General features: G+C 41.1%; 9 protein-coding genes across 10 annotated transcripts; 2 read left to right on the forward strand and 7 right to left on the reverse strand.

Annotated features, from left to right (window-relative positions):
• The first annotated feature begins 2131 nt into the window (after positions 1–2131).
• Positions 2132–27812, forward strand: slc43a1a (solute carrier family 43 member 1a). Its single transcript, XM_061725495.1, has 15 exons — positions 2132–2416; positions 8599–8762; positions 9187–9379; positions 10549–10604; positions 11602–11678; positions 18883–18975; positions 19673–19806; positions 19898–20022; positions 20405–20551; positions 20638–20673; positions 20783–20918; positions 21639–21768; positions 21860–21933; positions 22540–22663; positions 25389–27812. Exons 2-15 carry the CDS (start codon positions 8609–8611, stop codon positions 25572–25574), a joined length of 1665 nt encoding a protein of 554 aa, XP_061581479.1. The 5' UTR covers positions 2132–2416; positions 8599–8608; the 3' UTR covers positions 25575–27812.
• A 112-nt stretch (positions 27813–27924) lies between these two features.
• Positions 27925–36738, reverse strand: med19a (mediator complex subunit 19a). Its single transcript, XM_061726324.1, has 6 exons — positions 36372–36738; positions 35144–35266; positions 32588–32721; positions 32352–32448; positions 32171–32265; positions 27925–28312 (listed from the first exon to the last, which is right to left on the reverse strand). Exons 1-6 carry the CDS (start codon positions 36589–36591, stop codon positions 28247–28249), a joined length of 735 nt encoding a protein of 244 aa, XP_061582308.1. The 5' UTR covers positions 36592–36738; the 3' UTR covers positions 27925–28246.
• Positions 36739–36945: 207 nt separating this feature from the next.
• Positions 36946–45806, reverse strand: si:dkey-6i22.5 (polyamine-modulated factor 1). Its single transcript, XM_061725498.1, has 5 exons — positions 45242–45806; positions 42184–42289; positions 40557–40657; positions 39845–40040; positions 36946–37103 (listed from the first exon to the last, which is right to left on the reverse strand). The coding sequence occupies exons 1-5, from the start codon at positions 45463–45465 to the stop codon at positions 37038–37040; spliced, it is 693 nt and encodes a 230-aa protein (XP_061581482.1). The 5' UTR covers positions 45466–45806; the 3' UTR covers positions 36946–37037.
• tmx2a (thioredoxin-related transmembrane protein 2a) lies at positions 45553–50707 on the forward strand. Its single transcript, XM_061725497.1, has 8 exons — positions 45553–45812; positions 45965–46025; positions 46293–46406; positions 48840–48916; positions 49165–49271; positions 49801–49866; positions 49968–50097; positions 50174–50707. Exons 1-8 carry the CDS (start codon positions 45624–45626, stop codon positions 50327–50329), a joined length of 900 nt encoding a protein of 299 aa, XP_061581481.1. The 5' UTR covers positions 45553–45623; the 3' UTR covers positions 50330–50707.
• A 15-nt stretch (positions 50708–50722) lies between these two features.
• On the reverse strand, positions 50723–63551 carry LOC133447067 (palmitoyltransferase ZDHHC5-B-like). 2 transcript variants are annotated; one of them, XM_061725496.1, is made up of 12 exons: positions 63440–63551; positions 59902–61295; positions 59398–59519; positions 59049–59206; positions 58369–58541; positions 58127–58229; positions 57894–57985; positions 57481–57613; positions 55466–55574; positions 55198–55304; positions 53468–54402; positions 50723–52963 (listed from the first exon to the last, which is right to left on the reverse strand). In XM_061725496.1, exons 2-12 carry the CDS (start codon positions 60048–60050, stop codon positions 52858–52860), a joined length of 2187 nt encoding a protein of 728 aa, XP_061581480.1. In that variant the 5' UTR covers positions 60051–61295; positions 63440–63551; the 3' UTR covers positions 50723–52857. The 2 variants fall into 2 exon arrangements, 1 of the variants encoding a protein (XP_061581480.1); XR_009782891.1 differs by having other exon boundaries at positions 52857–52963; positions 53357–54402.
• A 5858-nt stretch (positions 63552–69409) lies between these two features.
• LOC133447374 (kelch-like protein 10) lies at positions 69410–72813 on the reverse strand. The gene is made up of 5 exons (XM_061726046.1): positions 72668–72813; positions 71350–71833; positions 70294–70911; positions 69861–70010; positions 69410–69742 (listed from the first exon to the last, which is right to left on the reverse strand). The coding sequence occupies exons 1-5, from the start codon at positions 72811–72813 to the stop codon at positions 69410–69412; spliced, it is 1731 nt and encodes a 576-aa protein (XP_061582030.1).
• Positions 72814–79748: 6935 nt separating this feature from the next.
• On the reverse strand, positions 79749–83924 carry LOC133447375 (kelch-like protein 10). Its single transcript, XM_061726047.1, has 5 exons — positions 83779–83924; positions 82543–83026; positions 81469–82038; positions 80972–81121; positions 79749–80081 (listed from the first exon to the last, which is right to left on the reverse strand). Exons 1-5 carry the CDS (start codon positions 83922–83924, stop codon positions 79749–79751), a joined length of 1683 nt encoding a protein of 560 aa, XP_061582031.1.
• A 12290-nt stretch (positions 83925–96214) lies between these two features.
• Positions 96215–99751, reverse strand: LOC133447376 (kelch-like protein 10). Its single transcript, XM_061726048.1, has 5 exons — positions 99606–99751; positions 98287–98770; positions 97164–97733; positions 96666–96815; positions 96215–96547 (listed from the first exon to the last, which is right to left on the reverse strand). Exons 1-5 carry the CDS (start codon positions 99749–99751, stop codon positions 96215–96217), a joined length of 1683 nt encoding a protein of 560 aa, XP_061582032.1.
• Positions 99752–120767: 21016 nt separating this feature from the next.
• LOC133447377 (kelch-like protein 10) lies at positions 120768–124450 on the reverse strand. Its single transcript, XM_061726049.1, has 5 exons — positions 124305–124450; positions 122789–123272; positions 121716–122285; positions 121219–121368; positions 120768–121100 (listed from the first exon to the last, which is right to left on the reverse strand). Exons 1-5 carry the CDS (start codon positions 124448–124450, stop codon positions 120768–120770), a joined length of 1683 nt encoding a protein of 560 aa, XP_061582033.1.
• Positions 124451–131746: the final 7296 nt, after the last annotated feature.

A 131746-nucleotide genomic window follows, 5' to 3' on the forward strand; every position in this document is an offset into this window, starting at 1 on the left:
TTGTTTCACTGTGATTGCATGTGCTTGACTCTTTGTGCTGCCTCTTGCCCAGGTCGTCATTGTAAATGAGAAACTGTTCTCAATTGACTTACCTGGCTAAATAAATGTTAAATAAATTAATTAATTAAATAAAATGATAGTGAATGATGAAAAGGCCTTACAAAACCTAAATAAAATATCCATAAAAGTGACATCATTCTACAAACCGGATTCGATTGAAGTTGGGAAATTGTGTAAAATGTAAATAAAAACAAAATACAATGATTTGACAATCCTTTTCCACCCATATTCAATTGAATACACTACAAAGACAACATATTTAATGCTCAAACTCATAAACTTTATTTTATTTTTCAAATAATAATTAACTTAGAATTTCATGGCTGCAACACGTGCAGTAGAAGTTGGGAAAGGGCATGTTTACCACTTCGTTACATCACCTTTCCTTTTAAACCGCACTTACTGATGTAGTGACGAACTGTATTTACTGACAGTGGTTTTCTGAAGTTTTCCTGAGCCCATTTGGTGATATCCTTTACACACTCATGTCGGTTTTTAAGGCAGTGCCGTCTGAGGGATCGCAGGTCACGGTCATTCAGTCTTGGTTTCCGGCCGTGGCGCTTACTGTACGTGCAGTGATATCACCAGATTATCTGAACCTTTTGATGATATTATGGACCGTAGATGTTGAAATCCCTAAATTCCTTGCAATTTTGTTTTGAGAAATGTTGTTCTTAAACTGTTCAACTATTTTCTCACGCAGTTGTGGACAAAATGGTAACCCTCGCCCCATCCTTGCTTGTGAATGACTGAGCATGTTTGGGGAGACTCCTTTTATACCCAATCATGGTACCCACCTGTTCCCAATTAGCCTGATCACATGTGGGATGTTCCAAATAGGTGTTTGATGAGCTTTTCTCAGCTTTCTCAGTATTTTTTGCCACCTTTCCCAACTTCTACTGGACGTGTTGCAGCCATGAAATTCTAAGTTAATTATTATTTGGCAAAAAACAATTAAGTTTATCAGTTTGAACATTGAATATGTTGTCTTTGTAGTGTATTCAATTGAATATAGGTTGAGAAGGATTTTCAAATCGTTGTATTTTGTTTTTATTTACATTTTACGCAATTTCCCAACTTCAACCGAATCCGGTTTGTACATGCCAACAGGAGGATCCATGAGTTAAAAATGTAAAGTATTCATTTTGTACTGCTTTGAAAAAACTGTTAAGTTAAATCATTAACTGGTATAAATTTAACTGTATTTTGAGCATATTCATCGCGTAATAAAAAAATATTTGCAAAAAGAACCACTTCAGACCTAACAGAATAGAATAAGCTTTATTGCCTGAGTATAAACATGCCAGACAGGGAATTTGACTTAATTTTTTTTTCGCTCCCTGAACCCAAATTTAAATAGTTTCAAACAGTAATAGACAAATGACAGCTCTTATGAATGAATGAATGAATGAATGAATGAATTGATATATGAATGAATGAATGAATGAATGGATATATGGATGAATGAATGAATGAATGAATGTAAGCTTTATTCCGAATATGAGAAAACATAAAACAACAACACAAGTCAAAATAGTCAAAACAACAAAAAAAATAAAACAATGTTACCATGTCCGAAAAGGAGTAGAAAGAAGCATGTGCTTATTTAATCCTACCCCTTCTCCCTTCTCATATATTGTGTACCAACACCTCATGAATATACATAGTTACATATTTACATTACATATGTATGTACATATTTCCAAAAAAAGAAAATAAATAATTGTTATTAACATATATACAATTTAAAAGTGAAAGGTGCAACAGTATGAGGTAATCCTGGTTATTGAAAGGTGCATTGTTGCAGTATATTATTGTGGTTATTATTATTAGTATTATTATATTTTATTTTATTTTATTTTATTTTATTTTATTTTATTTTATTAATCGTGAAGAGCTTGTAGGACATATTTGTGGCGACGTAAATAGGTACAACAAAGGTGTAGCCTACTAGTTTTTCCATGAGTGTGTGATCAGAGCTGCCCCCACTGCGGCGGCGCTGACGCTCGTCCTGTGAGAGGCGGCTCCACCTCAGCGAAGGAAACCTTAAAAGAGGGAGGGAGTAGAAGTCAAATAGAAGAGGGGGAAGTCTAATGAAGACAAGCGAGTGAAGGAGTTTAACAGGACCTGAGATCGTACAACACCAAGGAAGAGGCGGAAAAGCTGTAATTTAGGGGGTTCAGGCTCAGTCCTGCTCAACAGTCTACAACGTCTTGAAGAAACAAAATTGACCATTTAATTTTTAATTAAACACGTTGAAACACGTTGAAACTTAGTGATCACCTCCAGAGTTTGTTTTCAATCAATTTCAAATAAAGAACACGACGTAAGAAGACAAAGAAGACATATAACTGAAGTAAGTATAGTATTTTTTTCACGGTGTTGCTTGTTATGGGTGGAGTGTAAAGCTTGAATTATGGTTCCGCGTTAAATCGACGCAGGCCCTACGCCGTAGGGTACGGCGTAGGTTATGCGTCGCCGCGTAACCTACGCCGTAGGCTTTGCGTTAGTGTAACGCGGAACCATGAATCAGCCTTAACCGGGAACAGCGTGGCGGCAGTTGGGATAACCGGTACCGTTTACACGTGGCATGCAACTTAAACAAATGATTCACAAGTTGTATTTTTACTTTGAATGATAAACTGGCGATAATATACAAAAGCCACAAAGTGTGCGCTTTGGAAGCACAAAAAAACGTGAGAAACAAGTCGACAGTCACAAAGGAGGACGGATCTGTAGTAACTGCCATGCCTTATAGTAGTTTCCTCTCAAGTTTGTCCTGTTGTGTTAACTCTTTGTGGCCAATAACGGCTGAATTAGTGTGTACTTTGTGATATTTAAGCAAATGAGGTCATCTCAGAATTCATAACAGTCATAGGTGTCTAATTCCGACCCCAGTTTTAAATGGTGTTGTTATTCTAATCTAAAACCACGTTTTTTTGTTTCACCAAGCCCGTGTTGCCTTCACTTGCCACCCCTCCCCCTGTACATCATAGAAATGCATGTTTTTGAGGCCTGTAACAAAAACGGCTTTTGAAAATGGACCCTGTTTACCAAAGACAAACTTATACTTACTTTTATTGTTAAGATTATTTTAAACCATTCCATTCAAAAATGTATCAGTGGTAGATAAAGTAGGCTAGTAGATGACAATGGCCATTATTGTTCTTTTACCCAGACCAAATTAAGTTTACATCATTTTAAATTGCAGCTTAACCTCAGTTGTTTTGGATAATGAATTGTACATGTATTGCTTTCCTAGATCAGATGTTTATTGATTCCTTGGTCTGTAAAACAACCAAGATCAAGGGGAATTGAACAAAACTCAGACATGAAGTATTAGCCGGTCTTAAGAGTACTTTGTCTAAAAGTCTACTACAAATTTTGAGAAATTTTAATTGCACTTGAAAGTTAAATAACATTAATCAAACATCAAAACCTTTGAATTAAACGTGAAGTCAATTCAATGGACAGATGATTCAGGTGAAGTTGTAGTTGTTGCTGCCTAATGCCATTTTTCATAAGATAAGATTAGAAAAGACTTTAATTCATCGCAATTGTGGGGAATTGCCCTGTTACAGCAGCAGCACCAAAGACAAATGATCAAAAAGCTTATCATCCCTGTCAAATGGGTGAATTTGACTTTTTGAGGAGCAAGTAAATGCAACACCACCAGTGCTGTGGGCTGGTAACCAGACCTTGGCTGAGGTCACACCGTGTAGAAACAGCTGCCGTCCGGCCCAGCAGCATTGAAGGGTTGCCTTTTGGGACTCTGCATGGAACAGAGGCGTCCCGGGCGTGTGCTTTTATTTTGTTTATAACTTGTGAGGGTAAAGAGTTTGTCATGCGGCTCTTTATGTCCTGCAGAGGTTGATAAACACGACTGGCCAAGGTCAGCAATATTCCCAGCAGGGAAAAAAGAGCAGCACTGGATGTGAGCAGCAGCGATACGACTTGAAAGAAAGGAGGGCATGTGGCGAAACATATTTTCATCCTCTGATGCATATAGCAGAAATTACATTTTTGTTCAAATGAAACAAAATAGAATCCAATGGGCATCCCACCTCCACCAGTGTAGGTAATGAACCTCTTTGTGGGTGTGGGGTGGCAACATTGCATCATTGAGGCTGAGCTCAGGTATTTCAGGAAACAACTTCCTTATATGGTTTTCCTCAGTGGAAGCTCCCTGACGGTCCCCTCCACATACACACACTTCGCAGTGTTTTGACAGCACTTGGCAACTGTCTGCCGAAGCACATTGTTTTCATGTTTTACATGTTCACAAGTCTTTGTCACGTTGACCCTCCTGCTTCATCACAACTCAGGAGCAAACTGCTATCCATGACAGCATACCTATTTATAATAAGACTTTGCTGGTGAGAAACTTTAAGGGAGAGTGTGCAAAATGCAGAGGAATGGGTCATATGTAGAAGCAGCAGACCAAATACTCGTGTCCGACATGCAGGTCTTGTTAAGTGTCTTGCAGTAATCTACGTACTTATTTAACCTGAGCTCCTACACGCTTAGAGGAGCAGTTGATACCATGTGCGTACAGGATTTGTGAGACGGCTTGTGTTTCAGTTATTGTCTCCTGAGCACTGGCTGCCATGTGTATAATTGTGCCCAGAGACTCGTGATGCAGCCACAGCTATAAATCCAACACACGTGACAGTGACCTCTATAATCAGGCTTTCTAAGGACTCTCTGTCGTCTCTCCATTCTGAACGGAAACATTTCCTCATCTTATGAGCCAATTATGTTAAAAGAAGATTTAGACTCAATTGATATTGACTTGTGTTTGTGTGCGTGATTTATGTTTACAGATGCTCGCATGGTGGCAGGTTGAAAAATTTAAAAAATCAGTCAAGATTGCTGGTGGAAGTTGTACAACACTTTTTTGCAACAATAGTAAAGTTGTTGTCACATCACGTTTTCAAAAAAAGCATATTGATGTTATGGCAACAAAGTGATTGGTGTGATTATGGGCACAATGAAAAGGGAGGTCTGGTTTCACTTGCACATTGTTGATGTTATGATACATGTAATTACTGTCAAACATCATTCATTGCTCTTCTGTGATGTGTCACAGCAGTTAGTACAGTTAGTAAAGATACCTGTAAAGGCCGGGACACACCAACCTGATGCCCAACCGTCGGCAGAAAAGCAGTCAGATTGAAAGTCGACTCCCGTCTCCCCGAGTTGGTCAAAAAAATACTCCCGAACACACCAACCTGATGCTGACTGGAGTGTTTGTTGTGCGCATGCGCGAGGTGTAATACGCCCCCATAACTGAAAGCGACGCTAATCTGTGATCACCCAAAAAGAAAAGTAGAACAACTGGAATTAAGGATCACTCTAGTCTAGAGTTCAGAACCGAGCTTGCTGTCATCAGTTAGTGATTAGATTTTTCATAGAAGTCAATAAGGATTGAAAATACGATGGCTAATAATGAAAATATAATGGTGTTCACAACACAATCCAAATCCAAACTGACGGTGATGATAGAGTAGCGTTTAGTGTCGGTGCCATTGCTGTTCATCTGGTTAACTCTGATTTGCTAGTCAAGGGGTGGCACTCCACCAATCAGATTGGTCATAGAAACCGACTGCTAGTGGCCGATTCTACACATCAACTCGGCCAAAATGAACACCAACGGACGACTGCATGGGACACACCAACCCGACTCGAGTTACCGACCTCGGCCAATGGCCGATGATCGGGTTGGTGTGTGTCCTGGTCTTAACAAGGTAAATTAAACGGCATGAGTCAGTTGTAACAATAATTGGTTTGTTGATTTATAGATTTATAATTTATAGACCGGAAATATGCTGAATTAAAGTAGTAAAACAGATTACTTATATATAACATGTATAAAGTGGTCTCCCCTAAGCCTGCCAACTCAGAGAAGGAGGAAAGAAACCAAATTCTGCAGTGTCTGAACAGCCGCCCGGATGAGCCATCCAGTGTGATGTGACTTCTACGAGCCGTTCAGATTCTGCGCATTCTTGTTACGCAACCAAAATGCAAACCATGCCCACAACTATAAAACCGTGTAACTGCATGCGAGCATCCGACTATAGCATCGCACTGCGTGACATCGGACGCTCTCTGTCCATCTCCCTCCAGCAGCTGCTACTTTATTGAGGTTTTTGTAGTGAAATGAGGAGGAATCATAGAGATAACTTCTCATTTCAACTAACTGGATCAGCCGTTCCTCATCCACGACTGTTTCCTACAGCGCTTTCAACCGGCTTTCAACGCGAGCGGCAGGAAGAAAATAGAAGCAGGGCGTCCGACAAATGTTCAGCTCAAAACGGCGTGCTGTGCAGCGCTGCGTCGCTCGCGGCCAGTTAGGGCAGTCCAATAAAAAATAAAGCAAATGGATGGATGGAATTGATTTTTGTCGCTGGCGCTCGCTCGCATCGCTTGCAGTTAGGACACAGTGTAACTCCGCTGGCCGGAGATCCCCATTTTTTTCCGTAGCGGTGTATCGCGTCATTCAGGCAGCTAATCAGCACAGTAGCTCATTATCATAGCCTCCCCGCCCACTCAGAATCCCACATAGAGAATGAGGTTAGAGAATGGGAAGATAGAGACATGGCTCAGAGGCTGAATTTCTCATTTATTTTGCAAAAACAATCAAAAGCTTGTTTTTAAGACATCCGAGACCTGTTTAAAATAGGTATTAGGTGCCATAATAGGTCCCCTTTAAGTTTGAATGTATTGCCCTGCAGGGATATTTACTTTGCCCCCCTTCCATAATACTGTGTCAGCTTATTTAACGGGTTTATTTGTGGCTTGTATATTTACACGACTGAGTGAACAGGCACTGTCCCGCTCTGTCACTTCGCTGTTGAGGATCAGGCAGTCGTGTGTGAATGTGTGTGTGGAAACAGTGGAGGGTTTTTCATCAGGGGGTGTCAGTTACAAAGAAATCCTTCCTTTCAAAACTCTCTTCAGCACAGAGGCAGCTCACTGGGCTGGTAGTAATCGCATTACACACATGCCTAATGGGCACACGCAAAGACAAATCTGCCCTGTGGCCTCCCCGCTCCTCCAGTATGACATAGGTTGAAAGGATGCCCTCATTAAAAATCGTTTCCTGTACAAGGCCTCGACTGCTGCCACCTTCCGCCTCTTACCGGCTTCTCTGGTTCAAAAATAATGCCGGCTCTTTTCCAGATCTATGTGAAAGATACTGCCATATTTGTTGTGATTTTATCGCTGCAGGTTAAAGCGACCACTGACCTGTCCTGTGTGTCTGCACATGTGTGTGTGTTTTCAAGGTGGTCATGACTTTTGCCAGGTGGTTTCAGCTTCTTTGTTTGAACTCGGATCAGTGTTTACATAAAAGCTGCTTCTCCACTCTTGAATGAATCATCTCAGACTCGTTCACTTACTCTTTGTTCTGCTTCGAAATGGAAATGCAGCTCTGTTATAATACTCCCCCCAGTTTCCAGAACAAAAGGGAAATGATTGAGTACATTTCACTCCCTGTACAAGATGAAGAGTGGACTTGCTGCTTTGTCCGCAGCAGACTGGGGGGATTAGTGTGGACAAAGAAATGAAAGGTGTCAGGTATCCACCCATTTAGTTTACCGGTACGTCAATAAAGTGAAAAAAGGAGAGATGTTTATTTGTGCTCAAAATGGGAGGATTTAAACCTCAAGTTGAAATGATTATACAGACATACAGTATTGTATGTTATCTGGTGCTTTTAAATGTTTCACTGGGGTTTTTCTTCCTTTCTGGAGAGTTTCAGGTTGCATTTTGTGCAGTTTGTTTTTGAGCAGAAACACTTACTCATCTTGTAAATGGCCCGGTTTCCCAGATCAGTTAAGTAGTTCTTAACAGTTAAGTAGTTCTTTCACAGGCTCCTTAAGATGGTTTGAAAGAAGTCTTTCGCTGTTAAGAACTACTTAACTGATCTGGGAAACTGGGCCAATGTTAGTTTTATTTATTTTTGTTAGGTCTGCAGCTAACGACTATTGTGATAGTTGATTAGTTATCAACTATTGAAAAAATTAGTCGACTAATCGAATTATGAACCTCATAATTATTAAATGGCTCTCATTTGCGCTCAGCTTTTCCATTTTGCATGAGGTTGTTTATATTATGTGCTAATTTAAAATGTAAGACAAGAAAGATGGGCACTTGCTTAAAAAAAGACATCTTTAAATGAACTTTGCTGCCAATGGCCACGCTTTTTCATCGGCAGTCGTCAATTAATTGTTGACTATTTTTACCAACACTAGTCGACAATCAAATTCGCTGTTTTTATTATCGATTTTTGTTGACAACGTCAACTAATTGTTGCATCCCTAATAGTGTTTGAGTTGTACATAAATGAAGCTTGAAATAAAGGTTCAAACTAATGAACAACTGTTCTGTAGGTATGTACCAGGAAGAATTTATATTTAAAAAAAAGATGAGAGGCCGTTGTTTAAGTCACAAACAGGGGTACACCTTACGATAAAAAAGATAAACAATCTATTTATTGACTAATTTTCTCTGCTTGTCCTTGCGTCTTCTCCACAGAACAGCAGCCATGGCGCCCTCTCTCGTCCAGGCCTACAGGAGGCGCTGGTGGATGGCGGTGACGGCGGTAATAGAAAACCTTCTTTGTTCGGCCGTGCTGCTTGGATGGGGTTCCCTGCTCATCATGTTGAAGAGCGAGGGTTTTTACTCCCACCTGTGCCACGGTAAAGTCAAATTACTGAACCGTTATCAGTTTTAGAAGCAGATTGATATTTTTCCTGGGTGACAGAGTCGTAACACAGATACCAAAGCTCCACTACTACCAGGTCATGCTGCAGTGATACATGCAGCATGTTGTGTGGGATTGCTAAAATAAGTGCACCAGTATGTAAAATACCGAGGATGCCGACTGAGATCTCAGGCCAGCTTAAATGAACCACACTAACTGAAAAAAAAAGATCAGAGTTGGTTTTAATCAAAACTAATATTTCATTTCCGAGTTGAAGGCAATTTGGAAATAATGGCATTAAGAGGATGTTATAATTAAAGCTAACTTGGAACCAAGGATGGTGGAGATAATGTTACTAGAACAAGTTGAAATGTTGACAATATTCTGAACCCCAACATGCAAACTTGTCTCCTCCCCAGTGAATGAGTCAGTGAACGTGTCGATGGAAAACTCCTCTGGCGGTGAGGCGGGTGAGTGGCCCAGCTGTGTGGACCAGGAGGAGATGCTGAATCTGGGCTTCACCATTGGTTCATTCCTGCTCAGCGCCACAACGCTGCCGCTCGGTATCCTGATGGACAGGTTTGGTCCTCGTCCAATTCGACTGGTGGGCAGGTAAGGGTTGTGTAATACACATAAGCATGTCATAAGTAAGAGATACTGTGTTTTTGCTGGTTGAGCTGTTAATGAATTACACCTGTATATTATGAAGACTCTTGTCACATAACTACTCAACTGGTTCGCCTAATACTGAGAGCATAGTAACCTTAAGGTGGACAAACAACATTCCAACATGTGGGAGGAGTTCTGCCTTTCATTTACTCATCATTCACACTTCTTTATGTGAACAAAGATGATAAACCGTTGGTGTGTACACTCAGTGGAAAGTGATCACAGCTTTGTTTTTTTCATGACTAAATCTTTAGTGAAAGCTCTTTTATTGACCTTCACTTCATAATGTGTCAACAATCCAATGACTCAGTTGAAACTACTGTTTCAAGAAGGAATGTACTTACACTTACTGTTACATGTTCAACACAGTAATTGAATTAGAAAATATAACAAGTCGGTCTTGATAGAGAACTTTGGGACCCACAGAAGAACCCCGAAAACTAACATCTGGAACTATCAGCAAACTGGATTTCCTGATAGATATATCCATATCCATCCCATTTATATGATGGAACATTTCATGAAGGCATATAAAAGTTTGTATTTAAAAAAAGACGGTAGCCATGGGTTTCTTGTTAAATCTGATTTGTTTGATTTATTACACCCCAGCCAGCATGTGGGCCACGTCTGGTTTAAGAGTTGGTCAATTATCAATGGCATGGCTCCTTTATGGTTTCAGCATTTACCAAATGGGAAGTCGGTGTGAGCCAAATATACTGTACCCATCAGACATACAACCTACACGGTCATGGGCTATGAAAGGGGCAATTGTGTGGGTTCCATATAGTTTCAGTAACATAAACCCCATATTAGGCAACTAACCAGTTGGGCGTCACCTAAAATCAGGGTAGATCCCTCTCAAAGTCCATATGTACAAACATGGATGGAGCCACTATGGAACCTGTGGACAAACCTATGTGGGACCCATTTTACAGCCCTAGTCTTAGCCCACATATAAAGAGACACTAGTTTTTCCCCCATGTTAGATGTGTTTCCTGTGTTTTGTGCCAGTCAGGCAGTCTACAGTCATTGATTCAGATGTCGGTCTAATCTCTGATGACATTCTCTCCATAGGCCTGCTGGAAGTTTTAATTCTTGCTCTTTTATTGCAGCTTGTGTTTTGGTCTGTCATGTGTTATCATGGCTGCGTCTGCCTACGACCCACATTGTGAGTACAAACACAAAAACGTGAGCTGTTATCAGAAGCCAGTCGAGTATAAAACACCCCATAGACCCTAAAGAGACATGTAAATATGTGACATTAATGTATTTGATCACCTCATTGATCTAGATCAGGGGTCGGCAACCCGCGGCTCTAGAGCCGCATGTGGCTCTTTAGAGCCACCCTAGTGGCTCCTAGAGCTTTTTCAAAAATGTTTGACCTTTTTTTCCTTTTTTTTTCTTCTTTTTTCCCTTTTTTCCTTTTTTTCTTCCTTTTTCCCTTTCCTTTTTAATCGCGACATTTCAACTTTATTCTCAACATTTCGACATTTTGATTTTTTTCCTCAAAATTTTGACTTTTTTCTCAATTTTTTCTCAACATTTCGACTTTTTTCTCGACATTTCGACTTTTTTCTCGACATTTCGACTTTTTTCTCGACATTTCGACTTTTTTCTCGAAGTGCATAATGAAAAAAAAAATCTCCCCCCAGTTCTAACTAATATAGAAACATGCAGCATGTGTTGCCTTCATTCTAAGGCTGATACAAGACTTTTCATTTTTTGTGGCTCCAGACACATTTGTTTTTTGCGTTTTTGGTCCAATACGGCTCTTTCAACATTTTGGGTTGCCGACCCCTGATCTAGATATTGGGCATCTATAAAAAGTTTTCCTCAGGAGAGTTTAAGTTACGAAAACAGCTAGAACTTCTAATTATTTATGTTTGAAAGCCTTAAAAGCCAAAAGATTGTCTGGAAGAATGTCATTGTCCATTATATGTGTTAGAATTTATTACTTGGACGTTTAGTCAAAAAAGGCAAAAACAGATTTTAAGGTAAACCGTATATTAGTTCATAAGCTCAAAAAGTGAATAGAGAAGCCATTTAACATACAATTTAATACATGTCCACAAATATTTCACATTCAACAAGTCATTCCTGGTTTAGCAATCTCATGACATGTCACACAATAAAGACACAAGAACTCCTGTTTGTCTTCTCTGCAGCCTTGTCAGCGCTCATCTTCGTGGCTCTCTCTCTAAACGGCTTTGGAGGCATCTGCCTGACCTTCACCTCCATCACGGTGAGACACATGGCAACACAAAACAAGGCGACATTTACATGTCCGGATGGGTTCCAGCACGTTTTGCATTATCTTGACCAGAGGTTTCACACCGGACGCCTAATTTAGTTCAATGCCGTAGAAAGCTGTAGAGCAGTACATTTCTACATTTGAAAAAAGCATGGAAGCAATAGAGACAATGTAGTTCTGACTTAAACCATTTGAGATCACCGTGTCCTACTTTAATGATAATAAGATGAGACACAACAGAGTCAAGTGTGAAACAACCAGAACAGTGACTGACAAGATTAAAATGTTACCTTCTTTCTCAGCTGAAGCTACATCTCTCATGTTCTAAGAAACTGCTAATTTCGTGTTTTTTTTTTTTCCTGGAACATATAAGCAGAAAAATCCGGATACCTGTAAAGCTGTTTTTACCTCATCTTTGGAAAATGTGTGTGTTGTGACTGAGAGCTGTGGAGCTGATGTTATTTACATCCCTTCCAGTCATGTGAATGTAGCGGTGAAGTGTCAGCTGGTACAGAGATTATTAGGAGTGTTGTCTTCACTGGCTCTTGCATGCCGCAAAGTTTATTTAGTGTGTGGGTACACTGTGTATCCATCTGAGCTGCATATGACCTCCCAGGAAAGCACGTCACTAATGTTTCCACCAATGAAAGGCCACGATGGACCACACACCCTCTCCAAAAACCTGCCCCACCTACCTTCACTCAAAACACTCAAGGACACATTTTAATCACTCTCACGTCCTTCTTCCTGCCCTCTTCTGTTTTAGTGCTTGTAACGTAAAAGCGATAGAGAAATTTCAGCTATTCACAACTATGCACCTGTCTCCAAAGGACTGTAAATCCGATATTTGGGTAGTGGGAGTTCAGGTCACTTTTGGACATAAAATTATGTCTTGCAGGGGATTTTTTTTTCTGTGTGTATTGGCTGAGGCCCGACTGTGGAAAAGAACACCTGCCTTAGTGGAAAACACAGGGTTTAAATAAAACATTTATTTGAAACTGCTCAAAACTGGTTGACATGGCAGCTCTCCAAGGCCCTTCATATCAAAATAGTTTGTTCCCAATTTAAGGGGATGAAAAGAAACATTTTTGGTGATTTGGAACTAAGCTCAGTAGAAATTAGTTAAAGGAAAACGGTCTCAAGTAGCGTCAGTTGCAGCAAGCTTTTGGCTATATGTTACTGGGCACAAAAATCACAGCGCTTTGTCAGATGTGGTGCAGAAACAGCAACAAAGACTAACAGATTGGCGTCATTAAAAGTGTTGAAGTATTACACATTATTTTATTAGTTTTTAATGGCTTGTAAATGTTAAACAGAGATGAAGCTGGCTTTCCTCTGCTTTCTTTGAAGATTTGGCGTCATGACCTAAGTTTAACTTTGCCTCTCTCTTTGCATCCTTTCTGTAGTAGACGCTCAGATATTGACATTTTGTTCTTCCTTTTTTTTGTTAATCAAACATAATATCAGTATTGCGCACACACTTCAGTCATGGCCAAGCCTCCCTCCTCCGTCCCGTGTGTCCCTGCACGACCTCTGTGGGTCCTGTCCCGTGTTGACAGATCTGCTGGGTTTACTAGCGCTCACTGACCTGCGAGCTGTTGATGTCACGTTCTGAGGAGTTAATAGCATCAGAGCACAAGGACAGAGACATACACAGACATGCCAATGTGACTGAAGCACATGCGACTGAGAGAAAAATATCAAAATGCATTGTAAAACAAGATAACTTTTGATTTTTTTTTTTTATGAACTAGTAAAGTCCCATGTTGTGAAGATGGGCATTTAGGACAATTTAGAACGTCACTGATGTAATGGCCTTGATACGACAGCCCTATTTGCACTTGTGTGCCCACTTTATGTGCATTTTGTAATAAGACATGTCGTAGTAAATAACAACCGTGCCAACAAAACATAACATTGGCAGAGATTTCAAAATTCTTTGGATGTGAAGTCTGTGAATTACGAAAGGGCCAAAGGATTATGGATTTTACTGTACGAGCAAAGATGAAAAGTGTAAATGACCAGCTGAGAATTTTTGTAACATTTTTATTTTTCTGTAGATGAACATTTTGAAGGGTGCATTTATAGGTTTTTGAGCTGAAAAACAAAAGTAGATTATGCAGTGCAAAACATTCTTTTACAAAAGAAAACAATGGATTAAAACAAAAAAACAACACAGAATAAAAACATAATATACCGGTAATGTGAATTAACAGAATACTTGAATGAATTAACAGTACTTAATCATCCACATAGGCCAGTAGCTTATCTCTTTTGTTTTAAGAAATGTTATCCACTTTCACTTTCGTGGGAAAAAGAAAGAATAGCAAACCAAACTTGGGATTTACTGTACAAATGTTTGAAGTCTTGTTCACCTATTGCAATGCAGACTGTGTGAGTGATGTTCAGGAACACGAACTCGGTGACCTGCAGGTTTTCTTCTAAAAATCTAGTCTTTGTCTGCAACCTCATCGGTTGCAGGCACAAGAAGGCACGCACAAATGTTCAGATGTTCCACTTTGTGCATCAGGTCATTTGCTCCTCATCGTAGTGGCTTTTGAGTGATTTCTGCTCTTATTAACCTGTGTGAACGCATCCGTGTGATGTGGTTTAAGCCAGGCCTCCGGGGAAACATGGGGACTCCCTGCCGTATCACCTCAAATCGCTAGAATCAGAGCAAAAACAAAACAAAAAAAAAAGTAGTCACTTGACTGTACCACTAATAGAAGATATCCAGCTACCAACTAGGATGCTTGAGTATAGCTTTGCAGTCCAGAAATGTCATTAATCTGTACATTATTCAATAAAAGGAATATTTGTATGACATTCATTTAGTCTGCAGCACAGTTCCAGCTCGGTTTTAATGCACTGACTCAAAAACCTGCTTCAGTTTAAACAAACACATCAAACCAATGTGCTTTTTTTGCTTTTACGCGGCAACATAAAGTGCACATTCACTACATTGAACAGCCAGTCTGGGTCATTATTTGCATTTTGAGTGAAAGGTCCCAACAGTCGAAACACACTGAAAAGACGTATAGGCAGGAGTTTACAGAAACACTGAATATTACTGTATTTTAAGAGTGGGTTGGAGTATTAACATCCTCACAGATTAAAGGAAGGTACAGCTGAAAAGCAAAACGTTTTCCGTTGATGTTAGGTATTTACTGGTTGTTGCTTTGTCGAGGATTGAAGCATTTGCGCATTTGAAGAATAAGGAAAGACTTTTTGGCATTACTCAAACTCTGATCACATGCCAGGCGGTAAATGTGTGTTCAGTTGTTCCTCGCTGAAGTTATTAAAGCTGTCGGTAAAATTTGCTCAACAAATAGAAGCCACTACAGGGAACTCGTATAATGATGCTGGGGGTCAAATACAGAGAAACTTCAAAGGCTCCCATACAGGTTTTAAAATCTGACCAGTTTTATGTTATGCAAGGGTGCTGCAGCTGGATGCGAGGGCTGTGTTTGGATGACAGTTTGGCCAATCTATGAATAGTGAAAGAGGGTGGCACAGTTTGGAGGTGGAAAGGAGAAGCCAGTGCTAATCAGCTGTGGTTTTGTGTTTCCTGCTGGGTTCTCCACAGAGTGGGGAACTGCAGCTGCTTGTAGAGGGGAGATTTGTCAAAGCCCAAATAAAAAAATAGTAAAAAGTTAATCTGATCCCCTTTGGTCTTCAAAACTCCTCTTTCTTTCACCCTCCAAAATCATGTTTCTCCATCTTCTCTTCCTTCTTACCTTTCTCACATGGTTAGAGCTGAAACTGCAATTTTGGCTCCTTTTCGCGATGATTAAAGTCTTAATTAAACTCGTGCCAAAGTCTTACAGCACCCAAGTGAGTGAGCACAGCATGAATGGAGCCTGAACTGATTAGTCTTGACAAACGCACAGCCAAAGCTCCGTTTGTGTGTGACTCTCTGACACCAGCTGACCCTTGTGTACCTCCACACAGTCACATGTCAGTATGTGGGACATGTGCTGCAAGCCCATGTGAGAATTGTGTATTCCACAGGATGGGTCGGCACTCATGGTGTGTGGGACATGTATACACTCGTACTTGGTGTCTGGATCACACACAAGTCATTTTGGACTGACCTCGATTTTTGATGCCAGTCTCCTACTAGCAAACATAGCTGGACTGACATCTGCAGGGACTTCTTTGCTTTGACATTAGTAAGAGATTCAAACTCCCAGCATGTGCTCAGAAGACCCCTGCTGTGTAAATTTCACAAATCTCAGCAGCCAGGAGAGTCCAGCAGTGGAAACCTTATAGCCGTACATGTGAAGCGAAGCAGATCTCTGGATTCTCAGAAGCACTGAATGGAGACGGGTGTTCTTGAGGATGTTGTTCACACCTTGCTCAGAATGTCAGGCTCTGCTGACCTCTCATCCAGAGGGAAGGGAAACTTTTCCTGTTTACCCGCTAACCATATGGTGTCAGTGACCTCATGCTTCTCAGTGCAGCACAGACACACTTTATAGCCATTCATAGAAAAACTCCCTTCACACTCCCATCCAGTCTGGTGCATCATGATGGATTCAGAAGTGAAGAGAAGTTCTAGGAATTTCAAAGGGGGGCTCTAAAGTTCCTGAAAATCATTTTCTAGCAGGTACATCTATGTTTCCAGAAAAACCCTGATGATGGGTAAAATTTAAATAAAACTAAATACCACAAAGATGTAACATCTTAAGTTATATATCTGATATAATACTGGGATACTAAGGAACTTTGCAGGAAAACAACAAGAAAAGTTGTAAAAACTATCATTTTAAATCAACACATGGTGCTTCTCACAACTAATGGCCCTTTTCCACTAGTATCTACTCGGCACGCTTCTACCCGCCACGCCCCCGTCTTGCGCTTTTCCACTACGGGCTAAGGCGGGTGGAGCCGCGCCAAGCAGATACTTTTTCTGTATCTATTCTGCCGAGGTTCTAACCGGGCTGAGCCGGCACTATATCTGACGTCATCACATTACCACTGCCACTGATTGGTCGGGGGGGCGGGGCCGTCAGACGTTTGAATCAGGAGGCGGGAGTCAGCGCGAGAGCGACTCGCGGCGATTTTATTATACAGCGCAAACGTCTGTTTGGTGATCCAACTCTGAGGTGCAGATATTCATAAACCTGGGGGCTGACAAGAGAATTAAAAAAGGGATGTAGACGGGCTGTTTTTTTCTCAGCCGCTCGCGGCTCCAGCTGATTTCTCATCTGCGCCGACGCAAACAAAGGGGTTGCGCATTCGAGTACGTCACAGCAGCTTCACCCAAACCCCCCCACTTCTCACCTGGCTGTGGAAAAAAAAACGGGGACAAAACGGGTGGAGCCGGGACGAGGCGTGTCGGGCTGAATAGGTACTAGTGGAAAAGCGCCATAATTGGATTAATTAGTGCTTGCTGTGGGTAAATAAGACGGGACTTATCAGAACAAGTTTTGGACTATTCACAGAAACTCTGTACACAGTTAACAAAGCTGAAAAGCAGCACTAAGCATGACCAGTCCTTGGGACTGGGGGCTGTTTGTCTGCAGTGCATGAACTGATGAAGACGTGTTAATGTCAGTGAATATGGTTAAATCCTGCATCAAAGTCAGTTTCTGATATAAATGGGCTGTAAAATCAGCTGCGGGTTCCACATTGGCTACATGTGAAACACCCACATGGATCCACTTATGGGTTTTGGCCCAAGTGAGACCCAGATACTGTCTTTGTGGCTGCAATCATAACTCAGGTACCTGAGCATGATTATTTCGACAAGGTCACATGTGGCCAACACAGAACCCACGGCCAGTGCCAGGAGTATCTCAAATGGGCCCCATATACAAATGTTGGCTGTGATGGACAAATGTAAAAACTTGGAAACATTTGGTGTTTGAGGTGATGCAAACATAACAAAGGAAACAGTATTGCACAGCTAAAAACTTAAACACGTCAAGCGTGAGGTGAATTCTGTCCATATGTTCGATATTATCACTGTAATTTTTGGAGCAGCAGCCTGCCATTATTTAAAAAAAAAAAAAATTGGGGTTTTTACTCTTTAAACGGAAAAAAACCCATGAACCCCCATGAATAGTAACTTGTACTTCTTTGGACTTAAATTTAACAAGCTGTAACCGTGTAAATGCCAGTTTTGCTCCACAGATGCTAGATGTGACTCATAAAGCTATTGGCAACTAAATAAGCCATATAACATTTCCAAGTGTGACAGTGTAGTTTGAAGCTTGTTGTTAATTCATGATGTTTAAATAGTTCAACATGGAGCCAAAATACAAATACAACATTCGTTCTCAGATTTTAAAATATAAACTACTATCCTCCGTTATACTTCCACCTCCTACTCAGTTTGTAAAGAAGTGTGGACCTGCATTCAGCTCTGAGCTCATTAATGTCTCATAAATGAGATCAGTGTGATGCAGAGAAGGGTCACAGACACTGCGCGGTGACCTCTGGCACGGCGGGGAGATTAGGTGACGCGACCAGAAGTTTGGAAAACCTGTGCAGTACTGAAGTAGAACAGCGAGCTTGACACAGAATACAACAACAATCCTTCACATGTGATTTTATAACCATGATTGACCCATTTAAAACTTTAATCAAATGGCATTCAGAGTGCTGCCAGCACAATAGGTTATTATGTTTCCTAATCTACTTAACTGTAAATAGGTCAACCTAAAATATGATGTGTTGGTGCCTGCCTCCGTGTACTTCTTGCCATGTGTCATTCAGGTCCTTGAGGTGGGTATAAAGAACTGCGTGAAGTTCATCAGGATCTGGTTGTAGATCAGTTTTAACCCCCGTCACTAGGAATTTGATGGAATGTCAAGCAAACAAACCAGTAGTTCTGTCTATGCCTGGCTTGGTCTGTAATTGAACTGTGGGGTCGGGACAAAACCTACACTCTGACTGCGTTTCTTGCCTTCTGTGACGTGGAAAGTAATTATTTTGGCTGCTCAGCGGGTAGAGCGATGTGTTACTGAGTGCAAGCAGTGGACTATTGAGCTGCTACCTCAGCCTGACTGACTGCTCACACGAAGCTGCTGTCTGCCCTCTGCTGGCCAATCATGGTATCCCTCAACTCGAGTGTGGTGCAACATGAGGCAGCAGGGTGAACGTATTTCACGTGTAGCAAAAATGCATCGGTTCCACCAGCATGATAGTTGACTGTCTGTGTTTTGTCTCTGTACCTTTGTGCTTGCAGCTCCCCAACATGTTTGGTTCTGTGAGCTCCACCATCATGTCTCTGATGATCGGCTCCTACGCTTCCTCTGCCGTCACGTTCCCAGGTGTCAAGGTAATTCAGGAGAGTTTAAGATTCAAACCCTCTGCTATGTAATCTAGTTGTCTTTACAGCTTTGTTTGGTTGAATCATGTCATAAATTTCAGAAAATTATATATATATATATATATATATATATATATATATATAATTAATTAGTGGTGAGACTCGATTAAAAAAAATTATCTAAATAATTAGAGGCTTTGTAATTAATTCATCGCATATCAATATTTGACACGAGAAGCAACATTTTTCAATTTAAATGCATTTTGGTATATGACTGAATCATTGAATTGACACATAAATGAGCTTAAACAACAAAATTGTGTTTATTTTGATAACTGAGTGTTAACATAAAGTGCAATATGAATAATAGGAATATGATTGCATCGTCCACAAGGCACAAACTTAAATTCAAGTTAGCTATATTCAAGCTTTTTCAGGGCTTTTTGTAAACTGTCTATGTCTTAAACACATTTGTTTTTGTTTAGTAACATTAAACGGGTAACTTCTACCGGGAACTTGTGCAATGAGAAACATTCCGCACTGTTTGGAGTGCAAAAGTAAATTGCGATTAAATGCGTTATTTTTTTTTTGTCGCGTTATTTTTCTGTAATTAATTCATCGTAATTAATGCGATAAAGTCCCAGCCCTAATATATATATATATATATATATGGATATATTTTTAAAAACCTCTGTCTTCTTCCCAGCTCATCTATGATGCAGGCTTATCATTTCGAGCGATCATGTGGATTTGGACCGGTCTTGCAGGGTTTGTCTTCTTCAACTGTTTCTTGAACTGGCCCTCAGAGGGCTTCCCAACTCCTGATGAGGTGGACTACAGGTGAGTGTGACTGCCAGCCTGGTGCATCTCTTTCCAGTTGATTGAGGAGTTAAAAGTGAAAAACAAAACTGCTGCCGTTTGTATACAACAGTAAGATCCTCACTCAAGAGGGGCCTTCACATAACCAGAAGGCTGGCGGAGAGAAATTGGCTCTGAAAAACGGAGGCGTCCAACACACCGGAGAGAAGCTTCCTGATGGACCCGACGCTTCCCCCAGTAAGTCAACGCACCACTTACTCATTTAACTTGTGTTTGAAATGTTCCATCACAGCAGGAGAAGTTAGCTGGTATGTTGTCGTGTTTTACTTGCTCACCTGGAAGCGGAACAAGTTATGTTTCTTTTACTCAAGCAGACATGGATTTTTTTTTTTTCTGTAAGCTACTGGAACCTTACCATAACATGAAACCAGGTCTTCTTCTTAGAAATTGGTGTCTTAGATTATGTGAACCTGCTTCATTAACCTTAAAAGGTCCATTTTATAGTGCCTCAAACCACAACATGACCAACTGAATAGGAAGGATATACCCCCATTTTCTTGCTTCTGGTAGTCTTTCTCCTGATAAGCAACAAATCTGAACAACTCCGGTCCTCCGACAGATGCTGTACCCTTCCGTCAGTCTGTGTTCTCCCCCATCTTCCTCTGGAGTCTGATCACGATGGGGATGACCCAGCTGAGGATCATCTTCTATATGGGAGCCATGAACAAGATGCTGGAGTTCTTTGTTACCCATGGTGAAAAGGACTGTGAGTGTCCTCCCCTTTTGTTACTCAAGAAAACAAAATGTGGCATTATTGCATGTTACTAAAAACATTTTTTATGTATATTTCAGCTTCTGAGCAGTTGACGCTTGAGGCAGAAGAGAAAGGTGAGAATTGTTTTAATTTGGCCATTTTATTTGGATATTTTATGTTATGAAAGTTATTCGCCGTGTCTTTTAACCTTTTGTTTCCATTCATAAATGTTTTCTCTTTCAGTGAGTTTCTACTCATCCATCTTTGGCACACTCCAGCTGCTGTGTCTGGTCACGTGTCCTCTGATTGGATACATCATGGACTGGAAGATGAAGGATTGTGAAGATGAGAAGACTGTCTCTTCAGGCGCAGAGCAGAGGTACAGTTAGCAAAATATGACGGATGTGTGTTTGCTTTTGCTTCATTTTAAAGGGGACCTATTATGGCATCTAATACCTATTTTAAACAGGCCTTGAATGTCTTAAAAACAAGCTTTTGATTGTTTTTGCTAAATAAATTAGAAAATTCAGCTTCTGAGCCATGTCTCTATCTTCCCAGTCTCTAACCTCATTATCTATGCGGGATTCTGAGTGGGCGGGGCTATGATAATGAGGCTCTGTGCTGATTGGCTGCCTGAATGACGCGTAGAAATGGCGGGAGCTCCGGCCGGCGGAGTTGTTGTTGTTGTTGTTCCGGCCAGAGTTAGTTGTGGGCATGGTTTCACGCATCGGAGGCCAACCGATGTGTCGCTCCCGTCGTTACGTAACGACAGGAGCAGAATCTGAACGGCTCGTAGATCCACATCACACTGGATGGATCATCCGGGCGGCTGTACAGACACTGCAGAATTCGGCTGCTTTCCTCCTTCTCTGAGTTGGCAGGCTGAGGGGAGACCACTTTATATATGTTAAAGCAAGAAAAAACGTGTTTTTCATAATAGGTCCCCTTTAAGTTTTTGGCTTTATGGAATATTCAAAGTCTAAAGTGATAGAAAGGACTAGCAGTGACTCATGGAGGTGTATCACATGATGTATCTCAGATGAGATGAACACAAAGTTTAATGTCATTATTAAGGCAACTTTTCTTGTATTTCCATCAGCCGGACGAGTGGAGTCAAGAGAGATCGTAAGATCCAGAAGCTGACCAATGCCATGAGAGCGTTTGTCTTCACCAATACGCTGCTGATCATTTTTGGAGTGTGTTGCATCATTGACAGCCTGCCTCTACAGGTAACACGCAGCCAGTCAGCAATGACATACATTGGATCTCAGTACCCAAACTCACTGGTTCTGTCGCTTCTTTTCCTTTTCTCCACTGTAGATTTTGACCTTCATCCTCCACACGATGGTGCGAGGCTTCATCCACTCGTGCTGCGGAGGCCTCTATGCTGCTGTGTGAGTGCTGCACTGTTCATTCATTACTTTCATCAAAATAACAAATAGAGTTACAAGTTACCTCAAGAGTGGAACATGTCTGCCGGTCAAATCACACAAGAAACATTAAAGCAGTGTCACTATAAACTTTTACAAGGTGAAAATGCTGTTTTCACATTCAGTGTAGTAACTGTAAATACTGAAATCCCAGTAATTAGACTTCAGACAATTTCCCGGCTCATTTAGAGGTGTGTCTTTGCACCATAAAAGACAGAAAATGAAGCAGAGCTTTACAGAGTGATAAAAGCAACCAGATGTAACAAAAGTAGGGTGTTCAAAATCCACAGCATTGCAGCCATCCAGCATATTCTTCAATGAAACTCTCAAAGTAGCCTATATTTATTTATTTATTTTTTAGTAGGCTATGATACTTGAGTTAGGCAAAGAACGCTCACGTAGGAAGTCTGTTAGCCCCATGAGCATGAAATGCTCATGGGGCTAACATGCCATTACTGGAGGCTTTGTGATGGCAATAGTAGCATTTTATTGATATTGTTACGGTCATTATGGAGCTCAGCGTAAAGTCGTTTAACACTTCAAACTCTAACCACCTCGTATCTCCCACAGCTACCCGTCCAACCACTTTGGCACGCTGACAGGCCTGCAGTCCATGGTAAGCGCCGTGGTCGCTCTGCTGCAGCAGCCGCTGTTCATCGTCATGGTCGGCCATCTCAACGGAGACGCCTACTGGGTAAGATAAACATATTGATCTCTGCATGTCAGAGCTACTCTTTTGCAAACAGTGGATATGTTGTGTTTGAGTATGTTGTGTTTGAGTATAGATTTTGAGATTTTGCCAAATGAGGAAGCATGGTATATAGTGCGTTGAAAGCAGATTGCACAAAGAATCACTGAATTATTATAGTCATGTGTGCTGGAAAATTATACTTGCAAGCAAAAGCCTTTTATTCTCATGTCCTTCGTCTTTAGTAGCTGATAATCTTACCTGGGTTGTAAGAAGTCTGCTACAAACGATCTACTCCGGCTATCTGCTAAACTCTGAAACTGTAAATGATCAAAACAAACACACAACAGTTATAGGAGGTTCAGTTGATAAATGATTCTGTTACACAATGATTCAGCTATATAAAATAAAGTAAGTGTAATCGCGTTGTTGTACACTTGGTTTCATACATGCTGAGAAATGATACCAAAATATGCTGACACACACAAAAATAGTTTTGATAAAAGCACTTTTCTCTGTAAATTACTGAACTACAAGTATAGTCCTTACTGAAATATTTATAGTTTGTATAATGCAGATACTTTTCCTTTAAAACTAACATCAATTTAAAATTTGTAAAGTAACTAAATGTGTTACATAAATGTTTTAGTTAAAAATCAAATTAGAAAGTATACAACTGGATCCAGACATGTGTAGACAATGGCCCGGTTTCCCAGATCAGTTAAGTAGCTCTTAACAGCGAAAGACTTCTTTCACAGGCTCCTTAAGAAGGTTTGAAAGAAGTCTTTCGCTGTTAAGAACTACTTAACTGATCTGGGAAACCGGGCCAATGACAGTTTTTTGACAGTATTTTCCCATTGTACTGTACAACACAAAAAGGGCTCTAAAACAAAACAGTCAAGTTAAGAGCAAAGTGTATATGTTGAGAGATTTCATAAAGATTTGGCAAATGCCATTAAGGAATTACATAACAGACATTTTAAGCGGAGTATTAGATTAGATTAGAACTTTATAGTCATTGTTATATAACAATGAAATTAAAACTGCCATCAGTCAGTCCTAAAAAAATAGATATATACTATAGTATATAAAACATTTAGACACAACATAAAATAAAACAAATAACTGATTAAAACCAATAAATAATTTTAAAGAATTATCTCCAATATGAGATGCTCAAAAGTATCTGCACAATTTACTAATAAGAAATTACTTAGCCAGGAGTGGGAAGGTCTGGTTGTTCCTTGGGAAGGCTCGTACATGCTTCAGCGCTGCACTGACCCCCATCCAGACCATAGTAAAGATCCCTTCACTGTAAGCTATATTTGTGATCGGTCCATTTAGTGTCATTGTTTGTCTTTATCTTCCACTTTTACTCAGGGAAGCTCAGCACTGCAGGAAGGAACCTGCCTGCCACCTTGTTTTTGGTGGTGTAACTGCAGAGCCACACAAAACAGACAAGCATAAATACCAACTGTAGAAGGAATTCTGAGGCGTATAGAGCTATACTGTATTCACACAAACGCTACAAAAGCTTTTAGAGTTTGCATGAGGTTTTTTAAATTATGTGCTGATTAAAAATAAGTCAAGAAAGATACACTTCACTCAGAAATACATCTGTCGCCTCGCCGTGATGTTGCATCGGCCGCCGCCATATTGCTTACCTGGGGCTGTACTCTATTGTGCATGTGCAACTCTCAGCAGAGATAGGAAGAGAGGGAGATGCTTCACTCTTGAAAAACACGTGCTGTGATAATTTTAGCTGAACGCTAATGTGCATAATGCAATTCTCAGCAGAGATGGGAAGGAAGATGATACATAATTTTCTTCAATGTTTTTTTTTTTTTTCAACAATTAAATTCGTAGCAATTATTTTTATTATCAATTTTTGTCGACAACGTCGACAATTTTTGCACCCCTGCCAGACAATGACCTTAATGTAATGTGAAAGCAATTCAAGGCTGTTTTTAGGGCAAAGAAATTACCAAGTCATTCAGCTTTTCAGCTACTGAATACAAAACTGAGGGCAGAGTGCCCAGGAATAGAAAACTGAAGCTGGCTGCAGTGAAGGAGGAAACATGATGGTCATATTTACAATGATGTCCCTGAAAATAGTGGGACTTTGCTTCAAATGGCTGCAAATCCTCAATGTTGAACTCAATATTTATGGGGAGCCTCTTAAATTCAAGCTGAAAGTCTATACTTTGATCACATCTTGATTATTTTCTTTCAAATTCATTGTTGTGGTTGATTTAAAATAAGATCATGAAAACTGTTCAACATTGGCCTAATACTTCTGGACGTAACTGTAGTTTAAATTTTTTGTTATGTTTTATGTACTTATCTAAACTCCACTACTAATGGAGGTCTAGTCTGCTCAACTTTGCTTTTATTGGTAATGAATGTTTTCTTAATCGATATGGGGAAAATGTACCAGGAAGTTTTGTATATTGTGTCTTTGAAAGAGATTTACACAAAGCAAATGTTCACTTTTGCCCGCTCTGTTGCTTCCGGGGGATCAGTGTATATTTGAATATAGCATAAAGTACAGCACAGGCATTTTTTTGATTTGTGATGATTTTGTCAGATTACCCTTAAATTGCTAAATCAGAATTGAGATACTTAAGTCTTAAGGTCTTAAGAGATTATTTAATTTTTTTAACATTTTAGAAATGTTTTATGGTTTGACAAAATGATAAATAAGTTTAACTTTTGATCTTTTGTCTTTCAGATCAACTTAAGCCTGCTGTTGTTCTCATTGATGGGCTTCCTGTTGCCGGGTTACCTGTTCTACCACCGCAGGTGTCTGCTGAAGGAGAAGGAAAGGAAAGCCGTCGTACAGGAGATGTATGCCCTCAAGAGCGAAGCAAACGGTGTCAAACCTCACTGCAATGGCTTCTCTGAGGTACAGGCTTAGACACGGACAAGGACCGCTGGAATGATCTCCTCTACTTTAGGATGTGCCTGCACAGCACAACACCAGCATCCTACTGGGCTTTTTATTTGGATTCAATTTCATATATTTTGCTCTTTGGTCATCGCTGGTGCCCGTTTTTGCTCATCACAATCTATGTCACGGAGCTGTTTTGTTACAATTCGTAGTCAGACTTCAAGTTCGTTGTGATTTGGGGAAAAGACTTGTCACCGTCATTTGTTTCTGTTTATTTATACTGGTTACAATCCAAGAACCACATTAGCCACACTTAAAGCCATAAAAGTTAAACTGCAAGGAGATGCAAAGACACTGTGGACATCATGGTACTTGAATGCTACTCTGTAGTTTTCTGACAATCATCATAAATCTTGCTAACACCAAAGAACAACTTGAAGGTATTGGGAACGTTACACTCTATTCAGTATTTTGTTAAAGGGTGACACAAAGTGATAGTTGTGCTGTTTCTTCTGTAGTCCCCCTGCAAACACGGTGCATGTCTGTCTGTTCAATTTTTATATGCATATGTGTTCAAAGATGCATTCAAAGCATTCAGAAATCAGAATAGCAGGTTTCTGTTATAAAAAAAGGTGTTTTTGAGTATTATTTCCTAGGACATCTTCTCTCACAAACATCCAAAGGTATACATATATAGATTGGTTGTTGCAATACTGCATCTATCTACCTCCTCTGAGCCCCTTTTTTTAATGCACCATCGCTCTACAGACTCCTATTTCTACCCATACTATTTTTTTCCCACATTCAGAAATATAAATTTGCAATCACACACCCTTTGTGAAACATATTAATGAGATTTCCCTGTCGAGCCATAATCCTCACAGGTTAGAGTGGTTTAGACTGAACATTTCAGACTGTCATTTTAATTAAAAAACATTTTTTAAGGAAAACTGACTGATGAGGATCATTCTGATACACTTTCTACTGCTTTACGCACAGAAATGAACTAGTGTTTGTACAAAATGTGTATTTAACTGTCTCTTTTTATACTGTAGTTGCCGTAGTTTAAAAAAGGGAACATCGTTTTGTAGATGGGGCTTGTCATAAAAGGCTCAGATGATTTTCTTCAAATCCTGCTTTTTTTTTTTTTTCTGGTCATGTATTGATTTTAGGAGCAAACAAACCTCCAGCAAAATTGTTTTTGTAAATAGAACTGAGGTGTGGTTTGTATTTTATTACATATTCTGCTTGCATTGCTGTATATGAGTTTGTACATTTTGTTGATGTACAAAAGCTGAACGCTGAAGAGAAACTGGCTGTGGTTACCTTTTTTATTTTTTGTTTTCCTTTAACGTGATTTCACGTTTTACATTAAAACGATGCATCTAGCTGCAGAATGCGATCCCTGTGGGTCAGCCAGTAACAGAAATGTAAAGATCTAACAAAATGCTTTGTGTATATGTTGGTTCTGATATGAAATCTGTTGCTATATAAATATGCTAATGCTTTTGCCAAAATCAGTTTCATTGCACCATTAATTAGCAGGTTTTTCCCATCTTTTCTGATGTATGATTCCTATTTCTTAGCTTCCTCTCATGAAATGTGTCCAGCTTCTTGAATATCTGCACTCTTAAATGAAATTCTGCATTTTGATTTTGTTTGATGCCTTTCACACCAACTTGCCTTTATGAAAACACAAGTGAATTAACAGATTAAATGTGCCAAACACCTTCCTCTGTAAACCAAAGCCATCTTCTGGGACTGTAAAGGTAGTTAGTACAGCGCTTGACCTCAGGAGAGCAGTATGAACAAGAATACATAAGAGTCCAGCAGTTAGTTTGTCTTGATTCTGCTTGACAGTCCGTTTCATGAAGATTTGTAGTATGACAGTGAAAGCTGCTGAGCCTTTCTAGTTCAGCTTTAGCTAACTTTATCTTGACACATAATGTACTGTTAATTCCAGCAATATGCATCTGTGGTTTTAAGCTGCTTAAAAAAAAGAAAAAAACCACCAGACCTTAGTTAAAACTGAAATAACATTTAAATTAATGTGACATGTTTTAGTCTTCATGCCGGTGATGTAAGATAATGTGCTTCCTGAGATGTCGGTGTTTATGTTTGATCAACTCCATCTTTTGGCTTTTCTGTACGTCTTTTTGTTTCAGAGGTCGAGTTGTTGTCTTGTTAAAACTGAATGTTTTCTTCCCACCTTTAATCAAATGTCCAGTATGTGTGTTTGATAAGTTAATAAACGTATAAAGAAAACAGTTTTCTCTCTTTAAAAAAAAAAAAAGAAAAATCTGTCACCAGCTGTCAGTTTACAGTTCCTATTTTTAAAACTATAGATGCATACATGTATGGAAATGAGATGCAAACAAAAGGTAATACCCAAAGTTTATTTGATTTTGGCATTATGGTCAAAAGATATCACAACAAAATTAAAGAGACTTCCAGTCAACAACACACAGCTCATCAGCTCTTTATACTGTTCTGTAACATCTCCGCAGTGACCCACACCCACCGTGTCGCTGCTCTCACACACACACACACACTCACACACACACACTCACACTCACCCATACACCCGTTGGTTTCTCTCATTAAACACACTCACAATAATACATTCACCTGTAAAACACTCGTGCGTTATCTTACAAAAAACCCATTCACACACAGGCATACACACACCGGACTCCCGTCTATCTGAGACTGTTGCTGTTGGGTTGTGATCCAGCGAGGCCGGGGTGGTCGGGACTGTGGCGGTTCTGGAGAAGGGACGCAAAAGAGAATAGAAAGGTGAGTTTACATTGAAGATCTGTACGAGTTTTATGTTCATCTGTGGGTGACGTGAACCTGCGTGGAACTGGGTTAACACTGATCAGCATCAAAATCAGGATTTCACACGGTTGCATTACCTTTTTGGATTAGCAAATTTATAACTGATCAAAGAAAGAAATCTCACATTAAGATTAGTATTCAGATTCTTTATAAGGTAAAAGAGCCTTTCCTGTAACATTTGGCTTTTACACTTCCTCTACCAGTGGCCTGCGGATTGTGTTTTTGGTCAAATTTGCCTTAATTTAGCTATTTCCTATAAACCTTCCAGACTGGTATGTTCAAGTATACAGGTACAGGAGGGGCATTCATTTATTATAAGTAAGTTTCTCAGATCAGCTTGGGTCTAACTGAACATAAGAAATGGAAACATTTTATGAGTCTGGTTCAGTCAGATTAATACCACATTATGTGTCATAGGACACCCCATAATCTTTGCAAATCATTTAACTCCTGAGAGGTTACTGCCAATCTAGTTCAACTTCTCTATGTGCATGGAACTAGTACTAACTGAGGACCTGCGGTAATCTGTAATAATTACAGAGGACGTCTGCGATGCTGATCCAGAACAAATACACTACATCTGTAAGAATTACAGCACGTTAACCATCACAATTTATAGATAACAGCTTTGTTTTTTTTCCCATTTTAGTCAAGGTAAGACATGAACATTCATACTTCTGCTTGATCCTATTTAAATACCATCTGCTTGATTTAATCAGGGATATGATCAAAAAGGAATCAAGGGATTTTACAGAGCATTTAATCTGAAACTATCTAGTCAGGCTAAAAAAGAGCCACCTTCATGTCTCTGCAACTAACAACTATGTTTATGGTCCATTCATCTATCAATAATTGAAACAATGAATTGACTCATCGGATTATAAACTGCATAATAACTTAAACCATTTTATTTAGATATTAGGTTTTAATATTGTCCTACAGTAAGTCGCGTTAAAACCCCTTTATGACCGTCGGTCATGGCAGACAGGATTTGGCAGAGAACTAACCATAAGTCCATGACCCATTAAGATTCGGTTAAGAAAAAATGTAAAAACTACCGGAAGTGAAAGATGACATAAAGTTAGTTGGTGTGAGAGAAGAGGATGCAGAGGATATGGGCTGGGTTCTGGGCTGTCCTGCATGTGTAAACCTCTTTTACATTGGTGGATACCTGCGGTCAAGACGCAGATCTAGCACGTGCCGGTCCTTTTTATATTGACTGACACGGGGCGGCGTACTAAGCTTCCCCCCCCCAAATAACTCTCCTCTGAGGATACACTTAATCGTTGGTCCGGACTAACGTAAACAGAACTGACGGGGATGGTGGGTCGTAGGCAGGATTTGTTGAGGACAAGAAGAGGATAGCCGCGAGCTCCTCGTCCTCAGAGCTGTGAACGTCACAAAGTTCAGCACATTACAGAACTGTAATCTGCAATTAGCACCTAAATGACAGACTGGGACTTTGCAAGACACAAAATTCGGGTTATTAACGGACTGAAGAGCCTCACAGAGAAAGTTATTTGTGTTCAATGAACACAACAGCAGCAGTGGCAGACTGACAATGCTGGTCATATTTGCGCAACTTGATTTGAGTGAAGTGGCCACACAAAGGGTGCTGTTATTTAGAATGTGTAAGCTCTTCTGATGTTGGGGAAGCCAGCGATGCCGACGAACAGACAGCAGGCCGTCATGTTACGTAGTTCCACTGGATAATGCCTCATGACTCCCCTCAACTCAGCTTCAGGCACCGAAGGGGCAATAAAACCTTTCGTTTGCATTGCCCAAAGCGCGTTAAACACGCGTTCATCCTCCAGTGATAATAGCGCGGTCTAATCTAAAAACGCCTTTAGATATTTCTAAACCCCGATATTTTTATTAGCAGACTTGTGCAGATGTTGATGACACGCTGATGGTGACCCATTAATTTGAATCAAGAGTGTTAAAGCAGGGAAAAATGAAAAACATGCAGAACAGTATCCCTCGAGAACCGGAATACAGTGCGGCAAAAAAGTATTTAGTCAGCCACCAGTTGTGCAAGTTCTCCCACTTAAAAAGATAAGAGAGGCCTGTCATTTTCATCACAGGTTTATCTCAACTATGAGAGACAAAATAAAAAAAACAATCCAGAAAAATCACATTTTCTGATTTTTAAAGAATGTATTTGCAAATTATAGTGGAAAATAAATATTTGGTCAATGACTAAAGTTCATCTCAATACTTTGTTATATGCCCTTTGTTGGCAATGACAGAGGTCAAATGTTTTCTGTAAGTCTTCACAAGGTTTTCACACACTGTTGCTGGTATTTTGGTCCATTCCTCCGTGCAGATCTCCTCTAGAGCAGTGATGTTTTGGGGCTGTTGCTAGGCAACACAGACTTTCAACTCCCTCCAAAGATTTTCTATGGGGTTGAGATCTGGAGACTGGCTAGGCCACTCCAGGACCTTTAAATGTTTCTTATGAAGCCACTCCTTCGTTGTCCGGGCGATGTGTTTGGGATCATTGTCCTGCTGAAAGACCCAGCCACGTTTCATCTTCAATGCTCTTGCTGATGGAAGGTTTTCACTCAAAATCTCATGATACATGGATTCATTCATTCTTTCCCTTTCAAAGATCAGTCTTCCTGGTCCCTTTGCAGAAGAAAATCTCCAAAGCATGATGTTTCCACCCCCGTGCTTCACAGTAAGTTTGGTGTTCTTTGGATGCAACTCAGCTTTCTTTCTCCTCCAAACACAACAAGTTGTGTTTCTACCAAAAAGTTCTATTTTGGTTTCATCTGACCATATAACATTCTCCCAATCCTCTTCTGCATCATCCAAATGCTCTCTAGCAAACTTCTGACGGGCCTGGACATGTACTGGCTTCAGCAGGGGAACACGTCTGGCACTGCAGGATCTGAGTCCCTGGCGGCGTAGTGTGTTACTGATGGTAGCCTTTGTTACTTTGGTCCCAGCTCTGCAGGTCATTCACTATGGTTCCCCCGTCTGGTTCTGGGATTGTTACTCACCGTTCTTGTGATCATTTTTACCCCACGGGCTGAGATCTTGCATGGAGCCCCAGATCCAGGGAGATTATCAGTGGTCTTTTATGTCTTCCATTTTCTAATAATTGCTCCCACAGTTGATTTCTTCACACCAAGCTGCTTACCTATTGCAGATTCAGTCTTCCCAGCCTGGTGCAGGTCTACAATTTAGTTTCTCACGTCCTTTGACAGCGCTTTGGTCTTGACCATAGTGGAGTTTGGAGTGTGACTGTTTGAGGCTGTGAACAGGTGCCTTTTATACTAAAAGAAATATGAACACCATATTTCCTTTAAGAAGTGTCCTAAGCTCCAATCCTAAGCATGAAACAGACGTGTGATGACATAACCAACTAACAATCGATGATTACATTTGTTGTCAACTAATTAACTCTATTTTGATTGTTCCTTGCAGTCTTATTCATGTCTCCAGAAATCCTGGCTTTAGACTCGACAAACTTTACAAACCAACGTATTCCAGTTCTTTGGTTGAGGAAGGATTGCGAGAGCTTGCTCTGAGTTAGCTAGTTCATCTATGTGCTCGACCATAAAGGCTTGATGATATTTGGTGCTTTTTCACAGTTGCTCTGATGTTCCCAGATGAGACTCTTCATGAGTGATTGTTTCCTGCTTAATATCTCCTTTTGATTGGGTCATTTTACCGCCACCTCGCAATTATTGCAATCTAAAAGCTTCAGATTGTTAATCCTTTTTAACATTCGTCCTGTAAAGTCTGTGAATTAGTAGGGTCTTGATAAATTGTCTTACCTTCTTCTTTTTCTTATCTTTCTTCTTTTTCTTGCGGTCAGGATCATCGTCCCTCTTTTTCTTCTTTTTCTTGGGATCAGAGTCTGACGGAGTTTCTGTACATTGTACAGATAGCAGATCAGTGAGCCGAACACATATTCCACTCCTCTGAATTTGTGTGTTTGACTAGTTTGTTTCATACCTTGTGGTAATGGGTCCTGCGGTCGATGGTGCTTGTGCTTGTGTTTGCTTTTCTTCTTTGGAGGCTGTATGTGCATCAGTCTGTACTGTTCTGGGAGCTGGGAGAAAGAAAAAACAAGAAGAACAGCAGACTTAGAACAAGCCCAATTATATATTTTTTACCATTATACCAGTAATAAGTGGAGTAATTAGTTTCAGCATGCTTGGAATTAGTGCACTGATCTGTATTAGAAGTACCGGTCCTGTGTGTAGTCGGAAGCCTGTGAGCAGAGCGCCAGTCAGTGGGCTGAAGGAGTTCCCGCATACTGGAGGTTTGTCGATCAGAGAACGCAATGAGCTGCCATCCTGAGTGCCTGGGCAGTCGATCATACCTGCAGCACCCATGAGACGAAGAGCAGTTTAAAACAAAAGAAGAGACACAAGTCGCAACAAACAGGTTCAGTTTTGCTCACAAATAAACAACTAATCAGAAAACGCTGAGGCTGCAAGCAATGTTAAGAACAAAAGCCAGAGTAAATAACAAAGGTCTACAAGCAAGGCCCTCCCTGTATGACAGACTTTTGATAAATTTAATCTTTAGCATCCATGTGCAGGATTACATTACGTTTAAAGCTTGAGTTATGGTTCTGCGTTAGGGCTGGGCGATATGGACAAAAAGTCATATCTCGATATTTTCTAGCTAAATGGCGATACTCGATATATATCTCGATATTTTTTCTGTGCCTTAATTGGGGTTTCCCCCAAAGCATTATAGCATAGCATCTGTTAGCTTCATTTTTTTCTGAGGCAAACCCTTAAAAAAACAGTCAGTTTTAATACAAAGCCTCGTGCCAAATGTCACACAGGTTCCTTTATTAACAGAGGTCTGCACAATATCAAAATGTATAAAACAAATGAAATAAAAATAAACTGCCTGCATATATAGAATAAAAATGCTTCTTGAATAAAATAAAACAAATATCCCTTTCCTGCATAACAATTACATTAAAATACACTGTGCAATTAATACAATGTAGACAGTAACAGGAGACTTTTCCACTGAGGATCAGTTGTGCAAATAACAAAACATTTGTGCAAATCTCAAATAAAACATTCAAGTCAATTTGTCACAAAATAAGCTATATCAAAATCATTTAAAAAAAAAGTGTAAAAAAAAAAAAAAAAAAAAAATTTTTTTTTTTTTTTAAAATCGATATAAACCATATTGTCTCGTACCATATCGTGTTTGAAAATATATCGATATATATTAAAATCTCGATATATCGCCCAGCCCTATTCTGCGTCAAAACGACGCCGTGCCTACGACGTGTGGTTTGCGTCGACGCAGACCACACGTCGTCACTGATGCCGTCACTGACGTCGTCACTGACGTGCACCTCCCGAAAATTGTAACTACGCGTCGAGGCGACGCAGACCACACGCAGACGGAGAGGGCTGTGATTGGTTCGCTTGGAACGACGTGTGCTCTGCGTTGGTTTGACGCAGAACCATAATTCAGGCTTAAGTCATACTGCAAACCAGCTCCCTACCCTCTTGTTTCTGCTCCATCTTCAACTGTGTGGAAAAACAATGATAGTCAACTGTGAGCAAGAAAGACCTCGCTGAAAGTAGTTAAATTCAATTCAATTTTATTTATATAGCCTCCATTACAACAGAAGTTTTCTCTAGGCGCTTTCCAGGGACCCGGAACACGAGGTAGTGTATGTTTGCTTGTTCTTTGCTACTAAAGAAACTAGATTCAGGGGTTAAAATGGACAAATTGGACAGTCAGACCAGGCCAATCATCAAATCTAGCATTCTTTGATTGAGGCAGGTGACCAAAATAAAGCAAATTTCCTCCAGGCAGCATTTTGAGACAGTAATCACACTTTCGTCGCAACTGGGCTGGATCACTGTAATGCACTTTATATTGGGGTTAGTGGTTCCTTCATCGCTCATCTTCAAATGGTTCAACATTTCAATGGACATCTTTTCACTGGTAAACCAAAATACATGCAGATTTCTCCTATTTTAGCCTCAATCTACTGACTTTCCGTATATTTTAGGAATTAATTTAAAATTATTTCATTTGCGTTTAAAAGCCCTAAATGCTTATATAACCAATCTTCTCTCCAGCCAATTAAACAAACTGCTTTCGAACATGCCCAAAACTAGATGCAAGTGAGAAGGGACTGGGCCTTCGCTGTGAAATGAAATGCTGACTTTGCACGTGTCACAGACCTCTTCTGGATTTTAAATCTATTCTTAAAACCTGTCTCTTCTCCTTGGCCTTTGACATCTTATGAGTTGTTGCTTTATCTCATTTAATGTATTTTATTTATTTATTTATTTTTTTTAAATCGTATCTGGTTTAATTGCTTTTTTTATTATGTCTTTACTATTTATTATGTTTTTATATATTCTTCTGTAAAGCCCTTTGGTGGTGGTTATAAATACAGCTGGATTGCAGATGATGAGAAAGAAGTGCCATGCTGGCTGTAAATATGGCACATTTATATGTACCAAATACACATTGTTGTCATTTACATTTCAGTCATAACTAAAGAACTATTATAGCCCTTTACTATAACTATGTTTGCATCGACTTTAGTTATACATTTTTGTTAAAGTTAAGGCAAACATGCTATTGTGAAGGATTTTAAGACTACTTCAAAAAAGAAAAACATAGGCAACTGTTTAAAGTGATGATGCATTTCATTTCCCCAAATGATTCAAACAGCTAGCCAGCTCAGATTAATAACAAAACATTTAACAAGCATGAAAGTGACTGTGTTGGTCTTGACTGGACTGTACCTGGTAACTCTGGCAGGAAGTTGCTGAGCTTCTCCTTCACTTTCTTCCCGCAGAACTTGTTGTAGGCGTGTTCCAGGTTGTAGTGCGTGATGAGGTTTGTGTTGCCTGTCAGTTCATTTCCCACTTCAAACACAAAATGTTGGTAAAATAATCAGAGGTGTCAAGTAACGAAGTACAAATACTTCGTTACCTTACTTAAGTAGAAATTTTGGTTATCTATACTTCACTGGAGTAATTATTTTTCAGACGACTTTTTACTTTTACTCCTTACATTTTCACGCAATTATCTGTACTTTTTACTCCTTACATTTTAAAAACAGCCTTGTTACTCTATTTCATTTCGGCCTTTAAAAAAAAACTATCCAGTTAAATTGCTCCATCCGGATAGAGTGAATTTGGTTGTGATTGTGGCACAGATGTTCTTGTCCAGTTTTGTCCGTTGCCCTCAGATTCCTGCAACTAAACTTGGATGTACATTCCAATAAACATTAGGATAAATGATAACATGCCTCTGAAGTTTGACTTTTTGCACCATTACAATACTTATAGGCAACTAGTCATCATATCTTCTGCTCTCTGAAACACATGTTAATGCTCAATAGTACACATATATGGTTCTTTAATATATTTGCATTATACTAAGATGCATTCATTTTCAATGGCTTTTGTACTTAATGGCTTTTTTCCCCCTTGCATTACTTTTACTTTTATACTTTAAGTAGTTTTGAAACCAGTACTTTTATACTTTTACTTGAGTAAAAAACTTGAGTTCATACTTAAACTTCTACAGGAGTATTTTTAAGCTCTAGTATCTATACTTCTACCTGAGTAATGAATGTGAATACTTTTGACACCTCTGAAAATAATAATAAAGATCACAGCTCGGGTCATGTTCCTAGATAATCCACATAGTTATTGTGATGCTGTTACATAAGGCTGGATTTAAAAAAAACAACAACACAAGAATGGATATTTACTGCTATGACCATGAACCATTAAGTTGGTTTTGCAAAAGTTACAAATAATAATGATAATAATGATGCGCCACTTTAGTGATTAAAGAGTGAAAACATGTAAACAGCAGCGCTGATAAGCACTAGCTCACACCTCCCTGTAGTTAGCAGCTTTGCCTAAAAACTGCTGGGCAACTATTGATAGTCCACAAAAAAAAACACTTTTAAAGATCAACTACATTTGAGCAGGCATTATAAAAACAATCGGACCGTACCAGGAAGCTCTCGTAACAGGTAGAAAGGTTCATTCATAGCTCCGGTCTTCCGGGGAGCAGGCCCCTCATCCCCGGGCTGTCCTGGCAGCTGCCCCGCCATGGCGGCTGCGTTCTGCGGCAGCGGCGGAGGCGGCTTCCCCGAGCCGAACCCCAGAGAGGAAGCCCCGGCCGGTCCCTGAGCATCGTTTTGCCCGTACAGAGTTGAAAACATTTCCGTCATACTTATCAGCAATACTACATTTAAAAAGAGTGGAAAAAGCCGGCTTCACATCGCCTCTCGCCCGTGTGTGTGCAGGCGGATCAGCGAGAGTCCATATGTGTCTGTAGCCTGAATTATGGTTCTGCTTAAATCGACGCAGAGCATACGTCGTAGCGTAGCCTACGGCGTAGGGCACGCGGCGACGCGCATCGTACGGTGCGTGTCCCCGCGTAGCCTACGCCGTAGGCTCTACGTTGGTGTAACGCGGAACCATAAATCAGCCTTGAGTGGGGGTCTTGTACCGTAATACACCGCATAAATCCGCACAATACCGTAACAGCGTGTTTATGCACCAATATAGTTTCCTGGACAATGTTTCTTTCCATTAAAAAGGTTTTATTTTTTATATGTCACAATAAACAAAATATGTACAGTTAGGTAAGTTGAGATGTCAAGTCATTTGAAGATCACACATCAAACACGTCTCCTGGGCAAAGAGAGGAGGAAAGTTTTTCAAACTCTGTCACCGACACCTGAAAATAAAATCACAAACACAATTAACCAACAATCAAAACAGCCATTTATTTTTATCTCAATGTAGGGGGGTCAATTTTGTCGCCAGAAAACCGAGAAGGGTATGGCTGCAGACCCGGAGGCAGCAGATCTGAGCAGCAGATCTGAACCGCAGTTCTAGACGTCACAGAGCCCCCTACTGGATTACTTTATAACTGCAACTAAATCAACAGTTCAGATCGAGACTTCTCGTTTTTTTCCGGTGTCGGTGCTTTTTTTTCCCACCTGCTTTTTTTTCCCGGCTCCCCGTACGTGATGACGTTTCGGCTTGTGATTGGCTTTTGACCGTACATGATGACGTTACGTCTTGTGAAAACTGATGATTAATAAATGTAATAAAGCAAATCGATCATTTAAAATGTCTATTAAGATCAAAATATTTAACTGCTTACTGCTATGCAGCAAGCAAAAGATTGTTTACCCTATACTGTATATAGTAGGCTATTATTGTTCTCAGCTCACTGATGAATCTCCAATTGTCTAATGAAAATAGTCCCTAATAAATATTTTAACTCTAATAGTTTTTTTAGCCTATGTCAGTAAGATCACTGATAATTCTGATAATTCCTTGTATATGTTTCTTCTCCCTTTTACCTCCACTATGATCTGCTGCTTCTGACTAAAATACCATCGCGGGGAAAAAATGCACACTTCCGGGGAAAATATTGCAGCCCGATACAATCTGGTACCCACACCGGCAGCGTGCTCTTTTCTCCTTTTCTCAAGATGGATGACGACCGGAGTGTAAGTATTACCGTGAATCACATTTTTTGTGTATTCTTTTCAAGATATATTGGCACTTAATTGATCTGCAAAAGTGATTTAATCAATCAGTGAAATGCCTAACATGATCCACAAACTATATTGTTAAGTTCAATTTGACATTTGACTGTGGATTTCCCCATTGTGGGACAATTGAAGGAATATCTTAACTTATCTTTTTATTCATATTATACATTATGTGTGTTTATATAACTATTCACATTTATATCACTATATAGCCTATATTTAGATATTTTGTGGACAGAAATTTAGCTAATCCAGTGCATAAGATGAAAATGTATATTTGTCCGTTATTAGGTTTTGGCTCAGTTTTGTCTGTAAAACAGTGTAAAAATATTAACTTGGACTAATTGAACACTCTTTTTTAGGTACACATAACAATCCAGAAAGGAAGGGCCTTGTATGCTGTTTGTATGGGCCTTGTAATGCTGTTAATGTCAATATAATGAATTTGCTATGCTCCAGAATCTTAAGTATTTCAGTGTTGATTGTGATTTGTATTGAGTGTTTTTTCAGCTGTTTTTTTTCTCTGCAGATCTCCTTAACGTGGGATGTGACTGCACCTGCACTGAATATATATTATATACTGTACATTTCATCAAGATGAGACAATTGTTTACCCCAAGTTATATTGTTAAATAAATGTTATATTGTTCTGTTTGGGAATTTTGGACTTAATACTACCATACTTACCATTTCAGTATATCAAAGTGTTTTTATTTCTTTATTTCTTTTTTTTAACAATTACTACAACAAAAGTGAGGACTTGACACCCAAATACACTATGTTGTAGTGGGTTTGATCAATGCTGTTCAAGTTTTGGGGGTAATATATCCCACTAAACGCCACATCTTAGTCCTCTCTGTCAGTGGCAAGACAGTTGTCATCTTCTCTGTCCCAGTCTCTTTTCATATTCACGCAATTGCAACACCTTTATGATTCTGTGCATATAACAGTCCTGCAGAGACATGGTAAAATACCAAGCCTCAATCACGACATTATCTATGATGTTTATGGTTGCTCAGTGTTTAAATATATATTGTCATTAGGCTAAAAACAAGTAAAGACTAATTTTTTTATATTGCCTCATTCATGATTTAAAGAAATCATTTAAAATGTCACCTTAATTTGATAACAGTCTTAACTGCACCTACTGGTGCTGCCTATGATCTAAATCTCTTGCCACAAAAAAAGAGCCTACCAGCAAAGACCTATGCTCTACAAATGACATCTGAAATAGTGCTGAATGAGCTACGAATCCCTGCCGTTTACCCTGGAAGTAAGTTCTTTAATTATAAGCTCCATCCTCATTATCAATTAAATCTTCATATATTGAGATTCATTATCAATTAAATCTTCATATTTAAGCTCCATGCCTCATTATCAATTAAATCTTCATATATTTATTAAGGTGGAACGCTGATTTAGTTGCAGTGCAGTTCTACTAGTTGCAGTTCTACAGTCATCCAGTAGGGGGCTCTGTGACGTCTAGAACTGCGGTTCAGATCTGCTGCTCAGATCTGCTGCCTCCGGGTCTGCAGCCGTATACTATTGGGAAAACCTGTTTACATAAATTATATGTATATAATATATATATATACACACACACACACACACACACACACACACACACACACACACACACACACACACACACACACACACACACACACACACACACACACACACACACACACACACACACACACACACACACACACACACACACACACACACACACACACACACTTTAAAGCCCTCTGTAAAAGACAGAAATGCAAGAAATACTATATTTCAAAATATTTGACATAGACATAAAAATACTTAAAGTTAAAAAGGAGGAAATTAACAATTTATGCATGACGTAATCAACTTTGGTGCATACCGCCATGACAAATATCCATTATTTTTTTCTCACCTTCCACTCGTCCACAGCAGTGGAAATACGCTGTTCAGTCTGAGCAATATTCTCTCTACCGACTCGAACCTTTTGTGCCAGGGCAGCATTCTCTGTTTGAATCTTTTTCAGCTCCAGTCGCATGTAGGCCTCTTGTTTTTTATAGTATGGCATCAAAAAGCTGCTAAAGTCCAGCTCGGGAATCCCACTTGGCCGCCTAAGAGAACATTTGAGAAAAAAAAAAAAAAAGGATTAAAATTGCTTTGAGCTTTGTTTCACAAAATGGAAATATTGTAATGAGATGGAGAAAATTCAAGTCAGTATAAGTATTTCTACACATCAAGCCAATACTATGCAGTGTCCCTTTTAAAGAACCATGGAAAAACTATACAACAGTATGATGATATCGTGACCATAATTCATTATCTGATTGGTGATCAATAGGTAATAGAGTTGCACCACAAGTGGTATTTGCTTTGATGCCTAAAAAGTTTTGTTTTAGAGTCATCTTACCAAAGTGCCTTCCTGCACATTATGATAATCTGTAATATTTGACCTCCAAAGAAGCAAAATATTTAGGTTACTTTTTCTTTTGTCTGAACAAGTACCGGTAATTAAAACAGATGAAGATTAAGGGGAATCTACATCGAAACTGAGCATGTTTAATCAAAAGATCAATACAGAACCAGTAGATTGTTTCATTGGAATGAAAGATTTTTCAATATTTACTGACCATGCAGGGTCTTGGTTGTTCTTGGCAGCCCCCTCCAGCTTATCCAGCTCGTTTAGCTTGAACTCCAACATGCCTTCGTCAATTAGTCTAGCGATGTCCTCCTTCATGTGAACAAAGACACAGATGTTCATTTAAACTGTTGTACTCACCTATCCGTTTTCAGCGATGCACCAGCTTATCTGTTTTTGCATTGTTTTGGAAGTTTGCATCTTGTGGTGGGTCATCTGAAATTAAGTGCATGCTTCTTCATGCACTTAATTGACCAACTACAACTCCAGGGGTATTCTGCTGTTCGGTGACAAGGAGTCAATTTTTCCTACCACCTAAAAGATAGGGGTGGGTTAAAAATATCGATATATCGATATTTCATCGGTATACATGTGTAGGAACGATTATCGATACATAAATCCAAGTATCGATTTAAAAAAAAAAAAAAAAATTACATTTTTTTTTTTTTTTTTTAAATCCCGATTTTTTTCCCCCATTCTATCACCCAGTGCTCCTTCCTAAATTAGTCCTGGGCATTGCTCCCTCTAACAGCCCTGGGAGGCCCTGCACTGAGCTCAAGTCTCCTCCTTAACCTGAGGAGTGAGCAGGCTGCTTCTTTTCACCAGTCAGGGTGGGGTTTCTCTGGCCGGACGTAGCGATGGAAGGATCACGTTATTCCGTTATTGTAACTAGAATATCGATATCGAATCGTATCGGAAATCGTATCGTCTTGGGACCTAGTGTATCGGAATCGTATCGTATCGGGAGGTCAGTGATGATACCCAGCTCTACTAAAAGACTTGTCATTTTTCTAAATCTGAAAACACCAGCTATTTAGAATTGACTCAAATTTTCAGACTGGCAAACAAACAGTCTTTGATATGACCGATAAGCCGGTTGCTTATTTGAAGCATTATTATTATTAGTGGTGGGGGAAAAAAAAAAAAATCGATATTGCAATATATTGTTGCGCTGTCTGTCGCAATAAATAATCGATAAACTGATGGCAAATATCGATATTTTATGACAACACACTTAATGGATTTACGCGGTTGTCACCGCACTATTGTTCATGCACTTACATTTGTCCTGCTGTACAGTGTTTACATTTACAAGCCTAGGAGGCAGCGAGGTACTATGCAAAATTAAGTTGCTTACTGACTTTTCAGTATTAGAAAAAAAGCAGTGCACTGTCCTGGTTTATATAAAACATGTTATTAATGTTCATGCACTTTAATTTGTCCAGCGTCCAGTGTTTACATTTACAAGCCTAGGAGGCAGTGAGGCTCTATACACATGCACTTTCTTTGTACATTGAAGTTTTGGCATTGAATAAATGCATAACTACAGACGTTTTCCTTTTTATGGGTATTTTTTCTTTTTCAGTCACATATATCGTGATGTATCGTTGATGAAAACAGTATTGAATCGTGAGTTACCCGTATCGTCCCACCCCTAATTATTATTATTTTTGTCACTCGGATGACCTCTTCTTAACTCCTAATTTCACATTGACAACTGCACCTGTATTTAAATAGAAATGGACTATTATTAATCAATCCAGACCCACAAATGAACTTTTTGTGTACCATGAATTATCATACAAACAAAAAAGCATTAGAGCTTGTGTGTTTCTCACCTGTATAGTTCTCTCCAACTCCTCTGTGAACTGCTTGTGAATGCTCTCCATCCTCTGAGGGTTTTTCTTGTAAAGCGGGCGAAACATGTTGGCAAATCCTTTAAAACTGACAATGAAAGCAGTGTTAATTGTTATACTGTGCAAAACAAGCATACTTAGACACTGCATTGCGCTTTGGACAAAAGAAACCACCAGGAAGGTGTTGCTGTAGGCTCTGGTACCTGAGGGCTTCTAACTTTTTTTCCCCCCAGTGATTTAACCAACTTAATTTAGCTTAAAGGGAAAGTTCGTTTTTTTACAACCTGGACCTTATTTATGCCATTTTTTATGGTTGTATACTCACCCAGAAAAGTTTGGTGTGATTTGGAGTCCTTCGGAAGATATTAGGAGGTTTTTTGCGAGCCGCTTCTCCGTGTAATGGAGCGCATGAGGGCATAGACGGACGCAGACGATGCAGCATCTAAATAACACATGATTGCCACGAAACTCGTTCATTTCTTTTATGAATCACTAGATCTGCTTCCAGGACCTGTTGTAACATTGTGGCGCGGTCTGTGTATTAAATAAATAATAAATTTCCGTTTGTAAACAAGACCTCTGAACTCATGACGTCATCTCTGTGCGCGCGTCCCAGACACAGCTCCGTGTACAGCTGGAGTTCGCTACTGTTAGTTTACTGTTAGTTATTTGAAACATGTCTGAATATTTGTCAAATTCTGAGGTTGTGGACGACGACTTTGAATATGATGGCCGTCCTTACCGTTTTGAGCCGGAGTATACGGCTGAAGAGCTCACGGAACGGAGGACAGAGTGCGCGCACAGAGATGACGTCATGAGTTCAGAGGTCTTGTTTACAAACGGAAATTTATTATTTATTTAATACACAGACCGCGCCACAATGTTACAACAGGTCCTGGAAGCAGATCTATTGATTCATAAAAGAAATGAACGAGTTTCGTGGCAATCATGTGTTATTTAGACGCTGCATCGTCTGCGTCCGTCTATGCCCCCATGCGCTCCATTACACGGAGAAGCGGCTCGCAAAAAAACTCCTAATATCTTCCGAAGGACTCCAAATGACACCAAACTTTTCTGGGTGAGTATACGACCATAAAAAATGTCATAAATAAGGTCCAGGTTGTAAAAAACCGAACTTTCCCTTTAAATCTATCTTCAAACATTTTGAACAACAGTTTTCTATGCTTTTCTGCTACTTAAGACAGGTGTATTAATAACCTTGTCCACTTTATTTCATTGTCTCCAGCATTTGTCATGAACTTTAAGCCTCCTATCTACATGGGCCCAGAGTACAGTTTCACTAAACTAGACAGGTACAGACTGCAACGGACAATTAGGTCTGCGGAGAGGATAATTGGGACTAACCTCCCATCTATCCAGGACCTGTACCTGTCCAGGAAACATCTCTGCAGACCCCTCACACCCAGGACAGTCTGTCTGAACTCCTCCCCTCTGGACGGTGCTACAGAGCTCTGTACGCTAAAACCTCCAGACACAAAGACAGTTTCTTCCCCCAAGCTGTTGCTCTGATGAACTCTCAACACTCAGAGTACGGTAATCAATCACTGTGCAATAATAATAATAACCACAATCATGTTGTTACAATGCACCTTTCAATAACCATGTCCACCTCATACTGCTGCACCTTTCACTTTTTAAAAATTGTATATATGTTAATAAGAGCCATTTGTCTATTACTGTTTGCACTTATTTAAATCTGGGTTCAGTGAGCGAAACAACCAAAGACAAATTCCCTCTATGCCGTTCATACTTGTCCAATAAAGCTTAATCTTATACTTTAAAGCAAAAAATAATTTGCTACCAGATAACATTCAGAAATGATTCATTGGGAGGGAAGGGGGTTATAATTTAAGGGGTAACCTAAACTTCAAATCTTTATTTGTGCGTACAACAAAAATACGTTTTTGTGCATCAGTTTGTGGAATTAAACTGTGGAATGGTTTGAATTTGGAGTTAAAAGAATGTACAACATTGGACAACAATTTAAGAAGAAATATAAAGAAATAGTTTATTTGAGGTATAAAAGTGAAGACTGTTTAAAGATCACCAGCTGTGTGTGTTCTGCTATTTCGTTATGTTGTCTTTGTATGTTTATATACTTAGATATACGTATTATATTTATATCATAGTTATATTATATTTATGATAGAGCTTACATCTGGTATATAAACAGGTTATTTTTGTAAAAATGATATATATTTATACAAATTAGTGTATAGTATAAAAAGTAAATACAGACATATCATTTATGTTTAGTTGTGGAAAGGGGGACCGTGGTTGAATTGGTTTGATATTGGATATTATGAATTCAACACCCATAAAACTTGTGATACATACCACTGATTTTGGTCAAACCACTTGTGATGTGTTCATGGTCATCTAGACTATATATCACAAAACAGTAATTATTAAAAAATCATATATATGGGCATATATATGGGCTGATCTGATTTAATGTGGTTTAATGAATTCAACACCCATAAAACTTGTGATCCATAACACCGATTGTTTTCATTAAACCTCAGCCCATAATATGATTTTATAATAATTACTCTCTTGTGATATATAGTCTAGATGACCATGAACACATCACAAGCAATATGACCAAAATCAGTGGTATGTATCACAAGTTTTATGGGTGTTGAATTCATAATATCCAATATCAAACCAATTCAACCGCGGTGAAAGGGGGTGGGATTAAATACATTTATACTTCCCCCCACTCCTTTTCGAACATGTAACTGAAATATGTGTTTTGATGTAGTTTTTCTTTATGTGGTGGAATGCCCACCTGTATTTGTTTTCTTATCTTTTTTCTTGTTTTTTATAGATGTTCGATAAAAAAAACGAACGAACTAACGAACGAACGAATACTTGTACAGACGATTTTTCTAGTAGTCGATCTTTGAACCCTCTAAAACCAGTCGTAAAGTCCGCGTATGTGTCTTTTACATACTCATAATATCATAATATCATAATAACATTGTAATAACAGTGGCAGCAGCACCAGGGGGTTTACCTGGCGTGCTCTATGAACTTGTTCAGGCTTTTCTGCATCACTTTGTCGAACAGCTTCATGCGGTCGTAGCGACCAGCCGTCTCCTCGGACGGCTTGGAGACTTTTTCCTGCTTCGACATCTCTGAAGAAACATCCTCCGCAGGTCCACCGGCCTGGCTTTGAGTGGTCCCCTCCTCGTTTTCCTCTGTAGTCTCCTCTCGTGTCGGTGCGCTGCTTTCCTCCATCTTCCCTTGTTTATATTTTCGCAGAGACCGCCAACACTACGGCGAGCCGGGAGGTCTCCGCGCATGCGCACTTGACTCCCAGCGCCCAGCTGTCATTTGATTTCTCCTCTAGACGCGACGCTGTCCCGGGTGGTGGACTCTCTCTCTCCGCTGCCAGCATGGGTTTAATCACAGGCTTGTGCACGTTCCTGTACCATTTACCCCAGATTTACAAATGGCTACTGAAACCTTACTACATCACGTCGGTGTTGATGACCCTCGCCTTCCTGGTGGTGAGGAAAACCCCCGGACTGTGCGAGCACCTGGCCAGTGATCGGGAGGACGGGAACTCCTGCGACTTTGACTGGGTGAGCATGTGGGGGGGATAGAGTTGCCCTGCGGCCCTGCCTGCTGTTAAATATAGTGGAGACCACTCAGACTGCATTGCAAGATAAGTTAAAAAACATATACTCCTCTCCTATTAAGTTGTTTTAATCAATTTTTCAATTTTTTTTAACAGAGAGAATTGGAGATTCTCATGTTTCTCAGTGCAATAGTGATGATGAAGAACAGAAGAGCTAGTAAGTCAAGTTTCTCTCATTGTATCTACCAGAAATGGCATTTAAGTACAATATTGAGTTTTCATGGTACCTGAGACCAGTAAAGATCCCACACCGAGATAAATATCCCTATCCAGGAAGTGATCCAAGACAAAGCCTAACTTTGTTGTGTCAACGTTGCAGGAGTGGAGTAATCCCACCCCCCTTTGACCTTGCTGGCAATGTGAAGGTGTGTGTTCTGCTTCATTCATTCATTAACATCCTTGGTTTTCTTTTCGTCTCTCCTAGTCACACTGGAGCAGCACATAGGAAACGTGTTCATGTTCAGTAAAGTGGCCAATGTCATCCTCTTCTTCCGGCTGGACATTCGCCTGGGCATCCTCTACCTTGCACTGTGTGTCGGTCAGTAGTCTGCTACAAATACTGGGTTATGGTGGAGATATATATATATATATCATTTTTTTTTTTTTTGTTTTGTTTTTTTTTTAAAGCTCACCTTCATTTAGAAGCAGTTGCCTCCTCCGGATGCTGGGATTTAAATGTAGATTTGTAGATTTTTCCTCAAGTAACTCTGAACCCATTCACACACACAGACACACACAGATACACACATATAATCAAGTTGGCTAAATTAATTTTGATTTAATGATACCCCATGATCCCGGAAGGGAAATCATTTTGTTGTAGTAGAAAACAGGTTGATATTATAAACTCTCCTTGATCAGTTTGTTCAGTTTCTTTGAGTCAGATGATTTCAGATTACGGTATTCAGTGCTGCATCTCCAGCCCAGCCCGTTGTCCTGGTGAACGCTCAAGTATCCGTAGTCCTCTCAGGATGATGTGAGCAGACTCATTTCAGTGTTTCTATAGATGACAGGACTCAGACTTCAATCGGACATCTGAGGTATACTGAGTGAAGAGAGACAGTGAAAGTAGAGTCCTCTGGGGTGCGGCTAACCTTCATTCTCATAAACTGGTCTGTTTTTGAGGTAATCAATACCTCAGGTGATTGTGGAGCCATTCACCTTTGTCTTCTGGTGTATTTTAGATTGCAGTGCAGACTGAATTGAGTTAAACGCACAGGGGAAATCAAAGAACCCCGATTACCACAGAGCTGTCTGCTTTGTCCAGAGAATGAACTTTGGGAAGCAGGTGTGTGATGGGGTCAACTTCAACCCTGTGATATAAGTAAACCGGGGAAGCATTGAGATCCATTATAGAGCTGCAGATGAGACTGTAGATGTGTGACTGGAAGCTGTGGAAAGGTGTGAGGCCAGTGTGGCTGACGGCAGAATAGAAAGATGCAGTGCACATTAAGGCGCTATTACACATCACTCAGCAGTTCTTGTCTCTCTCCCGTGAGTGGCAGTGGGATAGCAGAACATCTGCTGTGAAAGGTGGGCTGAAGAGAGAAGAGCTTTCAGTCATGAGCCCATTCAAACTGTTAAGTTGGCAAAAGTCAAGAATCTATTCAGATAGAAAAATAGTCAACCAGGTGCTCGTTAGGGTGTGACCGCTGTAAAATGGTGCTCTTGGATCGGACCTGGGAGACAATGTGGAAAAATAGAAGCTAAAGATCCAGGCACTCGAGAGGAGGTGGATAAAAAGATAAAAAAAGCCTTTATTAGAAGAGGGCTGCCAACATGTTTCGGCCTATCTGGCCTTCATCATTTTTGCCCTGACTTGCAACCTCTCGGTGCTTGAAAAGTTAATACCTTTTCCTTTTCAAAGTCATTACAATCAGCTGTTGGTGGTTCTTGATCTTCTGGTTTGATTGTTTAATTCATTATTTTGTATTTCCATGTTTTTCCACACATGAAGGTTAGAAATGGAACAAAGTCTCTTTAGTTATTTTAATAGGTGTCGCTGCTGAAACAAACAGTCTTTGGTTCAAAAATCAGCATGTTTCATTAATGGCCTGTAGCTAGTAACATTGTGCAAGTTTAGTTTAGTTTAGCACTAATTTAACCAACAAATACTATTTTGTTTTTAAAATCTATTAGCAGTGAGAAAAATGTAGTTTTCAGAGTGTCATTGTTCATAAAATGGTATTCATCTGTGTATTAAAACAATAATTCATTTCAACTCCCAGTAGAATACTCCAGGAAACCCCAACATGCTAGGAAACAGTTATAAGAATAACTATTTCATAGATATTACATTTACCTTAAGTTTAGGGAAATTGTTTTATTAACCCAACATAGCTCATTTACAACCAGGGAGACATATTGTGACTTTTTTTGAGAAGTGGAACTCTTCTTCTGCAGGATGTGCATCCTTGTGCTACCCAGCCCCCTGGAGGCAACAGAAGCAGCACAGTGTGATGTTGGTTAGAAATGGAGCTAAAGTGGCTCTTTACTCTGGTCTGTGATGTCACAGTACCTTTGCATATTTGAATGGAAGCCTGAATGGCAGATTTCCCGACCAGACCCTCCCCATTAAAGTGACAGTACACAAAGTTGCATTTGGTTAAAGTTTTTGAGTTGGTGGTGGCTTCAGTCTCTTCAATAAAGGGTCAGAAGTACATAAGAAGCTGATTTACTTTTTCCCCTTTACTCCTAAAGCTCAGTTAGCCTTTGATTTAATGTTTCTTTTCAGTTTTATATCAAACATCTGTACTGAGATGTGGCCAAATAGAATGATGATCCTTTTGATAGTATTTGTTAACAATTTTTGTGTGTGTGTGTGTGTGTGTGTGTGTGTGTGTGTGTGTGTGTGTACATACACACGGTAAACTGACCTTTTATTTTCAAGAAAAAAACAGCTTATGCGTAGCAGTCGTTTTCATCCCACTAAATGTAAACCTTTAATTTTGCTTTATTTCATTGTCTCCAGCATTTGTCATGACCTTTAAGCCTCCTATCTACATGGGCCCAGAGTACATCAAGTACTTCAGTGACAAGACCATAGATGTAAGTAAAGTAAAATCTGAAAGGGATAAAGACCAGGAATGATTTACAGCTTAGTCTCTTGGGACTAGTATTTGACTTGGAAATTTTGAAGGGGATGAAGACAAAGATGATGATAATCTATTAAGCATTTATGTTTTATCTGTTTATCAGTATCCGTTCCATGCAGACATCATTTCCAATGAATATCAAACATTTGAAACTGGAATACAACATGAGTTATCTCCCCCGACTTATTTTTGTGTCATTAGGATGAGCTGCAGAGGGACGGTCGTGTTACTTGGATCGTGGAGTTCTACGCCAACTGGTCCTCCGACTGCCAGTCCTTTGCTCCGGTTTTCGCCGATCTTTCACTTAAGTATGGAATCACCTCCCCACTTCCCCCTTTATTTGAGTTTCACTCTTGCCATCTCTATTGTAAACATAATACCTCGCATGTGATCATTATAGTTTTAGATTTGAGAACCACTTAAGTTCAACTGTAAATGTGTAATGTAAACTATGAACCTACAACCATGAAGTCTGATACACAATTTTCATTATTAGTGAAATATTTCTAAACTTTAAACAAAAACTCTTGAAAGAACCCATAAGAATTTTCTCAATTTCTGGATATATTGATCTTTCTGGTAAAACATAAAAAAAATATTTTTACTGATTCCTATACTAATTTGATCAGTCAGACAAATGCAGTTATACAGGAAATAAAAACTCTAAAATGCTCTAAGACTTTGAGACAACAGTTTTAATCTATTCTTCAGTTGTTTACTATAAAACCATGGTGTGTGATGTTTTGCAGCTTATATTTATGATTTAATGCTGGAGGGTTGAATGTAGGTTATAGTTTTGCAGTAACGGTTCGATTGATCTTTCCTTGCAAACAACAGGTACAACTGTGCTGGACTCCGATTTGGGAAGGTCGACATCGGTCGCTATGACGAAGTTTCACAAAAGTCAGTTTTGTTTTTCATTTAAATTGATGCAATCATACGGTTACTTTGACGCATTTTTCTGAACGCAGGCATCCAATGTCGCATGAAATCTCTCTCAACAGATACAAAGTTAGCACCTCTCCACTTTCAAAGCAGCTGCCCACACTGGTGCTTTTTCAAGGAGGTCGAGAAATCATGAGACGTCCGATGGTGGACAAGAAAGGGAGAGCTGTGTCCTGGACCTTCAATGAGGTTTGTCTGTAAAGGTTTTAAAAAGCACTCGATAAGCCGACCATGATGTTAATGAGAAAACGCCTTGCACTTCTAGGAGAACATCATCCGGGAGTTTAACCTCAATGAGCTTTTCCAAAAATCCAAGAAGCTGAATAAAAGTTTCGGTGTGAAGGAAGAGAAGCAGAATGACACTCAGCCAGAAGAGGGCAGCGACGCGGAGGAGCCCACAGAGAGCAAGAAGGACCAGTGAAGAAGATGACTCCTGGAGAGGCACCAGTCAAGTCTTTCATTTGTCACACCGTTTGCTTGTCTTACATCAGTGTAAAAATGCTGAATATCGCAAAATGGTGAGAGGAGTCCAGATTCAGCACTGCTGGGAAGTGTGGAGACAGTACGTCTTCATGATGAAAACCAACAAAAAGTGAAAACTGGAAAACATTGGTCTGGTTTGATGGGCTTGATGTAGCTTGGTTGAAATGTAGTCGCGCATTCAAATCCAACAGCTATTTGAAGTACAAATACGTTTTGTTTTTTCACTACCATCCTATTTAATCGTCATTACTGTGATCTCTTGCTGCCTGTATTTTTTTTTTAACAGTTCTGAAATAAAATGTGAGGCGTAAATGAACCTGCTCAAAGATAAAATTAATGAATAACACTTTTTTTAACAGTTTGACCTTTTATTCTGAGTAGACACTTTCTTAAAAATTCTTTTTAAGGCCATTTTGGAAATGTTTCTAATGTACTCATTACAGATATTTGTGAAACTTGTTCCATTCATCACAGCTCACAATAGCAATAATTAAAGTCACACAGAAGTGTAGTTTCAGATTGTTCAGTGGCTACAATCCTCGGCTGGAGCAGGAGTAATAACAGATTTTTTTTTTCCTTATCTCTGTATGACAGCTGCTTGTGCCATTAAAATTGTTTCTTTTTGCCACCCGCACATGAACTGGGTAGAAATTGACAACAATCTCACAAAAAAAATGCACGTCTATGAAGCAATCAGCACAACAAAATAAAATAGAGAAAAAATAAAAAAGTAATAATACATGCACACCATAGACGTAGCCAGGCAGGGTGAAACACTCGCAACACAGTTGTTTAGGTCAATTCATGATCGTGTGCTTGAAGCGTCCAGCCCCCCCAAAAAAAGATGTGCCACATTCACACAGCTTTAACATTCGACTCCAAACACTGCTGAGGGCCTTGACACAAATGATAGAATAAATAAAATCTATTTGATGCCCAAATCAATAAAAAAAAAAAAAGAAACAAAAGACACCTCATGTCCTCCAATGAATCTTTTCTCAGCATGGCAAGGAAAATAAAACATGAAGTGTACTTTACAGAAGTGTAACTAAACATAAGCAAGTCAAATGAAAAGTTATCTACTATTTTACATTTTTCAGAAAGTGATAAAAAAAGGAATTGATAAATGTATCTTTAAATAAAAGCACACTTGCTACGAATGGTGTCGAGGCAAAATCCAATCAACACACTTAAAAAGCAATCCCTCTTTAATTTATTCAGTGGCATTAATTTCATTCATAAACTTTTTTTTTTCATAAAAAATATTCAGACTTCTGTTAACCTTTTCTTTACCTCTTTCTCTCAAAAAGAAAGATAGGAAAACTAGGTCCATAACGACACCATTGTTTTGTCAGGTGAAATAAATAAGCCCTTCCCTCATTAACCCCTGTTTGGCTGGCCACCCGCTGAAGGTGTATGGATACTGCTAGCCTCTCGATGATTGACAAACAAATTAAAGAAAAAGGGGGAGAAAAAAAGACATAAAACATGATCTTAAAGCTACAAACAGATTTTGCATAATGTCTCAAGCATTAACATTACAAGCGTACATTCCATAAAGATGTTTGTGCTGCAGTCATGAAAATCAAAATTTCCTTGTGGCTTTCAAAAATAACCCCCCCCATACACACACACACACACACACACACACACACTCACACTCTTTTGGTGTCCAATAAAGGGTCATCGTTCTCTTTGGACAATGTAAGTTCCAGCGAAATCTTGCACGTGGCTGATGCAGCCATCAATTATAAAGACAGGCAAATGATCTAAACTTGCTTCCGTGAATAATTACAGTACATCTGCCCCCTCATCAACAGTCATCTTCAATAGCTGACATTTAAACCCAATAATAATCTTTAAGATTTTATACATTTATATAAAACCATATTTAAAAAAAAAAAAAAAGATTTATAAAACTAAAATGATCCTGTGTTTATAGGTCAGATTCCTCTGTCTGCATGGTCCATTCAGATGTTTCTATTGGTCGACAGTCTCAAATCTCACCTCTTAACATATTACATCCTCTGCCCATGTAAAGGCCGTCCTTTCCTTAAGTGTCGGACGCCCTTGTGGAAACTCTGCGTGCCAATGTACCAAATTAAGAGAGAAAATCATGGAATAGGTATGCATGTTTTCTAAACACTTATGTACCCAGCCGTGATAGTCACAGTCACATCAGTCTATGGCTCACAAAGAGGTTAAACAGAGACGACCGATCCTGTGAAAAATTCACCAGTGTCCCCGGTTTCTTTTTGTTTAAAACTGAAAGGCCGGAAGAGAAGATTGGCTAGTGGCATTACAAAGATATCAAAATGAGTAGCAGACAGGCCTGCAACTTGAGTCCAGTCTCTTCGTAGGGGACCGCAGTCATGAATAATTTCCAGCGAAGGTAAAAAGGCAGGTGAAGCTGTCCGGAGATTTTCCTCCCATCCTTCTGACGGATCTCGTGGGGATGCTTGTCACTCAAACTGATATCTCATATGTGGTCCCTCCAACGCCGGTTACCTTCTTCACCCCGCCCCCTGGCTTGGATGTGGTGTGATTAGCCAATACTGGGCGAGAGGTGGATCTGATTGGACAGCCATTTGAAGACAGGAGCAGGAGAAATGTCAGGGCGGGTCGGGGACGAGGGGAAAAGAAGAAAAGCAGGTGGAGGTGAGAAGTTCTACTTCAAAAATAACATGGACACACAGCAACTTTTCCTCTTGGTAGAATCTTGTAAGGCATTTGGTAGCAATGCTTGATGAATAAAGAAAAGACAAGTACACAAAGGACTACAGGACAGAAAAAATGGCAAGGCTCGGCATGCTCTAACAGCTAAACGCAACACTGACATGCTTTCAAGATTTATCTACACATTCCAACACCTGATCCCATAAAAAAAGGTCAAAACAAACACCCAACAGTTTAAGAGTAAACAAGTAAAGACTGTAAACCATGTAGGAGGAAAAGGAAGACTCACACAGATCAGGGAAGAAGAGAAGGGCTGACACAAACCAGGAGGGAAGAAGAGGAGAAAGAGGAGGAAGAAAAGTGGCAGGCTGACGACTCGGGCATCGGGATCACTACTCACTGTGGAGCCTGCTGCCCTCCTCCGACTCCTCCCCCTCCCAACACAGCGCCCCCTCCTGCGGGCCGAGGCTTGTGCTGAGGCCCTGCCTCCCCGGTGTAAGACGAGGACTTGCCGAGGGAGAGGCCACGGGGAGGTGGTGAGACAGGGGGCTCGAGTGGACGAGCCCCAGAGTTAGGGAATGAGGAGGAAGAGTTACGAGGGGCACGGGAAGAAAGGTCCTGGTTATGCTGGAGCAGGTGATGGGCCTCAGGTGGCCCAGAGGAGGGGGCAGGGGGTGGGCTGACAGCACGCAAGTAGGCCCTATGGGGGGAGGAGAAAGTGGCAGAGCCCTGGAGCAGCTGCCCCTCCCTCTGCTGGGCGAGCTGAGCTGAGAGGAAGGGCGACGTGTAGCCCTGCAGCGGGCTGCTGGGCGACAGCACCTCAGGCTGGACTGCTGTGGTCAGCGAGGGAAACGGAGCACGAGGTTTCTGCGGCGACAGCTCGTGGGCGGCCGACTCGAACTCTGGGCTCTCGGACGGGGTCAGCAGGCTGTCGTAGGACAGGCTGCCGTTCCGAGGCGTCTGATTGGCCAGGCTTTTGTAGCTGGTGTCTGTGGTGCCCTCTGAGTGGAGCGTGGCCAGCGGGTTATGTGCAGTCTGTGCTGAGCGCAGGCTGGATGAGCGTGAGCCGCCAGCGGACAGAACCAGCGAGGATGGGTAGGAGGTGTAGGAGCGCCCAGTCAGGGAGTAACCTGACATGCCCCCCGACACTCCCCCAGCAGTCCCACCGGGGCCTCCAGGGCCCTCCCCCCTCTCCCCTCCCCCCCTGCGCACCCCTACACTTCCCCCCACCACTGTGGCCCCATCCAGGCTGCTCGGCTCTGAGCGGTAGCTAGGCTGGCGGCTGGACTTGAGGATGGAGGGACACGGAGAGTCAAGACTCTCCCCTCGGATCATCTGAGCAGAGGAGAGAGGAGGAAAAACAGACCAAAGGCAAAGAAGGTAAGGAAAAAAACAGATGACAGCACGAGTGAGGAAGGGCAGAAGTAAGAAAATGACATCTTATCTTAAGAAGAGACAACAGAGCACAGAAAACTGTTTTTGTACAAATTGTAACATGACAAAAAAGAAGAACGAAAACAAAAAGTGGTGGGGAGCATTGGATGCTTGACCGGTGCTCTACTCCATCATCACACTACTGCATCAGAAACATTGACTGGCTTGAACAAACACTGACACTGCATGTCAAAGACTGTGCATGTCAACACAGAAATGGAAATACAAGAACATGTGGTAAATGAACTGCACATTCCAGTCAATGTCATCTCAGGGAGGAAAGGATAGATTTACTCAAAACACACAGAGACAGCCAAAGGGATACAGACGCAGTGAGACTTACTGCTCAACCGATGGCCACTGAATGATCAATTTAAAGTAAAAACAAAAAGAAGGGCATTTATTAACCACAGAGTAAATGAGAAGGCAGACAAAACAGCCTCCAGATCACCTGCAGTTAATTAGCGAATGTTGCCTTTCTTTTTTTGTGTGTGTGCAAAGAATTAAACAAAAATGGCTTATTTTCTAGCGCAAAAATCAATAAGGTTGTGCAAGTCTTTCAATGAAAGTATTTAGATTTTCATGTGTCTACAGGGCAGTTTCATGTCAAACACAGATATATGAATAACTTTGATGGGAGTATATTTCTAAACCCAGTGCTTTTAGATTCATCTTTACATATAAATTGAAATGTACCTTATTTGGATGTGTGACAGCAGAGTGGTTCCTTCCCGGGCTGTTGTAGGCAGGTCGGTACTTGTACATGGATGGTGTGGGTGGAGCCTCCGTCAACAAGCTGCTCTCTGAGCGACAAGAAAAGTGACATTTCAAGGAGACGTGTTTGATTGCAAAACAAACAGTCCTCAGAGGGAAGTGCCAGGATGTACGGTCTCTGCTCACACCTCGACACAACAGGTGATTTCAACCATCTGCATTCACTTATGTACATGCGAGTCTGTCTTACCCTCTGTGTCAGCGCGGGGCACGCCAGCGTAACGGAAATCTGGCTTAGGAGGCGGTGGGGCCTCTGCGTCAGCTGACTGGCTCTCCATCTGATCAAGGCTGCTTTTGGACTGGAAAAGACGGAGAAAAGAGATCATGTTCATGTTTTAGCTAACTAAATAGCAAGATCGTGTAATTAACATGTAATTCACCCTGAAGCTGTTGCTGTGTGACACTTAATGTTAGGTAAGAGCACCTTAAAACCTCATTGAAAGTAAGGCCAACAAAGACTCGGATGTCACACCTTTTTTTTTGTTAAATCTTTTTTTCCTGTCTCTAGTGGCCTTTATTTTGAAGGTGGCTAGACAGGAAACTTGGGTTGATGGGGGGTGGGGATGGGACACAGTAGAGCTACGGGCCAGGACTCCAAGGTGCGCCACCTGCACGAGGGGGCAAGCCTGTGTATATGGCGCCAGCTGTTACACTTTTATTCATAGAGGGTTTTTGTCAGCCGAGGATGCATAAATTCACTTTATTCACACAGAAAATTACCATTCACCATGTCATTATTGCTCAGTCCTTGACTCTTAGGTTACATCCACTAGTGCAGTTTCATTTGCAAGGATTAGAGGACGCTTTATTGTCACTCAAACCATGAAAATAAAGAAATGACAAAAGCAGGACCCGGGTCTTTCTGTGAGAGTAAATAACAAGTACCAGGTACTCAGTTTCATACTAAATACATATTTTTAAAAATTTTTAAATACTGAAATTGTGAAAACTCTAAATTTCCCACAAAATTGGTAGTCAATTGAATAACAAATCAATTAAATGATGGCAATAAGCAGCATATGGAGGAAGAAGCAGCAATCAAACACTAAAGTGAAATTGCTTCGAGTGTAGTTATCAGTAATCGCTAATAAAAAGTCCAGAGGTCAGAGATTTAGCATGGCACTGTGTCCAACAGTCTGACAGCATCTGGGAGAAGATGAAGTGTGTGTCCCACCCGCCCTCAACTGGTTCAGGTGCAGTGTGAGTGAAGTACTTGGTGCCTTATTCCTGCACCTGCCCATGTAAATAGCAGACATGGGTGGCCAATACATCAAATAGTCCATTGCACAGATTTTACAAGACATTGCAGTTTTTTTTTCCACTGCCACTGTATAGCGAGCATACTGCACAGTCGGTGTGTTCTCCATCACACACACCTCTATAATGAGCTGGCGGGAATATCTACTCTGAGGTATATGAAGCAGGACATCATCTCTGCAGCTGCTCCATCAATGTCGAGACGACAGGGAGCAGTCCTCGTCTTGCCAGAAATCCACAACCATCTCCTTGGTTGTGCTGATGCTGAGGACGTTTTAAAATAACCCCCCCCAATCTACCTTCACACCAGGGTTTCAACTTTGTGCCAGAAAGATCCCCATCTGTGCTCTTTCACCATAGAAGCGTAACAAATGATCATCACTGTTCTGTTAGATTTTATTTTCATTACAGGTCGCTCTTATAAAAAAAGAAAGTGTACTATGTATGCATGCAAGGAGTTGCATTATTATCCAACTAATTTCTGTATTTAAAACTGAGTTCATACTAATTGCTAACAACAAAGACAGCAGTGCTTTCTTTTCTGTTTTCGTGTTATTTATTATATTTCTACTTCCAGTAGAGATCAAACGATACAAGTTTGGAGAAATATGGAAAGATTCACTGTGTCTTTGTTTATAAATGCTTTCTGTTTTGTTCATCCCTCATTAGACTGGAACACCTGCATTAAAAAAAGTTAAGCAGCATCTGCAGCAGTTTAAATAAGAAGTGCTTTTTTAAAGGTCAAACCTGTAGTGTGGACACCAGGCTATCCTTGACAAAAGGTACCGGTACAAATTTTAAAAGGTAACTGCACTAGTGTTGACGCAACATCTCACATGTATTATGTTCGCATCCTCCAATGCACAGGATTTTCTTCAGTTTTCAATATTCCAATTTAAAAAGGCATTTCTGCTGACTAAGTGTTTGTCAGTTTGTAGTATAGCTCACCCTAGTGCTGTGTCGGTCATTCTGGATGCCGTTGTCCAGGACCTTGGCTTCAAGTTGAGCCTCAGTGAATGACGGCCTCAGAAATGGTGGCTGAACGTCTAACCCCTGTCGGTTACGCCACCGGCCCATGTACCTGTAATGTATGGATGTATTTAAATATCATTTAAAGCTACACAAGCAGTGAACAGTGTGTTACTCTACTGACAGACATACTCTAGAACCACAAACTATTCAGAGGGAATGCCTTTACTCATGTATTCCATTGAATGAACAGACAGATGAAAACAATAAAAGAGGATGGAAAATGGAGTGGGAAAGAGAGCAACGGAAAGACGGGAGGAGTGGAAAAAAATGTTAGAGTGTTATAAGGAGAGAAGTAAACAGATGAGAGCAAGGGAGAGGAGAGTACTGACCTGGGAGCCTGGGAGCTGCAGAGGACATGTGAAATATTCCTCAAGCACCCATTGGTGAAAGGGTTAACTCCTCCTCGGAACTTCCCTGTCACCTGCAGTGGGAAAGAAAGGCAACCATATTTACTAATAAAAACTTTCCAACTCCCATTGATGCAAAATTTAAAGAAAAGAAAGAGAAAAGAAAATACGCACGGGCCAATTTCACGATGCACACAACCAGTTCTTGTACGTACCTGTTCATTTGTGGTCCTGCCACGGGTCACCAGCACTATGTGGAACCCTGTCAGGCCAGCGACTGGGACAAAAAACAGACCAGCCACACACATTACAGCCATACTGGGACGGGGTCAAGGACATCACATAATAAATACAAAATAACCCCCACAAAAACCAATATAACCAAGTAAGTCAAAAGGAAAGCCCTTAAAGATGTTTTGCGTCGATTAACAAAAAGTGAAGACCGAGTAAAGGATACGTTACGGCAGCGTGTGGCGTATCAAGCTGCTGGCGGTGGTTCAGGACATAAACCAAGCCAAAAGCAAATACGTTCACGATGTGGGTTGTAAGTGACAACAAAAACAGGAAGAAATAGCGATAATTCCTCCGGCCGATGCAATTGTTCACCCAAGGACAATGGTGGTCAAAATCCTAAGGGAGTAAGGCATCAGAAAACAAGAAGATTCAGGCAGGAGTAATGACATCAACGAGAGGAAAACAAAGATATGGAAAAAAAAGAAATCCACAATACATGACTGCAGGTGACAGTCATCTAGACAAATTCCACCTCATTTTCTCACTTATTGAAAACTAAGAATAGGACAAATCTAGGCTAACAAATCATGTCACTCAGGACTTTAGAGGCTTGCTGCCAAATTAGGACTTACCTTTGAAACTAAAACATCACACACATCTAAAAAAAAAACAATTTAAACAGCATCATCAGACTTAATTTCATAATCACAAAGCTGAGGTTGTGTTTCATCATGAGCAATAAAATAAATAAATAAGAGCCCATACAAATATAAAGCATCAGCCCCATCCTGCTTCATTCACCTGTGCAAACCTTCACTCATTCACATATTGAGGAACAAACTGATCATGGAGTCATAATACAGAGAGCACAGACAATTGTGTTGATAATAAATGAGCGTGTACCTCCACACAGTTGTCGCAGACTGAGCAGTGCGAGCAGCGTGGAGGGCGGTAGAAGCGGCAGGTCGAGCACCACTTCATGCGCACCTGGATGCCTTTGATCTCCACTGTCTTATAAAGAGGAGCACGGAAATCATCCTCTTTATCCTCATCTTCTTCCGCTACAGACAAGACAGACACAACATACCGATCTAATCACATCACGATGCTCAAGACATGTTTTCCCTGCACCAGGTTTCTCTAGAGCCGGTGGTCATAACTATTATTTTCTGTCTTGCCCATGACATACTGAAAAGCATTACATTGTTGGTACATGATAACAGAGGAAACACTTGTACTGTTGAGATTTTACCTCTGGGGAAAACTCCAGGGTCCATGAAAGTGGCCATGCAGAAGTTTGCGAGGGTAAAGAGGAAGATCACAGCAATGTAAATGGGAATGACGGAGGATAAACACTCTGACAACCACGGGCATCTGGACGGTATAAAGAGAACCCACAGGGAACAAAATTGTAGTTACACAGACAGACAGTATATTGTCAGCAAGCCACAGATGGGAATATGCTTCTTTCACACCCCATGAACAACTGCTGATGAGCCTTTCTGCAAGGTAAATTAATCCCAAACAGCTCCACCGAGGCACCTCAGTGGCTAAACACAGTGATTATAAATGCAGAGCTCACAGGTGTAAAAAAGTGAAACTGTGGACAAGTGTTGCTAAAAAAGATGGCAGTTATGATCTGAAAATTTCCTCTGAAGAAATATAACTTGCAAAAACATGAAATAAAACAGCAGCATGTGTTAAGGAAATGCTACATATGGATTTTTGGGCATACGTGTGTCCAAGAAACACTCACGTGAAGCAGAAGAAGAGGGATGTGGATCCAACAAGGAAAGTGGTGGCTGCAGACACTGGGACGTATCGGCTCGGTCGAAATGGACGGGGAGGAGCAGAAGCGGGTCCCCCTACTCCTCCCCCAACCCCCCCACCACTGAAACCCGGCATCAGAGACGGAGACAGGAGAAAAAGACGGAGAGGGAGGTAGATATCTACAATCTACCAACCGTAAAGGGTTGCTTTACAGGTCAAAATGGTGAATTTGGTGTTTGTTTGAGAGGAGGGGCCATCACTACAGGCTGGGGGAAAAAAAACAACACTATGCAAAGTGGCAACTGAATGGTAACATGAGGGATTCTCTGTGTCCAGACAGAAATGTATCCTGGCACTGATTTGAAACAACACAATCTTGTTGTTTTTTTTAATACAGCAATATACAATACAGCTTTACTTGCATGTGCACAGTTTGCTGTAAATATTTAATCTGTATGCATAATCTTAATCTCTATACAAGAGTAACGTGATACAAAAATATATGTAGATAATTGATAAATAGTTTGTATGGCTTAAATGTAGCTGTATTTGGTGCAAAGATATAAACACGGCTGTGCATATATTAAAAAAAAAAGGACAGATGCTTGTCCACACAACCAAAACTGGAGCAATCTACTTTACTGTCTACTCCTGAAACTCGGTATTTAAGTTAAAGCTCACTGTGCTTAAATTCTGATTATCCCCTTCAGTGGAAATTAATATAAAAGAAAGGAAAAATGTAGAGGTAGTCAGCGGGCCAAGGGAAGAGAAGAGACAGGATAGAGCCCAGCAGCTGCTGATGACGGCTGTAATAGTCCCTAGCGGGCTTATTTAGGCACTGGGTGGGTGGAAGCAACTAAGGATGGCGGCAGCAGGGACAGTTCCAGCATGTCAGACTAATTTGCAGGGGAACCAACCATAAAAAATTCTGTATTAAGTTAGCTTAACATTAAACTAAAGTCCAGCTGGTTTATTTTTTTTAAGCTGCTTTAAAAAAAAAAAGAAAAAAAATTATGAAAAAAGGTTTAGCCTTGCCTTAGCAAGTACAAAAAAAAAAAGTTTTTAAATCCAGAGTCCCCTTGATCTTCTGAGACCACCGTCTGTAGTCTTTGCGTCTTTGAAGTGGCAGAATCAACTCAGTCCGTAAAGAAGCCTCACGTCTTTCTTGAAGGTGTCACCGCACTCGGATGGGGCTGGGTGTAGTGACCTCTCCCACCTGAGAAATCTCTGCAGATAGATCTCCATTCCTGTTCTGCACCTCTTAAAGAAAGCCATGTACAGTGTGGGTTTTACATTGTCTGATGTATTTCAGTCATTTCTTATTGTTGGCTTGCAGTCTTCATTTATCTCCTGGCTCTTTGGCTACACTGCTCGACAGTCCTGCAACAACAGTTATACGACAACATTGTCAATAGGAAAAACCTTTGAAGAAAAGAGGAAAATGGATATTATTTGTTGTTATTGCATTTAATAACAACTAAAATTAAACAAAAGCCACCAGATTAATTTTCATGAAATCAAGCAATGTTAATTTTCGGAAAAATTGGTGGCAGCAGAGCCCTCCAAATAATCCTCTCGTTGCCACTCGCTTTAATTTCCTAAATCTAAATACATAAATGTTCCTTACCCCAAGATTCTTACCTTTACAATTCTAGATAAAAAAAAAATCGTTGGGATTTTGACTGGTGTTTTTTAAAAATAAAACACATTCTAGCATCACACAGGTGTTGGTTGATTATTTAAAATAAGGAGATGACATACAGGGGCGTCAATTGGGTATGGCAAGGTATGGCAGCCGCCACACCTTTGCTTCAAGGGTTAAATGTAAATGTTTGTTTTTTTAAATACATTTATGGAATAACTACAACTGCAAATAAGAACAACATGATTGATTTCACTAGTTATTATACACTGCAAAAACTCAAAATCTTAACAAGAATATTTGTCTTATTTCTAGTTAAAATGTCTCATTTTTAGTCTAATTTTTTTTAAAATCTCATTACGGTACATTTAAGACAAGACTCAAAAACAACCATTTTCACCTGTTTCAAGTAGATTTTCACTTAAAATAAGTAGAAAAATCTGCCAGTGGAAAAAGATTTTTTTGCTTGTAATGAGAAGATAAATCTTGTCCCACTGGCAGATTTTTCTACTTATTTCAAGTGAAAATTTACTTGAAACAGGTGAAAATGGTCAAATAACAAATAAGTTATTTTTCTGGTAATGACTCTTGTTTTAAGTGTAATGAGATTTCTTGACTAAAAATGAGACATTTTAACTAGAAATAAGACAAATATTCCTGGTAAGATTTTGAGTTTTTGCAGTGAGCGAGACTGCATTTGAAAAAGTTCCAATTTTCTTGACCACACAGATCAGCTCCATAGCAGACTTCTGTGATGAGTATTTGCTGGACGTGTTGATTGATACTCTAGTTAAATTCTGTGACTTGTAACCTTGCCATACCTTAGCTTCGACTGAATTGACGCCACTGATGACATACATCATGTAGTATAACAACATAATAAAGAAGTCAAGAATCGACAGTAACAACACACTAATGTAAAAACCAAGTACGATCAAACTTTTACATGAACGACCTTTGATTAACAGTTAATCAGCTGATTAAATCAGGGGAAGGTTTAGCTGATAAATAATGGTTTCACAACAAACTTCTTGCTGGACTCAAACTTTGCTGTGACACTTTTCAGCATTAGTCATAAACAGAGTTATTCAACCGACAGTTGTAACGTCAGTGCCCTGGGGCTGTCAGATGAAACACCTCCCACCTCTGGGAACTCAAAACACCGGGGAAAACAACTAAACCTGAGCATCAAGACAGTTTCCTTCACTCTCCAGATCGAAAAAGAAAGTCCTCGGTGCGTGAACAGAGACGGATCCGGAGTGACTGTGTAATCTGAGAGTTTGGACACACCCCTCTATCCCACAACCATCAGCGATAAGACATAAAGAGCTGTAACCAAGACGGTGTCAATGTGTGTGCTGGTAATCATCATATCATCTCCTCCACAACAAATCTCCCCGACTATAATGATGTTAATCCTCAAATCTCCGTCCAGCTCGGCTCGTCCTGTCACCACAGCAGCCTGAAGAACAGGTTTAGAGGTCTTGATTACATCTGAAATATGAGTCCGTGTTTCAATGATGCCTCCTGACACACTTAGGTGTTAGAAAAACAAAACAAAACTAATAAAACAGGCCAAATGCAGCCTGAAGGATTCAGTCAAGACTACTAACTGACAACTAACGCTGCCATAATCACCACGGTGATCCCCCCAAAGTTTACAACCAACAAACTCCACCACACTTTTGTTCGAGGAAGCAATGTGAAACAAATCAAAAGGGGAAATGCAGTGGGCTTTTAGCAAGCCTCAAAAGTTTTAGTCGACACTGAGTCCTTCACAGTTACCTGGCTAGCGCGGAGCAACGTCTAAACCACGGCTCTGCTCACGCCACACCACACTCAGGCCGGAACAGGCACCGGGGACCAGCGGTAAATCACAAACCTGATATGGAACAGGCGAGCTGTCTTGTCCGCGGGGTGTGGGTGGTTTCAGTCCTCCTCCACTTAGCCGCTAGCACGCCACTTAGCTCGCCTGCTAGGCCGACACAATCCCGGAAGTAGTCGACGTCCTCAGCTGGAGCAGGCAGCCAATCAGAGGCAGGGGGGCGTGGTCTCTCAGGAAAACGATACGTTCACAACATCAAGTTGAAATAATGCTGCGTTCCATTTACCTCGGAAGTCGGAACTCGGCCCTGGGAATGACGTCACAGCCGAGTTATCAGTGTTCCAGTTACAAAGTCGGAAAACAAGTTTGTAGTTCTCATATACCCAGAGCCGGATTAACGGAGAGGCAGAGTAGGCACGTGCCTAGGGCCCGACAGGGGGGGGGGGGGCCCAGACAGAGGGGAAAAAAAAAATTTTTTTTTTTTTTTTTTTTTTTTTTTTTTTTTTTTTTTGTCTGCACACATATTAATGGTTGATAACATGCCGGTAAAAACCTAAGGCATATATATATGTGCATTATTACTATATTTAGTATACATACATATATATATACGCACAGAGCCGGATTAACGGAGAGGCAGAGTAGGCACGTGCCTAGGGCCCGACAGGGGGGGGGGGCCCAGACAGAGGGGAAAATTTTTTTTTTTTTTTTTTTTTTTTTTTTTTTTTTTTTTTTTTTGTCTGCACACATATTAATGGTTGATAACATGCCGGTAAAAACCTAAGGCATATATATATGTGCATTATTACTATATTTAGTATACATACATATATATATACGCATACATACGCACAGGGCCGCCGCAAGGGATGTGCGAACCGTGCGACCGCACGGGGCCTGGCGCCCCAAGGGGCCTGGCGCCCCAAGGGGCCTGGCGCCCCAAGGGGCCTGGCGCCCCAAGGGGCCTGGCGCCCCAAGGGGCCTGGCGCTATGGGCCGTTTTTTTTTCCCCTATTTTTTTTTTTTTTCTTTATAAATATCAACAGTCACGTTCCATTACAGACCTAAATGTGTACTAGTCTGTGCATATCAATAAATATATGTGCAATGATGACGCGTGTCTGTTGTTCAATCCAATGATCAGACCAAGCGCAGACACAAGCTGCTCTGATCCAGACGGGTGGAGGTGGAACAAACTGTCACACAATGTCGAGAAAACGAGACAGATTCAGGAAATTTCCATCAGGGGATTTGCTAATCCATCAGTATTTTGCTAATTGGAGAGTTAAAATTGCGCATAGAGACACCAGATCCGACCCGAAAAACCCCAAAATTTCGCGCGGGCTCGCTACGCTCACGCGCGAGGGCCACCCTGGCTATTTCACACAGGGCCTCGCAAATCTCTCTAACGGCTCTGCATACGCATACACATACATACATATACACATACAGACATACATACTACAGCACACTTTGTCTTACTGCAAATTGTATTGGTCTTTGTAGATTTGACTTCTTATTTAACTATTCAATTTAATCAACACATTTAATTAAGATTTTCTGCAAAATGCTCACAATCGATAAGATAAGGATAATTTAATAGCATTTAATAGAGCATTGTAATAACGTATAAATAATAAAAATCTAAAAATAGTCTGATAGACTGTTTAATATACAACACATGACTTATTTTGGAATACAAAGAACCAACTTGACTATGACTTTGCTATGTAAAATGTGAATTAAGTTTTATTAGTAACTTTGGTAAGTTTAAGATTTCATAAATAACATCGATGGAGGGGGGCCCGAAAATCACAGTCTGCCTAGTGTAGTCCATTTATTTAATCCGGCTCTGCATATACCACATGAAAAATGTGAAGTACACTATAGCAGCATATATATGCTGAACAATACTTGTATATGACTGATTTAGTGTGACCAAAACTAGAAAGAAGTGCTACGAATTATTACAGAGCTCTCTTCTACGGTTTACAACCGGGGCAGCCATCTTGGAATGTGAACTCGGGGGTGGTGAAGACCCTCCCACTTTCCCAGTGGGAAATCCCACTTCGAGGGGCGTTCCAGTTGAAAAATCCGACTGGGAACTGGGAAATTCCCTCTTCCGAGGACACATGGAACGCGGCATAATTACTCATCCATTAGATAATTGTTTTATATATATATATATATGTACACAGGGTGCGATTTGCCGGTGGGGTTGGTGGAGATGAATTTATTTTTTTTATGTTTATTTGATATGGACATAGCAATTAAATTGGACAAACCTAGATGCATTGTTTAAGTGTTTTAACACAAGTGCTAATTCGCAACACTTGTCCATAGGCAGCTTTTGAAAAGAATAGAGAGCAATAAAATATTTAGATAACAAGAATGGGAAAAAAAGAAAAAAAAGAAAATAAATAAAAATAATAAAATAAATAAATGAAAAATGAAAAAAACAAACAAACAACAAAACAATTGGAAAGGAAATCAAAGAAATACAAACTATTTTCAATTAGAAACATAAAAAGACAACAAAGCAAGCGGTCAACAGCAGTCCTCCCCTCTGGTTTACACGTCCTACCCTCTGCTGAATTATTTTTATCCTCGGTGGGGACAAAATGTATCCCCCCCACTCAAAGTATTTTCACCATTACATCGTAATTCTTAATAAGTAATAACAAACCAAAATACACAGAGTCCGTGTTCATTCTGCTTTTGCTGTGACTTTGATACCGGGAGCGAGTCGCGCCCACAGAAAGCAGTTTTATTTTGAAAACCAACCGGATTTTCTTGCATTCCAAAAGTCCGACTTCCGGCCCGCCAAAATAAAAGATACAGTCAGTCAAATGAATGAAAAAATGAAAAGAATCCAGAGCAGCTTATCCTCATATTTTACAGGATCAGAACCAAAAATCCCGAGAAAAAATGCGACAGAAGATGAAACAAGATCTGACATTGCTGATCGAATGGTGGACAGCAGCATCTCCCCGGCTGAGGAGAGCTCCCATGTTTTTGGGTAAACTGATATTGAGAAAGAATTCAAAAAAATATTAATATTGTTTATTTATTTGGCACATTTAAAAACATTATTAGGAGAAAATATTTCTGAAAATGCAGTGGTTCAGTTCATGTTCAAAATAGGCCTACCGCCTACGTTATGTAGCTTAAGTGTAAGATTTACACAAGAAACAAGTTTTCATATAGCCTATACTGTTGGCCCGCTGTTGTGTGGTAATTTTTCTGAATAAAAATATTTCTCAAAATTATCCCCCCCTCTGGTTTTTTCATATATATATATATATATATATATATATAGATAGATAGATAGATAGATAGATAGATAGATAGATAGATAGATAGATAGATAGATAGATAGATAGATAGATAGATAGATAGATAGATAGATAGATAGATAGATAGATAGATAGATAGATAGATAGATAGATAGATAGATAGATAGATTAGGGCTGTCAAACGATTAATTTTTTAAATTGCGATTAATCCCATATAGTCCATAGTTAACTCACGATTAATCGCATATTAATCGCACATTTATTCACACATTTTTTTGCTGCTTTAAATTACCTTAAGGTATTTTTTTAATGTTTTGAATACTGTTAACAACATGAGAAGGGCAAATATGCTTGCTTTATGCCAATGTTTATTCAACTTTCCACAAAAAAAGGTTTTGACCTGAATGTAACATTCCTTCATAAATACAAACACAATAGTCCCCAACTTTACACTTGTAATGACTAACTTAAGATTCCTTGTTTTTTTAAGCAGCTCAATGTAAAACAATGGACCACATGCATCACAAACATGGTACAATAAGTGCATTGGTCAGTTAAATTTTCCATGTAACTATGTTTAAGCTCATATGGAGGAAAATAAAAGGCTCAAAAACTATCCCCTTCTCCTAAATGGGATCAAGCGGGGGGTGGGCGTTCTCTGCACCGTTACCTCCGGTCAACAAGTCCCTGGCAGTCGTATATATATATATATATATATACTGCATATATATTTATATATATAACTTTTTTCTCGTACTGCACTATTTTTATTCCACTGTGTATCCTGTTTATATTTTGTAATTATATATTTTTTACTTTTTTATCCTTCTTTTGCTGCATGTGTGTGTTGTGTGTACGGCTGCAGCTCAAGGCGAATTTCCCCACTGAAGGATGAATAAAGGACAAACTAATATCATCTAATCTAATATGCATTTGTTGTTTTTACATTTCTTTGTCTCCTCTTTTTACCTTACCATAAGCATTTCTGCATAAGATAAAGTAAAACACCCACTTTTACTTAATATTATACATCTCCGCCTCATAATGCAAATATTCTGGGTTCAGCTCCTCTACTATTAGTCAATAAACAGGAAGGAGCAGGATCGGCGCAAAATTAAGACTATTGCGCAACATAGGGTCCACATCCTTGTCGCAGGTGGCTATATCCAATCAGAAGCCAGCTATTGATCTGATTACTGATAGGCCTGCACTGGCCACTGAGAAGATGACTAGCATGTTACTTGGCTGGTAATTTTTGTGTCGAACCCAGCAGCTCATTGGATTGCCTATTGTCCCTGACGTGCATTATGGAGAGGCTAACGACTTGCATCCTAGGCTGGTTGCCAACTGCATTAGACACATCCTCGACTTTCTTTAAGTTCGGACAGGCTGGCCAGCTGTAACCCTTTTTAAGAAGCAGAGGTTTCTGATTAGCTTTAAGTGATAGTTTTATGAGACAAAATCAAATTTGCAGCTGAAAAATGTTCTTTCTTTCATTTGCTTTTTAGTTTTCAAGTTGCTATGTGTCCACACAATTTTTATTAATCATAGAGGTCATCAGTTGCTAAGTAGATAACTATGTGAATGGTGGCTCCTTATGGCTTGGAGAGTAACTTAAATGTGCTAAATTCCTTAAGGAATTTACAGGAATATAACTTCAAAAATGCTTACAAAATAGAACTGTAATACATTCATATGCCAGAATTAAATTTTAATGCATTTAAATAAATAATAAAATCTCTGGCTTGTCTCACTATTTTGAAATATTGCTTCGTACATCATTTGTTCACCTTGTGACACTACGTCTTGTGAAAAGAACAATTACAGTATGTTTAGTGGTGTTTTAAATCCTGTCAGGGGCAAGTACTGCATATAAAATGGAAAGCCATCTCCTGCTGTAGCTCACTCATGGTGACAATTGTTCCCTGCTATCATGATTAAATACCGAGAATTAATGGATCTGACAGGCGAGTCCAGATGTTTCTATGGGGCTTATTAAAATGTGAACACATTGTTGTAAAAGCAGTAAATTCAGAGAATGGGAATAAGGAAAAATGATCTTTTCAGATAGCAGATGGCAGTGAAGTAGTTTTCAGTTTTTCACTTTGTTCTTTTGTTGCCCCCTGTCCATTGATGTTTGTTTTCAACACAGGCTTTACGTTTACTGCTCGTCTGCTATTGTCGTCCTGCTGGGAATTATTTTGACAGTTTAATCTGAACTAAATCCATATTTAAATGTCTTTCTTTCTTTGGAAGTAACCATTAATATTAATCTGCATGTCAATGGTGAATGTACATGTGAAAACATCATTTTTTTTTAATTTAGTTATGTGTGTTTATAGACCTTAGTTAAACAGTTTTTATATGCCTCTTCATGATAACCACGTTCCATCAGACTGCAAGTTTTGCAGTGAACTGGCCCCTCCTCCAGTTGTCATGAAATGTACATAATGCATGTACACAATCTACAGAGAGAAATCATGAAAACCTATAAAAACTTATTGGTCAGACCATGTTCTTCATGCATAAGGCTCCACAAAAACCCATTGATAAGCTGTTGAAATGTCTAGAAAAATGTTATTGACAGAATTCATGTTAATGATGACAACATTTATTTCATGAATTTATGTTACAGCCAAGTCTGTTGGATGAAGGCGGATGTTGTAACATTCCTAGAGCCAGGTAAAGGCAGCCCAAAGGGATGGTGACTGTAACAGTTGGGCACATTGGTTTCAGGAGGAGGCAGAGTCACTCCGGGGGTCACGAGGGGGAACATAATCAGCCATATTGGGGAGTCCAAACACAACGCAGCAGCTCAGGGCGCTCCGGAAGACATCCATATCGCAGACCTCGCACCACTCATCTGTTTCTCTGTTGTACTTCTCCACATTACAGGTGGTGGAGAAGCCGTTGAAACCCCCCACAACAAAGAGCAGGTCTTCCATGACTTCGATGCCAAAGTTGCTGCGGGTAGTTAACATGGATGCAACGTTGTTCCAAGTGTTGGTTCCTGGGTTGTAGCACTCAGCAGAGCGGAGACGGTTCTCACCATCAAACCCTCCAACCTGTTGGAGTAAATTGGAATATTATGGTTAAAATCTGGCTCTCTGCATCTTTTATAAGAGACTAATTACCAATGGATAAAAAAAGTATTTTGGTAATTTCTGCTGGTTTTCAACTTACTGCATAGACTTTATCTCCGCACGCAACCACCCCAACTCCACTGCGCCGACAAGTCATTGGTGAGATCAATGTCCACTGCATAGTCTGTGGATCGTAGTATTCAGCTGTTTCCAGGCACTCTTCCCCATTGAATCCACCACAAATATAGATCTGAAAACATAATAAGAGGTATTAAGTGATTTTACCCTTTATGAGTTTTGTATTCCTGTGTAATCTTTGTTTTAATGTTACGTGGCTTAATAAAAGGATCTTTTTTCCATTGGTCAGATATAACTAACTTTGTAAGGCATAATATTAATAGTTTAGGATTTTTAACATTCAGCATGTGTCTTCGAAGCACCCTTACATGAAGAACTATGTAATTTAATTTTTTTTGATGAACTCCATTCACTACTACTCCAATGACTCCTTGTGTCTCTGTCAGTTCACCCACCTTGTTGTTTAATGTTGTGCAGCTGGCGTCACTCCTCTGCTCGTGCATCGGTGCAATACAAGTCCACTGGTTGGTCTGGGGCTCGTAGTACTCTGCAGTTCTGAGCCGAGTGTGCCCATTGTAGCCTCCAATAGCATATATGCACCCATTTAGTACAGTCACACTTACGTAGCAGCGGCGATAGTACATCGGTGCCACTTCCTGCCACGTGTGTGTTGTTGGGTCCCACCTGTGCACACCGCTGAAATAGCTCCGTCTGTCAAAACCCCCAATAAAGTACACGTACCCATTGAGGAACGCAGTGCCGTGATAGGCACAAGGACGCCCAGCATCGTTCGGCACATTTGTCCATTGGTTAGTCCGGATATCATAGGCCTCAATGCTGTTGGTTGGATCTCCAGCACTCCATCCCCCCATGGCCAGCAAAATGGACCTTGGCATGCGAGGCCGGGTAAATCTGTTGCTGAAGCAACGTGAACGCAGGCCAAATCTGATGACATTAACTATGGCTCTGGGAACATCCCTGATCATGGAGTAGCATTCAGGGTTCCTCTTCACCACCTCACTGTTGATCACTTTCATCTTAAAATACTCCATATCCAACAGAGCCAGTCGGACCTAAACAGACATGAAAAGATAGAAGCCATTAATATAAAACTGCATGGACTGTAGCACTTAATGTCAAATAATATGCTTTATAACGTTATATGTAAATGATAAAAAGGATTCAAGGAAAAAAGATTGATGAAAGACAAGGCAGCTAGTCATAGCCAATGGACTAGCTAAAAAGACTCAGATTTCACAATGCAGCCAAGACGCCCTTTTATGCTTTTGTAACAGTTTTTCAATGTTTATGATGGAGGATCCAGCTGCCTGTCATTGTGACACTAGAGAAGATTGAAGCTTCATCAGACTCGATGGATTAAACCTTAGATTGTGTTCAGTTCAATAAATATGACTTTGCAGTGTTAATTATACAGCTGTCAGTACATTTCCATAATTTGAAGCCTGATAATATGAAAATTAAACTAAACATATTCATACAAGCTACTGTACCTTCGGTAAGAGAGCAACAATGTGTTTCTCTCGTTCATTGGGTAAATGGTTAATCCACCTAATGATGGCCTCAAACACAGAACTCTCCTGTTTTACAATGAGTTGGTCTTTTTCAATGATATCAGTGAGCTCCTCCACGGGGATCTGCAGGAACTCTTCACAGCTTGCAACCTCCTCAAAGTGCTCAGTGATGTAGTGAAAAGCCTTGGAGCGCAGTTTGGGGTAGAAGCAGGTGTTGGTTAATTGCCAAATGCCAATACAGTTTTCAGGGCACATTTGCTCCTCCATGAAACTGTAGCAAATACGTATGACATCGTCTATGTTGAACTGATCGGCAGCCAGCAGAAGTTCCCGCACGTTGTCCTCTGTGACAGAAACGGAGCCGGTGTAAGCATGGTCAAGGATGAGCTGCATTGTGTCAGAAGACACGTTGGGAATGTTAAAGATCCTCTTGTCCCGGTTAGACCAGCGATTGAAGAGAGCTCTGAAATGAAAGCACAGTAGAGAGATGTATTTCTGCAACAGTCATCATGTAACATTATGCTTTAATCACTCTATCAATGTCACATTTTTTCAGCTGAATACTTGACATAAGTTAAAATGTTAAATAGAAGCTATGTGTTGCCATATCTCAACTATGTATCGTAATCATGAGAATATAAACTACTCCAATGGTTTCCTAACTGTTATTCTTTCAGAAACCACCCTGCATGTATTTACAAAGCAAAAAATCCTTAACAATACAGTACTCATTCTGATATCTGATAAGAATGTATCCACTGGGACTTCATTTGCTCCTAAATATACCAATTTTTTACTTTTAAAGAATTTAATTGTATTTCAATTTACTTGTCCATAATCAGATTTTTTTCCACCCCAAGGGAGGTGTATACAGAATTAGATTTTGAAGGTTTTGATATTGAGACTGACCAGTGTGTACTGCATCAGAAGCAATGCTTGTAGTAACTACTTGGTGTGTCGCTGACAGAAATATGTGGTGCAGAATTGATTTCTATATGATTACCATGGAAGAAAATATGAACAATTGTTTGAAAAGTGTTCCGTTAAATGGTTTTTTATCTAAACTTCTGTCTGGAACATGTAACTGTGAGAAAAAACAAACCTTGTCAGTTTTAAATCATCTGCCATATCTTTGAAATATAAAACTTGCTTAATGTGCAAGGTTGTCAATATCACATTTGACATACCTGCTTTAGTAAAAACCTTAATTTGTATTTTCAATTTTACTTTCTGAGGAGTTAATTCTTTGATTCAGATCTTTAAATAAATTAAAGCTATAATTGTATTATCAACTCACCGAAAATATGGGGTACAGTTGCACAGGATGACTTTATGGACTTGAAATTCAACATCCTCAACCTTGATGACGGCGTCACAATGTTCCCCCGTCAGACGGAGCTCATTGTACACAGAGTTGTCTGAAGTTTTCTCTTCTTTATTCATCTTAAACTTTGATAATCTGAGAACCTTTGTCAAATGTTTATGGTTTGTATCAGTTTGTTAAAATGAAGGCAGAACTATGAACGTGCTGCTATTTATCAGCTCAGTATTCCGGAATGGACCTTTATTTCATCACAGTGAGTGACAACAAAGACATTTAGTTTACATTTAAAATGGAAAAGTTACCTTTTGCTTCATTTGTTTTTCACAGTAATGATATCAAATCATTATGTTATTGTGTCATGTTTTAAAGAAATGTGTTTAAAAATCAGTCCTTTTACAAACAGTTCAGTTCAGTAACAAAACATCCTTAGATGAATTACATGACAAACACAAGTAACGGAACCCTGATTTATTTTTGTTTAATTTAAGTTATAATATATATTAGCATCAAAACACCTGCCTCTTTTATGGTATTTTCAACTCAGTGTTACCAGCTCTGGCACATATTTGGCCTTGTTGATAAATTTATTATCTTTAGACTGTTAGACTTCCAGGTTGGGAGGCTAATGAGATTTATGTGACCCTTCTCATTTGTAAAACTTTCATGATGTTTTTAATAAATGTGGATTCATGTAAAGTAAATGTGACTATTATAAATACTTATTTGACCTTCTGTCAGCCAAACCTTTAATGCTCAGTTTTGCTGAAATATTCTAAGCAATAATAACATTATTGCTTTACACATGAAAGATAGATGGTAGGTACAAAAGAGGAATTTAAAAATTCAAGCAATATTCAAAACTCAAGATAGAAATATCAGGGTTTGACACTTCCCCCCAGTGTTTGTAACTTTCAGTTCTGTCTTGCCCCGCCTGTGTCCCATCTGCCCTGATTGTGTCTGCACCTGTGTCTCGTCATGTCTCGTTATCCCTTCAGTATATCTTGTCTTGTCATTCCTTGGTTCCCTGTCGGTCCGTACTGTTCTCTCCTCCATGTCTCCTCGTGGTTTTTGTCCTGATCCTGGTTTTTTGTATTTATCCTGCTCTGCAGCGCTTTGCTTTGCCTTTTTGGATTAAAACCCTTTTTGTTTTTGAGAACTCCTGTCTCCAGCCTCCCTCTGTCTCCTGCACTTGGGTCCTTAAAAAACCAAACCAGAACGGACCGACCAGGTGGACCCAGCGGGAGACTACCTCACCCTTATGGAGTTTCTGCGCCAGGAGGAGTATTGGGACCCCTTTTGGGGAACACGCCTGGCTCTGGGTGGGCCCAGGAGCCTGCAGGCCCAGGGGAAGCGAAGGCGCCAGCCCCAGCCTGTTCCGGTGGGGGCCCTGGACGCACCTCTTCCTGTTCCCGAGGTGGTCCTGGACGCATCCCAGCCTGTTTCCCCCTTCTGGGGAACACGCCTGGCTCGAGGCGGGCCCGGGGGTTCTCAGCCCCAGGGGAAGCGACGGCGTCAGCGCCAGCCCCAGCCTGTTCCTGCTCCAGCAGTGGTCCTCGACGCATCGCCCCCTGTTCTGGCTCCAGCGGTGGTCCTGGACGCCTCAGCTCCTGCTGGAGTTCTTCCTCCGGTGATGGTGCCGGACCCCCCCCAGCCAGCTCCGAGGACCCGTGCCCCCCCCCAGCCAGCTCCTAGGACCCGTGCCCCCCCCCCAGCCAGCTCCTAGGACCCGTGCCCCCCCTCAGCCAGCTCCGAGGACCCGTGTTCCCCCCCAGCCCGCCCTGGATGTGGACTGTGGGGACATCTGGGATCTGTCCCTTGAGGGGGGGCCAGCGCCCCGGACCCGGGTACCCCCGCAGCCGGCACCTCGGACCCGGGTACCCCCGCAGCCAGCGCCACGGACCCGGGTCCCCACTCGGGCAGCTCCGGGGATCCTCTGCCCCCCGCCGCCGGCTCCCCGCATCCTGTCAGCCCCTGTTCCGGCTCCCCGCATCCTGTCAGCCCCTGTTCCGGCTCCCCGCCTCCTATCAGCCCCGACTCCGGATCCTGAGGCGGTCCCGCAGCCCTCTGTTCCTGAGGCGGTCCCGCAGCCCTCTGTTCCTGAGGCGGTCCCAGAGCCCCGTCAGGTTCCCGAGCCCCGTCAGGTTCCCGAGCCCCGTCAGGTTCCCGAGCCCCGCCAGGAATCCCCGTCACGCCCCCCGCCAAGGCCTAGGCCTCGGGGACGCCCCCCCGAGCTCTCTCGCTGGTCTGCTCGGTCCCGAGGTCGGCCCCTGGAGCTTTGGCAGTGTGTGGCCTGGGCCCTCCTCCAGGCCCCCTCCGCCCACCCTGGGTTAGGACTCTGGGGACATCTGGGATCTGTCCCTTGAGGGGGGGGGTTCTTTCAGGGTTTGACACTTCCCCCCAGTGTTTGTAACTTTCAGTTCTGTCTTGCCCCGCCTGTGTCCCATCTGCCCTGATTGTGTCTGCACCTGTGTCTCGTTATCCCTTCAGTATATCTTGTCTTGTCATTCCTTGGTTCCCTGTCGGTCCGTACTGTTCTCTCCTCCATGTCTCCCCGTCGTTTTTCCCTGTTCCTGTTTTTTGGTTAATCCTGCTCTGCAGCGCTTTGCTTTTGCCTTTTTTGGATTAAAACCCTTGTTTTTGAGAACTCCTGCCTCCAGCCTCCCTCTGTCTCCTGCACTTGGGTCCTTAAAAAACCAAACCATGACAAGAAAGGCATGTAATGGATATTAGTAATAATAGTAAAATACCCAGTGAAAAAGTCCAGGAATAAACAAAATAGGGTGTATGGTTTGCAGTGCGTAGTTCAGCACAGAACAGTGAGGAATGTTTTCTTCAGTCTGTTTGTGGAGCAGGATGGTGACAACAGCCAGTCACTGAAGCTACTTCTCTGTCAGGAGATGGGGCTGTGTGGTGGTCGAGGCCGATTGTCCATGATGAGGGGATTTTCCATGATGCCTTTGTGGATAATGATTTGATACTCATTGAGTTGTTATTAACATGGGAATATTGTATGGATTCCAACATTAAACATACACATGGTCCATGTACCACTGTCTCTTCCGTAAACTCTTGATCTCTAGCAGAAATAGCGCTAAAATAGAAAAGAATTGAACTAAACAGAACTAAGGTGGCGTTCAGACTGCAGGCAAATATCCGATTTTTAGCCCATCCAGATTGAAACTGGATGACTCTTTTGAAGTCTGAACAGTCCCAAACCGCATGATATCCGATTTTTTGCAAACCAGATGGAAACCACCTCCGGGAGGTAGTTTCATATCCGATCCATATTGCATTTGGGCAGATGCGTGTCAGTCTGAACAGCTCCAAACACTCAGATCGGATATGACTGTCCCAGACGCTCCAAACCACCCGCCCATTTCCAGTTGTGGAGCTACTCATCCTTTCACAGAGAGCATGTACAATCTCTGATGTCACGTCAAAAACTATTATTTGTAGTTTGAGTGTTGCAAATTCACATTACAAAATGTTTTAATAGCAGAAAAAAAGACCGCATTTCCACGTACGGTGCGGGTCGCCGCGTACCCTACGCCGTAGGCTCTGCGTTGGTGTAATGCGGAACCATAAATCAGCCTTCAGTCGCGCTGTGAGCATGAACCTGCAGCCCGTCAGCCCCTCTCCTCCTAGGAGGAGAGGTTATGGAGCGGGGCTGACAGTTATTCATTGCTGGTTCGTTTTGTTAACTCTGAGCTTTGTTGGTTGGTTTGTTAGTTTGCTGATGGTTTTGTTCTGAACACTTTTCTCTGTTTCTCATTTTGCTGGGACGTCGGGTCCCTCCGCTGAGACACAACTTTTGCGGTATGCGTGCATTGTTATGTCTAAAAATGATGCGCAGTGCCGACCCAATCAGGAACGGTACAGATATTTTGGGATTTTTTTATATATAAAAAAAATACATGACTTCACACAATACACGCGCTGGGTGACGCCTCCGCTCCGACGTCGTTGCTACGGCAACCCGTCAGATCAGTCAATGATGTGGCCCAATCTGAACAGAGCCAGATCCGATATGGACACTTGCTAAAAACAGTGTGGACAGTCAGCCCTGAAAATCGGATATGAGAAGGAATCAGATATGAATCAGATTTGCCTGCAGTCTGAACGCGGCCTAAATGACATTTAAAGAGCCAGAATACATGACTGCAACAGTTTTAATGGATTGCACTCTTGTACTTGTGTTCTTTAACATTGGGTCTAATGAATCGTGCAAGCTAAAGTCGCAAAACACCCCCTGACATGACCCCGTTCCGATGTGGAAGAAAAAAAAAAAGCAAAAAAAAAAAACCTAGAAAAAACCAGGCGTGGCATACATCAAAAACGTTCATCTCCATTATTCAACGATGGGAATTACTTTTCTCCATCAAAAGTGTTACAGTGTTGACGCTAGACACCAAAAAGCGGGTCAAAATAGCCCCATTCATTCCTATGGGGCTGTTAGTGTGGCGACGCAAAACCTATTCATTCCAATGGGGAGCATAAAAATGAATGCATACAACCACACCCACCTCAGACAGAACCAGAACCACCCCAAATACAACCAGGCCAAACCACAACTCCTGCGAATCAGGGTATGTGGTTCATTTACCCCCCTGAACCACCTCACACAGAACCAAAACCACCCCGAACATGCCCAGAACCACCCAGAACAACCCAGAACACAACCAGAACACAACCAGAAATAGCCTGAACCACCTCAGACAGAATCAGAACCATCCTGAACACAACCAGAACCTGTATTGCCTAAGCATCTATGACTGCAAGTTGATTTCAGAATAAACCTATGTTAATTGAACTGCAGTATCAAAATAGAATAGGCTTTATAAAATATCATCAATATCAAATATTAAACCAGTGTTTCCAGGGCTTTTAGTTTTTTTGGCCTGTAGTTCAAAGTATAGTTCAACAGCTCGTACATTACCTACTACACATGTTCACAAGCGATTACGGTAACACTTTAGTAATAATACGTGGTCCTTTTTAAATACTTTTGTATTTATACGGATGAAGTTGTGGTCCCGGCCCAGGTCCAGTACTTCATTTTCAAACATAACATTGTGTCCGCCACAATGTTATGTTTATGTAATAATTGCTCGGGGGTCATGTTCTGGGTCTCCGGACAGCACCTAAAGACAACTTCTGTTGTAGTAGACGCTATATGAATAAAATTGAATTGAATATATATATATATATATATATATATATATATATATATATATATATATATATATATATATATATATATATATATATATAGCAGCCAGAGTCCTTACAAACACCAGGAAACTGGACAATATCACACGGGTCATGAAATCGCTACATTATACAATCGCTATTTATTATAAGTATCTCATAGCCTTCATTTCATTGTTGTCCATCGTTCTTGTAGTTTGTTGTGCTGGTCTGCATAAACATATATACGTAGACACCACATCGAGTGGTTTTGCCTGCTGCTGCGATACGTCAACGACGCCGCCATATTGGATGTGGCAAGACTGCGCCGTAAACTAATACATGTAAATAGACTTATTTTCATAAGCGCCTTTCTACAAAGAAATGTACGTTTTACAGTACGTCTCATTTATTCATTCACACACGCACTAATATACTTGGGAAACAGTTAGACACCAAATATAATATATTTAATTTTCTCAGATGGCATGTATAATTTTTTTCTCGTACTGCACTATTTTTATTCCAGTGTGTATCCTGTTTATATTTTGTAATTATATATTTTTTACTTTTTTATCCTTCTTTTGCTGCATGTGTGTGTTGTGTGTACTGCTGCAGCTCAAAGCGAATTTCCCCACTAAAGGATGAATAAAGGACAAACTAATACAACCTGATCTCACAAAAATCCATGAAATGCCCACGACCTCTCACCACTATTTTCCGTGGTACCAACACGGAAAGTGTTATAATTCCGTGTGAACGCCACGGATATTATACCATGCAAAGTCAATGGGATCCGTTGTCGTGATATATACACGGAATATGACATTATTATTATGTATATATTATTCTTTGTTATAGTGGCTAAATTATGAGTTTTTGTCGCGCAAGGTACTGTTTGTTACTGTCAGTTTGTAAAAGCATGTTTTTAACGCTGTTTTAGCAGTGTTTTATTGAGGTTTTAATGGGAGCACCACGGATATTGTACAATGCGAATCAATGGATTCTGTTGTCGTGATATATACACGGATTATGACATTATTATTATTTATATATTATTCTTTGTTATAGTGGCTAAATTATGAGTTTTTGTCGCGCAAGGTACTGTCTGTTACTCTCAGTTTGTAAAAGCATGTTTTAATGCTGTTTTAGCAGTGTTTTATTGAGGTTTTAATGGGAGCACCACGGATATAGTAGTACTATGCGAAGTCTATGCAATCCGTGGTCGTGAAATATACACGGATTATTACATTATTATTATGTATATATTATTCCTTATTATAGTGGCTAAGTTATACGTTTTTGAACCGCAAGTTACTGTTTGTTACTGTCAGTTTGTAAAAGCATGTTTTTAACGCTGTTTTAACAGTGTTTAAATGGTGTTTTGATGATTTTTAACCATATTTTGACGGCGAGTATTTAACCGTGTTTTCTAGTATTTAACGTAAATTTGAGTATTTAACCATGTTGTTTGCTGCCGCCATGACGACGGAGGTGGCGTAAGTGATGTGAAATTATTATTTTTAGCAAAAACCACAAGCGTTTCTTACTTCTCTAACCAATCGTAAGTGGTGCATTAACCTAACCAGACCTTAACCAGAGCGTCGTCCAGCCACAAAATATGGTCAAAAACTTATTGGTCAGACCATGATCTTCATGCATAAGGCTCCACAAAAACACATTGAAAAGCTGTTGAAATGTCTAGAAAAATGTTATTGACAGACTTCATGTTAATGATGACAACATTTATTTCATGAATTTATGTTACAGCCAAGTCTGTTGGATGATGGCGGATGTTGTAACATTCCCAGAGCCAGGTAAAGGCAGCCCAAAGGGATGGTGACTGTAACAGTTGGGCACATTGGTTTCAGGTGGAGGCAGAGTCACTCCGGGGGTCACGAGGGGGAACATAATCAGCCATATTGGGGAGTCCAAACACAACGCAGCAGCTCAGGCCGCTCCGGGAGACATCCATATTCCAGACCACGCTCCACTCATCTGTTTCTCTGTTGTACTTCTCCACACTACAGGTGGTGGTCAAGCCGTTGAAACCCCCCACAACAAAGAGCAGGTCTTCCATGACTTCGATGCCAAAGTTGCTGCGGGGAATTATCATGGATGCAACGTTGTTCCAAGTGTTGGTTCCTGGGTTGTAGCACTCAACAGAGCGGAGACGGTTGTCACCATCAAACCCTCCAACCTGTTGGAGTAAATTGGAATATTATGGTTCAAATCTGGCTCTCTGCATCTTTTATAAGAGACTAATTACCATTGGATAAAAAAAGTCTTTTGGTAATGTCTGCTGGTGTTAGGTTAAAAAGTCATCAAAATATTAATAACTTAGAAAAAGACACCGGAAACTGTCAGAAATGATTTTTAAGGCCTTCTGCGCAGAAGTGAAGCAAAGTCGGAGCCCTGTCGAGCAACACGGCTCTCTCTCTGTGGCTCTCGACGGAATGCTTGCTGGGTCTTTCTTTGCAGGAGGTATTTATTGAAAAACTGACAGGCGTTGGCTATGTTAAGACAACCAATGGTAGACAGTGGATGGACAATGGACAAAAACAGATGGTCACACACATGACTTTTCAGTTAAAGAAGCTTAGTATGAAGAAACAAACAGACATCCTTAAAACACAAAGAGTCAAGAGGTCAACTAAAACAGGACCCTCTGTTGGAGGTTTGAACAGATGGTTTTTAAAAACACTGGGTTATTTACAAACCAGAAGTCACCAGGCCAAACTTCATGGGGGTCTCGTGTTATCAGATGGTCCAACTAAACCTAGCTAACCTTTAAGTCAGCTTAACGTCTTGAAACAACATGAAGGGTCAATAAATGAGCTCCTTCTGGACAAACAAGAAACTCTGTAAGGCTTTGCACAGATGTGTCTAAAGACACTGCTCAGCTGTTAACAAAGCCATAAATACCTAAATACCATCAGGGAATGGCCTGCCTGTAACTTCTGTTAACAATTGTAAACTTGTGAAAAACGCAGCAGTCAACTTCTCTGAGCTTACCTAATTCTGTTACGTTCATAATGACAATCTTAATTCAAAAGAGTTGATTAACCTCACAGCTGGTTTTCAACTTACTGCATAGACTTTATCTCCGCACGCAACCACCCCAACTCCACTGCGCCGACAAGTCATTGGTGAGATCAATGTCCACTGCATAGTCTGTGGATCGTAGTATTCAGCTGTTTCCAGGCACCCTCGCCCGTTGAATCCACCACAAATATAGATCTGAAAACAAAATAAGAGGTATTAAGTGATTTTACCCTTTACGAGCTTTGTATTCCTGTGTAATCTTTGATTTAATGTTATGTGGTTTAATAAAATGATCTTTTTTCCATTGGTCAAATATAACTAACTTTGTAAGACATAATATTAATAGTTTAGGATTTTTAACATTCAGCATGTGTCTTCGAAGCACCCTTACATGAAGAACTATGTAATTCGATTTTTTTATTAACCCCTTGATTTTCTCAACATCTAGCATTTCTTTAGAGTTTTGTGTTTTCAGTGGTTGGGGACTCTATTCCATTCACTTCTACTCCAATGACTCCTTGTGTCTCTGTCAGTTCACCCACCTTGTTGTGTAATGTTGTGCAGCTGGCGTCACTCCTCAGCTCGTTCATCGGTGCAATACAAGTCCACTGGTTGGTCTGGGGCTCGTAGTACTCTGCAGTTCTGAGCCGAGTGTGCCCATTGTAGCCTCCAATAGCATATATGCACCCATTTAGTACAGTCACACTTACGTAGCAGCGGCGATAGTACATCGGTGCCACTTCCTGCCACGTGTGTGTTGTTGGGTCCGACCTGCACACACTGTTGAAAAAGCTCCGTCCGTCAAAACCCCCAATAAAGTACACGTACCCATTTAGGAACGCAGTGCCGTGATAGGCACGAGGACGCCCAGCATCGTTTGGCACATTTGTGCACCGGTTAGTCCGGATATCATAGGCCTCAATGCTGTTGGTTGGATCTCCAGCACTCCATCCCCCCATGGCCAGCAAAATGGACCTTGGCATGCGAGGCCGGGTAAGTATGGGTCTGGGAACATCACTGATCATGGAGTAGTAGTCAAGGTTCCTCTTCACCACCTCACTGCTGATCACTTTCATTAAAAAATACTTCATATCCAACAGAGCCAGTCGGACCTAAACAGACATGAGAGGATAGAATCCATTAATATAAAACTGCATGAACTGTACTGTAGCACTTAATGTCAAATAATAATATTTAATAATATTTTATTTTTACAGTAATGTGAAATCAGATTCACAAGACACTTAATTGTAGCTATTATGTCTTTTTTTTGTAAAGTTGAGCTTTTGACCTAAGGTGACTGCTTTATAACGATGAAAGACAAGGCAGCTAGTCATAGCCAATGGACTAGCTAAAAAGACTCAGATTTCACAATGCAGCCAAGACGCCTTTTTATGCTTTTGTAACAGTTTTTCAATGTTTATGATAGAGGATCCAGCTTGTGACACTAGAGAAGATTAAGGCTTCATCAGACTCGATGGATTAAACCTTAGATTGTGTTCAGTTCAATAAATATGACTTTGCAGTGTTAATTATACAGCTGTCAGCACAACACCATAATTTGAAGCCTGATAATATGAAAATTAAACTAAACATATTCATACAAGCTACTGTACCTTCGGTAAGAGAGCAACAATGTGTTTCTCTCGTTCATTGGGTAAATGGTTAATCCACCTAATGATGGCCTCAAACACAGAACTCTCCTGTTTTACAATGAGTTGGTCTTTTTCAATGATATCAGTGAGCTCCTCCACGGGGATCTGCAGGAACTCTTCACAGCTTGCAACCTCCTCAAAGTGCTCAGTGATGTAGTGAAAAGCCTTGGAGCGCAGTTTGGGGTAGAAGCAGGTGTTGGTTAATTGCCAAATGCCAATACAGTTTTCAGGGCACATTTGCTCCTCCATGAAACTGTAGCAAATACGTATGACATTGTCTATGTTGAACTGATCGGCAGCCAGCAGAAGTTCCCGCACGTTGTCCTCTGTGACAGAAACGGAGCCGGTGTAAGCATGGTCAAGGATGAGCTGCATTGTGTCAGGAGACACGTTGGGAATGTTAAAGATCCTCTTGTCCCGGTTAGACCAGCGATTGAAGAGAGCTCTGAAATGAAAGCACAGTAGAGAGATGTATTTCTGCAACAGTCATCATGCAACATCATGCTTAAATCACTATCTATGTCACATTTTTTCAGCTGAATACTTGACACCATAAGTTAAAATGTTAAATAGAAGCTATGTGTTGCCATATCTCAACTATGTATCATAATCATGAGAATATAAACTACTCCAATGGTTTCCTAACTGTTATTCTTTCAGAAACCACCCTGCATGTATTTACAAAGCAAAAAATCCTTAACAATACAGTACTCATTCTGATATCTGATAAGAATGTATCCACTGGGACTTCACTTTCAAGGGAGGTGATTACAGAATTAGGTTTTGAAGGTTTTGATATTGAGACTGACCAGTGTGTACTGCATCAGAAGCAATGCTTGCAATAACTACTTGATGTGTCGCTGACAGAAATATGTGGTGCAGAATTGATTTCTATATGATTACCATGGAAGAAAATATGAACAATTGTTTGAAAAGTGTTCCGTTAAATGGTTTTTTATCTAAACTTCTGTCTTGAACATGTAACTGTGAGAAAAAACAGACCTCGTTGGTTTTAAATCATCTGCCATATCTTTGAACTATAAAACTTGCTTAATGTGCAAGGTTGTCAATATCACATTTGACATACCTGCTTTAGTAAAAATCTTAATTTATATTTTCAATTTTACTTTCTGAGGAGTTAATTCTTTGATTCAGATCTTTAAATAAATTAAAGCTATAATTATATTATCAACTCACCGAAAATATGGGGTACAGTTGCATAGGACGACTTTATGGACTTGAAATTCAACATCCTCGACCTTGATGACGGCGTCACAATGTTCCCCCGTCAGACGGAGCTCATTGTACACAGAGTTGTCTGAAGTTTTCTCTTCTTTATTCATCTTAAACTTTGATAATCTGAGAACCTTTGTCAAATGTTTATGGTTTGTATCAGTTTGTTAAAATGAAGGCAGAACTATGAACGTGCTGCTATTTATCAGCTCAGTATTCCGGAATGGATCTTTATTTCATCACAGTGAGTGACAACAAAGACATTTAGTTTACATTTAAAATGGAAAAGTTACCTTTTGCTTCATTTGTTTTTCACAGTAATGATATCAAATCATTATGTTATTGTGTCATGTTTTAAAGAAATGTGTTTAAAAATCAGTCCTTTTAAAAACAGTTCAGTTCAGTAACAAAACATCCTTAGATGAATTACATGACAAACACAAGTAAAGGAACCCTGATGTATTTTTGTTTAATTTAAGTTATAATATATATTAGCATCAAAACACCTGCCTCTTTTTTGGTATTTTTAACCCAGTGTTACCAGCTCTGGCACATATTTGGCCTTGATGAGATTATTATCTTTAGACTGTTAGACTTCCAGGTTGGGAGGCCAATGACATTTATGTGACCCTTCTCATTTGTAAAACTTTCATGATGTTTTTAATAAATGTGGATTCATGTAAAGTAAATGTGACTATTATAAATACTTATTTGACCTTCTGTCAGCCAAACCTTTAATGCTCAGTTTTGCTGAAATATTCTAAGCAATAATAACATTATTGCTTTAGACATGAAAGATAGATAGTAGGTACAAAAGGTGGATTTAAAAATTCAAGCAATATTCAAAACTCAAGATAGAAAGGCATGTAATGGATATTAGTAATAATAGTAAAATACCCAGTGAAAAAGTCAAGAAATAAACAAGGTAGGGTGCATGGTTTGCAGTGCGTAGTTCAGCACAGAACAGTGAGGAATGTTTTCTTCAGTCTGTTTGTGGAGCAGGATGGTGACAACAGCCAGTCACTGAAGCTACTTCTCTGTCAGGAGATGGTGCTGTGTGGTGGTCGAGCCCGATTGTCCTTGATGAGGGGATTGTCCAAGATGCCTTTGTGGATTATGATTTGATACTCATTGGGTTGTTATTAAAATGGGAATATTGTATGGATTCCAACATTAAACATACACATGGTCCATGTACCACTGTCCAGTCCACTGTCTCTTCCGTAAACTCTAGATCAGGGGTCACCAACCTTGGTCCTCGAGGGCCGGTGTCCCTGCAGGTTTTAGATGTTTCCCTGCTTCATTGCACCATGATACAAGTGACTGTGTCATTAAGAGAATTGTGCAGCCCTGGATGACAAGCTGAGGACGATGATTAATTAGAATCAGGTGTGTTAAAGCAGGGAAACATCTAAAACATGCAGGACACCGGCCCTCGAGGACCAGGATTGGTGACCCCTGCTCTAGATCTCTAGCACAAATAGCGCTAAAATAGAAAAAAGAATTGAACTAAACAGAACTAAATGACATTTAAAGAGCCAGAATACATGACTGCAACAGTTTTAATGGATTGCACTCTTGTACTTGTGTTACTTTAACATTGGGTCTAATGAATTGTGCAAGCTAAAGTTGCAAAACACCCCGTGGCATGACCCCGTTCTGATGTGGAAGAAAAAAAAAAAGCAAGAAAAAAACTGTTCGTAGAGTGGATATATTAGTATCCAAGATCAGTTTCCTTTTTTTTTAATCATACCATACACTTTTTCGTCTGTAAATGCGGCTCGAACCATAACGTGCACCCAGGCGTGGCATACATCAAAAATGTTCATCTCCATTATTCAACGATGGGAATTACTTTTCTCCATCAAAAGTGTTACAGTGGTGACGCTAGACACCAAAAAGCAGGTCAAAATAGTCCAATTCATTCCTATGGGGCTGTTAGTGTGGCGACGCAAAACCTATTCATTCCAATGGGGAGCATAAAAATGAATGCAATTCAACCACACCCACCTCAGACAGAACCAGAACCACCCCAAATACAACCAGGCCGAACCACACCTCCTGCGAATCAGGGTGTGTGGTTCATTTACCCCCCTGAACCACCTCACACAGAACCAAAACCAACCCGAACATGCCCAGAACCACCTAGAAACTATCCAGAACACAACCAGAACACAACCAGAACACAGCCAGAAACGGCCTGAACCACCTCAGACAGAATCAGAACCATCCTGAACACAACCAGAACCTGTATTGCCTAGGCACCTATGACTGCAAGTTGATTTCAGAATAAACCCATGTTAATTGAACCGCAGTATCAAAATAGAATATATCAAACATTATCAATATCAAATATTAAACCAGTGTTTCCAGGGCTTTTAGTTTTTTTGGCCTGTAGTTCAAAGTATAGTTCAACAGCTCGTACATTACCTACTACACATGTTCACAAGCGATTAACACTTTAGTGATAATACGTGGTCCTTTTTAAATACTTTTGTATTTATACGGATGAAGTTGTGGTCCCGGCCCAGGTCCAGTACTTCATTTTCAAACATAACATTGTGTCCGCCACAATGTTATGTTTGTGTAATAATTGCTCGGGGTCATGTTCTGGGTCTCCGGACAGCACCTAAAGACAACTTCTGTTGTAGTAGACGCTATATAAATAAAATTGAATTGAATGTATTATATATATATGTATATATATATATATATATATATATATATATATATATATATAGCAGCCTGAGTCCTTACAAACACCAGGAAACTGGACAATATCACACGGGTCATGAAATCGCTACATTATACAATCGCTATTTATTATAAGTATCTCATAGCCTTCATTTCATTGTTGTCCATCGTTCTTGTAGTTTGTTGTGCTGGTCTGCATAAACATATATACGTAGACACCACATCGAGTGGTTTTGCCTGCTGCTGCGATACGTCAACGACGCCGCCATATTGGTTGTGGCAAGTCTGTGCTGTAAACTAATACAAGTAAATGGACTTATTTTCATAAGCGCCTTTCTACAAAGAAATTTACGTTTTACAGTACGTCTCATTTATTCATTCACACACGCACTAATATACTTGGGAAACAGTTAGACACCAAATATAATATATTTAATTTTATCAGATGACAAAAATAAGAACTTTATTGATCCCACACAGGATCAATAAAACAAATTTTACATTTTTCAAATAACAAAATAACGTATTTGAACCATTTTTCAGACAATAAAATAACATTTAAACCATTTTTCAAAATATCAATATCAAATATGTTATTTTGTTACTTGAAACATTTAAAATATGTTTATGTAAAATATGCTTTGTTGATTAGAAAATATGTTTCTCTATGTTTCTTATTTTTGTGAGGGGGGATATGTATTGTTTTTCAGCACTACCTTGTTCTCTATAGCTGATATAACATGAATGACTCCTATGTGGGATCAATAAAGTTCTTATTTTTGCCATCTCAGAAAATTAAATATATTATATTTGGTGCCTAACTGTTTCCCAAGTATATTATTGCGTGTGTGAATGAATAAATGAGACGTAAAATGTAAATTTCTTTGTAGAAAGGCGCTTGATGAGAATAAGTCCATTTACTTGTATTAGTTTACAGCGCAGTCTTGCCATATCCAATATGGCGGCGACGTTGACGTACGGCTCAGCGACCTAGCAACCATAAATCTCCCCGTAACCACTCCCCCTTCCCATACAATCCTGATGGGTGCGAGGTCTGTAATTGTGTCCGCCACACAGGCCGCACCGAACACCCAGAAGGTTGTCCTGGAAGGGCCCATCAGTCCCTCACTGGTGGCTTAATCAGCCGACCATAACGGCTGCACAGTCCTTCCTGTAACACAGGAGCATCACTGTGAGTACGACACTGAGGGGAAAAAACAACAGTGTTAGGTGGTAAACTAGAAAGTCCATCCTTTGAGCAGGGGGCCTCAGAGGAGGACGTCCGCGACGGGGGACCTGGGCTGGGACCACAACTTCATCCGCTACCGTGTGTGCGGGTTTCAGTCTATCTAGTGCAACGTGCTCTTTGCGGCTACCTAGATCTAGAAGAAAAACCTTAAGGCCCCTCTCGAGGACTCTAAAGGGACCATCGTATGGAGGCTGTAGAGGAGAACGATGAGCATCATGCCGCACGAAGACAAACCGAGCTGACTTGAGCTCCGATGGGATGAATGCTCGCGGAAAACAGTGGTGAATGGGCCCCGAGGTCAAAAAACTATTCGATGCGAAGGAACTGCTTGCTGGGTGAGTTTGCGGAGCTGAACTTTCAGGCAAAAATTCTCCTGGCACACGAAGCGGCTGACCGAACACGAGCTCTGCGGGCGATGCATTCAAATCTTCCTTCGGGGCTGTGCGCAACCCGAGCATGACCCACGATAAGCGGTCCACCCAGTTACCATCAGAGAGCGCAGCACGCAGCGCTGCTTTGAGGGACCTGTGAAAACGTTCACAAAGGCCATTAGCTTGTGGGTGGTATGCTGTGGTACGGTGTACCTGCACTCCCAAAGCTCGTGCCAACGACGACAAGTTCTGAAACAAACTGGGGGCCTCTGTCAGACGTGACGTCAGACGGGACACCAAACCGTGAGACCCAGGCACCCAGGAAAACACGCGGCACATCTTTTGATCCTGTTGAGGACAGGGGCACTGCCTCGGGCCACCTGGTGGTACGGTCCACCATGGTGAGGAGGTGTAACCCTGCGATGGGGGAAGAGGATGGGGGAAGAGGGCCCACAAGGTCGATGTGGACATGGTCAAACCGCCTGGCTGGAATCGGGAACGGTTCCAGGGGTGCCTTTGTGTGCTGGTGGCCCGCTGGCATGCTATACCTACTCTTTAACCTCCCTGCGAAGGCCGGGCCAGACGAACTTGGCCCCAACCAGTTTCACCGACGCCTGAATGCCAGGGTGTGAGAGGGAGTGTACTGAGTCGAAAACCTATCGGTGCCAGGAAACTGGGACCACCGGACGGGGCCGACCAGTGGAGATGTCGCAGAGAAGGGCTGGACCAGCAGACTTAAGAGTCGCGATGTCCTGGTCATCGGCCTGGTCAGCAGCCATGGCAGAAAAATCAACTCCCAGATGTACCAGGCACATAAGCGCCCGTGACAGGCAATCGGCACCATGTGAAGTGGTGAGGCCAAGGGGATCTTGGAGCGTCTAACTATGCCTAATCGCTCCATAGAGGCAAACTCCTCTTTAGCAATGGCTAACTTCTGTGTGTCTAAACGACGAGCACGCGCAAAAACCGGTGGCCCTGTGGTGGTGATGTAATGCTCAATGCCGTGCCTGGTTGTCGCGGTGGAAAAGACGTGGGAAATCAGCCAGCAGACGTTGGAACACGTTACCTGCTGCTAAAAAGGTAGCGTGTGCTAGCGGCCCAGATCCCCCAGTCTCACACGGGAAAGTCATAAACGTCACTGCATCGATCAATCGGCGGTTTGCAACGTCCACTTGCAACGATGACAAAGTCAATTTCAAACCGGCGCCCGTGGAAGCATACAGTCTCTGACCGGGTCTCGAAAGTGGTGATGGAGGAGCCATAAGCCGCGCTTAACGTCGGTCCATTACCTCCGGTCGACAAGTCCGTGGCAGTCGGCGGTAGGAGGCTCAGCTGTGTATATATACATATATATATATATATATATATATATATATATATATATATATATATATATATATATATATATATATATATATATATATATATATGTTCAGGCTTTAGGGACATGGAATGTCACCTCGCTGGGGGGAAAGGAGCCTGAGCTTGTGCGGGAGGCTGAGAGGTATCGACTAGAGATAGTCGGGCTCACCTCCACGCACAGCCTGGGCTCTGGATCCCAACTCCTTGAGAGAGGTGGGACTCTCTTCCACTCTGGAGTTGCCCATGGTGAGAGGCGGCGAGCTAGTGTGGGCTTGCTCATAGCTCCCCAGCTCAGCCGCCATGTGTTGGAGTTCTCCCCACTTAACGAGAGGGTTGCTTCCCTGCGCCTTCGGGTCGGGGATAGGTCTCTCACTGTCGTTTCGGCCTCTGTCCATAACGAACACCATGTTCGAGCATAAGGGTGTCCATCAGTGCACGTGGCACCAGGACACCCTAGGCCGGAGGTCAATGATCGACTTTGTTGTCGTTTCATCTGACCTCCGGCCGTATGTCTTGGACACTCGGGTGAAGAGAGGGACTGAGCTGTCAACTTATCACCACCTGGTGGTGAGTTGGATCCGCTGGCAGGGGAGGAAGCTGGTCAGACCTGGAAGACCCAAGCGTATCGTGAGGGTCTGCTGGGAACGTCTGGCAGATTCCCCTGTCAGGGAGGTCTTCAACTCCCACCTCCGGGAGAGCTTTGACCGGATTCCGAGGGAGGCCGGAGACATTGAGTCCGAATGGACCATGTTCTCCACTTCCATTGTTGACGCGGCCGTCCGGAGCTGCAGCCATAAGGTCTCCGGCGCCTGTCGCGGCGGCAACCCCCGAACCCGGTGGTGGACACCGGAAGTAAGGGATGCCGTCAAGCTGAAGAAGGAGTCCTACCGAGCCTGGCTAGCTCGGCGGACTCCCGAGGCAGCTGACAGGTACCGGCAGGCCAAGCGGACTGCAGCCCGGGCGGTCGCGGAAGCAAAAACTGGGGTCTGGGAAAAGTTCGGGGAGGCCATGGAGGAGGACTACCGGTCAGCCTCGAGGAAATTCTGGCAAACCATCCGATGCCTCAGGAGGGGGAAGCAGTGCTCTGCCAACACTGTTTACAGTGGAGGAGGGGAGCTGTTGACCTCGACTGGGGACATCGTCGGGCGGTGGAAGGAATACTTCGAGGATCTCCTCAATCCCACTGACACGCCTTCCGTCGAGGAAGCAGAGGCTGAGGATTCAGAGGTTGATTCATTCATCACCCAAGCTGAAGTCACTGAGGTAGTTCGGAAGCTCCTCAGTGGCAAGGCGGGTGGCAAGGTGGATGAGACCCGCCCTGAATACCTCAAGTCTCTGGATGTTGCGGGGCTGTCGTGGCTGACACGCCTCTGCAGCATCGCGTGGCAGTCGGGGACAGTGCCTCTGGACTGGCAGACCGGGGTGGTGGTCCCTCTCTTCAAAAAGGGGGACCGGAGGGTGTGTTCCAACTACCGGGGAATCACACTCCTCAGCCTCCTGGGGAAAGTCTATTCCAGGGTGCTGGAGAGGAGAATTCGGCCGATAGTCGAAGTTCAGATTCAAGAGGAACAATGCGGTTTTCGCCCTGGCCGTGGAACGCTGGACCAGCTCTACACCCTCCGCAGGGTGCTCGAGGGCGCATGGGAGTTTGCCCAACCAGTCCACATGTGTTTTGTGGACTTGGAGAAGGCTTTCGACAGGGTCCCACGTGGCATCCTGTGGGGGGTGCTCCGAGAGTATGGGGTCGGAGGCCCTCTGCTGAGGGCTGTATGGTCCCTGTATGACCGGAGCAGGAGCTTGGTTCGCATTGCCGGCAGTAAGTCAGACCTGTTCCCGGTGCGTGTTGGACTCCGGCAGGGCTGCCCTTTGTCACCGGTTCTGTTCAATATTTTTATGGACAGAATTTCTAGGCGCAGCCAAGTGCCGGAGGGGTACGGTTCGGGAGCCACTTGATTTCATCTCTGCTTTTTGCAGATGATGTGGTCTTGTTGGCTCCCTCGAGCCAGGACCTTCAGCATGCACTGGGGTGGTTTGCAGCCGAGTGTGAAGCAGCTGGGATGAGAATCAGCACCTCTAAGTCTGAGGCCATGGTTCTCGACCGGAAAAAGGTGGCTTGCACCCTCCAGGTCGGGGGAGAGTTCCTGCCTCAGGTGGAGGAGTTTAAGTATCTTGGGGTCTTGTTCACGAGTGAGGGGAGAACGGAGCGCGAGATCGACAGGCGGATCGGTGCGGCGGCCGCAGTAATGCGGTCATTGTATTGGTCCGTCGTGGTGAAAAAGGAGCTGAGCCGAAAGGCAAAGCTCTCGGTTTACCGGTCGATCTACGTTCCCACCCTCACCTATGGTCATGAACTCTGGGTCATGACCGAAAGAACGGGATCCCGGATACAAGCGGCCAAAATGAGTTTCCTCCGCAGTGTGGCGGGGCGCTCCCTTAGAGATAGGGTGAGGAGCTCTGTCACCCGGGAGGAGCTCGGAGTAGAGCCGCTGCTCCTCCACATCGAGAGGAGCCAGCTGAGGTGGCTCGGGCACCTGTATAGGATGCCCCCTGGACGCCTCCCTCGTGTATGTATATATATATATATATATATATATATATATATATATATATATATATATATATATATATATATATATATATATATATATATATACAGGGCTGCACATAAGTGGGCCGCCAGAGCGCATGCGCCGTCAAAATCCACAGTGCGCTGCCAATCTTGTGCTGCGAAGCGCTTTTGCATACCAACAGCTGGGGCTCATATTATTGGTTGTGGCCAGACCAGAATACTAATATTAAAACATCTATTGGGAGAGCTTTTTCCCCAGAACTGCCACTCAAAGTTGGTACTGGGCTGGCCAATCACAGCGCGTCCGTTGCTGCGGTGGGTTGCGCAGGGAGAAAGGTAAGGATCAGTTTTACTGAACAAACCTAGACCCCGACAAGTCTCGTCAAAATGTCCAAGAAGCAAGCGCCATTAAGTAATTATTTTGGCGTTCCACCACCACCAACTACAAAGAGACGCCAAACTGAACCACTACCCGAATCAAACAGAAAACGTGTGTTCCGCCGAGAAGTGGCTGCATGATGTTACGCGGCGACGCGCACCGTACGTTCGCGCTCCCGCGTATCCTACTCCGTAAGCTCTGCGTTGGTGCAACGCGGACCCATAAATCAGCCAGTGTCCGTCACTGCGTGCAGCAGTTACCTGCGCCAGCTGCTGCTCTCTAATTATGGCTCACAGTTTATGAAAACCCCAAATAAAAAATAAATTAGAGAATATTTTATGAAATCAATAAACAATTCCATCATCAAAATTATAACAAATAAAGGTTTAACATATCTTGCTTTGCATGTAATAAGACTAGGTAATATATTAGTTTCACCTTTTAAGTTGAATTATTGAAATAGATTAACTTTTACACCATATTCTAGTTGAATTATTGAAATAAATTAACTTTTACACCATATTCTAGTTGAATTATTGAAATAAATTAACTTTTACACCATTTTCTAGTTGAATTATTGAAATAAATTAACTTTGTAAAGGACCATATTGAGCCATTCATCTTTATAAGTGAATAAATATCGTTTTGCCTATAACTTATTCCTGCATCCCTCTTTTATCGATCCGGCGAGACGGGTCACCGCGTTTTTGGAGGCCCAAGTCACATATCCAGGGGCTCCTCTGAGCACCAGACCAAAATAATTATGTGCAGCCCTGTATATATATATATATATATATATATATATATATATATATATATATATATATATATATATATATATATATATATCATTTTATATATATATATAATTATATATAATTTTTTTCTCGTACTGCCCTATTTTTATTCCACTGTATCCTGTTTATATTTTGTAATTATATATTTTTTACTTTCTTATCCTTCTTTTGCTGCATGTGTGTGTTGTGTGTACTGCTGCAGCTCAAAGCGAATTTCCCCACTGAAGGATGAATAAAGGACAAACTAATACAACCTGATCTCACAAAAATCCGTGAAATGCCCACGACCTCTCACCACTATTTTCCGTGGTACCAACACGGAAAGTGGTATAATTCCGTGTGGGCACCACGGATATTATACCATGCCCATATACCCATATACCCATATACAATGGGATCCGTTGTCGTGATATATACACAGAATATGACATTATTATTATGTATATATTATTCTTTGTTATAGTGGCTAAATTATGAGTTTTTGTCGCGCAAGGTACTGTTTATTACTGTCAGTTTGTAAAAGCATGTTTTTAACGCTGTTTTGGCAGTGTTTTATTTAGGTTTTAATGGGAGCACCCCGGATATTGTATAATGCGAATCAATGGATTCTGTTGTCTTGATATATACACGGATTCTGACATTATTATTATTTATATATTATTCTTTGTTATAGTGGCTAAATTAGGAGTTTTTGTCGCGCAAGGTACTGTTTGTTACTGTCAGTTTGTAAAAGCATGTTTTTAACGCTGTTTTAGCAGTGTTTTATTGGGGTTTTAATGGGAGCACCACGGATATAGTACTATGCGAAGTCAATGGGATCCGTGGTCGTGATATATACACGGATTATGACATTATTATTATTTATATATTATTCTTTGTTATAGTGGCTAAATTATGAGTTTTTGTCGCGCAAGGTACTGTTTATTACTGTCAGTTTGTAAAAGCATTTTTTTAACGCTGTTTTGGCAGTGTTTTATTGAGGTTTTAATGGGAGCACCACGGATATTGTACAATGCGAATCGATGGATTCTGTTGTTTAACGCTGTTTTAACAGTGTTTAAATGGTGTTTTGATGATTTTTAACCGTATTTCGACGGCGAGTATTTAACCGTGTTTTCTAGTATTTAACGTAAATTTGAGTATTTAACCATGTTGTTTGCTGCCGCCATGACGGCGGAGTTGGCGTAAGTGATGTGAAATTATTATTTTTAGCAAAAACCACAAGCGTTTCCTACTTCTAAACAGAGCCGGATTAAATAAATGGACTACACTAGGCAGACTGTGATTTTTGGGCCCCCCTCCATCGATGTTATTTATGAATTGAAATCTTAAACTCACCAAAGTTACTAATAAAAGTTAATTCACATTTTACATAGCATAGCCATAGTCAAGTTGGTTCTTTGTATTCCAAAATAAGTCATGTGTTGTATATTAAACAGTCTATTTATTTATTTATTTATTTATACGTTATTACACCGCTCTATTAAATGCTATTAAATTATCCTTATCCTATCGATTGCGAGTATCATTGTTAAGGTATTAGTACCAGTAAATCACCAATAGGTGTCAGCATTGCTATGTAAAGAGAGTAAAATAAGACAAATGTTTTAAGCTATTGCATTTTGCAGAAAATCTTAATTAAATGTGTTGATTAAATTGAATAGTTAAATAAGAAGTCAAATCTACAAAGACCAATAAAATTTGCAGTAAGACAAAGTGTGCTGTAGTATGTATGTCTGTATGTGTATATGTATGTATAGCTGTCTGGGAGATTTGCGAGGCCCTGTGCGAAATGGCCGGGGGGGGCCCTTGCGCGTGAGCGTAGCGAGCATGCGCGAAATTTTGGGGTTTTTCGGGTCGGATTGGGTGTCTTTATGCGCAATTTTAACTCTCCAATTAGCAAAATACTGGATACCTTCCGCTGCCTCATCATCATTTGGCTTGCCTCGACGCGGGGCCCCACGGCTGCTTGAGACCCGGTCGGATCGGTGATTTTTGTAACAAATTTATCAAACGAGCCTTTCAGAGAGGCATTAAACTCTTCCATTTTCTTTAGTTTTTTTCTTTTTTCATCTCCTGATGGAAATTTCCTGAATCTGTCTCGTTCTCTCGACATTGTGTGACAGTTTGTTCCAACTCCACCCGTCCACCCGTGGATCAGAGCAGCTTGTGTCTGCGCTTGGTCTGATCAGTTGTATTGAACAACAGACACGCACATCATTGCACATATATCTATTGATATGCACAGACTAGTACACATTTAGGTCTGTAATGGAACGTGACTGTTGATATTTATAAGGGAAAAAAGGAAAAAAAAATGTTTTTGAAAAAAAAAAAAAAAAACCCATAGCGCGAGGCCCCTTGGGGCGCGAGGCCCCGTGCGGTCGCACGGTTCGCACACCCCTTGCGGCGGTATGTATGCGTATATATATATGTATGTATACTAAATATAGTAATAATGCACATATATATGCCTTAGGTTTTTACCGGCATGGTATCAACCATTAATATGTGTGCAGCCTAGGGCCCGATTGACAGCGGAGGGGCCCAGACAGAGGGACAAAAAAAAAAAAAAAATCTTTTTTTTTTTTTTTTTTTTTTTTGTCCCTCTGTCTGGGCCCCTCCCCTGTCAATCGGGCCCTAGGCACATGCCTAGTTCGCCTTTGCGTTAATCCGGCTCTGCTTCTACACATAAGTGGTGCATTAACCTAACCAGACCTTGACCAGAGCGTCGTCCAGCCACAAAATATGGTCAGGCCATGTTCTTCATGCATAAGGCTCCACAAAAACACATTGATAAGCTGTTGAAATGTCTAGAAAAATGTTATTGACAGAATTAATGCTAATGATGACAACATTTATTTCATGAATTTATGTTACAGCCAAGTCTGTTGGATGATGGCGGATGTTGTAACATTCCCAGAGCCAGGTAAAGGCAGCCCATAGGGATGGTGACTGTAACAGTTGGGCACATTGGTTTCAGGTGGAGGCAGAGTCACTCCGTGGGTCACGAGGGGGAACATAATCAGCCATATTGGGGAGTCCAAACACAACGCAGCAGCTCAGGGCGCTCCGGGAGACATCCATATTCAAGACCTGGCGCCACTCATCTGTTTCTCTGTTGTACTTCTCCACACTACAGGTGTTCTTGAAGCCGTTGAAACCCCCAACAACAAAGAGCAGGTCTTCCATGACTTCGATGCCAAAGTTGCTGCGGGGAATTATCATGGATGCAACGTTGTTCCAAGTGTTGGTTCCTGGGTTGTAGCACTCAGCAGTGCGGAGACGGTTGTCACCATCAAACCCTCCAACCTGTTGGAGTAAATTGGAATATTATGGTTAAAATCTGGCTCTCTGCATCTTTTATAAGAGACTGATTAACAATGGATAAAAAAAGTCTTTTGGTAATGTCTGCTGGTTTTCAACTTACTGCATAGACTTTATCTCCGCACGCAACCACCCCAACTCCACTGCGCTGACAAGTCATTGGTGAGATCAATGTCCACTGCATAGTCTGTGGATCGTAGTATTCAGCTGTTTCCAGGCACCTTCGCCCGTTGAATCCACCACAAATATAGATCTGAAGACAAAATAAGAAGTATTAAGTGATTTTAGCCTTTATGAGTTTTGTATTCCTGTGTAATCTTTGATTTAATGTTATGTGGTTTAATAAAATAATCTTTTTTCCATTGGTCAAATATAACTAACTTTGTAAGACATAATATTAATAGTTTAGGATTTTTAACATTCAGCATGTGTCTTCGAAGCACCCTTACATGAAGAACTATGTAATTCAATTTTTTTTATTAACCCCTTGATTTTCTCAACATCTAGCATTTCTTTAGAGTTTTGTGTTTTCAGTGGTTGGAGACTCAATTCCATTCACTTCTACTCCAATGACTCCCTGTGTCTCTGTCAGTTCACCCACCTTGTTGTGTAATGTTGTGCAGCTGGCGTCACTCCTCAGCTCGTTCATCGGTGCAATACAAGTCCACTGGTTGGTCTGGGGTTCGTAGTACTCTGCAGTTCTGAGCCGAGTGTGCCCATTGTAGCCTCCAATAGCATATATGCACCCATTTAGTACAGTTACACTTACGTAGCAGCGGCGATAGTACATCGGTGCCACTTCCTGCCACGTGTGTGTTGTTGGGTCCCACCTGCACACACTGTTGAAATAGCTCCGTCCGTCAAAACCCCCAATAAAGTACACGTACCCATTGAGGAACGCAGTGCCGTGATAGGCACGAGGACGCCCAGCATCGTTTGGCACATTTGTGCACCGGTTAGTCCGGATATCATAGGCCTCAATGCTGTTGGTTGGATGTCCAACACTCCATCCCCCCATGGCCAGCAAAATGGACCTTGGCATGCGAGGCCGGGTAAGTATGGGTCTGGGAACATCACTGATCATGGACTGGTAGTCAAGGTTCCTCTTCACCACCTCACTGGTGATCACTTTCATTAAAAAATACTTCATATCCACCATAGCCAGTCGGACCTAAACAGACATGAGAGGATAGAATCCATTAATATAAAACTGCATGGACTGTACTGTAGCACTTAATGTCAAATAATAATATTTAATAATATTTTATTTTTACAGTAATGTGAAATCAGATTCACAAGACACTTAATTGTAGCTATTATGTCTTTTTTTGTAAAGTTGAGCTTTTGACCTAAGGTGACTGCTTTATAACGTTATATGTAAATGATAAAAAGGATTCAAGGAAAAAAGATTGATGAAAGACAAAGCAGCTAGTCATAGCCAATGGACTAGCTAAAAAGACTCAGATTTCACAATGCAGCCAAGACGCCTTTTTATGTTTTTGTAACAGTTTTTCAATGTTTATGATAGAGGATCCAGCTGCCTGTCGTTGTGACACTAGAGAAGATTAAGGCTTCATCAGACTCGATGGATTAAACTTTAGATTGTGTTCAGTTCAATAAAAATTACTTTGCAGTGTTAATTATACAGCTGTCAGCACAACACCATCATTTGAAGCCTGATAATATGAAAATTAAACTAAACATATTTATACAAGCTACTGTACCTTCGGTAAGAGAGCAACAATGTGTTTCTCTCGTTCATTGGGTAAATGGTTAATCCACCTAATGATGGCCTCAAACACAGAACTCTCCTGTTTTACAATGAGTTGGTCTTTTTCAATGATATCAGTGAGCTCCTCCACGGGGATCTGCAGGAACTCTTCACAGCTTGCAACCTCCTCAAAGTGCTCAGTGATGTAGTGAAAAGCCTTGGAGCGCAGTTTGGGGTAGAAGCAGGTGTTGGTTAATTGCCAAATGCCAATACAGTTTTCAGGGCACATTTGCTCCTCCATGAAACTGTAGCAAATACGTATGACATCGTCTATGTTGAACTGATCGGCAGCCAGCAGAAGTTCCCGCACGTTGTCCTCTGTGACAGAAACAGAGCCGGTGTAAGCATGGTCAAGGATGAGCTGCATTGTGTCAGGAGACACGTTGGGAATGTTAAAGATCTTCTTGTCCCGGTTAGACCAGCGATTGAAGAGAGCTCTGAAATGAAAGCACAGTAGAGAGATGTATTTCTGCAACAGTCATCATGCAACATCATGCTTTAATCACTCTATCAATGTCACATTTTTTCAGCTGAATACTTGACACCATAAGTTAAAATGTTAAATAGAAGCTATGTGTTGCCATATCTCAACTATGTATCGTAATCATGAGAATATAAACTACTCCAATGGTTTCCTAACTGTTTTTCTTTCAGAAACCACCCTGCATGTATTTACAAAGCAAAAAATCCTTAACAATACAGTACTCATTCTGATATCTGATAAGAATGTATCCACTGGGACTTCATTTGCTCCTAAATATACCAATGTTTTACTTTTAAAGAATGTAATTGTATTTCAATTTACTTGTCCATAATCAGATTTTTTTCCACCCCAAGGGAGGTGTATACAGAATTAGGTTTTGAAGGTTTTGATATTGAGACTGACCAGTGTGTACTGCATCAGAAGCAATGCTTGTAATAACTACTTGATGTGTCGCTGACAGAAATATGTGGTGCAGAATTGATTTCTATATGATTACATGGAAGAAAATATGAACAATTGTTTGAAAAGTGTTCCGTTAAATGTTTTTTTATCTAAACTTCTGTCTGGAACATGTAACTGTGAGAAAAAACAGACCTCGTTGGTTTTAAATCATCTGCCATATCTTTGAAATATAAAACTTGCTTAATGTGCAAGGTTGTCAATATCACATTTGACATACCTGCTTTAGTAAAAATCTTAATTTGTATTTTCAATTTTACTTTCTGAGAGTTAATTCTTTGATTCAGATCTTTAAATAAATTAAAGCTATAATTATATCATCAACTCACCGAAAATATGGGGTACAGTTGCACAGGATGACTTTATGGACTTGAAATTCAACATCCTCAACCTTGATGACGGCGTCACAATGTTCCCCCGTCAGACGGAGCTCATTGTACACAGAGTTGTCTGAAGTTTTCTCTTCTTTATTCATCTTAAACTTTGATAATCTGAGAACCTTTGTGAAATGTTTATGGTTTGTATCAGTTTGTTAAAATGAAGGCAGAACTGTGAACGTGCTGCTATTTATCAGCTCAGTATTCCGGAATGGACCTTTATTTCATCACAGTGAGTGACAACAAAGACATTTAGTTTACATTAAAATGGAAAAGTTACCTTTTGCTTCATTTGTTTTTCACAGTAATGATATCACATCATTATGTTATTGTGTCATGTTTTAAAGAAATGTGTTTAAAAATCAGTGCTTTTACAAACAGTTCAGTTCAGTAACAAAACATCCTTAGATGAATTACATGTCAAACACAAGTAAAGGAACCCTGATTTATTTTTGTTTAATTCAAGTTATAATATATATTAGCATCAAAACACCTGCCTCTTTTATGGTATTTTCAACTCAGTGTTACCAGCTCTGGCACATATTTGGCCTTGTTGATAAGATTATTATCTTTAGACTGTTAGACTTCCAGGTTGGGAGGCTAATGAGATTTATGTGACCCTTCTCATTTGTAAAACTTTCATGATGTTTTTAATAAATGTGGATTCATGTAAAGTAAATGTGACTATTATAAATACTTATTTGACCTTCTGTCAGCCAAACCTTTAATGCTCAGTTTTGCTGAAATATTCTAAGCAATAATAACATTATTGCTTTACACATGAAAGATAGATGGTAGGTACAAAAGAGGAATTTAAAAATTCAAGCAATATTCAAAACTCAAGATAGAAATATCAGGGTTTGACACTTCCCCCCAGTTTGTAACTTTCAGTTTCTGTCTTGCCCCGCCTGTGTCCCATCTGCCCTGATTGTGTCTGCACCTGTGTCTCGTCATGTCTCCTTATCCCTTCAGTATATCTTGTCTTGTCATTCCTTAGCTCCCTGTCGGTCCGTACTGTTCTCTCCTCCATGTCTCCTCGTGGTTTTTGTCCTGATCCTGGTTTTTTGTATTTATCCTGCTCTGCAGCGCTTTGCTTTGCCTTTTTGGATTAAAACCCTTTTTGTTTTTGAGAACTCCTGTCTCCTGCCTCCCTCTGTCTCCTGCACTTGGGTCCTTAAAAAACCAAACCAGAACGGACCGACCAGGTGGACCCAGCGGGAGACTACCTCACCCTTATGGAGTTTCTGCGCCAGGAGGAGTATTGGGACCCCTTTTGGGGAACACGCCTGGCTCTGGGTGGGCCCAGGAGCCTGCAGGCCCAGGGGAAGCGACGGCGTCAGCCCCAGCCCCAGCCTGTTCCGGTGGGGGCCCTGGACGCACCTCTTCCTGTTCCCGAGGTGGTCCTGGACGCATCCCAGCCTGTTTCCCCCTTCTGGGGAACACGCCTGGCTCGAGGCGGGCCCGGGGGTTCTCAGCCCCAGGGGAAGCGACGGCGTCAGCGCCAGCCCCAGCCTGTTCCTGCTCCAGCGGTGGTCCTGGACGCATCGCCCCCTGTTCCGGCTCCAGCGGTGGTCCTCGACGCATCGCCCCCTGTTCTGGCTCCAGCGGTGGTCCTGGACGCCTCAGCTCCTGCTGGAGTTCCTCCTCCGGTGATGGGTCCGGATCCCCCTCAGCCAGCTCCGAGGACCCGTGCCCCCCCTCAGCCAGCTCCGAGGACCCGTGCCCCCCCTCAGCCAGCTCCGAGGACCCGTGTTCCCCCCCCAGCACGCCCTGGATGTGGACTGTGGGGACATCTGGGATCTGTCCCTTGAGGGGGGGCCAGCGCCCCGGACCTGGATACCCCCGCAGCCGGCACCTCGGACCCGGGTACCCCCGCAGCCAGCGCCACGGACCCGGGTCTCCACTCGGGCAGCTCCGGGGATCCTCTGCTCCCCGCATCCTGTCAGCCCCTGTTCCGGCTCCCCGCATCCTGTCAGCCCCTGTTCCGGCTCCCTGCATCCTGTCAGCCCCTGTTCCGGCTCCCCGCATCCTGTCAGCCCCTGTTCCGGCTCCCCGCATCCTGTCAGCCCCTGTTCCGGCTCCCCGCCTCCTATCAGCCCCGACTCCGGATCCTGAGGCGGTTCCGCAGTCCTCTGTTCCTGAGGCGGTCCCGCAGCCCTCTGTTCCTGAGGCGGTCCCGCAGCCCTCTGTTCCCGAGGCGGTCCCGCAGCCCTCTGTTCCCGAGGCGGTCCCGCAGCCCTCTGTTCCCGAGGCGGTCCCGCAGCCCCGTCAGGTTCCCGAGGCGGTCCCAGAGCCCCGTCAGGTTCTCGAGCCCCGTCAGGTTCCCGAGTCCCGTCCAGTCTCAGAGCCCCGCCAGGAATCCCCGTCACGCCCCCCGCCAAGGCCTAGGCCTCGGGGACGCCCCCCCGAGCTCTCTCGCTGGTCTGCTCGGTCCCGAGGTCGGCCCCTGGAGCTTTGGCCGTGTGTGGCCTGGGCCCTCCTCCAGGCACCCTCCGCCCACCCTGGGTTAGGACCAGGGGCGTCACTAGACTTAAGACTGTGCTGGGGCACAGAGAATTCATGCGAGTGCGCGGAGCGCACGAGCTAAAAATTTCTTAGCACTTATTTATAATAAAAAAGCTGAAATGGTGCTTTAAATCAGTGTTTCCCAACCCTGGTCCTCGAGGCAACCCTGTCCTGCATGTTTTAGATGTTTCCCTGCTTCAGCACACCATGATACAAGTAACTGTGTCATCAACAGAAGTGTCAAGACCTTGATGACGAGCTAATTAGGACCATTAATTAGAATCAGGTGTGATGATGCAGGAAACATGTAGAACATGCAGGACAGGGTTGGAGACCCCTGCTGAATACAATCATGTATTGTCCTAGTGGCGTTTCAACTTTATTCAGAGGCTGTAAATCTCCAACATTGTAGTGCATTATCAATTTGTCTACCTGTTACTGGGAAATCAGACCTCTTGGTCTTTCTGGGAACTTTTTTGATTGTCAAGGACTTGCAGATATTTTCTCCCACTGGACTGATGCTTTAATTCCACATGACGTTTCAAATGTGAAGTTGACGAGGCAGACGTTCAGACTTGTTTTCTCAGACATAATCTTCACAGAAAGGTTAGTTTCCTACCGTCAGACTCTTTGGGAGACGATGTGTAAAATTCCCGCAGATAATCAGTACTCGAGTTGTAAAAAAAAATCAGGGGGGATGGTGGATTTTATCATATGGGGACAGATAATTTTTGCTCATTACAAATAATATAATATATTACAAATAATAGCACTGACCAAAACACCTGCAGGAATGACATAGCAGCAGTTCAATGCAGCCTTCTGTAAGCTTTAAATATCCACTGGGCTTACATCAAATACATCAAAACACAAAAATAAAAAACAGTTTTCTGAACTTATCAATATGACTCTGTCCTTCACAGGATAAGTAATAATGGAGCACTGCAAAAACTCAAAATAAGAATATGATTTGTTCTATTTCTAGTTAAAATTTCTCATTTCAGTAAAAAATCTTATTACACTTAAAACAAGACTCATCACTGGAAAAAAACAACAATTTTCACCTGTTTCAAGTAGATTTTCACTTGAAATAAGTAGAAAAATCTGCCTGGGAACAATATTTTTTATGCTTGTAATAAGAAGATAAATCTTGTCCCACTGGCAGATTTTTCTACTTATTTCAAGTGAAAATTTACTTGAAACAGGTGAAAATTGTCAAATAAGTTATTTTTATGGTGTTATTTTTATGGTGATGACTCTAAATGTTGAAATAGCAGTAAAACCACATTCATTGATGAAATGACATAAGGGATGGAAAGGGGGGGTGGCAGTTTTACAGGGGGGGTGATTTTTACTGTTTTTATTTCAGGGGGGATGCCACCCCCCCTCATCCCCCTTCAACTCGAGTACTGCAGATAATGACAAGCGGATCATCATCTGACGGCTCGCTGACGCTGCGTCTGCAACGTCTCTCTCTTCACTGGTCAAGGCTGATTTATGGTTCCGCGTTAAATCGACGGCGCGGACTACAGCGTAAGGTACGCGGCGACGCGAACCATACGGTCCGCACGCCGCGTATCCTACGCCGTAGGTTCCGCGTTGGTCTAACGCGGAACCATAAATCAGCCTTCATTCGTAAAGACTGCACCGGGCTCGTCGAGCATTTTAAATATGCGCGCCGCCCGCTGGTGAAATGAGAAGGATTATTCGTTCATTTGAATGCACAACACTGGTGTATTCTATGTGGAGTTAAAACTCCAAAATTCATTTTTTACTGGTGAAATTTTTACTGGGGCACTGCAGATCAATACTGGGGCACGTGCCCCAGTAAAATCTGTCTGGCGACGCCGATGGTTAGGACTCTGGGGACATCTGGGATCTGTCCCTTGAGGGGGGGGGGGTTCTTTCAGGGTTTGACACTTCCCCCCCCAGTGTTTGTAACTTTCAGTTCTGTCTTGCCCCGCCTGTGTCCCATCTGCCCTGATTGTGTCTGAACCTGTGTCTCGTTATCCCTTCAGTATATCTTGTCTTGTCATTCCTTGGTTCCCTGTCGGTCCGTACTGTTCTCTCCTCCATGTCTCCCTGTCGTTTTTCCCTGTTCCTGTTTTTTGGTTAATCCTGCTCTGCAGCGCTTTGCTTTTGCCTTTTTTGGATTAAAACCCTTGTTTTTGAGAACTCCAGCCTCCCTCTGTCTCCTGCACTTGGGTCCTTAAAAAAACCAAACCATGACAAGAAAGGCATGTAATGGATATTAGTAATAATAGTAAAATACCCAATGAAAAAGTCCAGGAATAAACAAGGTAGGGTGTATGGTTTGCAGTGCGTAGTTCAGCACAGAACAGTGAGGAATGTTTTCTTCAGTCTGTTTGTGGAGCAGGATGGTGACAACAGCCAGTCACTGAAGCTACTTCTCTGTCAGAAGATGGGGCTGTGTGGTGGTCGAGGCCGATTGTCCATGATGAGGGGATTTTCCATGATGCCTTTGTGGATTATGATTTGATACTCATTGAGTTGTTATTAACATGGGAAAATTGTACGGATTCCAACATTAAACATACACATGGTCCATGTACCACTGTCCAGTCCACTGTCTCTTCCGTAAACTCTTGATCTCTAGCACAAATAGCGCTAAAATAGAAAAAAGAATTGAACTAAACAGAACTAAGGTCGCGTTCAGACTGCAGGCAAATATCCGATTTTTAGCCCATCCAGATTGAAACTGGAACCGCGGTGAAGTTAGTTTTACGTTGGATATTCGTTGGATATTCGACAGACATTCGCTCTGGGTAAACCTGCCCAGGGCGGCTCTGCGCTCTGGGTAAACCTCTCATGGGTCCAGGGCGGCTCTGAGCGGCTCTGAGCGAACATTTCAAATGCGCACGTATTACAGACTTTACAGTAAACACAGGCACGCAGAAAAGGGCTGAAGCTGTCCTGACTTCATGTTTTCAAAATGAGATGTGAGATATAAGCCTAGATACTGTGTTTAGAATTGATTAGGAGCTAACAAGCTATATTTATTAAGTATTATAATGTATACAAAAATTATGAACATATTTGAAATAAAAAAAAAGAGGCGTATCTTATGCAGCCAGAGTAGTACTATGATCCAACACTGATTTTGAGTCAATTGATCACATGACCTGGAAGCTATTGAGCTAAAATGATATTAGTTCCATATAAAAATTAATAAAAATTATGAAAAGATTTGAAATTAAAGATCAAGAGGCGTATCTCATGCAGCCAGAGTGGTACTATGATCCAACACTGATTTTGAATCAATTGACCAAATTACCTGGAAGCTATTGAGCTAAAATGCTAATATTGTATATGAAATACCCCTCAATACATATGAATATTAATAAAAATTATGAACAGATTTGAAATATGAAACCAGAGGGGCGTATCTCATGCAACCCGAGTAGTACATGATCCAACACTGATTTTGAGCCAAATGACCAAATTACCTGGAAGCTATTGAGCTAAAATGCTAATATTTCCATATAAAAATTAATAAAAATTATGTAAAGATTTGAAATTAAAAATCAAGAGGCGTATCTCATGCAACCCGAGTAGTACTATGATCCAACACTGATTTTGAGTCAATTAACCAAATTACCTGGAAGCTATTGAGCTAAAAGGCTAATATTGTATATGAAATACCCCTCAATACATATGAATATTAATAAAAATTATGAACAGATTTGAAATATGAAACCAGGGGGCGTATCTCATGCAACCCGAGTAGTACTATGATCCAACACTGATTTTGAGCCAATTGACCAAATTACCTGGAAGCTATTGAGCTAAAATGCTAATATTTCCATATAAAAATGTATAAAAATTATGAAAAGATTTGAAATTAAAAATCAAGAGGCGTATCTCATGCAACCTGAGTAGTACTATGATCCAACACTGATTTTGAGTCAATTGACCAAATTACCTGGAAGCTATTGAGCTAAAATGCTAATATTTCCATATAAAAATTAATAAAAAATATGAAAAGATTTGAAATTAAAAATCAAGAGGCGTATCTCATGTAACCCGAGTAGTACTATGATCCAACACTGATTTTGAGTCGATTAACCAAATTACCTGGAAGCTATTGAGCTAAAAGGCTAATATTGTATATGAAATATGCCTCTATACATATGAATATTAATATAAATTATGAAGAGATTTGAAATTAAAGATCAAGAGGCGTATCTGATGCAACCCGAGTAGTACTATGATCCAACACTGATTTTGAGTCAATTGACCAAATTACCTGGAAGCTATTGAGCTAAAAGGCTAATATTGTATATGAAATACCCCTCAATACATATGAATATTAATAAAAATTATGAACAGATTTGAAATATGAAACCAGGGGGCGTATCTCATGCAACCCGAGTAGTACTCCCATCCAACACTGATTTTGAGCCAATTGATCACATGACCTGGAAGCTATTGAGCTAAAATGATATTATTTCCATATAAAAATTTATAAAAAAATATGAAAAGATTTGAAATTAAAAATCAAGAGGCGTATCTCATGCAGCCAGAGTGGTACTATGATCCAACACTGATTTTGAATCAATTGACCAAATTACCTGGAAGCTATTGAGCTAAAATGCTAATATTGTATATGAAATCCCCCCAATACATATGAATATTAATACAAATTATGAACAGATTTGAAATATGAAACCAGGGGCGTATCTCATGCAACCCAAGAGGTACTATGATCCAACACTGAGTTTGAGCCAATTGACCAAATTACCTGGAAGCTATTGAGCTAAAATGCTAATATTTCCATATAAAAATTAATAAAAATTATGTAAAGATTTGAAATTAAAAATCAAGAGGCGTATCTCATGCAACCTGAGGAGTACTATGATCCAACACTGATTTTGAGTCAATTAACCAAGTTACCTGGAAGCTATTGAGCTAAAATGCTAATATTTCCATATAAAAATTAATAAAAATTATGAAAAGATTTGAAATTAAAAATCAAGAGGCGTATCTCATGCAACCCGAGTAGTACTATGATCCAACACTGATTTTGAATCAATTGACCAAATTACCTGGAAGCTATTGAGCTAAAATGCTAATATTGTATATGAAATACCCCTCAGTACATATGAATATTAATAAAAATTATGAACAGATTTGAAATATGAAACCAGGGGGCGTATCTCATGCAACCCGAGTAGTACTATGATCCAACACTGATTTTGAGCCAAATGACCAAATTACCTGGAAGCTATTGAGCTAAAATGATAATATTTCCATATAAAAATTAATAAAAATTATGAAAAGATTTTAAATTAAAAATGAAGAGGCGTATCTCATGCAACCCGAGTAGTACTATGATCCAACACTGATTTTGAATCAATTGACCAAATTACCTGGAAGCTATTGCGCTAAAATGATAATATTGTATATGAAATACCCCTCAATACATATGAATATTAATAAAAATGATGAACAGATTTGAAATATGAAACCAGGGGGCGTATCTCATGCAACCCGAGTGGTACTATGATCCAACACTGAGTTTGAGCCAATTGACCAAATTACCTGGAAGCTATTGAGCTAAAATGCTAATATTTCCATATAAAAATTAATACAAATTATGAAAAGATTTGAAATTAAAAATCAAGAGGCGTATCTCATGCAACCCGAGTAGTACTATGATCCAACACTGATTTTGAGTCAATTAACGAAGTTACCTTGAAGCTATTGAGCTAAAAGGCTAATATTGTATATGAAATATGCCTCTATACATATGAATATTAATATAAATTATGACGAGATTTGAAATATGAAACCAGGGGGCGTATCTCATGCACCCCGAGTAGTACTATGATCCAACGCTGATTTTGAGCCAATTGACCAAATTACCTGGAAGCTATTGAGCTAAAATGCTAATATTTCCATATAAAAATTAATAAAAATTATGAAAAGATTTGAAATTAAAAATCAATAGGCGTATCTCATGCAGCCAGAGTGGTACTATGATCCAACACTGATTTTGAATCAATTGACCAAATTACCTGGAAGCTATTGAGCTAAAATGCTAATATTGTATATGAAATACCCCTCAGTACATATGAATATTAATAAAAATTATGAACAGATTTGAAATATGAAACCAGGGGGCGTATCTCATGCAACCCGAGTAGTACTATGATCCAACACTGATTTTGAGCCAAATGACCAAATTACCTGGAAGCTATTGAGCTAAAATGATAATATTTCCATATAAAAATTAATAAAAATTATGAAAAGATTTTAAATTAAAAATCAAGAGGCGTATCTCATGCAACCCGAGTAGTACTATGACCCAACACTGATTTTGAATCAATTGACCAAATTACCTGGAAGCTATTGAGCTAAAATGATAATATTGTATATGAAATACCCCTCAATACATATGAATATTAATATAAATTATGACGAGATTTGAAATATGAAACCAGGGGGCGTATCTCATGCAACCCGAGTAGTACTATGATCCAACACTGATTTTGAGTCAATTGACCAAATTACCTGGAAGCTATTGAGCTAAAATGATAATATTGTATATGAAATACCCCTCAATACATATTAATATTAATAAAAATTATGAACAGATTTGAAATATGAAACCAGGGGGCGTATCTCATGCAACCCGAGTAGTACTCCCATCCAACACTGATTTTGAGCCAATTGACCAAATTACCTGGAAGCTATTGAGCTAAAATGCTAATATTTCCATATACAAATTTATAAAAAATATGAAAAGATTTGAAATTAAAAATCAAGAGGCGTATCTCATGTAACCCGAGTAGTACTATGATCCAACACTGATTTTGAGTCAATTAACCAAATTACCTGGAAGTTATTGAGCTAAAAGGCTAATATTGTATATGAAATATGCCTCTATACATATGAATATTAATATAAATTATGAAGAGATTTGAAATTAAAGATCAAGCGGCATATCTCATGCAACCCGAGTAGTACTATGATCCAACACTGATTTTGAGTCAATTAATCACATGACCTGGAAGCTATTGAGCTAAAATGATATTATTTCCATATAAAAATTAATAAAAATTATGAAAAGATTTGAAATTAAAAATCAAGAGGCGTATCTCATGCAACCCGAGTAGTACTATGATCCAACACTGATTTTGAGTCAATTGACCAAATTACCTGGAAGCTATTGAGCTAAAAGGCTAATATTGTATATGAAATACCCCTCAATACATATGAATATTAATAAAAATTATGAACAGATTTGAAATATGAAACCAGGGGGCGTATCTCATGCAACCCGAGTAGTACTCCCATCCAACACTGATTTTGAGCCAATTGATCACATGACCTGGAAGCTATTGAGCTAAAATGCTAATATTTCCATATAAAAATTTTGAAAAGATTTGAAATTAAAAATCAAGAGGCGTATCTCATGCAACCCGAGTAGTACTATGATCCAACACTAATTTTGAGTCAATTGACCAAATTACCTGGAAGCTATTGAGCTAAAATGCTAATATTTCCATATAAAAATTAATAGAAATTATGAAAAGATTTGAAATTAAAAATCAAGAAGCGTATCTCATGCAACCCGAGGAGTACTATGATCCAACACTGATTTTGAGTCAATTAACCAAGTTACCTGGAAGCTATTGAGCTAAAAGGCTAATATTGTATATGAAATACCCCTCAATACATATGAATATTAATAAAAATTATGAACAGATTTGAAATATGAAACCAGGGGGCGTATCTCATGCAACCCGAGTAGTACTATGATCCAACACTGATTTTGAGCCAATTGACCAAATTACCTGGAAGCTATTGAGCTAAAATGCTAATATTTCCATATAAAAATGTATAAAAATTATGAAAAGATTTGAAATTAAAAATCAAGACGCGTATCTCATGCAACCCGAGTAGTACTATGATCCAACACTGATTTTGAGTCAATTGACCAAATTACCTGGAAGCTATTGAGCTAAAATGCTAATATTTCCATATAAAAATTTATAAAAAATATGAAAAGATTTGAAATTAAAAATCAAGAGGCGTATCTCATGTAACCCGAGTAGTACTATGATCCAACACTGATTTTGAGTCAATTAACCAAGTTACCTGGAAGCTATTGAGCTAAAAGGCTAATATTGTATATGAAATATGCCTCTATACATATGAATATTAATAAAAATTATGAACAGATTTGAAATATGAAACCAGGGGGCGTATCTCATGCAACCCGAGTAGTACTCCCATCCAACACTGATTTTGAGCCAATTGATCACATGACCTGGAAGCTATTGAGCTAAAATGCTAATATTTCCATATAAAAATTAAGAAAAGATTTGAAATTTAAAATCAAGAGGCGTATCTCATGCAACCCGAGTAGTACTATGATCCAACACTGATTTTGAGTCAATTGACCAAATTACCTGGAAGCTATTGAGCTAAAATGCGAATATTGTATATGAAATACCCCTCAATACATATGAATATTAATAAAAATGATGAACAGATTTGAAATATGAAACCAGGGGCCGTATCTCATGCAACCCGAGTAGTACTCCCATCCAACACTGATTTTGAGCCAATTGATCACATGACCTGGAAGCTATTGAGCTAAAATGATATTATTTCAATAGAAAAATTAATTAAAAAATATGAAAAGATTTGAAATTTTAAATCAAGAGGCGTATCTCATGCAGCCAGAGTGGTTCTATGATCCAACACTGATTTTGAGCCAATTGACCAAATTACCGGGAAGCTATTGAGCTAAAATACTAATATCGTATGCCCACACACAGTCAGAGCTCAGGGGGCCTGAGCACTAGGCCGGGCAGACTGGCGAGAAATGTCAGGGGGGGCGACCTCGGAGCGGAACTCGGGACTGGGCACACCGGCCAGACAAGTCAGAGGGCCGTTCTCGGGGCTGAGCAGACGTGTCAGAGCCCCGTTCTCGGGACTGGGCAGGCGGGTCAATTCAATTCAATTTTATTTGTATAGCGTCTAATACAACAAATGTTGTCTCTAGATGCTTTCCAGAGACCCAGAACATGACCCCCGAGCAATTATTACATAAACAATGGCAGGTAAAAACTCCCCTAGTGGGAGAAAAGCCTTAAGCCAAACAGTGGCAAGGAAAAACTCCCCTTTAGGAGGGAAGAAACCTTGAGCACAACCAGGCTCATAAGGGGGGACCCTCCTGCCGAAGGCCAGACTGGGGAGGGTCGGGGACGTCAGCAGCACACAGTAGGCATGTGGAAGCAGCAGCGGGATGATCAGAGGGGGGGGGGGGGACCGCAGGCAGGTCAAAGGGTCAAAAGGCTGGTCTCGATACTGGTCAGAAGGGTCAGAGGGACACTCTCGGGACCGGGCAGACGGGTCAAAAGGCTGTTCTCGGGACCAGGCAGACGGATCAAAAGGCTGTTCTCGAGAGGGGGCATTCAGAGTCCGGGGGGCCGCCTTCGGGGCAATCAGAATCCTGGGCGGCCGCCTTGGGGGCAGACAGGATCTGAGTGCCGGCTGAGGGAGACGCAGGGTCCTTGTCTGAAGTGCGTCTGGGAACACCACCGAAACATGGGGAGGTGCGTCCGGGAACACCACTGGAACAGGGAGGGGTGCATCTGGGACCACCTCAGGAACAGGGACAGGCTGGGACTGCTGCCGCCACCTTTGTCGTTTACCCTGACCCTAGATTCACACTGAAAGCGTGACGGGCATTATAGGCGTCTATCTGCCATTCATTTTCTATGAAAGTGCGCGTCGAGAGGCAGCGGGAGCAGCGTGTCAATTGGAAGTTGAAAAATCTCAACTTTATGCAAATGAGCAGCGGCGATGTTGAGGCAGCATCCAATCACAGACCGGGATTCCCGAAGCAAGAAGTCTCAATGCAGATTGTACTTTCATGTACAGTACACACAAACGTACACCTCATGTGAAACACGTAACTGATGGTTGAGGAGCTGGATGGTCCAAATGATTTTATTTGCTATATCGATCCAACGCAAAATAATTAAAAACCGTGCTTATTAATCACAAAACACAGTTTAAACATTATGACCAAATCCTCTCCGACCCGTTGTGTCAGTGCTGCTCGCCGCAGACACACTGCAGCTACACCGGGACCAACGGCTCGCCGATGGTTGGTGTTGATCCGCGGACTAAACTTGTTAAAGAGAGCATCAAACTCACTCTTATCTATGCGGAAATAACGCTAAAATATAAAGAAGGCTTCCCAAAGTGTGATCCATGGTGAAATAAGAAACTGAAGATGTGCAGCTCAAGAGATATGTGTAGACTATATACACTGTTCCCTCCAGTTCTGCAGCGCAGCTTGAAGCCCCGCCCACTGCAGGCGTCGACAGTGCATGCAGCTTTCAGTGTGACCAAGCAGCGCGATGCTGGTGTCAGGAGATTTTTGACGCTTTCAGTGTGAATCCAGGGTGAGGCTGAAAGCAACTGGGTCCGCCTCGAGCCAGGCGTATTCCCCAGAAGGGTGAATCCAGCTCCTGCCAACAGGTCCCTGTCCGTTTTACCTCCTGGTGAAAGAACTCCATTCTGTTAGGGTAGAAGAATTCCCACAAATCAAAAATCTCTCTCCATGATGGCTGGTCCGTTCTGTTAGGAATGCGGTTGGAGTAGGACCCAGATGTAGGAGAGCAGGAGGCAGGAGTTCCAAAAAGGTGATTTATTTAACTTCAACAAAACCAAAAAGCGTCCCTCCTTGAACCGCCACCTTACTGTGGTGGAGGGGTTTGTGTTGCCCGAGTGATCCTAGGAACTATGTTGTCGGGGGCATTACGCCCCTGGTAGGATATCCCATGGCAAACAGGTCCTGGGTGACGGGCCAGACTAAGAGCAGTTCACAAAGCCAATCATGAGGAGGAAGAGACCAAGGACCGCTACGTCGCCCGGATCGGCGTAACCGGGGCCCCTCCCTGGAGCCAGGCCTGGGGTTGGGGCTTGCAGGCGAGCGCCTGGTGGCAGGGTCCCATGGGACCCGGCCGAGCTCAGCCCGAAACGGCGACGTGGCCTTTACCGTAGGCTCAACACCTGCAGGAAGGTCCATGAGAGGCTGGTGCCATGTGGACTGGGTAGCAGACGACCCCATCCCTGGACCAAAACCCTTGCAGTAGGGACACGGAATGTCACCTCGCTGTGGGGGAAGGAGCCGGAGCTTGTGCGTGAGGTTGAGAGATACCGGCTAGGGATAGTCGGGCTCACCTCCACACATAGCTTGGGCTCTAGAACCCAGCTCCTTGAAAGGGGCTGGACCCTCCACTACTCTAGAGTTCCCCAGGGTGAAAGACGGCGGGCTGGTGTGGGCTTGTTTATAGCCCCTCAGCTCAGTCGCCATGTGTTGGAGTTCACCCCAGTGAACGAGAGGGTCGTTTCCCTGCGCCTTTGGGTTGGGAAAAGGTCTCTCACTGTTGTTTGTGCTTACGGGCCATGTATTGATGGGTATTTCATATACAATATTAGCCTTCTAGCTCAATAGCTTCCAGGTAATTTGGTCAATTGACTCAAAATCAGTGTTGGATCATAGTACTACTCGGGTTGCATGAGATACGCCTCTTGATTTTTAATTTCAAATCTCTTCATAATTTATATTAATATTCATATGTATAGAGGCATATTTCATATACAATATTAGCCTTTTAGCTCAATAGCTTCCAGGTAATTTGGTTAATTGACTCAAAATCAGTGTTGGATCATAGTACTACTCGGGTTACATGAGATACGCCTCTTGATTTTTAATTTCAAATCTTTTCATATTTTTTATAAATTTTTATATGGAAATATTAGCATTTTAGCTTAATAGCTTCCAGGTAATTTGGTCAATTGACTCAAAATCAGTGTTGGATCATAGTACTACTCGGGTTGCATGAGATACGCCTCTTGATTTTTAATTTCAAATCTTTTCATAATTTTTATAAATTTTTATATGGAAATATTAGCATTTTAGCTCAATAGCTTCCAGGTAATTTGGTCAATTGGCTCAAAATCAGTGTTGGATCATAGTACTACTCGGGTTGCATGAGATACGCCTCTTGATTTTTAATTTAAAATCTTTTCATAATTTTTATTAATTTTTATATGGAAATATTAGCCTTTTAGCTCAATAGCTTCCAGGTAACTTGGTTAATTGACTCAAAATCAGTGTTGGATCATAGTACTCCTCGGGTGGCATGAGATACGCCTCTTGATTTTTAATTTCAAATCTTTTCATAATTTTTATTAATTTTTATATGGAAATATTAGCATTTTAGCTCAATAGCTTCCAGGTAATTTGGTCAATTGGCTCAAACTCAGTGTTGGATCATAGTACCACTCGGGTTGCATGAGATACGCCCCCTGGTTTCATATTTCAAATCTGTTCATAATTTGTATTAATATTCATATGTATTGGGGGGATTTCATATACAATATTAGCATTTTAGCTCAATAGCTTCCAGGTAATTTGGTCAATTGATTCAAAATCAGTGTTGGATCATAGTACCACTCTGGCTGCATGAGATACGCCTCTTGATTTTTTATTTCAAATCTTTTCATATTTTTTATAAATTTTTATATGGAAATAATATCATTTTAGCTCAATAGCTTCCAGGTAATTTGGTCAATTGGCTCAAAATCAGTGTTGGATCATAGTACTACTCGGGTTGCATGAGATACGCCTCTTGATCTTTAATTTCAAATCTCTTCATAATTTATATTAATATTCATATGTATAGAGGCATATTTCATATACAATATTAGCCTTTTAGATCAATAGCTTCCAGGTAATTTGGTTAATTGACTCAAAATCAGTGTTGGATCATAGTACTACTCGGGTTACATGAGATACGCCTCTTGATTTTTAATTTCAAATCTTTTCATAATTTTTATACATTTTTATATGGAAATATTAGAATTTTAGCTCAATAGCTTCCAGGTAATTTGGTCAATTGGCTCAAAATCAGTGTTGGATCATAGTACTACTCGGGTTGCATGAGATACGCCCCCTGGTTTCATATTTCAAATCTGTTCATAATTTTTATTAATATTCATATGTATTGAGGGGTATTTCATATACAATATTAGCCTTTTAGCTCAATAGCTTCCAGGTAATTTGGTCAATTGACTCAAAATCAGTGTTGGATCATAGTACTACTCGGGTTGCATGAGATACGCCCCCTGGTTTCATATTTCAAATCTCGTCATAATTTATATTAATATTCATATGTATTGGGGGGATTTCATATACAATATTAGCCTTTTAGTTCAATAGCTTCCAGGTAACTTGGTTAATTGACTCAAAATCAGTGTTGGATCATAGTACTCCTCGGGTTGCATGAGATACGCCTCTTGATTTTTAATTTCAAATCTTTTCATAATTTTTATTAATTTTTATATGGAAATATTATCATTTTAGCTCAATAGCTTCCAGGTAATTTGGTCATTTGGCTCAAAATCAGTGTTGGATCATAGTACCACTCTGGCTGCATGAGATACGCCTCTTGATTTTTAATTTCAAATCTTTTCATAATTTTTATTAATTTTTATATGGAACTAATATCATTTTAGCTCAATAGCTTCCAGGTCATGTGATCAATTGACTCAAAATCAGTGTTGGATCATAGTACTACTCTGGCTGCATAAGATACGCCTCTTTTTTTTTTATTTCAAATATGTTCATAATTTTTGTATACATTATAATACTTAATAAATATAGCTTGTTAGCTCCTAATCAACTCTAAACACAGTATCTAGGCTTATATCTCACATCTCATTTTGAAAACATGAAGTCAGGACAGCTTCAGCCCTTTTCTGCGTGCCTGTGTTTACTGTAAAGTCTGTAATACGTGCGCATTTGAAATGTTCGCTCAGAGCCGCTCAGAGCCGCCCTGGACCCATGAAAGGTTTACCCAGAGCGCAGAGCCGCCCTGGGCAGGTTTACCCAGAGCGAATGTCTGTCGAATATCCAACGAATATCCAACGTAAAACTAACTTCACCGCGGTGAAACACGATGACTCTTTTGAAGTCTGAACAGTCCCAAACCACATGATATCCGATTTTTGCAAACCAGATGGAAACCACCTCCGGGAGGTAGTTTCATATCCGATCCATATCTCATTTGGGCAGATGCGTGTCAGTCTGAACAGCTCCAAACACTCAGATCGGATATGACTGTCCCAGACGCTCCAAACCACCCGCCCATTTCCAGTTGTGGAGCTACTCATCCTTTCACAGAGAGCGTGTACAATCTCTGATGTCACGTCAAAAACTATTATTTGTAGTTTAAGTGTTGCAAATTCACATTACAAAATGTTTTAATAGCAGAAAAAAAGACCGCATTTCCACGTACGGTGCGGGTCGCCGCGTACCCTACGCCGTAGGCTCTGCGTTGGTGTAACGCGGAACCATAAATCAGCCTTCAGCCGCGCTGTGCGCCTGAATCTGCAGCCCGTCAGCCCCTCTCCTCCTAGGAGGAGAGGTTATGGAGCGGGGCTGCCAGTTATTCATTGCTGGTTCGTTTTGTTAACTCTGAGCTTTGTTGGTTGGTTTGTTAGTTTGCTGGTGGTTTTGTTCTGAACACTTTTCTCTGTGACGCCGGGTCCCTCCGCTGAGACACAACTTTTGCGGTATGCGTTCATTGTTATGTCTAAAAATGATGCGCAGTGCCGACCCAATCAGGAACGGTACAGATATTTTGGGATTTTTTTATATATAAAAAAAATACATGACTTCACAAAAATACACACGCTGGGTGACGCCTCCGCACCGACGTCGTTGCTACGGCAACCCGTCTAGGGTTGCCACCCGTCCCGTAAAATACGGAATTGTCCTTTATTTGAGAAAAAAATGTTGCGTCCCGTATTGAACTAATACGGGACACGATTTGTACCGTATTTTCATTAACTTTTACACCATATTCTAGTTGAATTATTGAAATAAGTTAACTTTTACACCATATTCTAGTTGAATTATTGAAATAAATTAACCTTTACACCATATTCTAGTTGAATTATTGAAATAAGTTAAACTTTTACACCATATTCTAGTTGAATTATTGAAATAAATTAACTTTTACACCATATTCTAGTTGAATTATTGAAATAAATTAACTTTTACACCATATTCTAGTTGAATTATTGAAATAAATTAACTTTTACACCATATTCTAGTTGAATTATTGAAATAAATTAACTTTTACACCATATTCTTCACCTGCAGGCTATATTACATCTGGGCTGATGTGGACATAGCCTACATAGGAGGATATTTCAGCTGCTAGTATGGTTGTCTGTCTGTACAGTCATGCAAGTTCAATGCTATTAAAGCACTTTAAACTTTAAATCAAAGCATTTTGTTTTTTCATATAAAATAAACACATTTTTATTCAGTTTAGAAGTTTTGGGGCTTTTTTTTTTTTGGCTCCTGCGCTGCTGAAATCAGGGCGTCCCTTATTTCTATTTCTGAAAGGTGGCAACCCTAAACCCGTCAGATCAGTCAATGATGTGGCCCAGTCTGAACAGAGCCAGATCCGATATGGACACTTGCTAAAAACAGTGTGGACAGTCAGCCCTGAAAATCGGATATGAGAAGGAATCAGATATGAATCAGATTTGCCTGCAGTCTGAACGCGGCCTAAATGACATTTAAAGAGCCAGAATACATGACTGCAACAGTTTTAATGGATTGCACTCTTGTACTTGTGTTCTTTAACATTGGGTCTAATGAATCGTGCAAGCTAAAGTCGCAAAACACCCCCTGACATGACCCCGTTCCGATGTGGAAGAAAAAAAAAAGCAAAAAAAAAAAACCTAGAAAAAACCAGGCGTCGCATACATCAAAAGCGTTCATCTCCATTATTCAACGATGGGAATTACTTTTCTCCATCAAAAGTGTTACAGTGTTGACGCTAGACACCAAAAAGCGGGTCAAAATAGCCCCATTCATTCCTATGGGGCTGTTAGTGTGGCGACGCAAAACCTATTCATTCCAATGGGGAGCATAAAAATGAATGCAATTCAACCACACCCACCTCAGACAGAACCAGAACCACCCCAAATACAACCAGGCCGAACCACACCTCCTGCGAATCAGGGTGTGTGGTTAATTTACCCCCCTGAACCACCTCACACAGAACCAAAACCACCCCGAACATGCCCAGAACCACCTAGAACAACCCAGAACACAACCAGAACACAACCAGAAATAGCCTGAACCACCTGAGACAGAATCAGAACCATCCTGAACACAACCAGAACCTGTATTGCCTAAGCATCTATGACTGCAAGTTGATTTCAGAATAAACCTATGTTAATTGAACTGCAGTATCAAAATAGAATAGGCTTTATAAAATATCATCAATATCAAATATTAAACCAGTGTTTCCAGGGCTTTTAGTTTTTTTGGCCTGTAGTTCAAAGTATAGTTCAACAGCTCGTACATTACCTACTACACATGTTCACAAGCGATTAACACTTTAGTAATAATACGTGGTCCTTTTTAAATACTTTTGTATTTATACGGATGAAGTTGTGGTCCCGGCCCAGGTCCAGTACTTCATTTTCAAACATAACATTGTGTCCGCCACAATGTTATGTTTATGTAATAATTGCTCGGGGATCATGTTCTGGGTCTCCGGACAGCACCTAAAGACAACTTCTGTTGTAGTAGACGCTATATAAATAAAATTGAATTGAATATATATATATATATATATATATATATATATATATATATATATATATATATATATATATATATATATATATATACAGTATATATATATATATATATATATATATATATATATATATATATATATATATATATAGCAGCCAGAGTCCTTACAAACACCAGGAAACTGGACAATATCACACGGGTCATGAAATCGCTACATTATACAATCGCTATTTATTATAAGTATCTCATAGCCTTCATTTCATTGTTGTCCATCGTTCTTGTAGTTTGTTGTGCTGGTCTGCATAAACATATATACGTAGACACCACATCGAGTGGTTTTGCCTGCTGCTGCGATACGTCAACGACGCCGCCATATTGGATGTGGCAAGACTGCGCCGTAAACTAATACAAGTAAATGGACTTATTTTCATAAGCATAAGCATAAGAAATTTACATTTTACAGTACGTCTCATTTATTCATTCACACACGCACTAATATACTTGGGAAACAGTTAGACACCAAATATAATATATTTAATTTTCTCAGATGGCATGTATAATTTTTTTCTCGTACTGCACTATTTTTATTCCAGTGTGTATCCTGTTTATATTTTGTAATTATATATTTTTTACTTTTTTATCCTTCTTTTGCTGCATGTCTATGTTGTGTGTACTGCTGCAGCTCAAAGCGAATTTCCCCACTAAAGGATGAATAAAGGACAAACTAATACAACCTGATCTCACAAAAATCTGTGAAATGCCCACGACCTCTCACCACTATTTTCCGTGGTACCAACACGGAAAGTGTTATAATTCCGTGTGAACGCCACGGATATTATACCATGCAAAGTCAATGGGATCCGTTGTCGTGATATATACACGGAATATGACATTATTATTATGTATATATTATTCTTTGTTATAGTGGCTAAATTATGAGTTTTTGTCGCGCAAGGTACTGTTTGTTACTGTCAGTTTGTAAAAGCATGTTTTTAACGCTGTTTTAGCAGTGTTTTATTGAGGTTTTAATGGGAGCACCACGGATATTGTACAATGCGAATCAATGGATTCTGTTGTCGTGATATATACACGGATTATGACATTATTATTATTTATATATTATTCTTTGTTATAGTGGCTAAATTATGAGTTTTTGTCGCGCAAGGTACTGTCTGTTACTCTCAGTTTGTAAAAGCATGTTTTAACGCTGTTTTAGCAGTGTTTTATTGAGGTTTTAATGGGAGCACCACGGATATAGTAGTACTATGCGAAGTCTATGCAATCCGTGGTCGTGAAATATACACGGATTATTACATTATTATTATGTATATATTATTCCTTATTATAGTGGCTAAGTTATACGTTTTTGAACCGCAAGTTACTGTTTGTTACTGTCAGTTTGTAAAAGCATGTTTTTAACGCTGTTTTAACAGTGTTTAAATGGTGTTTTGATGATTTTTAACCGTATTTTGACGGCGAGTATTTAACCGTGTTTTCTAGTATTTAACGTAAATTTGAGTATTTAACCATGTTGTTTGCTGCCGCCATGACGACGGAGGTGGCGTAAGTGATGTGAAATTATTATTTTTAGCAAAAACCACAAGCGTTTCTTACTTCTCTAACCAATCGTAAGTGGTGCATTAACCTAACCAGACCTTAACCAGAGCGTCGTCCAGCCACAAAATATGGTCAAAAACTTATTGGTCAGACCATGATCTTCATGCATAAGGCTCCACAAAAACACATTGAAAAGCTGTTGAAATGTCTAGAAAAATGTTATTGACAGACTTCATGTTAATGATGACAACATTTATTTCATGAATTTATGTTACAGCCAAGTCTGTTGGATGATGGCGGATGTTGTAACATTCCCAGAGCCAGGTAAAGGCAGCCCAAAGGGATGGTGACTGTAACAGTTGGGCACATTGGTTTCAGGTGGAGGCAGAGTCACTCCGGGGGTCACGAGGGGGAACATAATCAGCCATATTGGGGAGTCCAAACACAACGCAGCAGCTCAGGCCGCTCCGGGAGACATCCATATTCCAGACCACGCTCCACTCATCTGTTTCTCTGTTGTACTTCTCCACACTACAGGTGGTGGTCAAGCCGTTGAAACCCCCCACAACAAAGAGCAGGTCTTCCATGACTTCGATGCCAAAGTTGCTGCGGGGAATTATCATGGATGCAACGTTGTTCCAAGTGTTGGTTCCTGGGTTGTAGCACTCAACAGAGCGGAGACGGTTGTCACCATCAAACCCTCCAACCTGTTGGAGTAAATTGGAATATTATGGTTCAAATCTGGCTCTCTGCATCTTTTATAAGAGACTAATTACCATTGGATAAAAAAAGTCTTTTGGTAATGTCTGCTGGTTTTCAACTTACTGCATAGACTTTATCTCCGCACGCAACCACCCCAACTCCACTGCGCCGACAAGTCATTGGTGAGATCAATGTCCACTGCATAGTCTGTGGATCGTAGTATTCAGCTGTTTCCAGGCACCCTCGCCCATTGAATCCACCACAAATATAGATCTGAAAACAAAATAAGAGGTATTAAGTGATTTTACCCTTTACGAGCTTTGTATTCCTGTGTAATCTTTGATTTAATGTTATGTGGTTTAATAAAATGATCTTTTTTCCATTGGTCAAATATAACTAACTTTGTAAGACATAATATTAATAGTTTAGGATTTTTAACATTCAGCATGTGTCTTCGAAGCACCCTTACATGAAGAACTATGTAATTCGATTTTTTTATTAACCCCTTGATTTTCTCAACATCTAGCATTTCTTTAGAGTTTTGTGTTTTCAGTGGTTGGGGACTCTATTCCATTCACTTCTACTCCAATGACTCCCTGTGTCTCTGTCAGTTCACCCACCTTGTTGTGTAATGTTGTGCAGCTGGCGTCACTCCTCAGCTCGTTCATCGGTGCAATACAAGTCCACTGGTTGGTCTGGGGCTCGTAGTACTCTGCAGTTCTGAGCCGAGTGTGCCCATTGTAGCCTCCAATAGCATATATGCACCCATTTAGTACAGTCACACTTACGTAGCAGCGGCGATAGTACATCGGTGCCACTTCCTGCCACGTGTGTGTTGTTGGGTCCCACCTGCACACACTGTTGAAAAAGCTCCGTCCGTCAAAACCCCCAATAAAGTACACGTACCCATTTAGGAACGCAGTGCCGTGATAGGCACGAGGACGCCCAGCATCGTTTGGCACATTTGTGCACCGGTTAGTCCGGATATCATAGGCCTCAATGCTGTTGGTTGGATCTCCAGCACTCCATCCCCCCATGGCCAGCAAAATGGACCTTGGCATGCGAGGCCGGGTAAGTATGGGTCTGGGAACATCACTGATCATGGACTGGTAGTCAAGGTTCCTCTTCACCACCTCACTGCTGATCACTTTCATTAAAAAATACTTCATATCCAACAGAGCCAGTCGGACCTAAACAGACATGAGAGGATAGAATCCATTAATATAAAACTGCATGAACTGTACTGTAGCACTTAATGTCAAATAATAATATTTAATAATATTTTATTTTTACAGTAATGTGAAATCAGATTCACAAGACACTTAATTGTAGCTATTATGTCTTTTTTTGTAAAGTTGAGCTTTTGACCTAAGGTGACTGCTTTATAACGATGAAAGACAAGGCAGCTAGTCATAGCCAATGGACTAGCTAAAAAGACTCAGATTTCACAATGCAGCCAAGACGCCTTTTTATGCTTTTGTAACAGTTTTTCAATGTTTATGATAGAGGATCCAGCTTGTGACACTAGAGAAGATTAAGGCTTCATCAGACTCGATGGATTAAACCTTAGATTGTGTTCAGTTCAATAAATATGACTTTGCAGTGTTAATTATACAGCTGTCAGCACAACACCATAATTTGAAGCCTGATAATATGAAAATTAAACTAAACATATTCATACAAGCTACTGTACCTTCGGTAAGAGAGCAACAATGTGTTTCTCTCGTTCATTGGGTAAATGGTTAATCCACCTAATGATGGCCTCAAACACAGAACTCTCCTGTTTTACAATGAGTTGGTCTTTTTCAATGATATCAGTGAGCTCCTCCACGGGGATCTGCAGGAACTCTTCACAGCTTGCAACCTCCTCAAAGTGCTCAGTGATGTAGTGAAAAGCCTTGGAGCGCAGTTTGGGGTAGAAGCAGGTGTTGGTTAATTGCCAAATGCCAATACAGTTTTCAGGGCACATTTGCTCCTCCATGAAACTGTAGCAAATACGTATGACATCGTCTATGTTGAACTGATCGGCAGCCAGCAGAAGTTCCCGCACGTTGTCCTCTGTGACAGAAACGGAGCCGGTGTAAGCATGGTCAAGGATGAGCTGCATTGTGTCAGGAGACACGTTGGGAATGTTAAAGATCCTCTTGTCCCGGTTAGACCAGCGATTGAAGAGAGCTCTGAAATGAAAGCACAGTAGAGAGATGTATTTCTGCAACAGTCATCATGCAACATCATGCTTAAATCACTATCTATGTCACATTTTTTCAGCTGAATACTTGACACCATAAGTTAAAATGTTAAACCTGGGGCGACAGGGCCTTCTCCATCGCTGCACCCACCCTCTGGAACTCCCTCCCCAAAAACATCCGTGACTGTACAGACCTCCCAGCATTCAAATCCCATCTCAAAACTCACCTTTACAGAACTGCTTTTAATGTGTGATTAATGTCCTGTCATGTTGTGTCCTTTTGTACTGTCCTGTGTAATTGTAATTTGTATTATGTGTTTTGTTTTAATGTAAAGCGTCTTTGAGTGCCCAGAAAAGCGCTATATAAATAAAATGTATTATTATTATTATTAAATAGAAGCTATGTGTTGCCATATCTCAACTATGTATCATAATCATGAGAATATAAACTACTCCAATGGTTTCCTAACTGTTATTCTTTCAGAAACCACCCTGCATGTATTTACAAAGCAAAAAATCCTTAACAATACAGTACTCATTCTGATATCTGATAAGAATGTATCCACTGGGACTTCACTTTCAAGGGAGGTGATTACAGAATTAGGTTTTGAAGGTTTTGATATTGAAACTGACCAGTGTGTACTGCATCAGAAGCAATGCTTGTAATAACTACTTGATGTGTCGCTGACAGAAATATGTGGTGCAGAATTGATTTCTATATGATTACCATGGAAGAAAATATGAACAATTGTTTGAAAAGTGTTCCGTTAAATGGTTTTTTATCTAAACTTCTGTCTTGAACATGTAACTGTGAGAAAAAACAGACCTCGTTGGTTTTAAATCATCTGCCATATCTTTGAACTATAAAACTTGCTTAATGTACAAGGTTGTCAATATCACATTTGACATACCTGCTTTAGTAAAAATCTTAATTTATATTTTCAATTTTACTTTCTGAGGAGTTAATTCTTTGATTCAGATCTTTAAATAAATTAAAGCTATAATTATATTATCAACTCACCGAAAATATGGGGTACAGTTGCATAGGACGACTTTATGGACTTGAAATTCAACATCCTCAACCTTGATGACGGCGTCACAATGTTCCCCCGTCAGACGGAGCTCATTGTACACAGAGTTGTCTGAAGTTTTCTCTTCTTTATTCATCTTAAACTTTAATAATCTGAGAACCTTTGTCAAATGTTTATGGTTTGTATCAGTTTGTTAAAATGAAGGCAGAACTGTGAACGTGCTGCTATTTATCAGCTCAGTATTCCGGAATGGACCTTTATTTCATCACAGTGAGTGACAACAAAGACATTTAGTTTACATTTAAAATGGAAAAGTTACCTTTTGCTTCATTTGTTTTTCACAGTAATAATATCAAATCATTATGTTATTGTGTCATGTTTTAAAGAAATGTGTTTAAAAATCAGTCCTTTTACAAACAGTTCAGTTCAGTAACAAAACATCCTTAGATGAATTACATGACAAACACAAGTAAAGGAACCCTGATGTATTTTTGTTTAATTTAAGTTATAATATATATTAGCATCAAAACACCTGCCTCTTTTTTGGTATTTTTAACCCAGTGTTACCAGCTCTGGCACATATTTGGCCTTGATGAGATTATTATCTTTAGACTGTTAGACTTCCAGGTTGGGAGGCCAATGACATTTATGTGACCCTTATCATTTGTAAAACTTTCATGATGTTTTTAATAAATGTGGATTCATGTAAAGTAAATGTGACTATTATAAATACTTATTTGACCTTCTGTCAGCCAAACCTTTAATGCTCAGTTTTGCTGAAATATTCTAAGCAATAATAACATTATTGCTTTAGACATGAAAGATAGATAGTAGGTACAAAAGGTGGATTTAAAAATTCAAGCAATATTCAAAACTCAAGATAGAAAGGCATGTAATGGATATTAGTAATAATAGTAAAATACCCAGTGAAAAAGTCAAGAAATAAACAAGGTAGGGTGCATGGTTTGCAGTGCGTAGTTCAGCACAGAACAGTGAGGAATGTTTTTTGTTCAGTCTGTTTGTGGAGCAGGATGGTGACAACAGCCAGTCACTGAAGCTACTTCTCTGTCAGGAGATGGTGCTGTGTGGTGGTCGAGCCCGATTGTCCTTGATGAGGGGATTGTCCAAGATGCCTTTGTGGATTATGATTTGATACTCATTGGGTTGTTATTAAAATGGGAATATTGTATGGATTCCAACATTAAACATACACATGGTCCATGTACCACTGTCCAGTCCACTGTCTCTTCCGTAAACTCTAGATCAGGGGTCACCAACCCTGGTCCTCGAGGGCCGGTGTCCCTGCAGGTTTTAGATGTTTCCCTGCTTCATTGCACCATGATACAAGTGACTGTGTCATTAAGAGACGATGATTAATTAGAATCAGGTGTGTTAAAGCAGGGAAACATCTAAAACATGCAGGACACCGGCCCTCGAGGACCAGGATTGGTGACCCCTGCTCTAGATCTCTAGCACAAATAGCGCTAAAATAGAAAAAAGAATTGAACTAAACAGAACTAAATGACATTTAAAGAGCCAGAATACATGACTGCAACAGTTTTAATGGATTGCACTCTTGTACTTGTGTTACTTTAACATTGGGTCTAATGAATTGTGCAAGCTAAAGTTGCAAAACACCCCGTGGCATGACCCCGTTCTGATGTGGAAGGAAAAAAAAAAAGCAAAAAAAAAAAACCTAGAAAAAACTGTTTGTGCAGTGGATATATTAGTATCCAAGATCAGTTTCCTTTTTTTTTAATCATACCATACACTTTTTCGTCTGTAAATGCGGCTCGAACCATAACGTGCACCCAGGCGTGGCATACATCAAAAATGTTCATCTCCATTATTCAACGATGGGAATTACTTTTCTCCATCAAAAGTGTTACAGTGGTGACGCTAGACACCAAAAAGCAGGTCAAAATAGTCCAATTCATTCCTATGGCGCTGTTAGTGTGGCGACGCAAAACCTATTCATTCCAATGGGGAGCATAAAAATGAATGCAATTCAACCACACCCACCTCAGACAGAACCAGAACCACCCCAAATACAACCAGGCCGAACCACACCTCCTGCGAATCAGGGTATGTGGTTCATTTACCCCCCTGAACCACCTCACACAGAACCAAAACCAACCCGAACATGCCCAGAACCACCTAGAAACTATCCAGAACACAACCAGAACACAACCAGAACACAGCCAGAAACGGCCTGAACCACCTCAGACAGAACCAGAACCATCCTGAACACAACCAGAACCTGTATTGCCTAGGCACCTATGACTGCAAGTTGATTTCAGAATAAACCCATGTTAATTGAACCGCAGTATCAAAATAGAATATATCAAACATTATCAATATCAAATATTAAACCAGTGTTTCCAGGGCTTTTAGTTTTTTTGGCCTGTAGTTCAAAGTATAGTTCAACAGCTCGTACATTACCTACTACACATGTTCACAAGCGATTAACACTTTAGTAATAATACGTGGTCCTTTTTAAATACTTTTGTATTTATACGGATGAAGTTGTGGTCCCGGCCCAGGTCCAGTACTTCATTTTCAAACATAACATTGTGTCCGCCACAATGTTATGTTTGTGTAATAATTGCTCGGGGTCATGTTCTGGGTCTCCTTCTCCTTCTGTTGTAGTAGACGCTATATAAATAAAATTGAATTGAATGTATTATATATATATGTATATATATATATATATATATATATATATATATATATATATATATATATATATATATATATATATATATATATATATATATATAGCAGCCTGAGTCCTTACAAACACCAGGAAACTGGACAATATCACACGGGTCATGAAATCGCTACATTATACAATCGCTATTTATTATTAAGTATCTCATAGCCTTCATTTCATTGTTGTCCATCGTTCTTGTAGTTTGTTGTGCTGGTCTGCATAAACATATATACGTAGACACCACATCGAGTGGTTTTGCCTGCTGCTGCGATACGTCAACGACGCCGCCATATTGGTTGTGGCAAGTCTGCGCTGTAAACTAATACAAGTAAATGGACTTATTTTCATAAGCGCCTTTCTACAAAGAAATTTACGTTTTACAGTACGTCTCATTTATTCATTCACACACGCACTAATATACTTGGGAAACAGTTAGACACCAAATATAATATATTTAATTTTCTCAGATGGCAAAAATAAGAACTTTATTGATCCCACACAGGATCAATAAAACAAATTTTACATTTTTCAAATAACAAAATAACGTATTTGAACCATTTTTCAGACAATAAAATAACATTTAAACCATTTTTCAAAATATCAATATCAAATATGTTATTTTGTTACTTGAAACATTTAAAATATGTTTATGTAAAATATGCTTTGTTGATTAGAAAATATGTTTCTCTATTTTTCTTATTTTTGTGAGGGGGGATATGTATTGTTTTTCAGCACTACCTTGTTCTCTATAGCTGATATAACATGAATGACTCCTATGTGGGATCAATAAAGTTCTTATTTTTGCCATCTCAGAAAATTAAATATATTATATTTGGTGCCTAACTGTTTCCCAAGTATATTAGTGCGTGTGTGAATGAATAAATGAGACGTAAAATGTAAATTTCTTTGTAGAAAGGCGCTTGATGAGAATAAGTCCATTTACTTGTATTAGTTTACAGCGCAGTCTTGCCATATCCAATATGGCGGCGACGTTGACGTACGGCTCAGCGACCTAGCAACCATAAATCTCCCCGTAACCACTCCCCCTTCCCATACAATCCTGATGGGTGCGAGGTCTGTAATTGTGTCCGCCACACAGGCCGCACCGAACACCCAGAAGGTTGTCCTGGAAGGGCCCATCAGTCCCTCACTGGTGGCTTAATCAGCCGACCATAACGGCTGCACAGTCCTTCCTGTAACACAGGAGCATCACTGTGAGTACGACACTGAGGGGAAAAAACAACAGTGTTAGGTGGTAAACTAGAAAGTCCATCCTTTGAGCAGGGGGCCTCAGAGGAGGACGTCCGCGACGGGGGACCTGGGCCGGGACCACAACTTCATCCGCTACCGTGTGTGCGGGTTTCAGTCTATCTAGTGCAACGTGCTCTTTGCGGCTACCTAGATCTAGAAGAAAAACCTTAAGGCCCCTCTCGAGGACTCTAAAGGGACCATCGTATGGAGGCTGTAGAGGAGAACGATGAGCATCATGCCGCACGAAGACAAACCGAGCTGACTTGAGCTCCGATGGGATGAATGCTCGCGGAAAACAGTGGTGAATGGGCCCCGAGGTCAAAAAACTATTCGATGCGAAGGAACTGCTTGCTGGGTGAGTTTGCGGAGCTGAACTTTCAGGCAAAAATTCTCCTGGCACACGAAGCGGCTGACCGAACACGAGCTCTGCGGGCGATGCATTCAAATCTTCCTTCGGGGCTGTGCGCAACCCGAGCATGACCCACGATAAGCGGTCCACCCAGTTACCATCAGAGAGCGCAGCACGCAGCGCTGCTTTGAGGGACCTGTGAAAACGTTCACAAAGGCCATTAGCTTGTGGGTGGTATGCTGTGGTACGGTGTACCTGCACTCCCAAAGCTCGTGCCAACGACGACAAGTTCTGAAACAAACTGGGGGCCTCTGTCAGACGTGATGTCAGACGGGACACCGAACCGTGAGACCCAGGCACCCAGGAAAACACGCGGCACATCTTTTGATCCTGTTGAGGACAGGGGCACTGCCTCGGGCCACCTGGTGGTACGGTCCACCATGGTGAGGAGGTGTAACCCTGCGATGGGGGAAGAGGATGGGGGAAGAGGGCCCACAAGGTCGATGTGGACATGGTCAAACCGCCTGGCTGGAATCGGGAACGGTTCCAGGGGTGCCTTTGTGTGCTGGTGGCCCGCTGGCATGCTATACCTACTCTTTAACCTCCCTGCGAAGGCCGGGCCAGACGAACTTGGCCCCAACCAGTTTCACCGACGCCTGAATGCCAGGGTGTGAGAGGGAGTGTACTGAGTCGAAAACCTATCGGTGCCAGGAAACTGGGACCACCGGACGGGGCCGACCAGTGGAGATGTCGCAGAGAAGGGCTGGACCAGCAGACTTAAGAGTCGCGATGTCCTGGTCATCGGCCTGGTCAGCAGCCATGGCAGAAAAATCAACTCCCAGATGTACCAGGCACACAAGCGCCCGTGACAGGCAATCGGCACCATGTGAAGTGGTGAGGCCAAGGGGATCTTGGAGCGTCTAACTATGCCTAATCGCTCCATAGAGGCAAACTCCTCTGTAGCAATGGCTAACTTCTGTGTGTCTAAACGACGAGCACGCGCAAAAACCGGTGGCCCTGTGGTGGTGATGTAATGCTCAATGCCGTGCCTGGTTGTCGCGGTGGAAAAGACGTGGGAAATCAGCCAGCAGACGTTGGAACACGTTACCTGCTGCTAAAAAGGTAGCGTGTGCTAGCGGCCCAGATCCCCCAGTCTCACACGGGAAAGTCATAAACGTCACTGCATCGATCAATCGGCGGTTTGCAACGTCCACTTGCAACGATGACAAAGTCAATTTCAAACCGGCGCCCGTGGAAGCATACAGTCTCTGACCGGGTCTCGAAAGTGGTGATGGAGGAGCCATAAGCCGCGCTTAACGTCGGTCCATTACCTCCGGTCGACAAGTCCGTGGCAGTCGGCGGTAGGAGGCTCAGCTGTGTATATATACATATATATATATATATATATATATATATATATATATATATATATATATATATATATATATATATATATATATATATATATGTTCAGGCTTTAGGGACATGGAATGTCACCTCGCTGGGGGGGAAGGAGCCTGAGCTTGTGCGGGAGGCTGAGAGGTATCGACTAGAGATAGTCGGGCTCACCTCCACGCACAGCCTGGGCTCGGGATCCCAACTCCTTGAGAGAGGTGGGACTCTCTTCCACTCTGGAGTTGCCCATGGTGAGAGGCGGCGAGCTAGTGTGGGCTTACTCATAGCTCCCCAGCTCAGCCGCCATGTGTTGGAGTTCTCCCCACTTAACGAGAGGGTTGCTTCCCTGCGCCTTCGGGTCGGGGATAGGTCTCTCACTGTCGTTTCGGCCTCTGTCCATAACGAACACCATGTTCGAGCATAAGGGTGTCCATCAGTGCACGTGGCACCAGGACACCCTAGGCCGGAGGTCAATGATCGACTTTGTTGTCGTTTCATCTGACCTCCGGCCGTATGTCTTGGACACTCGGGTGAAGAGAGGGGCTGAGCTGTCAACTTATCACCACCTGGTGGTGAGTTGGATCCGCTGGCAGGGGAGGAAGCTGGTCAGACCTGGAAGACCCAAGCGTATCGTGAGGGTCTGCTGGGAACGTCTGGCAGATTCCCCTGTCAGGGAGGTCTTCAACTCCCACCTCCGGGAGAGCTTTGACCGGATTCCGAGGGAGGCCGGAGACATTGAGTCCGAATGGACCATGTTCTCCACTTCCATTGTTGACGCGGCCGTCCGGAGCTGCAGCCATAAGGTCTCCGGCGCCTGTCGCGGCGGCAACCCCCGAACCCGGTGGTGGACACCGGAAGTAAGGGATGCCGTCAAGCTGAAGAAGGAGTCCTACCGAGCCTGGCTAGCTCGGCGGACTCCCGAGGCAGCTGACGGGTACCGGCAGGCCAAGCGGACTGCAGCCCGGGCGGTCGCGGAAGCAAAAACTGGGGTCTGGGAAAAGTTCGGGGAGGCCATGGAGGAGGACTACCGGTCAGCCTCGAGGAAATTCTGGCAAACCATCCGGCGCCTCAGGAGGGGGAAGCAGTGCTCTGCCATTACTGTTTACAGTGGAGGAGGGGAGCTGTTGACCTCGACTGGGGACATCGTCGGGCGGTGGAAGGAATACTTCGAGGATCTCCTCAATCCCACTGACACGCCTTCCGTCGAGGAAGCAGAGGCTGAGGATTCAGAGGTTGATTCATTCATCACCCAAGCTGAAGTCACTGAGGTAGTTCGGAAGCTCCTCAGTGGCAAGGCGGGTGGCAAGGTGGATGAGACCCGCCCTGAGTACCTCAAGTCTCTGGATGTTGCGGGGCTGTCGTGGCTGACACGCCTCTGCAGCATCGCGTGGCAGTCGGGGACAGTGCCTCTGGACTGGCAGACCGGGGTGGTGGTCCCTCTCTTCAAAAAGGGGGACCGGAGGGTGTGTTCCAACTACCGGGGAATCACACTCCTCAGCCTCCTGGGGAAAGTCTATTCCAGGGTGCTGGAGAGGAGAATTCGGCCGATAGTCAAAGTTCAGATTCAAGAGGAACAATGCGGTTTTCGCCCTGGCCGTGGAACGCTGGACCAGCTCTACACCCTCCGCAGGGTGCTCGAGGGCGCATGGGAGTTTGCCCAACCAGTCCACATGTGTTTTGTGGACTTGGAGAAGGCTTTCGACCGGGTCCCACGTGGCATCCTG

This window comes from Cololabis saira, chromosome 7 (genome assembly GCF_033807715.1).
Source record: "Cololabis saira isolate AMF1-May2022 chromosome 7, fColSai1.1, whole genome shotgun sequence".
NCBI classification, from domain to species: domain Eukaryota; kingdom Metazoa; phylum Chordata; class Actinopteri; order Beloniformes; family Belonidae; genus Cololabis; species Cololabis saira.

What these genes read in the sequence shown, in the direction of transcription:
- slc43a1a (XM_061725495.1), top strand. Translation starts at nt 8,609, where the DNA reads ATGGCGCCCTCTCTCGTCCAGGCCTACAGGAGGCGCTGGTGGATGGCG. An exon ending in TACCCATGGTGAAAAGGACT is followed by an intron (nt 20,552 to 20,637) that starts GTGAGTGTCCTC and finishes TGTATATTTCAG; the next exon opens with CTTCTGAGCAGTTGACGCTT. An exon ending in TCAACGGAGACGCCTACTGG is followed by an intron (nt 22,664 to 25,388) that starts GTAAGATAAACA and finishes TTTGTCTTTCAG; the next exon opens with ATCAACTTAAGCCTGCTGTT.
- med19a (XM_061726324.1), bottom strand. Translation starts at nt 36,591, where the DNA reads ATGACGGAAATGTTTTCAACTCTGTACGGGCAAAACGATGCTCAGGGA. An exon ending in CCTGTTACGAGAGCTTCCTG is followed by an intron (nt 35,267 to 36,371) that starts GTACGGTCCGAT and finishes TTGTGTTTGAAG; the next exon opens with TGGGAAATGAACTGACAGGC. An exon ending in TCCGACTACACACAGGACCG is followed by an intron (nt 32,449 to 32,587) that starts GTACTTCTAATA and finishes TCTTTCTCCCAG; the next exon opens with CTCCCAGAACAGTACAGACT.
- si:dkey-6i22.5 (XM_061725498.1), bottom strand. Translation starts at nt 45,465, where the DNA reads ATGGAGGAAAGCAGCGCACCGACACGAGAGGAGACTACAGAGGAAAAC. An exon ending in AAGTTCATAGAGCACGCCAG is followed by an intron (nt 42,290 to 45,241) that starts GTAAACCCCCTG and finishes TTTCATTGTCAG; the next exon opens with TTTTAAAGGATTTGCCAACA. An exon ending in CTGCTGTGGACGAGTGGAAG is followed by an intron (nt 37,104 to 39,844) that starts GTGAGAAAAAAA and finishes TTTTATTTTCAG; the next exon opens with GTGTCGGTGACAGAGTTTGA.
- tmx2a (XM_061725497.1), top strand. Translation starts at nt 45,624, where the DNA reads ATGGGTTTAATCACAGGCTTGTGCACGTTCCTGTACCATTTACCCCAG. An exon ending in ACTCCTGCGACTTTGACTGG is followed by an intron (nt 45,813 to 45,964) that starts GTGAGCATGTGG and finishes TTTTTTTAACAG; the next exon opens with AGAGAATTGGAGATTCTCAT. An exon ending in CTACCTTGCACTGTGTGTCG is followed by an intron (nt 46,407 to 48,839) that starts GTCAGTAGTCTG and finishes CATTGTCTCCAG; the next exon opens with CATTTGTCATGACCTTTAAG.
- LOC133447067 (XM_061725496.1), bottom strand. Translation starts at nt 60,050, where the DNA reads ATGCCGGGTTTCAGTGGTGGGGGGGTTGGGGGAGGAGTAGGGGGACCC. An exon ending in TCCCTCTTCTTCTGCTTCAC is followed by an intron (nt 59,520 to 59,901) that starts GTGAGTGTTTCT and finishes TATACCGTCCAG; the next exon opens with ATGCCCGTGGTTGTCAGAGT. An exon ending in GCAGGACCACAAATGAACAG is followed by an intron (nt 57,986 to 58,126) that starts GTACGTACAAGA and finishes TTCCCACTGCAG; the next exon opens with GTGACAGGGAAGTTCCGAGG.
- LOC133447374 (XM_061726046.1), bottom strand. Translation starts at nt 72,813, where the DNA reads ATGAATAAAGAAGAGAAAACTTCAGACAACTCTGTGTACAATGAGCTC. An exon ending in TTGTTGCTCTCTTACCGAAG is followed by an intron (nt 70,912 to 71,349) that starts GTACAGTAGCTT and finishes ATGTCTGTTTAG; the next exon opens with GTCCGACTGGCTCTGTTGGA. An exon ending in GCACAACATTAAACAACAAG is followed by an intron (nt 70,011 to 70,293) that starts GTGGGTGAACTG and finishes TTATGTTTTCAG; the next exon opens with ATCTATATTTGTGGTGGATT.
- LOC133447375 (XM_061726047.1), bottom strand. Translation starts at nt 83,924, where the DNA reads ATGAATAAAGAAGAGAAAACTTCAGACAACTCTGTGTACAATGAGCTC. An exon ending in TTGTTGCTCTCTTACCGAAG is followed by an intron (nt 82,039 to 82,542) that starts GTACAGTAGCTT and finishes ATGTCTGTTTAG; the next exon opens with GTCCGACTGGCTCTGTTGGA. An exon ending in GCACAACATTACACAACAAG is followed by an intron (nt 81,122 to 81,468) that starts GTGGGTGAACTG and finishes TTTTGTTTTCAG; the next exon opens with ATCTATATTTGTGGTGGATT.
- LOC133447376 (XM_061726048.1), bottom strand. Translation starts at nt 99,751, where the DNA reads ATGAATAAAGAAGAGAAAACTTCAGACAACTCTGTGTACAATGAGCTC. An exon ending in TTGTTGCTCTCTTACCGAAG is followed by an intron (nt 97,734 to 98,286) that starts GTACAGTAGCTT and finishes ATGTCTGTTTAG; the next exon opens with GTCCGACTGGCTATGGTGGA. An exon ending in GCGGAGATAAAGTCTATGCA is followed by an intron (nt 96,548 to 96,665) that starts GTAAGTTGAAAA and finishes TTACTCCAACAG; the next exon opens with GTTGGAGGGTTTGATGGTGA.
- LOC133447377 (XM_061726049.1), bottom strand. Translation starts at nt 124,450, where the DNA reads ATGAATAAAGAAGAGAAAACTTCAGACAACTCTGTGTACAATGAGCTC. An exon ending in AACTGTACCCCATATTTTCG is followed by an intron (nt 123,273 to 124,304) that starts GTGAGTTGATAA and finishes CTTTCATTTCAG; the next exon opens with AGCTCTCTTCAATCGCTGGT. An exon ending in GCGGAGATAAAGTCTATGCA is followed by an intron (nt 121,101 to 121,218) that starts GTAAGTTGAAAA and finishes TTACTCCAACAG; the next exon opens with GTTGGAGGGTTTGATGGTGA.